The sequence below is a fragment of the Sylvia atricapilla genome, chromosome 5 (genome assembly GCF_009819655.1).
Source record: "Sylvia atricapilla isolate bSylAtr1 chromosome 5, bSylAtr1.pri, whole genome shotgun sequence".
Lineage (NCBI taxonomy): Eukaryota > Metazoa > Chordata > Aves > Passeriformes > Sylviidae > Sylvia > Sylvia atricapilla.
In genome coordinates this window covers 68,488,216-68,610,111 of record NC_089144.1, presented here as the reverse complement: position 1 = coordinate 68,610,111, position 121,896 = coordinate 68,488,216, and the positions used below count along the sequence as shown (strand labels likewise).

The 121,896-nt window shown below is 42.4% G+C and overlaps 1 protein-coding gene across 2 annotated transcripts; it reads left to right on the top strand.

Annotated features, from left to right (window-relative positions):
* The first annotated feature begins 14,854 nt into the window (after positions 1-14,854).
* Positions 14,855-61,537, top strand: NUAK1 (NUAK family kinase 1). Of its 2 annotated transcripts, none has more exons than XM_066319968.1 (7): positions 14,855-15,242; positions 38,202-38,322; positions 48,463-48,614; positions 49,929-49,994; positions 55,825-55,944; positions 56,243-56,375; positions 57,451-61,537. In XM_066319968.1, exons 1-7 carry the CDS (start codon positions 14,940-14,942, stop codon positions 58,602-58,604), a joined length of 2,049 nt encoding a protein of 682 aa, XP_066176065.1. In that variant the 5' UTR covers positions 14,855-14,939; the 3' UTR covers positions 58,605-61,537. The 2 variants fall into 2 exon arrangements, with proteins under 2 accessions (XP_066176065.1, XP_066176066.1); XM_066319969.1 differs by lacking the exon at positions 14,855-15,242 and adding an exon at positions 33,064-33,337.
* The last annotated feature ends 60,359 nt before the right edge of the window (positions 61,538-121,896 follow it).

Below are 121,896 nucleotides of genomic sequence, written 5' to 3'. Positions count from 1 at the left end.
TTTGACAATATCTTCTGATAATGCCTAAAATTCTCCTAATTTTTCCTTATATTCTCTTATATCCTTATATAGGACAACAAGAGTTGTGCCAGTAGATCCTTCTCCACAGCATCCAGCTCAGCTACTGCAACAGCAGTGAGCAGTACTCACTCCCATGGGAGTAACTCTGTCTCTTGCTTCATGCAAGATTTAGGCTTCAGCTTTCTGCTGAGCCTTCTTCAAAGGCGGCCAGGAAGAGCCAAAGCTCACTGCAGCCTTAATGGGATTCAGTCACCCAGTTCCTCACAGCAGCTGTGAAATCCCACTCTCAGCTCCGTATCTTGTTCTTTCCATAATGTTCACACCCCCCTGCTGCAGCCTGGCTAGTCAGTCCCAAGGCATCACCTTGTCTTTGGTTGTCTTAAAGGGCTGCAATTTAGGTTGATGTGCAAAGGAAACCCAGGAAACACATCAGATTAAGGAAGGAAATCAAGAGAAAATCAGATAACAACACTCATCCTCATTATCTTGAAAGAAATGAGACACAGAGAACAGAAGGAAATGAGATGGAGAGAACAGAAGGAGCAGCCACCAACTAAATAAGTCAGGTTGCCAGCATGAAGCTATTTAGACAGAGATAGCAGGAATGGTGATCAGATATGCAAAGCTTTTGAGATGTAGATTTAAATTCCCCTGGTCAATGGCTCCAGATGTTCTCTAGTGTAACAGGGCAGATTTTTTTCGGCAGTAATCCCCACTTTCTCCTCCAGGTTTCACTGAACATAAACTTTTCATGAGTGCCCTTAACATGAATCACAGAAGTCTTCAAACTAACACCTGTTGCATCTATTTTTATAAGCTGTGAGACTGATCAGTTCTGCAGGGGATTCAAGAATAAAACATATTTAGTAACCACAAAGGTTTTCTACTAACTTTATGTTTCTTTTCCTTTCAGAACTTGGGACTATATAACCTATATGTGTCACCTGCTTGACCTTGACAGGAACCTATATGTGTTCCTATTTGACTCAAACCTCTCTTTGTTTTGCTCCTTTAAACTCGATGCCGATTCTGCTCATGCTTGTGCCCTTGTAGATCCAAAATAACTCCCTGGGCACTAATGGTGCCATTCCAGGTTCTCTCTAGGGTAAGTGAGAATAGGAGCTGGCCTTTGTCAGTTCAAATTTACCTTTGATGGAACTTCATTGAGGGTGAAGGAGCTGCATGAGGGTATTTTGGCCTCACTGCTTCATGATACTGAGGGTTTCCTGCAGACAGCAGAGTGCTGTCCAGCCAAATGTGGTGAGTGCAGCAGGTCACATACCTGTCCTAAAGCTCTGGAGCTATGCTGGGCCAGTGGAGGCAATGACAGTCCACACCAGCTACCGAGGGGCCTGTGTTGTTTACGTGAAGCAAGAAAAACCTGTGTGAACGCATCCATTCAGACCTGTAACTGGAACTGACAGAGGCAAAGGGAGTTCCGCGCTCCACTCTCTCATCAGATATCCTCGATAATAACCCCTGACAGAGAAAGCCTCTTCCTGGGCAGCTGCGGATTTAATTTTGGTCTTTGTCCAGCCAAAGCAGCTCAGATCTAAAGGAGTGGATTTTCTATACAATAGGAGTGGGATGCACCGAAGCGTGAGGAGGAGGCGGGACACCAGGTGTCTATGAATGAGCTAACCAGGAGCCTGAAATGCCTCCGTAGCCCTCCCCTGCCCTTTGTTCTGCCCTTGGACTGTACCACGGAGCAGCACAATGAATCAGTATTAGCCCCGGTGCAGCTGCGAGAGGTCAGGCCCTGCACTTTTGTACTGGCATCTTTAATTTAGGCTCCTCAGGGACTCGTTTTTTAAACTGAGGAGAGGGCTAATGCTCGAGCTATCAGGGGAAATTACATCAGTTGGTGAGAGGACAGGCTTTTAGGAAAGGCAGCTCGTACTTTAACCTTTCCTACCACACCCTCGGTGTGATGCTTAAGGTAGCCTTTTCTGCCTTGGTCTCTTTCAAGCAGCCTGTATAAAGTCAACAGTACAGATCTGTTCACCTGCTCGGACATTGATCTTCAGGAATGCAAAAGCTAAAAAAACTTAAGGAAAGGGAATGGCTTTTGGTGGCACTTAGTGCAAAGTTAAGCCCAGAGACACAAAGTCTGACAGTAAAAGAGGCAGGGATAGATGTGTACTTTTGCTAACTGCATCATAAGGACAGTTCAGATTATCTTCATTCTGGTCTACACTCCTGGCTGCTAAATATTAAGCCCTTTACTTTGGCTCTGGTGCTCTACAGTGCTGCCTGTTATCTGCACTATGTTATTTTGTACCTGGTTTTATTGACATGGCCCATGTTATTAACTGCAAGCTGTTTTTCCAGGGAAAATCAGATTATCTAGCCGACTCACAAGGAAGAGAAGGGGTGCCTCATGTATGTGAAACCCCTCTGTCTCCAGTCTTCAGGCAATTAACAAGCAGCTTTAATGAACTTGTGGGGAGGCAGCGCTTCCCTGTCTGGAACGGTGGTGGTTGTGACAATGGCAGGAGGGAAATGCTGGGGAGGGCAACACGACAATCATTAGCATCAGGAATGGGACATGCACTGGGGAAAAACATTGACTCTAAGGAGCAGGTACTGGATGTGGGCACTGAATCTGTTTGCCTTCTGTTTGAGACGATGCAAATCTGAATTACATGTAAAAAATCAGAGGAACAGCACCTGCAGCAAAATTACAGCAGGTTAGAAAAGGAAACAGGCTATGAAAATTGTCATCTACCATCTGTGCTGAAAAGCAAAAATAAAAAATTTAACCACTTATATAAATTAGTATTATTCCTACCAAAGTGGAATTACACTGGTGTAAAAACAAAGAAAAGTGAGGTCTCATAAAGAACAACAGCCCCTGGATTAAATCCATTATGGTGTAAACAAATGCATTCTACAGACCTCAAAGGATCATGCCTGCTTGTACACATGGTGAATTTGGTTCATTTTTCCCAGAGGCCTTTTTCCATTTTAAGTGTAGTGTGCATGCAGATGGCCAGAGCTACAACGGGGTGTCCAGCTGTGTACTAAAACTGTCAGCTTGACTTCAGCTGGACACAGTGTTGTGCTCTGCTGTGATTACATTTTTAAACTTGTATGGGAACAATATTTCAGCTCCTTGTGAACTTTGACTTTTAGATCCTCAAGCATCAAGATAAACATAAAAGGGCTTTTAATATTGATGGCTGGTGTTAACAGGATCCCTACTATAGCTGTTAAAGCAATGTGAGCTTGCATATGTACATACAGACTGGTATGTAGATATTATTGTTTTTATATATTCAAATATGCATGCTGCTGTTTGGTATGTCATTGGACACACATGCACAAGTGCAAAGAGTTATTAATGCTTATCATAATCCCTTAGAAATTAGACTCTGGCATGTGTTTGGCCTCAATTTATCTATCTTCCCTGAGGATCAATCTGCCTTTATTCTCAGGAGTGCTGAATAGCTGCTGCTCCTGAACACTAGGAGTTATGCATAATCACTTCATCTGAAAAGAGCTCACTCTGAGCTCTCACAAGCCTGCTTATGATGGGTCCTGGTCTGTTGGTGCTTCTCTTCAAATAAAAATATTCCCATTATTTGTCTGTGGTATTGTACCAGAGGATGAGTCCAATAATCATACCACTGGCAGCTGCTGTGCAAATGGAGCTGTGCAAAGCTTCACCTCAGGTCCCTTCCATCTTTGCCTGTCATGCTAAGAAATGTATTTTTGAAAACCTATCTCTGTCATTAAGAATGCTGAGTCCTTCTGCTGCTTTTCCAAACAGTGGCACCTCAGGCGTCTCTGGCTGTGTTGCAAATTTTCAGGGAAGCAAACGGGATGGTCACGGTGCACCTGCTTTTTGTAATTACAGAAGCATTACCTGGTACAAAAGAAGGTGGCCTTTTATTCCTCCTGGGGCTCTTTTCACTTGGGCAGCCCCTGTGAAGGGCAGAGATACCTTTGGTCCCTGCCATTCCTGGAGGTAGAAGGGAGCTCATGCTGCTGTGGCACTGCAAAAGGCCAGTGATGAACACAAGCCTCAGTGTCCTGATTTTGGCCAGAAAATGAGTGGGAATCATTGGCTGAGACCTAATGATACCCACAACTGATGAATACAGCAATTAAAGGGCATGATGACTGAGAGGAGAATTACATCACATGCCTTTCTAAGGCTAATCACCACAGACACAAAGGTTTTGCTCCTGTATTCAAATCTGTTTTACACAGATGCAGCCTGATGATCTGGTCCCAGGAGCAGTACTTTTAGTCTTTCCATGAGTCAGATTTGTGGGTTAAAAAAAACAAAACCTGTGACCAAGACAATGCCAGTGGCTTGGGCTCCTCTTGCAGATGGCTTCTTTGCTCCTGAGGACTGTGTTGGGAGCCAAGTTTTACAAGGGACATCCCAGGCAATCCCTTTGCCTGCAAGGATTGAGAGATGGGGTAGTGGGGGTGAGCCTGAGCAACCAAGCTGTTATAGGCCTCTCACATCACAAGAAGACTCAAGGCAAAGGAACCCTCCTTGAGTAGCAACCCTGAAGCTAGAGCAGCAACAACTTTAGACATATGAAAAAGTTTCACTGATCACTTATCACTGGCAAAGGGCAATTTTACACCAGGAGTCTTTCATGGCACCAGGAATCAGCCCCCATATTTATTTGTGATCATACACCCTTCACAGTTGTTCAAATTGGATTTATACATTCACACAGATTTTATTTTTTTATTTTTCAGGAGAAGAAAAGTAAATTCTGCTAAAAAAGACATTACATGATCTTGCCTACCATTGATTCCTGAATCATTTCCCAGTGAAAAAAAATCTCTAAAAGAAAGACCTGTCTCTCACTCTGTGCCTGTAGCATTCCTAATACATCCCGGTCCTGGTTTCCACAGCTCAAGACATCTGCTCACCCACACAAAAACCAGATAAGCATTAAGGTTTTGACAGTCTTCTCCTGACAACTTTGAGTGCAACACATCTAATACTGTCTTCACTCACACTCTGTCCAGCTTCAATGGCGCCAATCCCAATTTCTATCCAGGTTTACGGACAGAAAATCACATTTACCACTTACAAGACTGTAAAGTAGTTGGAAAATGATGCTGTGAGGCACTGCTGAGGCTGGTTTTGCAGACAGATTTTCTCCAGTGATGCTCAACCACTTGGTGGTGCTACAGAAAAGCTCTGCTTCGCTTTCTAAAGCAAAGCAGGTTTCTTCTCTTCCATCAGCAGTAACCAGAGAAAACATGAGATAAAGCTGTGGCAAGAAGCGTCCCTCTTCCTTTCTCTTTTCTCATTTGAGTACCGTCATTGCAACGGTCAGGTTGAAATCTTAGAAATCTAGCTATTGTATTTCTCCAGAGAATGTGTGTGTAAAGTTACAACCTCAGCCAATTCATTTCCCTCTGTTGGACATTTGATCTACATAGTTCCAATGGAGCTGAAAACTGGAGGAGAGATGGTGTCCTGGGAGAATTCACCCATTTAAAAATGAATGTGTCCCACACTACGCTTGCTTTTCTTGATGATCCAGCTGTAATTTTTCTTTTTCTCTGTCAGTAACGCTGGCAGGAATCAAGCAGATTGCATGTCCAAGAGCTCATGCCACAGTGACATAGAGCAGAGGATATGTGTCACTTGATGTAAAACCAGGGAGAGCTGGGCAATGACACCCCTTCATCTCTTTGGAATACCCCAGGCATACTTGTAGCTGCCAGCTGGTACACGGAGATGAAAGGTGAAACCCTTCTTTTTTATCAAGCCAGGGCAAAAAGGTGATGAAAACCCTGAGGGAACAAAGGTATTGAGCTTCGTGTCTAGGTTCTAAGGGAGGAAATGTCTGCTGCATCTGCCCCAAAAAGTAAGAGTGGGAAGGGGACTGAGGGAAGGGAACAGAAGGATGAGACAGACAGTATCATGATGAGGAGGGATGCACCTGGAGGGAGAAAATAAGTAATTTCCAGCTGTTTTGCAGCAGCAGCTGGTTTATTCTAGGTAGTGTAACTGGTCTCATCTTCATAAGCTTCAGTGCTGGCAAAGGCTCCTCTGTGAGCCCTCACAGAGATAAGCAGGAGCTGAGGTAAAGTGAGAAGGATTTGGTCTTGCTAAAGCAATGGTAAGTATGCAGAGGTCATGTTGCTTCTCTTATTAAATTTGAGTACTTTTTTCATCTTAGTAACAGACCTTCAAACATGCTCTTTGAAAATAACTGTCCTGTTCCATTAAAAAGAAATCTGTTTCTTTCTTATAATACAATCAGTGTCAGCAAAGCATTCTGCAGATCCAAGAAGATTTATTTCTGCATAATTCTTGGGAGGCAGGAAAGAGTATCCTAGTTCTTCAGGAGAGATAAGGAGACACAAGTTTAAAAGTGTTTTTAGGCCCTGGGCCAGATTTTCTGATTGGCCATAGATCATGGGGGAGATGGAGGCATCTCCTCAAACCTCTGTGGACTTGTTGGGGAGGGTGGCTCTTTCCTACAGCTAACATTGGCCAAAATGTGGTGCACTTTGCATTGTCACAGGCAAGCTGGTGGCATCAATGTGTTGCCTTGCACACATTGGGGGGTTAGGACTGAATCTTAAGATCTGTGTTGTCTTTTTGGGGTTGTTGAACAGTGTCTGTGGTTTCAGTGCAGGCTGGGGAAACCTGGGGGTGGCTGTCAGGTGGACCAGCTAGCATCAGCTCCAAAGAAAATGGCCTGTCAGCACAGCAAAAACATGTTCTCCCACCCTTAAAGCCCTCCATCCCAGGCCTGACACTCATGCTGCCGTGGGCCCAGCAGTAAGGACAGTGCTGGAGTCAGAGGGGCTGTCACTCTTGGATGACAATGCACGAGGGGCTGGCATCCTCTGCTCCCCTATACCCACTATGGGGACTTTAGAAATTTGCAATTCCCTTTATGCTGCATGAGAAGTACAAAGGAAATACAGAGAGTCACAAAACCTTCCCTCTCACGATTCCCTAGCCAGCAAAATGAAATTTTCATGCATAATGAGGCTTTGATCAAGTTTGTCACTTAGCCAATTTGCTATTGATGTAGAGTCCTCTCTGCTAGCAAACAGGCATAAAGAATGGGATTTTTAAAAGATCTAATAGAAAATTATATTTGGTTCTTGGGCATCTATACACAAACAGATTCATCTTCCATTTAACTGCTCTTGGTAGTTTGCTGCCTGAGAATTCTGGGTATGTCTTTTTCCTGTGAAAGTCATGCTGGATCGTTGGTACACATCCTAAAGCCATAATACTCTGTTTACATCTTTCTAATCACTTACCATAAAATTATTATGTTGCCATTAACATTTTTTTTTATTATTTGACCTATTTTTTACAAGTTTTAGAAAATACTATTTTCTAAAGCCAGGAAGTGGCTGCAGACAAATGAAAAGTAAACAAAATAAAGCTAAAGGAAGCTGGCAGTCTCTGTGCTGAATCTATTTTTTAATTTAGTACTGTTTTGACTTTGACAAATTAATGACCAATGAAGGAAAAAAACAGCCAGTCTTACAGCTATGAATTGAGTATTTCAGATGGAATTTAAAGGGAGGGGGGCAGGATGAGATGATTTCTCCATGTCAGGTTGTATCCCCAGCATGGAGCCTGTGGCAAGGGCATGGAGTTGTCCACAGTGCCCGAGAATCTCCAAAAGGGGAAAGCACTGTCTTTTGAGAAGGCATGATTCAGTCCTTTCTCCCCTTTGTCTGTGGAGGGCAAGGAGGTTACTAGCCAGCCTGCAGCACCTGTGGGCAAAGAGGGACTAGAGAGCCATGTTGTCATCTATTCCCTACAGATCTGTCTCCCAACAGGAGTCAGGTGGCACACAGTGCCCATTTGCCCACTCGATTTGAACTACATACCCACACTGCCAATGGAAGTGACGCATGTTATCAGTCAAATATAACAAGTGCTGCTCTGTCTGGTGGGGTAAACTGTATGTCATAATATGGTAATGTCATGGGGTCCATTTTTTGGTAACTAGGCAGGATTTGCTGTCATTATCCCTGATATCTGCCAGTCAGTGACAGTCTTGCGGAAAGGTTTGTCCAGGTGTATCCAAAGGTATGAACATCTGGTAACTCACTGGTGACACAGGCAACATGACTTTTAGCAAAACATCTTGCCCTTAATCTTCTTCACTCTAAAAATTATGTATATTTAAGAAAAAAAGAGATACTTTTATCTATGTTTTTTTTTATTCCCTATATTGTTAGAGCAGCTTTAACCTGATATTTCCAAGAAAACTGGTTATGCATCAAACAGTGGTATGAAAAGAGCGTTACAATCTAGACACAGATCCACAGACCTCAACATCAAAACAAAAATCATGTGCAAAACATACTCTTGGTTTTCTACTCAAAAGCCACAACTAAGGCTAATACCTCTCTCCTTGTGAAATCTACCCAGTGGCTGCGGTATCTCCATTCAATCAGACAGGGCAGGAAATCCCAGAGTCCTGGAGGGATGTATCTGCCCCATCTCATCCATGAGTCATCCAGGATGAAGGGGTCACAGTGGCAAAAGTTCATGCTTCCCCATTATGTTCCCACACAAATATCTCTGAGTAAAGGCCCTGAGGCACACAGCTCCCCAGCGCAGCCTCCAGCAGGATGCCACCCGCTCTGTCACCACCTCAGCTGCATTTTCCTCCCTCTGCTCCGGGTGCCTCCTGGCCCCAAACCACCCCAAACTGGTGGTGACTGCACAGCTCCACCCTTTCCCACCACAAGCCGCGAGCACCACTGAACACCACCTCTGTTTACAGGATAAGGGCCTGTGGTTTCACCACCAAAACCCAACGGGACGACGCCTTGCTTGCCTGCACCATTGCACCAGGCGAGCTGGGGCTGGAGGAGCCGAGCAGTGGTGGCTGGGGATGACCACTGGTGGTGATGCCTTGGAGGAACTGTGTGCCCAGAGCAGCTGTTCCCAGTGTGGTGCAGATCTGGCTGCCTGCACACGGCCCAATGGTGGGAAATGACGCCGTCAGTCAGTCTCTTAAAATAAGGGCAAAAAACCAGAAAACAGCGGAAGTGACGGAATTGAGGGCAGTGAAGGGAAGTGATGAGAGGAGGGGACCGTGCTGCCAAATGACTCAGTTATGTTTTAAATGTCTTTTTTTTTTGCAGTTTGTGCTATTGGAATGTGCAATCCACATTACCTGAAGTAACTCTCTGCTCACAGTGTTGCAACTCGTATGTGAATTTTAATCCTGAAATGAATAATGTGCAGGAAGAGAGAGGAAGCTGGTAATTTGGATTGTATTGCTAATATATTTAATAAAATTGATATAAAGTAACACCACAGAGTTTTACTGAAAGAACATCTAAACTGAATGAGAAATAGAAAAGCAGCAGAGGAAGGAATTGTGTGCTCAGTCCTTCTCAAAGGTGTGCAACAGAAAAGACACTGAGCCTCAACTGCTACATTTCAGTTTTGTCTTCTGTGCAATTTGGGTTGTTTCTTTTCACTTCTCTGGTTTTGAGGGCCTCAGTTTAGCAATAACAGTGGGGAGTTTTGAGGAAATGTTGACTGCACAAAAGCAGATTTTTTATGGATAAAATCATGTGGCATAAGCATACAGACAATCATGTGCACATGTAAACAAATTTTCAGATCTGGAGATGTAGATTGAGCAGGTGACTGCTATCCTCTGTGCTATGGATATCCCAATAAAATATATCAAGCAGCAGACTAAACGAAACAGTATTACAGATAAAAATTATAACACATTAATTGTCTGTATTCTCAGGGAAAGCCACAGAAGCAAAAGCTTGAGGCTTGGGAATGGAATTTTAAAAGGTATTTTATGGACAATACAGCTCTCCTATTCAAAATCTTATAGTCTTATGAAGAACCCCAGTCTCAATTCCAGAGTCCTCTCCAAGAAGGTATTACAAGTATTCCTCAGTTTCTTCACTGCTCATAAAGCTCTATAATGGGTCTGGGATCAGATTCAGAGGGCTTAATTTCACTTAAGTCTTTATTCTTCCTACTGCATGGACAACTCAAGAGTCCTGGCACCAATCAAAGAACAAGAAGAGATACGTGAATTTAGATGGATGTTATAACCTCTGAATGTGGGCAGTGATCATTACTTGACTGAAATATTGTTTTAATAGTGAACGGACATCTCTGGATGCAAAGACACCTCAAAAGACCATTACTTGTCAAGGCAAGGTTTTTTTCTATGGCTCACTACAGAGAAAATCAGCATTACAGTCTTAATCCTGAACTTTCTTGACTCCTGCAATTTCCATGAAGCATGCAATTACAAGGATTGGATGTGATCTGCCAAGGTAGATAATATACAGATACCTGCCACAGCAACCAGATGGATGCCAGCTGTCTTTGCCAGCACTGCTTTCCAAAGGATAATCCCTTTCCTTGAGTGGAACACATTAACCATGCTTTCACTTCATCAGATCAAACAGCTGACTCTCAGCAGGTACTTAACACAGAAGAGACAATTCCATTGAGAGAATGTCCTCCAGTTTCGACTGCCAATGTCATCCAGTACCTTCCAATGATTTGAAAGTCATGTCATCTTTAGATCTGCAGTGTGGACAGTGCTGAACACTAAAGCTGGGTCCACCAAATGCATACACCCACACTTGGCTTGATCATCAAACACAAGCAGTCAAAGCAACTCAACTGACTTAACCGTGGTTATGTTTTTCTCCATGTACAGATTATAGAGCTCAGCAGAGAGGACTGAAACCTAAGGGAACAGGATATGAGTATCCAAGAGCACATGTCCATTGCATCCACGAAGCCCTATAGTACCCATTCCTCCTCTTTCCTCTATTATACACTGTAGGGAACAGTCAAGAAATGTATTCCAGCTCTTCAACAGCCCCCAGAAGCCAACCTCTGTAATGGTGGCAACAACACTGTTAAACAATTCACAAAAACTGGACAATGCTGAAGAGAAAAAGGTCTGAGTACAGATGATACCATCTCACCAAGTTCAGTTGTCATATGCATAATGCTTGCACAGAAAGTATCTGGCCTCAGCTGGTAAATTAAGTATTTTAGCAAGTATCTTTGAAATCTTGTTTTGTTTTGCTTTTATTTAGCTCAATACATGGAATGAATTAATATCAGGTCTGTGAAATTCATGTTGCATTATAGACGCAGTCAATTTTTTGAGAAGCCCTAAATATTTGACTGAGTTCTATTTATCTATTCTAGATAGAAAATAAGTTGTGCTGTTTTGAAAGTTCATGGCAAAAATAATCCTAAAAATGCACTGAATTTTATAACAATTTTTTACTGTTCGCATGTTGCAACCTTTTAACATAATTTTCCAACCCACACTGACTTAGGAGGGTAAGCCTACTGAAATCAATGGCTTTTTGTTATTATTGTGATAATCTGTATAGTTTAGATTTTGTAAAACATATCCTCCAATACTGTTTTGCAAATTAGAGCCTAATCCTATTTCCTTTGAAGCTGGCTAGCAGAAGTCTGATGGTTTCAATGGGAGGATCATCCCTTTTTGTGAATAAGGAAAAGCAGTTATGTAAAATAATATTGTCAGAAAGGAAGAATTCCCTAGTGGTGTCTACAAACTCAAAGAACTGAAGTTCTCACCAAATGTTTATCTCAGAAACAATGAAATACTACATGTTTTACACAGACTTGCTAAAAATTGAAAGAAAACATCTCTGTATGTTGGTAATACGTTCAAACATATGTATACATCTCTATTTATCATTATTTTCAATGATCATTGCTATTACACACGAGCACAGAAAGTTTCTTTTGTCCAGTTTTAATTTACACATCTGATTTGCTCCATGTCCACTGGCTTCCCATTTAAGAGCATGCAAATTTTAAAGGAAAAGTGGTATTTCTAATGCTACATAGTACCTGTGCTTATTCCATTACAAAATCATCAGTTTCAATTTTGGAGTTTCTGGTGATTTATTATGCTATCTCTCCAATCACAATCCAATATATAGCAATGATTTATAACATATTTCCTCAAAACTGATGATTTCCATGAAAGTGATGATGTATGCTTCCAAGCAGCTAGAAGGGACCACTCCTGGGGATATTACCAATGCTCATGAGTACAACATAATGAAACCTATTTTCATCATGAGCATTCATGCTTTTCTGCTATTCAACAGGTATAAAGGACCTGAATACAGGCTATGCTGAGCTTCAGCCTGAAGGGAGCTTCCAGACTGTCTGACAACCAGAGCTGGACACTTCCCTGCTGCCTCTGGGGGGCCCCAGCTGCTCCTGCAGCACGGTCAGCTGGCACAAGACAGAGCAGGACCCGGGCTGTTCTCCTCTTTGGTGGGACTAGGGCTTGCACCGGACATGCAAAACCACCAGGCAGTTGTCACTGTCATCTTGACAGACTGCTGCACCCCTGGCACCCAGCAAGCCTGAGACTCTGATTTAATCTGCTTAAGTGAAGTTGCGCAGAGGTGAACACATGCCAGGACAATTTTTCACTTCTCCTGGCAGTCAAGGGCACCCCTTCACGTTCCCTGTGCTGCCAGCCCCTCTCCTAGGTCCCTCCTGCCCCTTGCTGCTGCTGCTGCTGCATTCCCACCCCTGTGCCAGTCCTTACTTGCAGCAGGTCTGTCCCACATTCCCACACATGGATGTCTCATGAGGCATCCCCTCAAATGTGAGAAGAGCTATGTAAGTGGGTTTCAAACTAGGGGCATGGAAGTCAGCCAGGGCAGTAGCAGATGTCCCCTCTGTCCCTCTCCTGCATGTTCAGGGAGCCCAGGCATTGCTTTATTCTATGCCAGCTGGGGGGAATGCAGCAGTACTTCAGAGCATTAAAATAAAACAACAAAAACATCCAAGCTACAAATGTCATCTTGCTTCTTACAAAGAGAAGGTCACAGAATTCTTGTGCTTTCCCCATTTAAGTTAATGGAAGGGGCTTAGGAAGAGGCTACAGGAGGAAAATGTGTGGGTTTTGTTTGTTTGTTTGTTTTAATAGTAACAGAGTGAAACTTCCCTTACCTTTCCTGCTTTGGAATAGCCACTTTCTGGTGCATTCTGTGAAAGAGATGTTAAATTTCATGCTCCAGACTTACATGAATATCAGGCTTCCAAAGATCAAGAAGCCAGCTCAGGAGATGTTTCTTCTGACTGTAGCAGAAGTTCTTTCTGTCTTCTTCAACCCTTGTGGCATGTTGCTGGCTCCTGCCAGGAACAGGGTTCTGCACTAGGCAGACTTGCCTTGAGCCAGCTGGACACTTTCACTGATCCAAAAATGAAGGTGTAGTGATGTAATTACACAGAAACTTCTGTTTTCCAGTTCAGGTCAGAGAAGGTAAGGCTGCAGCCTCAGGGCAGAGTGTTCACAGTCTCAGGAAGAAACCTTGCGGAAGTCCAGCTTTACACACAGGCCCAGTGAGTTAGAGGAACCAAAGGAGAATCCTCAGCAAAGCTGGTGCCTGGGTATCACCCCATCCCCTTGACACTCCAGAGTTAGTTACCTTTGCCAGGAGCTAGCCAGAAAAACTGTCTTGAGCACATGGATCAGCATCTGTATCAACACTCTCCCAGCAAACTGGAAGGGATGGGGCCACTGGCTCCTGAAATTCTGTGCCTTTATATTGCTGTGACCACAAAGTGGAACCCAAGATTTCAAAAGGTCTGTGTGTTACTTGCTCAGAGCAGACAATCCCAGCGCTAATCTGCACCTTAAGAACAGTCAGTGGGAAAGAGACACTGAACCAGGGCTCTCACTTGAAAGTCTTGGTTTTGGTTCAGAAAACTGGCCATAGTGGAGAAAGCCCGAATGACTCCACTCCATGCAAATTTCCCAGTTCTGCCACAATCGATCATCTGTCTTCTCTGGCCACATACTTGGGGGATGGCTTCTCTAAAGAGAAGATGTGACTCGTCTTAACCTTGGCAACAATTTGTATGTATTAAGTTTTCAAGCTGTATTTGTGAAACAAATAACCCTTACTTTAAAATGAAGAAAGTGTAAAACCGATGCATTGTTTGTATTTCAAAGATCCCGAAAGCAGACAATAGGTGTTCCTCAGCTCTTGGCGCAGATTTGCAAGTCAACCACAGCAAGACCGGGCCCAGGAAGGTTTCTCGCCGGCAAAACCTTGTGTCTCAGGCGAAAAGTGCCTGCTCATGCCAAACACAGGCGGCACCTGGGCGGCCTGTGTTTTTTCTGCGAGCTCCACCAACATAGAAACCCTACAGGAAGCCCTCGCCCGCTTGGTGAATGGGGAAAATCAGACGTTTTCTGGAAAAAAAGAACTTTCCAGACCTTAATTCGGTGCAGGCTCGCTCGGGCCGCCGCCCGCCGTCCCTGCAGGTGCACACGCCAGACCCCCGGGGCCGGGACTCCGGCTGGCCTCAGCGCGGCCCCGCGGGGCTCACCCCGGGGGATGGGCCCGGGGCTCGGACCCGGGGATCGGCCCGGGGGATGGGCCCGGGGCTCGGACCCGGGGATCGGCCCGGGGGATCGGCCCGGGGATCGGACCCGGGGATCGGCCCGGGGGATCGGCCCCGCGGGGCCGGGGATCGGCCCGGGGATCGGCCCGGGGGATCGGCCCGGGGATCGGCCCCGGGGATCGGCCCGGGGCTCGGCCGGGGGATCGGCCCCGGGGATCGGCCCCGGGGATCGGCCCCGCTGAGGCGCCTTCCAGCAGCCCGGGGAAGCCGCCGCGGAATCCCCCGCCTCCCCCTCACAGCGATCCGCCCCCGCCCGACCTGCGGCTCCCGGGGCGGGCCGGGCGGAGGGGCCGCCCCACACCGGTGCCGCCGCCGGGGCGGGCGGCAGGGAAAGGGGCGGAGAGCGGGGGCGCCGCCACCGCCCCCCGGCCTGCCCCGCCCGCCTCACGCCGTGCTGCCGGAGCGGGCGCGGGGCCGAGGCAGAGGCGGGGAGGCCGGCGGGGCGCTCACACCGCGCTCGCCGCCGCCGGGCATGGAGGGCACCGAGGCAGCCGCCGGCAGCAGCAGCCGCCGCCTCAGCGGCCCCTGCCCCGCCCAGCCCCGCTGCTCCTCCTGCGGCCCCGGCCCGCCCGGCGGCGAGGCGGCAGCGGCGGCCATGGAGGAGTCGGTCGGGGCGCCGCCGTCCCCGGAGATAACGGCGGCGAGGAAGCAGCAGGGGGTGAAACGGCATCACCACAAGCACAATCTGAAGCATCGCTATGAGCTGCAGGAGACCTTGGGCAAAGGCACCTATGGCAAAGTCAAGCGGGCCATCGAGAGGTTCTCTGGCAGAGTGGTAAGGCAGGCGGAGCGGCTTCTCTCTGCCTCTTTCTCTTATATATACAGGTATATGTGAGACGGGATTCCAGCGGCAGTTTCGGAACGGAGCCTGCCGGGGGCATCCCCTCAGGAGCCCCGTCCTGTGCGGGACTGGCGGCTTGTGGCGAGGCGGGGACCCGCTCAGCATCACACCCGGGCTGAGCTTTGTTCACGGTGCCAGCCCTGCACAGGGACTTTCATCCGGGAGTGGTGGTGGAGGTGCTGTAGCAGCGCATTGGTACATTTGGAAGGGATATGTTATTATTGGAAAAAAATTGGGTGGTTTTTTGTACTGTTGTGGTGGTTGGTTTTGGGGTTTATTTATTTATTTATTTAAACATGCGGGTCCACTGTGAATAGGTGTTTTTTTTTTTTTTTTTTTTTTTTTTTTGTTTCCCCAGTGGAAATTCAGAATATTCTCTTGATTTTCCCCCAGTGGAAATCCACAATATTCAATTGACAACATTCTCTTTTGGAGAAACCTGTCACATCCCCTGGCTGAACAATACCGCTCACAAAGTACTGTCAGAAAGGAAAACGTTTGCTTCTCTGCTTAAAAAAAAAAAAAAAAATAGCCACGATTCGGTCATACTTATGTGACCTGAACTTTGCTGACACCTAAAAAAAATTGCAGGGACTGCAGCACCCACCCCGTTGGTTTTTACGATCCAATTCACCGCTCAGCGGTGCCGGCTGGCTCCAGCCTTCAAGCAGCCCGGGGCTTGTCCAGCAATAACTCAGCTTCAGCATTTCCTCACTGCTGCAGCGCTCCGGCCGGCCGCAGAAATGCAATTGAAGCAGAGTTCACGTTAGAATTATTGTCATTTTTCCTTCCCAGAAATACGTAACTATCCACAGAGGGCAGGCGAATGAGAGGCAGGCGTCGTTGTGTTAAAGAAATAGGTGTTTTTCTACAGAGGTCTTCGTCCTGAAGTACACTACTTGAGTTTACACTAGACTTCATCTAAAAGCAAGGCATTTCCCTGGTGACGTTACGTTTATCTTTCCCTTTCAGTAGCTGGGGAGCTCAGCACGCACCCAGAGGCAGAAGGATCTGTAAAACAGAAAATGAAATTTCAGATGCTATGACTTTAATAAGGAACACTTACTTTTTGCACTGAATATCTTTTGTGTCGACAGTGAAAATGAGAGTTCCAGCCAAGTTGTAGACTCATATCATATATGCTTTCAGTTTATTAGCTCGTTTGGAGGCTGGCTAAAGATGGACATCTCTGCACATGCTCACTCTAAGTCCATGATTTTTAAAGTTTGCTGTCTTGGCTGTTTTACAACTTGAGGCTACCAAAAGCTTCAGGGCTATATTATATGCTGTTATTTTTTAAGTAGATTCGTTTTGAGTTGCACTATAGAATGTAGCAAATAAGTTGAAAACATCTCTTTTCAAGGAGTTGAGAAGTTAACAAAAAAAAAGGTGAAAGTAATGTACCATGAGATTTGGCTTTGGAAAGAGCCCTCAGAGAGGAAAGGATGTAGACTAGATGTGCGTCTCATCTAATCAACATCACACCAAATCATTCCATATTTTGCTAACTGTCAAGCTCTTCAGCTGCACATTTAAAGGATACTTTGATGTTATGAATTTATATGGCTAATGCCATCTTGAAACGGAGAGAGTGAAAATCAGAATACCTATGCAATCTTTAAATGCAATAGAAGTTAAAATTCGCTGTATCAGCTGGTATGTAGAAGATGAACAAGTTCTTACCAGGGTGTGAGTTTTTTACTGGAGTAATGCAAGCCTTGGCGTGTGGCACTTCGTAATTATTAACTAGTCTGCAGGCGAGTCCTGGTGTAACGTGTCTATTTAAACTGTAACATCTGTGAGTGTATGTAAAGTATCCACAGTTTGTCTGCCTGCAGAATAAAAGCTAGTTGTTCAGGAATCCAGCCAGATCTCAGTGAATGGAAAGCGCTTCTTGTTTTCTCACATTTGCCTTGTCTGGCTGTTACTGTGAACACTGATTCCTTTCCGTGGGTGAGATAAGAGAACCAACGGGACGACTGATCAGAGATGGGCAATTTTTCTTTTTTTTTTTTTTTTTCCAGCTCTCTTTCTCTTCCCTTTCCTCTTCTCAGTTCTTATTAGTGGCGGTGTTTGCATCATCCACGAGCAGGTTGGACCAGATGCTGCCGTGTCCAGCAGGGGATGCACAGAGCAGGGGATGTGGCTGGCAGTCTGTTGCACCGTGCCAATCCTGTTGCAGCTGGCAGCCAGCGTCCTAAGGGTGCTCTTGTCCAGGCTGTTTGCTTTCTATTCTTCTACCGGTTTAGCTGATCTTTCTTTATCCAGTGGTGAGCAGGTATTTGAAGCTGTATGGTAACAGATTGCAAAGCTGGACCTTGTGTTCCCATTCATCAGTCTTGTTCAAGCAATCCTCCTGTTTGGCCTTTCCACTTCTCTTGTCTGTCAAGAATTTCTTTCACTGTATGGCATTTAATAAAGAGGTTTGCATGGTTACCTAGGCTTTTAATGTGAAGCACAAACTTTGGATTTGTCGTCATCTGTATAAACAGAACTCAGAAATGAAATAAACTGGCAGGTTTGGGTAAATAAAGTAAAACCAGTGTGAGAAGACAGTTCAATGCATAGTACAGATGTGCTTTAATCCTGTGCCATTAGAAATCAGTAACAGGATTTCTGTTGACTTGAATGAAAGTAGTACTTGGCACGTGTTAGCAGGTTACAGGCTTGTTCAAATTGTTACTCCTCTTAACTTTAACTTTATTGTCTTTTCTTATAACGCAGTGGAAACGTGATCATAAAGTTTCCTGCCATAAAGCTCCGGGGTAGATTGTATGATACAGCTGGTTTGTTATTGGAAACAACTTAGGTGAATTTGTGCATTAGTTACCACAGTGACTACAGACAGTATTGCATGCTGCGTGGAGCAGTTAAAATATTGCCCAGTATATGATGTATGAGGTGCCTTATTTTGCCAGCAAGGTTTCTTCATTAGTGCTGTCTCAGTATGCACAGTTGTAACTTACGACATTTTAAATTAGGGCACCTGTTAGCAAGTGTAAGGATGAAGAGATGATATCTCAAGCCTATGAAGTAACACTCATGTTGATGTTTCTGTGGGTGTTTTTTCCACTTATCGTCTTGCAGATGTTAAACCAAAGAATGGAACTTTTGTTCATGTTATGTGTTCAATATTTGTTAGCCAAGAAATCCACACTTAGGCTTATTTCAGCCTTGCTTCAGGTGTGTATTGATCACCTCTGGTTGGTTCTGTGCCTGGTGCATGAAGATGGTAAATGTTGCTGGATTCTTTGAGTAAGTGATTCCACTGGAGTCAATACTCATTAGAATGCAAATTTGAATTACTGATAGGTGTTTTCTGTTTTGCTGCTTGCGAAAGCCAGGGAGTTTGTCTCCCTTTCTCTCCCTAGGCTGCTCTTGGGAGAAATGGGAGTAGCTGCAGGAGCCTGCCTCCCCTCCACCTTCATCTGCTTCTTTCTGCCTGAGCCATGACGTCTTTTCTTCCTCCTCACCAGCAGGTGGAGGAAGCACTATTCTCCTCCAGCCGTTCCTCCAGAAAGTTAATTATTTTGGGAATTGTTGACAAGCAGCAGCCCAACATGAGGAACAGGCACGTGGTGCATATTTGGACAGGCACAGTTGTGGTGACTGCCGTATGTTATTTATCTCTTCTGCATATTAAGTGCAGGTAGAAGGATGTTGCCAAATGAAATTGATTTCTGAATGAAAATCTTGTAAAAACCCTCAAACTTAAAAGCAACCAATTGTTTTATTTACAATGGCAGTGCAAGTCTTTTCTTTTAAAAAGGTCTGCTTCTTGATGAGTTTGAAGGGTTGCACAGGGTCTTTGAAACCTGGAATAGCAACAGATCACGTGAAAGGAGGACCTTTGTTTTGCTGATTGTATTTCTCCATATCATGACAAAACTAAAACATGAATACCAACAATGACAGCTCTGTCAGTCCAGTAATTAAGGCCTTGTTGGCCACACAACCATATGTTTGCTTGCAGTGGGGTTTTTGTACCCTGTATTTATAACAGGGTAAAAGTGTGCTTGTGGGTCACTGAGGGCAGTGAAAACCAGGTGAAACATTTGTCCCAGTTCTCTTACCTGTGCTGTTGATATCACAGAAAATGTCAGTATCCCTCTGATGGATGTGAATTCTTTTATCTTTAATGATTAATTTCCATTTTTGGCCCTGAGAACTCCTTCTTCAGTTAGCACTTGGGTCACTGCTTCCTATTGATTTTTATCTTGGTTGCTCGATGTGCATCTTCTGCAGGACAATGTCCAAATTTATTTCTGTTTATTTCTTTTGGGATTCTTTGTTGCTCTTACTAAGATATCTTCCTTTGTGGCAGACACAGGTATAAGTATCTGCACAACGCTGCTGTGATGTGAAGTTGTCTGTACACTACTTTGCTCAGCAGGTTCCTGATTCGTGAATGTGGCTTCCAGAGCTCTGCTAATACACTTCAATTATAGTAACAGTAGCTTGTGTTGCTAGCCCATTTTATACATGAGAAAGGAAAAACTTGCAAATTAAAGCCAAAATCAGCAGAAATTTCAGCTAGTTTGGGGTACACATCCTGATCTATAGAGAGTATGTAACATCAGGGTCCTGTAGATGACACCCCTCCTTCCTGCAGAGCTCAGCCTGCCTCCTGCCTCTCTCTTTACCCGGGTCTTTTGTCCCTGTGTGACATCCAGCTTTGGTCTCCATTCCTGACCCTTTTATACTCCACTGCCTCCCTCTTTTGTTGTGCATGCCAGCGTGGTGACCCGCGCAGGGCGTGCAGCTTTGCTCCCTGCTTCCAAGCTGGCAGCTGTGGTTGTGGCTGCTGCAGGCACCTCTCCTGCCACGCTGCACTCAGGAGGCCACAGGCTCCTCAGGGCAAAAGGGATTCTTGCAAAACATATCACCTAAATCTTATGCATGTATGTATGTATGTGTGTGGACGTATGTATGTGTTTATTTATTTGTTTAAGGTGAATACTTCAAACCGAGTTCCTTTAGGGACTCGTAATGGGACTAAATCTGGACAGTGTTTTCATGGTGCTGAAGGCGTGTTAGTGAAACTCAGGTCATGCTCTGCATGCATGGAAATTCTAGATCTGGAATGAACAGAAGTTGGAAAGAGTATATGGGCTTGAAAATAGTTTTGCTGTTAATTTGTTATTTGTTCCACCCTTAACTATTGGATTCGTTCTGAGATTGTGGGTTAACAAAAAAAGCAAAAAAAAAGAACAGCAAATGGAAAAAAGCCCAGTGGAATTATTCTAATGTAATTCATGGTGAATATTGTGGACTTAGTACCGTAGGAGTAGTTACTACCTGGTTGTATCAAATTGCTGCAGTGTTCATATAAACACTTGGATAAATGAAATGCCAAAGAAGACCTCGACATTAAGGGGTGCAGACGGAAATAACTGATTACATGCATAACTTTGCATGAAGGTCATCAGGAGAAAGGCACTAGAACAGAATGCTAGTTTTCTGCACGGAGAATTTCTGTTGGAGAAGCAGTTTTGTTCAGGGGAGTATGGGTCAGTGGTATGAAAGTCTGAATTAATGGCTAGCGAGTAAGGGGTCGTCTGAATATGTTAGTTTGTCAAATCTTTTACCAAATTAAAGAACAGCATGTTCTTTGAGCTTTGAGTGAAGATCAAGTGATATTCTTTGGATGATGTTGTGCTTCCTTATAGGTGAAGAAATTAAGTTTTCAAGGGACTGTTGCCTTATTTTTTTTTCTCCCGCATTGGATTAAACAGTTTTCGGTAGATAATTAACTTCCCTGTGTCTCAGTGTATTCCTTTCTGGAAGGGTTAGTATGGGAGAGTTAGACTAATGAACAGGGCATGTTTTGGCTTGGTGCATTACCTAGTGTGATTACCTCTATCTGTGAAATTTCACAACAGAATTTGAACCAATGTTTTTAATGCAGATTTCAGCTAAAAACACTATAAAATGCCTAAATGTTTTTACAAATGGTTTCACAGCACCATGTGCTAGAGAACACAAGAGAATGGAAATTGCTTGTACATAGTCTTTCATTAGATATTTGCTAAAATGTATTGCATTTTTTAGTGACATGTGTTCTAAAAATTATTATTATTTCTTTCAGGAACCACAATGTAGATTTGCCATGTGGAGACAATTATTGTATATATTGTAGTTTGGGGTCATACATGTTGAATAAAACTGTGTGGAATGTGCAGTTCTTGTGAACAATTGTTTATTCTTTACAGAACTGTAATTGTAGTTAGTCTGTGTTTTGTCTGGTAAATAAGTAACTAGAGAGTCTCTGCTGTAGTGAGGAATTGGGAGGAGACATGCGGTGGCCAGAACAGTGCCAAGGCAGAATGACAAATGTGTGGGTTGAAAACCAGCTCTGGGTATATCAGTCTTAAACACCAGCAGGTGAATGTGTGTACAGCCATGGTTATCCAAGTGTAGAGCATATGGGACACATTTCCAAAACCTGCATACCAGACATTCAGAAACTGGTTAATGACCTTTGCTTTGACACGGGCATCTCCCTGGTTCTAGTCTCTCCCTCCTGTACCATGCTAATGTACTCTCTGTCTACATGAACTGGGATGCTGATGTCAAAGCACCTCCTCTTGCTGTGCAGCTGTGCTCCTCTCATCAGGACACTATTCTCCGTGTTGTCGTCTTGTCTGTTTTCCTGTGAAAAGTGGGACCAACAATGTTCTCTGCCACAGCTCTGAATGATTCTCTGAAGCCAGAGGTGCAGGATTGCCTCCAGGCTTGGGGTGGGAAGTAGCTTACAGCATGGATAGTAAAAGCCCGTGGTGGCTCCTCAGTGTGCTGGCCAGAGCCTCAGCAGCTCCTGACCTGGGTAAGGCTGGAGGCTGCAGCCAGTGCCAGCTCAGGTGTTCTGTGTTGACAGTTTGCATGCTACCAGTGATGGGCACGTTGGCATGGGCATCTCTGACCTACAGGAGAATGTCCTTCTTGCCTCCTCCATAAGTCAGGATTTGTGAAGGTCATCAGGAGAAACTTTATAGAAAAAGGTGTGCAGCAGGCACTTTATAAAAAAACCTTTTGTCATTAGCACTCATGGGCCGATGTACTTAGGATAGTTGTTAGGTCAGAGGAAATGTCTCAGATGAAAAGGTCTCCAACTAAATATGTAAATTATATTTGTCAGCATTTCCTTCAAATATCTTCCAGCAGATGTGAGTACCATGTGTGTCCATTTAATAAACTAAACTCAAAATAATTTCCACTTTGCTAGATATATGGTGAATAGCTGGGGAGGGTGGGGAGCGAACTACAAAGCAAGGTAAAAACTGCATATGTGTGTTGTTATATTTGATGACCAATTCATTAAAGCCATAAGTGTATCCAGGCTTTCAATAGTGTTCTCCTGCTGTTGCTTCCTGTACTCCCTGGCTACAAAATCAGTCTCTATGGCTCTCATTTGTCTTACCCACATGAAAGACTTTGAGCATCTGCAAGTTATGATTTGAGAAGTATCTTCTTTTAAACAGAATATATTTATCACCGTGTCTTCACAGGCAGCATAGTATGTTGTATAAATTAGGGGATCCTAGACCTTTGAACACTTGGAGGCTGGTACTCTGTGTGTGTGCTGTGTCTGGCCATACCCATCAAACATCCTGGACCCACACCAGAAATGCCAGATGTTCAGTAGATGTGGAGGCCCTCCTGTAACCTTTGCTGTGTGCTGCAAAGCATGGAGGGGGTAAGGTTGTAGCCATCCATTGATCTTCCATGGTTCTTGTACTCTGACTTGAGCTCTAATTTCTATATTTTGAAGTACAGACCATGGGCCAATCCTCCATTCAGTCTGTTAAACTGTTGCATAGTATAAGCTCATTGTGTCCCTCAGCTCTCCAAAGATGGATGGGACTTGCTTAGCTCTGATAGTTTATGAGCCATCAGTCCTTAAAGCTGCCACTGATCCATGGGATGATGGAAGTCCTGGGTCTGGCTCGAGTATGGGCTCTTCCAGGCTCTATCCTTACCAATGTAGGAGATAATAAAGTACTTTAATGAGTGGTTCCTTTCACTTGAAAAAGACCCAGTCACAGAGCAGCTCTGGGAAAAGGGGTTGCCATCGCTGGCATGTGTGAAACTATCCCAGCCAGTTGTAGGTGAATGCGAATATCACAAAATAAATGCGGGTCTAATTTTTTGTAAGTATTAAGACAGCAGCTGAGATTGCTGAGCTTAACGTGCTCCTGATGTAACTGTTAACTTCTGGATTCCTCCTCAGCCTTCCCTTGTCACTGTCAGCATTTTCCACTTCGCCTCACCACCTTCAGCATAGTCCCCTGAGAGCCCTTGCTGCTGGGTCCCTGGGATGCCATGCTGGTGGATGGGACACTGCACCTTGTGTGGGGCTGGCTGCCTCTGTGACAAGCATCGGTGCTTGGCAGGCTGTGCTTCCCCTGTTGCCTTGCTTTCCTGGGGAACTTTGGCCCGTGGTGATCCCAGAGCCCCTCGGCTACTCTGGCGCAGCAGCCGCATGTGGGACGACTTAAGGCTGGAGCAGTGTCTTTGTTCTGAAGTCTGGCGGCTGGAAGGACTTGCAATTATCCTAATGTCTGGCTGGGCCATGGAGCTGAGTCAGCGTGTTTGGCCTTGAGCAGCATTGCCTCAGAATAAAGACACTAGTTAAGGGACATTAGGCTTAAAAAAAAAAATAAGGCAAAAAGACACCAAGTTCGGGGACTAGATTTAGCTGTTGCTCGGTAGATCAGAAAAATTTGGGTTCTGCTGTTGATGGAGATCTCAGACTCTTCATATTATTTTTCCTGTACACAACAAGGCATTTGATCTCTGCTGAGATTTCTAATCTCTATTAAATGCCTGATGGTGAAAGATACCTCCCTTTATTTGGAGTACAAGTGTTATTTTAAAAATGAGTGTGAATATTTTTTCAATCAGAAAAGATAGCAATGGGAGTTGGGTAGAAATACCTTTTTGAGCTGTGTGATAACTAAAACGTTCCTTTTTGTTAAACAGTGCTTCGTTGTTCACACAAAAAGGTTAAGTCCTTTGCACAAGTCTGTCAGGGGAAGACAGCAAAGCGTTTGTTAAAGAAGCAGCTTCCAAGGCACGTGTTCAGAGCTGTCACTTGTTTGCATATTTTTTGCCACTCTGCACAAATCAAACATTATGGCTATCCCAGCAGAGTGCAGTTCAGGAAGGAGGAGTGAAGGTGCCTGGAGGTGCCTGGGGACACTTGGTGCAGCATATTCAGCAGGGCAGAGCTGCAGGCTGTTGTTTTGGTGTGAGGAAGTTAAATAGCCTTTGGGAAAAGGGGGGAGAGTGCAACCTTCTCATCTGGTGCCTGCTGTAATGTCATGTGGCTGAGAACCTGGAAGATTCCTGTAAATACCTGCTGGAGGCAATGCAGGCTTAGCTGGCTTGTGTAGGGATGTAACTGAGAGATGTTCACATTGCCCTCTTGGCAAGATACCTTTCTAATTGGGATGCATGAGGAACAAAGTCCTTCATGCTACTTCCTTTGTCATGTTTTTGTTCTCTTCAGGCTACTCAAAATGAGGTAAAATAATTAAATGGTGGTCTGTGGGTTTAAGCTTCAACTCCTGTAGGAGCCAGTTGTTACAGCCATGCTTTGGGCATCTCGGAGGTGAGTGGTTTCCCTGAGTTTCCCTAGAAGGTGTTTAGTGGAGCCATGGGGAGAGCTGAGGTCGACCACAGCTCCAGCACTGTGCTGAGCCATTCATTGTGTGGGTATAACAATCTCAGGAAAATTGCTCTTAAAATGCAATCCTCCTCCATGGCTTTAGTCAGACTTTGAAGGGATGGTGCCAATTTTTCAAAAGCCCACCATCTCTTGTGCCTTGGAGAGAACTCATCACTGTTGAGCACCACTTGATACAACTCAGTCGCCGTTGTGTCAGCACAACCCAGCAGGAATGAGAGCCTTTAGCTGGACTGTGCAGTGCATTTGCATCCAGGCCAGAGACTAGCTGTCCTTTTCAACTACAGGTTGGTTTGTTTGGGGTTTTTTTCTGTGTATAGTTTGAGAGTTTTCTACCAATGTTTCAGTAAGACAAAGTATTCCCCTATTCTGTCTGGCATTTTATTATGTAAATGTAGTCTAAGGGAACCTGTGATAGGCCTCATTGTGGGTTATGCATTGCTCACTAGGAATTCATCAGGGAGAAGGATTTCATGCTGTACTTCAACCTCCTTCAAGCCCTTCTTGGATGAAAGGAAAACTGCAACTGTGAATGTAACTGGTTATCATTATTGGATGCCATGACTTGCTCACTCTGAGCATAAAACAAAAAAATTGCATCCCCTGTGATGTACATGAGTAAAATGCTGCTCTCAGTTGATTAGCAGTTGTAAGCTGAAGAGTAGAGTTCGGCCCTTTGTTTCAATTGAAATATTTGTTTAACACAGACAAGGACTAAACAATGCACTTGAAAGCGATTTGTGTTATTGTCTATAGAGCAGATCTTGTATTTTATGAACTAGCTGATCATAAAGACAGCGTAAATCATATAAAGCATTTTCATTTGCTTTTTCTTTCTTTCTCGTTTCTTCTTTTTGCAGATGGGGCTTGTAGAGTAGAGTTGCAGTCAAATGTCTGCTCCAGGATATTTTAGTTGAACTGTGCAAGTCCATTAAACAAATGTAATGGATTTTTGGAAAGAAGCACTGCGTGTTTCAAACCAAATGTTTTACATAAAGAACATCTGGTTAGTCCTTGGTGTTTGTATGTAGAGCACATCAGACAGCAGCCATCGTGAGTTCAGCTGGGAGGTTGCCTGGGATGTAGTTGTAGGATATGACAGTTCAGTTGTTATGTGGAATAATTCCTATGAAGTATTGCCATAAACTCAATGTTTGGCACAAACAGCTGTATCTTTGTTTTACTGCACACCCAAGTTATTCTTCTTATCTACCCAGCAAAACTCTAGATGCTGTTTAAATAACCCAGTAAAAGCTGGCACCTCAGAGCTGTATTAAAGCCTGCTCGAGGAAGGGAAATGAAACTTGCTCTGTTTTCAAGGAAGCACTATGGATTCCTGCCATGGGCAGTGCAGTGCGAGTGAGTGATGAATGCAGTATGCACGAATGGTTTGAGGGGTTGAGTTGGGAGCAATCAATGTTCCACTGGTGTTGTGTGGTGTTGCTTTGAGCAACGTGAATATGCAAAACTGGTGAAATGTATGTAATTAGCCTGGCATTAGTGTTTATTTGGACTACTGGAAGAACTTTAACCTGGGTAAATTAATAAGTCTGCTTTTACTTCACAGCATCAGAAATAATATATTTCCAGAAGTGTAGGAAATGTAGAAAAATATCTTATTGGGGAGCTGGTTCTTAAATTATTTCTGCAGTTTAACTGAGGAATGCGTGGTTCAAATGAGATTAAAGTTGTGATTTGCCGAGTAGCAATGCAGCTTCCCCTTTCAGGATTGTTTAACTAGAAAGTTAAACAAAGTGGGTTAGGCAGTCTCTTGGTCCGGTCCCTTGCGGACAGCAATTCACATTATGCAGCACTGCTTTAATAGTCCTGCTCGGTCTGACATGATTTGTGGTATTTGCTGAGATGAGTTTCTGGACCCAGCAGCATGACAGGGAATTGCTCCTCACTCTGAGGAAGGGGGTTGTGTCCAAGTATGTGCGAAGGTCACTGGCAGGGTGAAGTGGGAAGCCTGGGCTGCTGTTGTTACACTACCTAACAGCTTAGCTTCTGGCAAGGAGATCCCAGCAACATGAGTTTCTAACTCTTGCTTGTTCAACTGACTGCAGCCAAAACACGTGCCAAAAAAGGTGTTTGTGCATGTTGAAGAAGGGGGCAACAGTCCTGGAGCTCGCGGGGTCTGGGGGAGTTCTTAGGCAAAAGCTTTCCATCCTGAAAAATAATTGCTTTGTGCTTTTTCCCCTCCAGAATTAAATCTCCTCATAACTCCTTAGAACAACTGCCTGCAATTGTGAGCTCCCTTCTTGCAGGGAAAGCTGGAATTAGGCATTTAAAGCTACAGAATTGCTGGATCACCAGCCACTTAATTGTAGGAAAGTGTAATTCATTCCTCACCCTCTCACATCCATTCCAAGCCCAACTGGCTGCAGGGAGCCAGAGTGTCCCTGTGTTACTCTCTCCACTGAGCCATTAGGGTGGCCCTGGTAATTTACTTTAAATAAATAGAAGGGAACAACAGGAGGTTCCTCAACCTTCAGGATTATAAATATTTCTCAGAAATCAGAGACGGATGAGGAAGAAATCTTAGCAAACTCCTTTTCTCCCGCTGTAGTAATTCCACCACCTTCCATCATAAATTCTAAGATGGTCCCTTCCCAGAAGAGACCGTTAAATAGGTAATGTCCAGGCAGAACAATGTGATACTGCAGCAGTGTGTTAACAAAAATTTAATATTGCAAAGCGATCTGTAAGTCTTGGAACAAAATAATCTGGGCGAGGCTTTGATACGTGATTGCCAATCGTTTTGTTTTCCAAGAGTATTTTTCCAGATAGGATGTGGATTTATGGTTTGGTAGATTCCCACCAAGAAGTGGTGTTTATATTTTGATCCACTTTAGATCAATTTAAGAAAGTTTACTAGATACGGGTGCTTCTGATAGTTCTGCATCATTAACCCTTCCAACTGTCCTGTTTAAACACATCTGTGCGCCCTCTGTCATATCATTTCTGTGGCCCACCACCTTTGCATAATGAATCCTTGCTTATCAATGTTAATCAAAAAGACTGAAGTCTATAAATTCAGCTTTAAAAATCTCTCCACGCTTAAAAATTCCGTTCTGTTAATTAGGAATTTGAGCTGGTCAAAGAGTGTGGTGTTGGGCTTTAATGGGTGTTGCCGTGCATGAAAGTACAGACATTTCTTTTAAAAGCCTCTTCCCAAGTTTTTTTCCTTGTACTGTTGTAATTCTCATGGTGAAACAACACTTCCTTTTTTTTTTTTCTCTCTGAAGGACTGCAGGACCAGAGAACAAACTCAAAAGATCCACAAAACACTTGCTGACTTCACATTTGTGGTGGAAGATGTGCAAGGTTCTCAGTGGTTCTGAGGTTTCTCTGAACTCGGAGAAGCTTCAGTGAAAAAGAGAGAATATGCCGAGTTACGTTTATTTATCCACAAATTTCTCGAGCAGAACCTAACTAATGAATGAAAATGTGCTGTGAGGTAGCTTCTTGGGAAAAAACTGATTCTAAGAGTTCAAACAATGTCTAACCCTCTTCCTTGTTTAATGTGAATTACAGCCTTGAGCTGATGCAGTACCTTTCTCCTAAACCTGTAAAATCACTTTAGAGACTGGTAACTGCTGAGGTTACAGTTATTTAGCAGCACGTTGTAATAGTTTGCAGCAGTTGCTTAGAGGGTGTGAATAACCCCATTTCCAATTTAAATTATTGGAGGAATTACAGGAAACTCTGTAATTTTCAACCTGGAACTAGATCCAGGCACCAGGGCTTTATACCTGTCTTCTTAAGAAAGTCATAAAGGGTTTTTTATAACGACATAGCCAAGATCTTGGTTTTGTGTTTCATCCCCAAATTGATGCCTTGAACAGTGTGCATTCCTACTTTGGAGGATTACTTCAGTGTGGCTCACTGCTTATTCACAATGAAAAAACAACATTGAATTAAAGTCCCTCTCTGCTGCCTCAGGTTAGTGTTTTGCATTACATCAGCAGCTGTGGTAGCTGTGAGATCAAGCCCCAAAATTACTCTGAAATCTATCTTCCAGTTTTTGGAGAGTGGATCTGTAATATCCATGTAACACTGAGAGCAGTAAACTTGGGGCTTGTGAATTCTTTCACTCCTCTTTATCCTGACTTGCCAGTAATTTAATTAGTGCTAAACAGTCTGCACACAGGCTTGCAGAAGTTAAAATACTGACTGACACAGGATTCGCTTTCAGTGACTTTTCCTCTTTTGCACATGTGCTGGATGGAGCCTGTGCTGTATTTGGAAGTTGATCAATAATGATTGCACAATTCTAACCTCATTTAAACTATGATATAAACAGACATGATAGAAATGGATGCTACCAGTTTTTTTCCTACCTAAAAGTGAAGTCAGCTCTTTATTCCTGCTCCCCCCCCCCCCCCCCCCGGCTTTTTTTTTCCCTTTTTGGTTCCAACAAAATTGTAATCTGGAAGAAAAGCAATTAGACTTTGTGAAATCCCAACTAAGTGTAGCATTTGGCTTTGGTAAATGTGGAAGCCAAAAATAAACATCTGCTTGGCAACTTCACTAGAAGTTAACTGTAAATGCAGTTTTCATCTTTTGAGTGAATGTGGCATTCTGTGCTGGTTAACGTCTGTTAAGGAGAATGATCCATAGTTGAGGCTGTAAAGCAATTTCTTTTCTTTTTTTAATTACAGTTATGAACATCCATTGCCTTGGGGAAATCCCCTACCCCAGTTTCTTTCCAGATCTAATTTCTTATGTGCCAAAGCACGAACTTTTCTGAAAGTTTGAAGATAGTTGGATGGGGATATTTGTGGGTTATTAGACTTCGGAAAGGAGATGGTCTTCCATTGATCTGTGCATGATATGGAGGATATGGAGTTACATTTAGAAGTGTATTTAGAGAAAATGTAAGCAGTCCCACTCTTTTCTCCAGGAAGGTGAAGTCTGCACATGATAGGGAATCTCCCAGGATGCCAGACCAGCCTTGGGCTCCAGTTCTGACAGGACACAGCTGCAAACATCTTTAATAACCTGATTGCGTCAGATCTCTGCTTTTCAACAAACCTTCTTCAACCTCTGCTCCTACCACAGCAAATTTGTTTTACTGTGGATCAAGGAGGATTGAAGTGAACGCAAATTTGTGGTAGCATGCTTTTGGGGCAGTGGGGAGGGGTGAGAAGGGGCAACTTGAGGCATCACTGTGGGAAACACATCTTTATTGCTAGAGATGGTGGTTATTTGTAAGATCTTTCTTTTAGAACCGAACAGTGCTATGACTTAGGACTTCAGTAATGTGGAGTAAAAAACCTTTGGGAAGGGAGAAGTTTTTTAGTATATTTCTGACATATATGACTTGAGGCAAGGATTCAGCATTAAATGAAGAAAGGTCTGCCAGGGAAATTTGTCAGAGAATGCATGGTGTAAATATGCCGGGCTTTTTATACATAGCTGAGGGTAGTGGGTACCAGACAATGAAGGGATGCAAATTTCCCAGTAAGGCAGTAGTTACTCAGGAAATGTGCTCACAAATCCTGATAACAAGCACTGTATGTGGGGGTGAGGAAAGAAGTGGAGGAAGGGTGTTGTATGTTCCTCCTGGCACCCACTTTATATATGTACTGTATAAATGTGTTCATCTGGTACCTTCTACTGCTCATAAAAACTTGATTCCACAAACATCTTTCTCTGTGAATAAATGGGGAACTGGAGAAACTATATAATCCCCTTGCTGAGTGTTCATGAATAGTTAATTCCTCTTCTCCTCTTGGTGAACCATTGTTTATGATATGATAGCAGCAACTATGTCCAGCAGAGCCAGAAAAGGAAAGTTAAGCCTGAGGTAATCATACCTTCATTCTCCCAGAGACAGTGGCACATTGTGCCTCTCAGCTTATGCAGATAGAATTTTGATTTAACATTTATCACACTGACTTGGGACTTCTAGTGCCTTGGCACAAGAGTTTCTTTACAAGTAGTGACATCAGCTTTGGTTTTTAGAAATACAATCTGTCTGGTACATTGTGAAGAGGGCAATGAAGCAGGGAGATGCTGTTGCTTGCTGTATGCTGTTACCACGCAGGGTGAGACAGCTGTAAAAAATACCTTTACTTCATACAAGCAGATGGACCTGAGAGGTGCATGGAGGCACGAGCATTCTTGCCCTTTATGTGTGCAGCTGCTGTGGCTTGCAACAACAGTAACAGTGTTTTGTCCTTGGTAACATCCATTGCATGAACAAACATGTGATGGAACAAAGTAAATGAGCAGAAGCAGAGATTTAAGTCAGCAAAGGCTCACTCGGGTGCAGATGGTACCGGTTACTGCTTTGAGCAACTCCCCCGATTACTGCACAGTTTGCCAACGTATCAAACAATAGAGTTGGGCTGCTGATAAATAATTAATAAGGATTTTGTTGAATGCTTGTCTGCCAGGCAGGATCACCATGGAGATGATCTGGCTTTTAGGATGTGAAAACTAGCAATCTCCGAAACAATGGCATTGTGTCAACCTTACTCTTTCCCTGAAAGGGACAGCTCTCAGAGATGAGTTAGCAGACTGCACAACGCCAGGCACTAATTTTGCTTACACTCACAGTGGCCTTTTGTCAACTTTTCAGCGACTGCATGAAATGTTTTCTATGACCCTGCAGAAGCTTGTTCTTAGAATGACATGTCGTGCCATGAGCATTAGTACTGCATCTGGCCCAGAGCTGGAATCTCAAGATAACTTTTTTCCAGCAAATGCACACAGCGAAGGTATAATCGTGTGGCAGGAGGCTTACAGAAATAAGTTCTCATGAGGATACCTTTTCAGAACCCTTTGGATGCTTCATTGCCCCGTAGGAATATCTGTTCAAGGCTTCTTCTTCCCACCTGGAAAGTCCAGAGGCCAGTTGTACAGTTATTCAGTCTACTGCCTGCCTTTCTGTTTTTCTCTGTTGTGCAACCTCTGGAAGTGCCATTTCAATGCGACTGCATTATCAGCATCCCCCTCCTTATCATTTGATTGCAGCCACCTCAGGGACCACATAATTTTGTAGCTTTGTTTCTTTTACTCTTGGCTTGGTGATGTCTGGGCCAAGAGCCATAGGCAGAGACTCCCCTGGAAAAAACATTATATGGTGCCAGACTTTCTTCTTTCTTACTTGGCCCTGTGGAGCTGGGGAAAGAACAATGTACCTTTTCTCTCCCCACCCCCAAACATCCTCTGCTCTCCCTTTCTCTTCCTCCCCTGGTTGATCAACCCATTCTTTACCTCCACACCCCACTGGCACTTGGCAGGTTGTACTTCCCACCTTCGAGTCTCAAAGAAAGGAAGCAGAGCTGTGAAACTGGCTGGGCTCACCCGCTTCCCATTGCTGGGTGGGGATGGATTCAGTTCACAGCTTTCAGAAAGGAGAGATTTATGTGTACTTAACCTTCCCCTCCCTCTTCACCCAAAGAAAATAATTTTTAATGATTTTCTTTAAGTGTCATTTCTGACATAATTGCTCGGTGGCAACAGGCTGGTTTCCCTTCCTCAGGGAACTTCACTCCCTGTCCTGATGCTGTTTTTTTGACTCTCCACAATAGTATTGCAAGAGCCCATTGGAATTTGTTCGAGCATGGGTGGTATGTACAAGTGCTGGAACCAGCTTAACAGTCACAGCCTCCCTCGGTGGAAAAAAGCAGTTCATATCTCTCTATGGTCCTAAAAATAGCCTTGGTAGATAATAGAGAGTGGAAGATTGTTTTCAATGGGTCTGAATGTACTGCATGCAGAAATTGCTGGGGAAGGGTCAGTGGTTTGTGGCATTTAAATAGTAAGGCTCAGTACAGCACTCACCAACTTAAAATCTGTGACTGTGTGCTGTGGCTAGTTCTGTCTTTATTTATATTCACACAACTCAGCTGGCAGTGAGGCAAACTTAGGTTCATTAGACTAAAACACATGGAGCAACTTCCTGAAATCAAGTGAAACAGGTACTCGCTTTGATGAAAATGCAGCTTTTTTTTTGGTCAGTCATTTTTGGCAAATGATGATGCCAGCTGTGACTCAGCAGATATGGAGATTTGGTATGGAAATGGGCACCTATTGCCTGCCATACCCTTTGCCAGATGTTTAGACCTGGAGATACTTTTCTGTACACAGTGCTCTTGATCAGGCTCTGTAAAAATAAATTCTACCTGTTTTGCTCTGCTAAGCCACCAAGAAGCTTGAAAAGAAAGATATTTCTCTCACGGATAGGACTGAATGTACAGAAACCTTTGCAACCGTCATACTTTTGAAGTATTTATAGTTCAATTCCAGTTATTTGTATGAAACAAAAGCAAAGAAGCATGAAGTGTGTTGGAAAATACTTTATAATCTCTCTACACCAGTTCAGAGAGTGAGTATAAATCCTCTTTCCAGCAAATGGAAACCAGTAATTTATTGCCGCCTTGAAGAAAGCAATTTATTTCTCTATGCTTCCTGCCCAGCACACTCTGCAAGCTGACTCATGGAGGGATGGAAAGCCAAAAGCTTTCCTATCTGCTTCTGGAAAGCAGAGCAGCAGTGGAGCTGAGGCTGTCCTTGTGCAGAGCAGTTTGGAAGTGCCTGGCAGTATTAGAGGCTCACAACCCCTGCCTGTGCCATAGATTTTGGAGAGGATATTCTCTTTACCTCGTTGTGAGCAGAGGCTGGTGCCAGAACTGGTGGAGTAGGTTTCATCCCATTCTCTGATGGTCTTTCTCTCCCCTTGACCCCACATGTGGGACCATGCAGCCATCAGAGCTGCAGAAGATCCTGGGGATGGTTTTGGGGCAGGCAGCTAGTGATGATCCCCAGAGGGAAACTTCACATGGCCTAGTTTTGAGCTGTGACCTTGGTGCTTGTGCATGTATTTAACTTTGCATGTGTGAGCCGTCTCACAAAAGTCAATGGCCTGCTCACATGTGTGAAGTTAGGCATGTGCTAAAGTGTTTTGCCAGATTGGACACTGTGTCTATAGGGGCTTTGGGTGAGCTTGAACCTGTTTTGTTGGGGTGAGAGGCTTTAGATTTCATTATTAGGAATCTGATATGTTACTCTCTCTGAGTGCAAGGTCTTGGAGTTATCTGAAATTCTCATTAAGACAAGAAGCTAGGAAAAACACAAATTCCTCCACTAGTAATGTTACTAAAAATATCATAATTAAATTATCTAAGTCTTAAACCCAGTAAAATGTATTGAGAAAGTATGGTAGAGGTATAAGTACAGTGTTTTGAGAGTACCAAAGGGACTAACAGCACTTTCTCTGCAGATATTGAGCTGGAATATTTGGAGTAGTTAAAGTAGCTGATGTAAAAAAGTGTGTTGCTTTTTCTGTACTCTTGATTCATAGGCTGTGACCCTTAATAAATTTTGATGTTGCTCACAGTGAAGCCCCTGCTTTCAAAGAAAGCAAGCTAGAAAGAAAGAAAGAAAAGAACCTTAGGAATGAACAAACAAGTTCTTTCATAAGGTATTTCTCAACTGACATTATTTCCTATTATGCTGAAGTTACTCAGGTTCATTATGCAGCAGTCCTGTAAGTGGGGTTTAGAAAAATTGAGCCAGCTCTGTCTGGTGTTAAAAGCATAGGTAGTCTTTGAAAATGTATTTTCTGGACTATATCTCTGAAGGAAATAAATTTCATGAAAGAAATTACATTGTTGATATTTTAGAATACCTGGAAGAGAAGTGTGTTTTACGGTCCGATACCATAACATACAGCTAGGAGTCTGATTTTGCTCAGAGATATGAAAATATTGAAACATGTAAAAAATACCTAGAATGTGATTGTGATTTGTAATGTTTCTATGAAATACTGAATAAAACCCAAACTGCTTTCTTGTCTGTGCTGATTTTTTCGCATCAGTAGACTTGAGCCCAAGCATTCTTGCTGACATGGTCTGAGCAGACTGGTACAGGTGACAGATTTGACTGGCAGAAATCTTAGAGGGGAAGAGCTGGAATGAATGCTGTCCTGCTCTGCTAATCCTGCTCTGGGATGCCACCTCTGACAGTGACAGTCTGCTGACACCAATCACTCACTGTTTGGCCTTTCAGACCAGGGCACCAGCAAGGCTGTGCATGGCCAGTAGCCTTTGAAGTGTGGGGACTATCCTTTTGGGGACTGTGCAGGCCACCAGGCAGATGGCACGTGATGAAAAGTATTTGTTGAGATGCCTTTGAACCTTTTCACTTTCCTGACACCCTTTTTGAGGAGAAAAATAGCAATTGAACATGGGGAAAGGTATCAGAAATCATCCTTTAGTCACCACATGGTTTGTTGAATAAGGCACTTCTATGGTGTCTTGCACAGTTTGGGAGGAAGAAGCAGGCAGCAATTTCTGAGATGCTACTGTCCTTGTTTCCTTTAGGAGTCCTGTTGCCTTTCTGTTTCGATTTCCTTATCTTCTGAAAGTGGATAAATTGTGCTGTTTCACCACTTGCTTATCAAGGTTTAACTAATACGTGGCTACAGTTTATGTGCTGTGCAAATAGTGTTACTACTTTGTTAGTGCATGTGAGTAAACCTCTTTTGTGTGTGAGTGTTTTTACTGGTAATGTACAAGGGGCACTGCCTTGTACATTAGATACATATGCTTAGAGCTGCCCTGGCTCTGTTGATATCACTGGAGGAAAGAGATTTCACACCTGCCAATTGTCTTTCCTTGTTTCCAAGTGCCAGTCACCATGACCAAGTAGCTGAGTGAGGGAAGAGAAAGTCTTGAATGTTCAAATCCAAGAGATGTGTTCAGCATGTATTCTTTCCTTGTATTGAGATGAAATGTTGCAGCCTGGATGTCACTGACAAAATCCTAAGTACTTTGGCTGGGCTGTTGAATTCTGCCCCTGCAACTGGGAAGTGATGTTTTTCAGTAGAGCTTAAGTACCATCTTTGAAATTTGGTTAAACTTTTAGGAATGGCCCCTATAAATTAAGGTGCCTTAATTTTCAGCATGGGTTGTGAGACTGTAAACTCTTGGGTCCTGTTAAAAAAAATGTTCCCATGCAACACATCTGTTGGCATTAGAGTATTGATCCAAACATATATTTACCAAGTGCCACCACACTTTTCAATCATGTTTGCATTTTTCTATCTAAAAATATGTTTTCTTACATACGATTATTCCACAGAGGCCAGTTGCAGTAATTATGGGTAGATGTGCAAAAATCCTGTCTGTGAAGCACACAGTCGAATTATTAGAAGATTGGCATGTCCTCTGGGCTGCTGTTATAACTTTACCAGTGAATGGGGAAGAATTTGCTCCCCGTTGTATATTTTACAATGAAACCTTTCTTAAATTCTTCCTCAGAGCCAAGTACAAGGCTGTCTTTTAATAAAAAATGTGTTTTTACCCATGTCTATATTTATTTCTTGCAGGAATGCACATACTGCTCCAAGAGCCACCCACATCCTTCTGTATACAGGGTGTATTTGCATTTGCAGTCAGTCCCAGTGCAAACGTGGGAAGGGGAAAAAATCCAGTGTCTTCTTTAGAGTTAGTTGCCTTTTCCATCACTAGAATTACTTGGAGGCTATCTTGGTCGCTCATTCAATTAAGATCTGTGGTATTACCTTTTCTGGAAATATGTGCCATGTAAATAAGACTATAGCTATGTTGTTACTTTTAAAATCTCTATTCTGAATGTTTGGGTCAAGAGGAAAAAAAAATAATTGTTTTGGTTTTAACATGCAAATCGTTTGTCCCTTGACTTCTTTTTGTTCTGCTGTCCCAATGTAGAGGAGCACTTGAGCAGGAGCTTAATTTTAAGCATGTGCAGCAGTCTTTGGGAATTCAAGGGGATGGGGCATGTGCTTAAGGCTTTTTTGAACAATGTTGCTTTTCAGAGTTGAAGGCTTTGTAGGAAACCTGATCCTTTAAACTGGCTCCTGTTTATGTACATTTCAATTTTATAATATTGTAAGTTTTTCTCTTCTTTCTTCAATATCCTCAATGCTACATCATATAATGAAAACAATACTGGTCATGCCACTTGCAATTACTGAAGTAGGCAGTGAATTTTTTTTTTTCTAGAGTAACTGGGGAAATAACATAAATCATAGATTTACAAATGTTTTCCCAGGAGAAGTCCACCATAGTTAGTTGCAAAGAATGACACAAGTTTGGTTTACCCATAAAAGGGTGGTCATCTCAGCAGGTCAATGGTGTTTTTCAAAGATGTACTGTTGATTTTAAGCTAGCTGATAATTTATTCCCTGAACTCTAGATTTAAAAAAACAGTGCAGAGTAAATATTGAGTATAATAAAGGCCATGCTGCCATTCAGTATGTACAATGCCCTCACCTTCCCTCTCACACCAGCTTCTCTGCATTGTTGCTTTCTGCATTTCTCATAGGGCATGAGATGACCTCCACGATTATTCATGGAGGTGTTCAGATAAGCCATTTTTTCACAGGCAACACACATACACACACTCACAAGGACTGTTATAATCTGAATTTATATGGCAAGTTCAGCTATCACTTCCTCTGTTCCCACCCTGCCTTTTGGAAAGATATCCAGTCACATGGTACGCTTGTAAAAAAAGCTTGCTGATTGAGGAAGGATGCAGGAAGGATATGGCTTTGCAGTGATTGCATAAGTGTTGTGTAGGACCTGAAGCTTTGGGTTTATATGAGGATGAGTTTAGATGTGAATTTCAAAGATTTATTTCTTCCAATTTTTGGATAAGTTACAACTCCTGAACGATTTGCTTGCTTTAGAGAACCACGGACTAACCTGTGTTAATAGGATCCTGTAAGTATTAACATGGATATCAATATATAATCAGAACCCTGGATTCCCTGCCTCTGTTCTGTCAGAGATCTTAAATTTTTTTCAGAGAAATTGTCTCCAAAGTTTCTTTTTGAAATTGTCAGATGCAATTGTGTCGTAGCAAATATACTCCCCATCAAAGTCTCTTGGGGAGTTTTGCCATTTGCATAAGGAGAGTGCTTAGGCTAGCACAGAGGTCTTTCCAAAAGATGCTGTGTTCCCCCTCAGTGAAGTCCTAAGACCAGAAGAGCCCAAAACTTCCCATCACCCATTACTGTAATGAGAGTGTATTTATTGCTATGCAGTGAGGGAGCTGGAGCATGGAGGTTTGTATTTTAGCGGTTTGGTTTGGTCATTCCACGTTCTGCCAACATCTAACATCTGTATTTATTTTTGAACTCTTCTTAGTCGATTGGATGCATCTGTTCAGTTCCAAGAATAATGCTTGATTTCCTGAATTTATAGGTTGCAATAAAATCCATTCGTAAGGACAAAATTAAGGATGAACAAGATATGGTTCACATCAGACGGGAGATTGAGATCATGTCATCCCTCAGCCACCCTCATATTATCACCATATATGAAGGTTAGTGAATGTGATTTTCCTCCCCGACTGCTCTGTTACATTCTTGCAGACCTGATGTTTGTATTTCTTGAGATCCTGCACCAAACCAACCCCTACTCCTTGTGTAACCCATCCCTTAACCAACGAGACTGTCTTGGGCACTGCCTTCCCTCTGAGCTACCAGTGTTTCACGGATGCATAAACCTTTGCTTGGAAGAGCTTCTTCTTGTGTGAGTTGACGGTGTCAGTTGCAGGTGGGAGATGGTTGCATGCATCACCTCATGTCCTTGCTCCCACTGCACAGTGCAGTTTCATTTCACCCTCACTCATGAACCGGCCTGATGTCTGTTTCTGTTCCCAGCCCTTAAACTAGTCCTTGTTTGCTTTATTTTCCCTGGACTGCACAGGACTGCTCTTACCTGCTCTAGCACTTTGGTCCTCCTTTACCTGCCAGTTCGAGTTGCTAGTTCTGTCATTGCAGCTTTTCACCCTGAATCCCAGCATCCGCTTCCTGTCCACTTCTGCACACTTTCCTGTCAGTCTGGTGGCTGGCTTAGCATTCCTCTTTCCTTATCCTGTCTTCCTCCTCTACCTCCTTTCTTCCTGGGACATGGCTAGGAAGGTTTGCCAGTTTGTTTATGTCCCAGCACTAGCTGGATGGTTCAGGACATCAGCCAAAAGGTCTGTTGCTGCAAGGAGGGAGGCTGCTTATTGGACCTGGGATGTAGATTATAGAGGTTCAGAGGGACCTGGGTCAGGCAGCCTCGTCCCTGGGGATCACTCCTTTTCCCCTGGGAAGAACAGGAAGCCTGAGTGTAGCCCTACAGGTTTCCATAGCTGCGAGGTAAGTGCAGAAGGTGATGAGATGTGTATGGCAGCTCTGCTCTGAGAGTTGATATGACTGATTAAAACAAGGGCTGCCTTGGCGTACTGTTACACTATCGCATATTGAGTTATTCAAAAGCATGTTCTTGTACTTGAAAAGAGATGAGTATCTGTCTTTTTATTGAATAAACTCATAAAAGGATCTGGGAACAGAAAAGGGGAGGGATGCTGTGTCAGCATGTGGGTTGCAAATGGAACAAAAGTTACTTGAAATGTGGATGGGAACTCAGGAAGAAAAAAATATTAAGCATGCTGTGCGTCTTTGACCAATTGCCCTTCTCATCCTTACTTTAAATAGTTTTTACTGAGTTAAATATTTGTAAAAGTGAAAAAGATTACAGCATTTTTAGGAAGCAGACACTAAGTTTTATGGAGCAAAACTTCCTGCTCCGGCCCTGCAGAGGGAGGAGCAGTGCTTCTGCAGTGGAGCCAGTTGAGCTCCATGATGGAGACTTCATCTTGTCTGAGGAGGATGAGCACCCATGTCAAGTTCTGGTGTATTTTCCAAGGAGTCAGTCAGTATTTGGCCTGTAGCAGCCAATGCTATAACTTAGATATGGTAGCACTGGGAAGATGTGTGGGTGTGCAGCCAAACCCAGGAACTGCCCAGAGGTGAGCGTGTGAGCCCTTGAATGTGTGCTTCACTTGAAACTGAAGAGTACTTGTTGTGAAGTTAAGGGGCTACATCAAGGACTGAAGTATTTAAACACATAGCTATTCCTCTTGAGTGATGCATAGAGAGTGATAATACTGCTATCCCCTGACACAAAATATTGAAGTCAGTAAATCCTAAGAGATGGGCTTAATCTCACCAAAATTAGGCAATCCAACATTGCTGCAGTTGGTGTATGCTGCAAGTCTAGTGTCACTCCCTAGTCAAGAGAGTTCAGCATCTTCACAGGATAGTTAGCTCTCTCCTGGGAGATGTTCTTTCCAGATAAGTGGTCTAAATGACATGTTGGAGGCTCCTGTTGGAGTCTAGCTGACTAACTTAGATCAAATGCTTGACTTTAAAACAGAAGCCACCCTAGAGATTTTTTTTTCTCCTATCTCATAATTTTTTACTGTAGGTTTCCAGACTGCCACTGCATGTCTGACAGCTCTCTCTGTAGGTGCCAGGTTGCACAGATAAAAAGTAGCATGGACAATGCTGGATGTCCCTGTAATAATCTTTGAAAGCTCTTTGTATTGCATTTACAAACATGTGTTTTTCTTAAGTAGGATCTTGTTTAGGTAGCCTTTTGACCTTCCTGCTAATAGCAATTAACCTCTGAATTTGTCTACTTGATCTACTTGTCAACTTTATCTTTTTTATTGATACCAAGCAAATTCAGATGTGTGGAAACCAAGCTTTCCAGTTTAGAGGTACTTCTTTGTAACCTAATCATAAGGCATGTACTCTGCCCATTACTGTACAGTTGTGACTAAAGAAATTCCATCCTCTCAGCAGGGCTGTAATTGGAAATCTGTCGAGGGTGGCTGTGATGGAAGTGCTCCTTTAAGTGACTCTAAACTCCTTGAAAGGGACTGGATAAAGAAAGTCAGCTTTGCTGGCAGTGTTCTGATTTCAGCACATAAATTTTAATTTATAGAATAATACCTCTGTCCATTCATCTGTCTGTCTCTCCCCTGCCCCTCGTCCTTCCTTTGCCCCATTGCTTTTTTGCCTTGAAAATTCCAGGATTTTATAATAAAGCCTTTGAGAGCTAACATATTTTTCCAGGGGTAGCTTGAGTGCAAAATCTACCTCATCTGGCAATACTTTATAAGTTAAACCAAGGAAGGAACATTCTGCAAACATTTAAACACGTGTTGGGCCAATCATGAGGGTGAAGTTACACTTGGTACATTTAGGAGTGAGCTCTTGAGTCTTTGTAGTGTGAAATACAGTTGTCTGCGTAATTGTTTCTGTGCTGAAAGTTGTCCTTGGTCAGCTTATCCATGAAGAAACGTCTGCCATTTTGCAAAATGCACCTTAAAGGTGAATAGACTATTAGCTAATGTGTTTGTAGAAATAGTTTGCTGAAGATCTTCCCTGGAGAATGAATAAGCATTAGGATCAAAATCTGGTGCCAGTGGAACATGATGGCATTAACGTAAATGAGTAACTGAAGGAAAGTGTGTGCTGAAGTGCTCTGCTGAATTTGAGCCAGGATGCCTTTAAGAGTGCTGCACCCTTTGCATTAACAAGACACAAAATCTGGATCTCCCAAGTAAGATGTACTTCTTACTATTTTTTTTCTAGGTTGCATTTTTGGTACTGTTCAGAAAAAGCAGAGATATTCTCCATCATGTGTCTGCCAGTCCACAGTGCCTTGAGCTAGGTTGCATGCTTAATCAAGAGACTGGTTCAGCTCTACTTTCAAACGCCAAAGGCAAGGGGAGATAATCTGACAGTGTGTAACAGCAGTGGCATAGTATTCCAGGATCCTCACTGCACTTGCCAGATACATGTTCAATCTCACATTTGTGCCAGACTTCACACAACAAAGCCTAAACACACTTGGTGTTTCACGCACACATAGGCCCATCTCCAGTGTGGGAAGCTGTGTCAGTCAAGTCACCAACCACATCAGCAAAACCAGCTGCATTGTCAGAAATCTGCCTGTGTGGCAGCTGTTGAGGTGTGTGGATATGAGCCATTGCTGAGGAACTGCATCCCTGCAGCAGCACCGGCTCAGACAAGTGTCTCAGCTGCATGTGGACCTCAGGGTGAGGCAGCAGCCAGGGGTCAGGATGGTGAAACAGTCACCTATCAGGCTGTGGAGCAATCCCAGCCTCTGTCCCAGCCTTTGCTATCTCCTGCTTTTCAGACATAATCCAATCAAACTTTGGTGCCTAATGACCCCACCCCTTCTGTGGGCAAAACACCTGAAAAAGCGGCAAGTCCCTTCAAACATCATGTGGACGACTGGGCTTTAATCAAGAATGTTGGAGGTTGGAAAGCTGAAATGATTTTGATTTTTGGCCAAGAGAAAGTACTTCAGCAGTGATACTGTTTAACCACATTTCTAATTGATTTCCTCTAATTATGTAGGCTTTTGACTTTAGATTCTCATTGTTTTCAGTTGATAACATCCAAGAACATCAAGTAATATTTCAAGTGTCTGGAGATACTAATGAAACAAGAATAAACAAACTTATCTCTTTAGTTACTTTACCCCAGCTTTATGAATTTCCTGTCATTAAGGGTAATCACCTAAACAGGACTTCATTTGCCAGAACATAAACTCAAATGTGTGAGATCACGGGCAGGTCCAGTTTAAATGTCAAACTGATTGCTACCAGCAGTGAAATTTATTTCCATCTTCCCATTTACACAGTCCTACCATAGCAATGTAAATATTTGCTTCTCTGAAGTTCCTCGACAGTTTAAATCATAATTTAAATAAAAAGGAGTTACCTCTTGTGTTCTTTGCTGAAACAAAGACTATTAGTGTAGCATGTTGTTGTGGCCAAATTAGCAACTGTCATTTTTCCTTCCTTTTAAAGAGCAAACCATCATTGTCTGCATACCCTCAGTCTTGCTCTGTGAGAAACAACCTTACCAAGGATAATTTTCCCATTCTGATTTAATCTCCTCACTGGGGAGTAAATTATAGCATGCTGTCTGATTTTAAAAGATTATTGCAGGATCTTAACTACATTGCTTTAATTTAAAAGGAGATGCAATTTGGCTGAATAAAGCCATAACTCAGGAAAACAATTTAACACAAGCTTAGCATTAAAACACATACTTTATATTTTGATATCTTCAATTGTAATTAAGCATATGCATAAATTTGTGTATACATATAATTTGTTTCCTTATTGGAGGTGGGATATTTTCACTTCTGCGGTATGCTCTGTTAAGAACAGTAATGAAATGCTACTAAAAAAACAATTAAATAAAAATTATGCCAAGGGGCCGTAAAACAGTCAAAAACACAAAAGCTGAATCAGGCTGAAATTCTAATGTAGAAGACGGTTTTCAGTACTTGCATGATTTTTGAAGTATAATTCAAGGCTTATTACACAGGTGAGGTAATTGGGTCATACATGAATTTTCTGAATGAAAAGGTTATTCTAGTCTGCATCTCCAAAATTAAAAACAAACTCACTTGTTCTTTCGATTTGGCTGACCTTTAATAAAAGAGCATTTTGTAGCAGTGGAAAGGTACTTCTGTCTGCGGCTGTTAGGAGAGTAATAAAAATACCACTGAATGGAAAGACACCAGATGGAAGGAATGTCAACATACTGGAACTAATTTAGGAGATTGCTCTGATAGAGAGCAAAGGCATGAGGAGAATTCAAATGGTTCCAGTGCAAAGAGATTGGCTGCCCCTCTTAAACTAACAAACTAAAATCCTTACCCCAGGGTTACATGTAAACCAAGTGGAATCAGCCCACAAGGAGGTAGTCCTTTGAGGGGGGGGAAAGAATCCACCCCCTACAGCAGTCTTTTTGACTTCAGTGTTCCGTGAGCTTGGAGAAAGGATAAAAGCTTCCTGCCTTTTTTTTTTTTATTTATTTTGTTAGTAAGGCAGTCCAAAGTGAACTGTCATAATAGAGAGGTGTACCAGTGTACCATTAAATCTTTCTGACTGATGTTTGCAAAACCGTGCCCATCTTCGCTTTCAATAATTGTAGGGTGAAGCACGTCTTAGCAGTGAAGAAATGTAGTATGTTCATTTGGTGTCAGACTTGTCCCGTGAGTTTCAGAGGAGGTGACTTTGGTGTAGCCCTAGGGGAGAATTTGGCAGTAGGGTTGAAAAAGAGTGCTGATGAACACGAGGTCAGCCAGCACTGTTTGGAAAATGGAAGGCTGTAGGTAGAAGCTGAGTTCATAATTTCACAGCCTCTAAATATAAATAAGTGGAGAGATTATATACAAGAACTATTAGTATAACAGAACAATCTATGAAAGAGGGACAGATTGTTCACATTACAAAATGTGCTTTTGTCTCAGATATGTCTTTGATAGTGAGAAGTGAAATTCTTTCCCAATTTCACATTTATGTTCTTTGAGGAACTTTGAAGTCAGCAGATTTGGTTTCAATTATGAGCCTTGGAGGTATAGACTTTTTCTCTGTCACTTTCAGAAAAGAAACAAATACATGAGCACTAAGGGGTGAGGTTTTTAGAAAAGTAAGAAATCTTTGACCAGTGTATCTTAAGCACCCTTTACTGCTTGAGTTCCCAAGGCTTTTGGGGTGACCAGACCAAACCCAAGTAAGCTTGTAGCCCCCTGGAAAATGCCATTTCTCCACGTTGCTTTGGCCAATGTCGTAGTCCTTTGCTCATCTCCTGAGAATACAGTCACGTTGCTCCTCACACCTTGATATTCATGCTGTTCCTGCTGCTGGTTCCTGATGTGCTCTCACACTATGAGAAGCAGGATGCTGTCCCTGCTTCCTCCCCTGTGGCCACATAAAGTGCAGTCATCTCCACAGTCAATCTGGCAGGCTCTGTCTGCTAAGGAGCAGTAATGATCTGCAAGCACTACTCTGCAGCAGCCCTCTCACCACACCAAGGTCTTGTTGCAGCTCTGAGAGTAACTCAGCTTGCAGAATGGTGAAAATAAATACAGTGGCTCAGAAATAAATAATGCACAGCTGGTAGCTAGCATTTCTCCTGCTGCTGTCCCCTCTAATAGGTGAAGCTCATGCCTTTGTATCTAAGCAACCCCACTATCTTGATTCTTAATTGACAGGCCATCTCCCCTGCTATCTGTGTCTGGGTGTTGGTACTGACAGTTCTCCACTTGCCTAATTTGGCTAGCCATTGACAGATGGTTTGAAAAAAGCTAAAGCAGCCCCACCTTACTTGAACATGGTCTCCCTCCCTGGACTTTGCTCAGGGCTGAGGAGCAGGCTTGTATGATATGGCTGTCCCAGAAGTAGCAAGCTTTGGGGGGTTCCTGGGGTTCAGCATCCTGCCAAAGCCATGCTTCTCTGCTGGCAGTAGGTGCAGCCAGGGTTCAGGCACACTTCTAGGTGGGGGTGAGTTTCAGAATGAATATGCAGTAGGATGGCAGGTAATAAATCATCTGCAGCAAAACCAAAGAGTGAACCAAGCAGTCCCAGAAGCTATATGGAGGCAACCCGTCCGTCATCAGCCCACAGGTTACAGCCCAGGTGCTAACAGGGCAGTATATTTATTACCTCATTATTTTTTGCAGTAAGTCAATCCAGCCTTTAATTAATGCCTTCCTCTCTTCCCCCAGCCATTGGCCACAAGGCTTTCTTGAGCATATGTTTATAAAACTGCATGCTGTGCCCAGAAGGGAAACTCAGAAGTGCCTGTGTGAAACCTGCCTGACATCCTAAATACTACTGTGAAAATTCATGGTGTACTTGGCTGATGGTGTGAGACTTGCCAGAATACTACCTTGTCATATGCCTGATAGTCTTGACCACTGAATTCCTCTTTAAGGCTGTGTGTGTGTATAGACATAAATCCCACTGCCTTTCAACCTCCTCTTCCTTCAGTCACAGCTCTTATTTTAGATTTTTTTTGTCTGCTGCTCAGTTCCCTCTCTGCAGGAAGTTGCTGCATGCCCACTCATGAGGTTCAGCTGATACAGTGGAGGTGCTCTGACGTGAAATGATGCAGTTTTAAAAAAAAAATCTCTCTATTCACCTCTGCTCCTGGGTGGAGAAATGAATTGCTGTTTAATTCTGTAATCATTCAGCTATAGTGATGGTGCAGAGGCCTCTGTAATGTCACCTAAGTTCAAGGACAGTTTCCCTCTCAAAATTCTCCCGCATGAAGAAGAATGTGCAGCGAACTGAAAGCCAAATACAGGTTCCTGGAAAGATTCTATTCTTGTAGATTCTAGTGTGGCTTTTTGACAAAAGTTTGAAATTCAGAACAGGGATTTACATTTTCCTAAATCCAGCTTGATGATGGTATCTCAGTTTCCTAGAGGATGTAAGAGAACATTTGAAATGGAAAGTACCTTTGAATGCATATTCCTTCAAACCAAATGCTTTCCACCTAATTTCTGTAGAAATGGTGAAAAATACATCTGCATCAGGGCTTACAATAGTATGGCAAATTTGAGTCCAAAAAATATTTGATTTTAGAATTTAAAACTTCAGAACATCAAGGATGATTTGAGAAAACTCTTAGGACTGAGTAATGAAGGCACAACTTTAATAAAAACACAGCCTGGAAGAATGCTCTATCGTGGCATGGCTGATATTGCTGTTATTGTCAGCAGCAGCACTGAACACCTGGTAGGGCATCAGCTTTTGAGGGAGTGGGACAAGAAGAGCCAAGGGCAAACGTGCCTCTGAGCTGAAGGTGGTCCTCAGCTGGAACTGCTTGGGATGTGCATTGCTGTGAGAGTGCCCTGAGATGGTTTCTGCTGTGTGGCAGCTTCATCTATATGTGTGTTATACAGATTCCCTAACTCATGGAATCAGCTGGGGTTTGGGGGGAATTTTATTTGTGGTGTTGTCGTGTGGTATATGTGTTTGTTTTAAATCAGATCTCTTATATAAAAGCATTTTCAGTGATTTGTCTCAGCTTACTGAAGCAATTTATTTTTGCCTTCTTAAACAAGCCTGCACCTATCAAGCCTTTCCAAGCTTAGAGAAGCAAATGTGTGCCTTACTGTTTTATTGGTAACACATCAGAGCACTTCCCTGTATGACACGGCACATGTTCAGTTTTTCCCAGACAGTATCAGTCTGTCATTCTTGGAGAGGATATTGGATGTATAATCCATCCAGAGACGGCGTTTCCAGTTTCCGAAGTTTATTGCTAATGAGGATGCACATAGGATGTAATCGCTGGCAGGAGCCTCTGCTTCGGGGTACAGTGAGGCCAGCAGACAAGTAAGCAGCCAATTTCATCTGGCTGTTTTCTCTCCCTTTTATCAGAGCTGTTTGGCTGGGGTTCAGGGGTGTTAGAATGAATTGCAGAGGCTTTGGCTTGTAGATTTGAGTGGCAAGGTGTGAGAGGACATGAGACAAAGCCTAAGAGAAGCATATATCTGTGTGTTGAGAGAGGTAGCTTTGCATTTCACTGCAAAAGCTGAAGCTTAATTCTGTTTTCCTTTAAATCACCAAAGACTACTGGCTGAGCTTTGATAAAGAGATACAGGAAGGCATCATTACAGTAGGGCTGGTCAAAACTAGCATCTGTTTGTAATAAGCCCTCATTAATTTGTATATGCCTTGCTGCCAGTGTGACCAGTGCTGCCACTGACAAAAAGATAAGGAAAATCACCGTGTTTTCATATAGCAGTGGTTATATATGGCAGATTCAGGAAGTTTCCAGTGGGTTTTTGGTGATAAAAGAGAAGAACTATTTAGCAGCCAGCAATTCCAGACTATTAACAGCCTGCTTTACTAGATTAAATATTAGTTATCTGCCACTCTCAGTGAAGTCCTTGACAGCATGTGACACAGTGTACTCTCAGCCCCAAAGAAGAGTCAGGCTGTGACGTGTAGGAGATGGATTTTCCTTGCTCTGCTTACGCTGGTGTTGTGCATTGCTGCCAGCTCTGCGCAAGCGACAGAGGATTACAGCATGCAACCTGTGACGTGCGGTGGGACACGTGGTTAGGGCACATGAGGAAGCTTGAGGAAGACTTGGTTGCATGAGACAGGGTACAGAGCCCCACTGACAAGAGCTGAACAGCTCTGGAGGCGCTGCAGCCACAGCAAGCTCAAGTGTCTGTGCCCGCCATGCTGTCACACGGAGTTGGGATGGAGGAGGACATACCTGTCAGTTCACTTGTTGGATTTTGGTGGTAGGGAAAAGCCAACCAATAGTTACTGTAAGTTAAATGGCAATCCTGTATCAGTCACTGCAAACAAGAATTTATTATGCCTTCTATGAACGCTTTCCAAATGATATGAGGGCTCCTATTTGCTTCTGTCCTCTGGCCTCAAGTCGGCTCCTTGTACGAGGAATTCTGTGCTGGAGCAGGAGCGGATATTCAGGTGTTACTGGCATGAGTGTCCACCTCACCTCATTAGGATAAGTTGACTTTGCCGCCTTGTTACCCCATATTATTTGAGGCAAAGAGGTTCATGTGGCCATATTAAAGAGAGGATAACCTCAGCTTCCTTGTCTTAGTCTAAGATGTTGTAATCTTCCTCTGGTAAAAAGTAGCTTTGCAACTTGCTTTTTGCAGTGAGATTGTTACTACACCTTTCCTGCCTGCGGTGGTGGTCTAGGGTGTGATCAGGCATCCCGTGTCTTCTTCACTGTTTAAAGGGTCAATTTTAAAATGTACTGAATCAACTGTGGTGTTTTTTCTTTTCTTTGCTTCTGTGCAGTGTTTGAAAATAAAGATAAGATTGTGATCATCATGGAGTATGCAAGTAAAGGAGAGCTGTATGATTACATCAGTGAGAGGCGGCGATTAAGCGAAAGAGAGACAAGACATTTCTTCCGACAAATAGTCTCTGCTGTGCATTACTGCCACAAGGTGAGCAAAGGCTTTCGTAGTAAAAAATGCTCTTTCAAGGCTGATTTCTGTCATATATTTCAAAGCATGTCTGAGGCAATGGCATTCATTATTAAATATCAGAGTATATGATTTTATCAGTACAACAGGAGATCTTCACTGAAAGTGCTACGCTGAACTACTGCCTTTTTTTAAAGACTAATGATGTTTTTCTGTGCTACGGCAGATACCAGGCACACCCTTACTTTAGACCTACCTCGCATGTTTGCCTTTAAAATAATTCTGACATTAAAAACTCAAAAATTACATCAGCTAGAGAAGGCATCCCATATAAATGGGATATGCAATGGGATAAATCCCATATTAATGCTCTACAGCATTAATATTAATGCATTCAAACAAATGTTTGCAATTTGAATATGCTAGTAAACAACTTTAGAAAAGGAGATACAATATATGAAAGAAAAAGCCAAGAGGAAGCTATGAGTTTCCTGTATGAGCTTTAGTACACACTCATTCTGGATAGGTAAAAGTAACTTTACCAGATGTAGTGGGAAAGATACCATTTGCTAATGACCTTATCAATCATGGTACTCACCTGGAATGACAAATTAAACCCAAGGTAGCTGACTGGCTATCATCATGGACCTTTTATCCCTGTTTACGAAACAACAGCATAGAGCCAAAACTTACATGAAGCTAAAGGCAACGAGCAGCTAACACAATTTTAATTGGAATTCTTAAAATGCTTAAGTCTCTGCTTGAATTCTGGTAAAAAAGGGGGCTTCTTAAAGTCCTCACTGCATAGTGCTGAAAAGCTGCAGTGCCATTCCTGATGCAGTTAATTTTCCCAAGTTTCTGGAAAGAAGGCTCTGATCTAGACCCAGGCTCTTTGCTTCCATCCCTAACGTTTACAATCCTTTGGGATTAAAAGTCCCCCAATCCACGTGGCTGCCCACTGGAGGAATGAAGGCTTTTGTAGGGGCTGACGTCATTCACAGATACTGGTTTCTGGTGCCTGGGAAGAATATCCTGCTTTCACACAGTGGGGGCAGGATCCAGGATGAAATTAAGTTCCGAAAAGACACCCCCCAGCCTTACGCCCCCCACACCCCTGCTGTTTTAGAATCTTTGTGGGAGGACAGATTCCAGTCATTCTTCCCTTAACCACACACCAAGTGACTAATACAGTGCCTTCCACTAGTCACTGGGCCATGAATGTTATGACAGTGAAATCAGCCCTGAAATGTAGATGCAAAGACCACCCTGCCAGCTCACCTTTCATTTTCTCAATATTTTCTCATGCTCTTCCTTGTTTTCTCTTCCTTGTTTCAGAATGGTGTTGTCCACAGGGACCTAAAATTGGAAAACATTCTTCTTGATGACAATTTTAATATTAAGGTAGGATTCTTTTTCTGAGCTTCTCAGAATGGATTTGCATGTTTTATAACATTTTTACCCAAGGTATTAGAAGAGCCATTGTTATGGTAACAGCTACTAAGCAACAGCATCTGGCAAGAAGCTCAGAGATTTGGAGTTTGGGAGAAGACACCACTGATTCCCAGTAATACACACTAAATGAAACTTTGCATACTTTGGAGGAGGAAGCCCTTTCCTGCCATGCAGAGTCCACGATTCCCAATGCAGTATCTACCCACTGGTAGAAAACAGCAGAGCATTTTGTGCAGTCAGGCTGTTTGTACCAATGGTATTATTGCTGACTGTTTCTGGGGCTAGGAGAAAAACTGTTCTGGTCTACAGAGTTCAAGTACCTCCTACAGAACAGTCTAAATGCTCTTTTGATCATGGCTGGAAAATAAGCAAGTAGAGTTTCAAAATAAACCTAGTAAAGCACATGTGCTTCATTAGGAAATGGCCTTGGAATTTCAGACATAAACGTATACTTTGGATAGTGATGTCAGTGATGTCATTTCCATGCCATTTCTCCCCAGTGAAAGCATGGGAATGACCTTTTTTCCTGTCTTTTTCTTCTGTTGTTTATAGCTGTAGCACAAAGTTAAATAATGCAGAGATTTAATTTCCAGAGTAATTTCCTATATATATATACTATCTATATTCCTCTGTAAAATAAGTGTAATTTCCAGGTGGCTGAACCTGTTTCACTTTCAACTTTGTTCCTCCTTGGGTAGCTGGATGTAAGGGTGGCTGGATGTGCTCATCCATGGGCAAACAAGCAGAGGGAGGAACAACAAAGAGTTTCTGCTGATGCTTAAGCATTCTTATTTAATTAAAAAAGTAATCAGGGAGCTACTTGGATCGCCCAGTACCTAAATCACCTGGGTCTTCCTTTTCTCTCCCCTGAAAGCCCTGGGCCTGCAGACACAGCTTTCTGTGCTTTGCACTGGAGAGTTTGTCTTCATTTCAAGCTGATATGCAATGGAAATGGAAAGTAACATGTGGCAGCTACCATCTGTGTAACGCTGATGACAGAAGCTAACTTGGATCAACTAGTGGATTAAAGGCACATAAATATGTGGTTTCCAAAAATAGTCTTTTACAGAAGGCCCATCCAATGCAGTATTTGGGTGTTTCGCTGTTAGCATCCAGCACTGGAGCACAACTCCCCTCCCCTGTTCCTACAGGGATGCTGTCTGCAGCAGCCAGAGCTGTTCTCAGCAGCACTGAAAACAAAAAGTTGCCTTTCTAGGACATTGTATACGAATCAGGCTTCCGCAGGCAGGATGACCTTTCTTCTCACATTACACGCCAAACTATCTTCCCAGCTAATCAGAGAATTCTTGAGAGAAAAGAGGAATTTGTGGAATTTGCTCGATGTGGAGGGCTGGATCTCTGCACTGTGGCCCTCATATGCAAAACCAATCACTTCCTCAAGCCTCTGGGGAGCTGAGCTTTGTCAGACTGCTCCACTCCTGCTCCTCTCGCCTTTGTGGGAGTCATTCTTCTGTGGATAGAGCAGAAGGATGGGGCAGGGACAGGCAGCTTAGTTTGGTCCACACTTGGAGCTGACCCAGGGGCTTCAGAACCACAGATACATTTCAGCTGCCATAGCGAGTGCCACTGCTGTGGAAGAAATTCAGGTAGCTCTACCTCCTCACATACCTTCCAGTCATTTGGATGTCCTTTACTCAGAGGTTCTCTTTCCTGACGTGTGTTGTGTTTAAACTGCTGTAGGTATTTTTTGTATTTCCAGCCTTTCCTCAGCTACATCTCTTCAATATTAAGGTCTCTGAGCAGGCAAGGCTGCCTTGGCATGGGCAAGGGGCTTCTTTGCTGTCTCCTAGTCACTACTTCTGTAAACTGAAACTCATGAAACTGAAAAACAGACTGAACTCAGGAAGGTATAGATATTTTGTACATCTTACAGTCAGTAGTGTTTGAATTTGGATTGTTTCAAGAGGTGTCTTTTGGCATGGTTTTTCTTTATGCTCTCTTTTTTTTAAACCCTGTGACTAAGATCAGCTTTGAATACTTGATGTTAAGCATACAACCACTATTTCTCTGATGCTGAAGCTTTGAATATGTTGCTGTGGTTTCTGTGTTACTTACACAGAGTTTTACTTCCCACTTTTTCTTTGTTTCACTAAACAGTAACCGTTGGCAAGGAAACACATATGGAACTGTAAATTATTTATCAGGAGTAAATTTATCAGGTCCTCATTCTGAGAGTATACACATGTGGTTTGTTCAAGGCAGAAAAAAATGCAGTTTGGGGTTTGGTATTGACTGAAGGCTTCAAATATTCAGGGGAAGACATTTTCTAGAAATGGATTGATAGTCTTATATGAACTTTCCTAGTATTTATATTTCATTCAGTGGATTACAAACACAAAATTGGTGTTTGATTTTAGGAATGAGAAAATTAAAGGAATCTCTTTGATCTTGGGTGCAACGTGCAATTAAATACATGTTTCTGATGAAGCTAGTGATCTAGGCATTATGATTTACAAAAACATGTCATAATAATGTGAAGAAAAAAATTAGGTGTTGTAGAAAGTGGATCCCTGTATAGTAGCTAAAACAATACTTTTAAAACAGGAAATAAAGAGGACGAGTAATCCATTAGAAATTATTATCTGGCCTAAAAGGCCATTTTACGTGTTCCTGCACTAACTTGAAAACCATTCTTAAGCTTTAGATGATTAAATGAAGGCCATAAAGGAGTGTATCGAGACATAAGAAGGGTGGGGTTGGTTTTTTTGTTTTGTTTTAAAGAGTTGTGATGATGAGTAAAAATCTCTGGAAGCAGAGTCATGTGTTAGAGTACAGCAACAAGGAAACACCAGTGTCTGGAAGCAACAAAAAATTAGACATTTTGAAGAGTTCTGCATATCCACAGGCCAGAGGTGGGCTGCAATGAGAGGAGAAAGGTGATCCAATCTCTGGTGTATTATTAGATTTTTCATGGACTTCTTGTATGCAGTGCTGTTTCCTGCAGACTTCTACCGAAAACCACTAAATGCAGGAGACATGAATGAATCAAATGAGCTTTAAACACTTGTGAGACTGAACATCCTTGTTCACAGTAGGGATGAGAACAGTTCCTGGGCTGGGAATTGCAGCTAAAAGAGATGTCTAGCAGAGGTTGACGTCAACAGTATGATCAACCTCAAAGTGATAGAAGAGTAGAACGATGCTAGTATAACAGTAACATAATCCTGCTAACTGCACATTCTCTTGGGCTGGTAAGGGGACACCAATCAGACTAACCACTAAAAACCCATGAGGGTTTTGTATATACAGATGAAGTGTATGGAATTGGGATTTACTTTGCTGGAAGTTTCACCAACTGCACGTACGTTTCATTTGCTTTAGGAGACCTAACTATTTCTCTATCTGCAGTACAGACAGACAGATTCCTAAGTGGGATAAAACTGACAATTTCCATGAGTGTGAACTTCGTGGAATTTATATTCCACACTTCAACAATAACTTACATCTGGTTCATCGTAGCTAACAGCAAATATGAAACATACACTCCTGAAGCAAGGGGAATAAAAATCCACTTTTCTGCTCCTCCCGATTTAGGAAGTTTTTTTGACTTGATGTCTTAGTTCCATTTAAGTGCCAAGAACATGAAGTAATGTTGGCTTCTATTAATCTTGTTTTGGGGGGCATGACACTTTTAATGGGAAAAGCTGATAAACATCAGTCTGTGAGCATGGGAGTGGACTGTAACATAAATACTCTTTTCCTGAATGGCCAAAATGAAAACATGAATGCCCAAGTCTGAGAGCTTCTTAGGGTGAACAATGGTATGTGTATCCTTATAGATATATATATATATATTCATGCACATCCACATGCATTTTATACATTCCATGGTGTTAAGGGAATGTATTTTCATAAAAAATCACACTGTGCAGTGTTTGTCCTTGTCTTAGCTGCATCCTGAACTAAAATAAAAATCAATGACCAGCACGAATTTTTAACACTGAAATTATCCCATTCTTCCCCTGATTGACAGGGCACACTTCATAAGGCTTAAAACCAACTTCCTGCAAGCCAGGCAGGGTGACTTGATAAGAAAGTGGAATTTAAGGCAATTAAGTGCAATCTGAGCCATGAGAATATGTTTGCAGACTGCAATTCTACACCAGCTGTTTTCAATGACATTCCAACCATACAATGAAGATTTTACAAACCACATTTATTTAAGGGTTGAGTTTTCTGCTGTGGGTTGATAATACACTGTCTGAGGGACTGAGCGAATTCAATCTATGAATGAACATGGTGAGATGAATTAAAATTAATGAATAGAAATCAGCTGCTCTTTGCACAGGATGAATACAGATTGTCAGTAAAACACCTGCACAAGCAGAACATCAAAATTGGGAAGAGCGAAGCATGAAATCTCATATTTGACTTGTGACTTTAAAAATTGTGTAAAAAGGATATATTTTAAAAGTTTGTTTTTCTAACGTGAAAGTATCTAACAACTATATATCTATTTATATCTGTTTAGAAAGCATATATATGTTCCTATTTTGGTCTCAACTGTGTCATTTTTTAGTGTAGCTGTACCAGTTGAGGAAGTAGAGACAAAGATTTTAACTCTTCCAAGAGTTCACTGAACATTGTAATTCAACAGGTATTAGAGGCATCGATTATGCACCTTTTAGAAAGCCAAGAGTGAATGATGGTGCTGGCAAATCCTTTTGTTTCCCATTCATCTTATGTTTTCTTGAATTTTCTCTTGTGAAAATTCCTGGGATTTAAATTCTTTCTGGTAGAAAAGACATGAGTAAGGTGAAGAAAACCCAAAGAAAACTCCTGTCTTTTATATCTACAATACCTTTTTTATGCCTGTGCTTTATGTCTTTTATGTAGGCATTATGTTGATTGTGGGCAATAATACAAGTATCTCTGGGAAGCAGAAACATTTGGGTTTTAAAGAAGATGAAAATGAGATGCGTTGCCTTGTGCTAGAGAGACAAAGAAAATGTAGAGGTTGTGGTTTATTGGTGTCCTCAGCCTTTGTTTTGTAAGAACAAGAACAGAGAATTGAAGTAAACAAAATATTTGGACCTGATCTGCAATTCCTACATGGGCAAAATTCCCAACAGTCCCAAGGGAAGTTTTGTTTGTGTTGGGAAAGCCGGATTTGGGCCCATTGTTTCCAGTTAGGAACCAGACTTGTGTTTATTATTTCGTGATAGACATCTCATGGGTTTAACAGCTCAGATTCCTCAGCCCCATGTCCCTGAATCTGGAGGAGTGAGTGCCTCACTTTGTCCCTCGTTCGGGTGTAGCTACATTCCAGATGATTTCAAAAATCACTTTCTTCAGTAATGCTTAACTTCCTGAAACACTCCTGTCTCCCTCCTCCTGTTGTTAAAGGTCGTGGATTTTGGCTTGCCATGTGTGTGATAAGAAGGGTGGTACTTTCTGCTTGCTTTCCTCTGGTATTAATGACTATACAAGATGAAGAGCAGTCAGTGGACAGCAGGCTTCCCAGTATGAGATTGCCTTTGCAAGCATGTGCAATTCACCCAGTATAAAATTACCAGCTGATGGTTGTGCAGTTGGTGGTCTGTATGTGAATAGACCCAAAGCATCCTTGTTCCTAATCACAAGGACTTACCCTGGGAACCCTTCTTCTCTGAGGGATCTTTAGAGAGACAAGTAAAATCCACTTAGGTCCTTGTCCTGTGGCAAACACAAATATAGCTAAGTCTTTCCTGATAAAGGATCTTTTGTTACTTTAAGAAATCATTAATATTACAAATGCCTTGTGCCATTCTGTTTGCAGATTGCTGATTTTGGACTCTCCAACCTTTATCATAAAGACAAGTTTCTGCAGACCTTTTGTGGAAGCCCACTGTATGCTTCCCCTGAAATAGTTAATGGACGGCCTTACAGAGGCCCAGAGGTAAGAGGAGCCAGTTTTTCTGTGGTGGGATGGTGATGTCTTTGATGATAATATTTGTGAGGAGTAGTCTTAATGCAAATGTTACTGTACATGTGAGTTCACTTGGGTCTGTCCTGTATTGGAAGTTAAGCTGCTTCACTTTTGTTTACATTGCCTCTGGGTGGTTAGTGGGATGTTAGATACCAGTTTGCCCAGCAGTAGGTGCAGCTGACACGATGCTGCTCTTGTGGTGCTAGTGGCATGGAGAAGGGCAGAGATCAACTTTCCTGGGCTTACACGTGTTGTGTCTGTATTTCAGGTTGACAGCTGGGCCCTTGGTGTATTGCTTTACACTCTGGTTTATGGAACGATGCCCTTTGATGGCTTTGATCACAAAAATCTCATCAGGCAGATCAGCAGTGGAGAATATCGTGAGCCAACACAGACCTCAGGTAGGAAAAAGGAGGGAGAGCCATGTACTGAGCTGACAGCAGTTCAAAATGGAGCATTTTGTTCAGCCCTTTCCAACATGTTACAGTGTCATATTAGAATGATGTACACCAAAAATAAAATCTCATTCTCCTGCTGAGTTCATCTGCTATAAATTCCCATCTGGGTACAGCACTTTCCAAAAGCCCTTTTGAAACTGAAATTTTGTAGCAGATAGATTTTGTTGCCTTGGGGAGCTGTAATGGGCTCTTTTAAGTAGATCTGTGGCAGCAGAAGGTCTGGTAGCTATTGCAGTTGGAATTGTTCAGATGAGCTGTAAACTGCTTCAACAGACTGGGACAGAGCAGTCCTCTCACTGTGCTGTGGGCTATCACAAGTAGAGAGAAGGTGAACAGTCAGAGCAACAGAGCCTCTTATTAAAGAAGGCAGGCCAAAATCTGAATTAAAGCCACTGTGTTCACATTGGCTCCTAGGATAGCACATTAAGCAGTCACCTGATGGAAATGTAGCAGCTAAGTCTGGCTCATTGATAATAATGATGCCTTCCAGCCTTGAATATCTCTGCAAATATTATATTCAAATGAATAGTTATCTTGTACCAGCTGTTTGCCATTCCTTTCAATTTTTTGTCTTCTTGCTCTCTGAATGAAAAGAAACCTTTACAATACACAGAAGACTACAGCATTCATGGAAAAAGTAAATACAGAAGCAGTAATGTGTAGCTCATTTAAAACATCCCAATTCAGTTTTATTTTCCTCTGAGTTTTCCTCTAAGTCAATATGTTGGTGACTTCCTTCAGTAATATGGAATTATTCACTGTCTAATGCAGTACAAACCTTAATTGACTGGATAGCCCAGTGTACATTTTCCAGAGTGAATCATATTCTTCTGATAAAAAGTAGTGCTTAGAGGCATTTTCCATCATTGATTGATAGTCAAAGCCTTGTTCCTTTTCACTTCCTCTGTAGTACGGAGCTTTTTTTGCTCATTTGATTGTCTTCACACTTTCAATTTAAACTGACAAACCTAAGAATGCCCATATTCTAAACATGTTATATGCCATTCTTCATCCATAGATGCTCGTGGTCTTATCAGGTGGATGCTGATGGTGAACCCTGAACGCCGAGCAACCATTGAAGACATTGCCAACCACTGGTGGGTTAACTGGGGCTACAAGAGCAGTGTCTGTGACTGTGATGCCATGAGGGACTCTGAGTCCCCACTGCTGGCAAGGTTCATTGATTGGCATCACCGTTCTACTGGCCTCCAACCAGAGGCTGATACCAAAATCAAGTGCCTTTCTAAGCCCAAAGGTCCTGAAGTCACACTAGAGAGACAAAGGTCTCTGAAAAAATCAAAAAAGGAAAATGACATTGCACAGTCCATCCAGGAAGGAGGAGCTGAAAATGCAACCAAACCAACCTCCAAGAGACCCAAAGGCATCCTGAAGAAAAGGAGCAACAGTGAACATCGTTCTCACAGTGCAGGTTTCATTGAAGGAGTTGTCAGCCCAGTGTTACCCTCTGCTTTTAAGATGGAGCAAGAGTTATGTAGGACTGGCATGGCCATTAAAAATGTTGTAGAGGGAGAGGTAGCTGGCAAGTATGGCACTAAGCAGTCTTCACTAATGCCAAAAAAAGGAATCTTAAAGAAGACTCAGCAGAGGGAGTCGGGCTATTACTCCTCTCCAGAAAGAAGTGAATCTTCCGAACTCTTGGACAATAACGATGAGACAGTAAACAGTGACACTTCTCCAGGGGTCACAGAGCCATCCAGAAATGGGTCTTACAGCCATTCCTGCAGGCGTAAGGGCATCTTGAAACATAACAGCAAGTATTCTACCAACAGCACTGAACCTGCTTTGATTAGCCCTGACACACCAACACTGGAGGCCATGGAAGAAATGGTCTTGCCTGGGGATGCATTACCTCGAAGTTACAGTCGCCCTTCCAGCGTAATTAGTGATGACAGTATTTTGTCCAGTGACTCCTTTGATTTGCTGGATTTGCAAGAGAACAGGCCAAACAGGCAGAGAATACGGAGCTGTGTCTCTGCTGAAAATTTCCTCCAGATCCAAGACTTTGAAGGACTTCAGAATCGCCCACGGCCACAGTATCTAAAGCGTTACCGCAACCGTCTGGGGGACAGCAGTTTTTCTCTTCTCACAGACATGGATGATGTGACTCAGGTCTACAAGAAAGCCCTAGAGATCTGCAACAAGCTCAACTAGCAGAGGGAAGATGGAAAAGGGAGGGAAGGGAGTTATTCTGTGTACCTTTATGATGGAGTAAGCCAGGTCACTGATTTGCTGACAATGGTAGGTTTTGATTCAGAGGTGCTGACTGTACCTGCTTAGCTGAACTCCAAGTAAAGTTGCCCCAAAGCCATCTCACACTTCTCTAATTTTGTGTCCTCAAAATATTACCTACCTGACCAGAGAAAAGCCTTTGGTCTTTGTATCTGTGATGGAAAGCACATCAGGAGCTAGCACACAAAAGCATCAAGATTTGATAGCTCAAAGTCAAAGCTAGACAGAATTAAAACTGGAAGGGAGGGACACATGGTTTGAGAGGTTTGTAATTGATATTAGATAAGCTTTATTAAGAGATGAGCTGAATTCTTCAAGTCAGATTTGGATGCCTTTTAGAACAAGATGCTTTATTTCCCTCTGAAGTTATTTGTCTGGGTACAGTGTTTGCGCAGAGGGAATCTTTGGCTTGCATTATGCAGGACACCAGGCTAGGTGGTTACTATGGTGCCTTCCACTGGAGTGACCTGAGAGGTTCTGAACGTGTTCTAAGATTATTTGAGAGACTTGTCCCAGGAAAAACCTCATGAGGTGTTTGTGCATGAGCAATGGAGCAAGCATTCCTATCTGGACCTCCCACAGTGTCCAGAGCCATTGCTCTTCAGTGAGTAGAAAGTTCTAAAATTGTTTCCAACTACCAGCAAAAACAGGGCCAGAGAAATGATAATGGCAACTGGAAGGAATGGGTGTTATCAGCAGCTAAATGACCTTTTAAGGCATTTCAACCTCTATGTTCAATCTGTGACTCTTGCCAAATGGCCAGCCCGATGAAGGCCCAGACAAAGATGGATCTGACAAAGTGTCTCAAGGGTTAACTGACCCTCTAATCAAGAGTTCAGTCACTGTCAGCAAGTGGTGCCACCTTGCTGCTAGCTTGTAGTATTTGGGGGTGACAGTAGTTTGCAACCAGAATGTTAGGTAAGGAAAAGGTTGTAGAATGTAGGAAATGGATAGAGGTCAGAAAGTTAGTGGGAAGATGCCTTTCTGCAAATGAAAATGTTTCTAGGTTGGTGGTAATGGAGCAGAAAGAATAGAATGATGAAATGATAATGGTAGATTTAATAACAGAGGTAGCATAAAGTTGTGGGCCTGTTTCTATCTAGTGTAGCTGGCACTGAGTGTGCAATGATACCAGTTTGAAAAAAAAAAAAAAAAGGATATGTACTTGTGTTCACAGACATATCCAGACCAGAGGCTTCAACTCCCATAAAGGTACCACATGGGTCTACTGGATTACCTGAATGTAAGCCTACGTCAGAAAGGCACTGTGTGTTTGACAGGCCTGGGCAAACTGGAATCTTCAGGCCCATTTCAGTCTCATTTCCATGAGCACATAGCCCCTGGCTTTCTTGGAGGTGCACTGGTGTGATTAAATCACAGGTTTCTACCAATGATGTCAAATGATCCACAGCTGCAAAACTTGTATCCACACTCATACCCAGAGCAGAGGGGCATAGGGCAAGTTCTGGACTCACTCCTGCCCTGTAACTGGAACTGAAAGCAGAGTTTGACCCACTGTCTCCCAAATCCTAGAGCTGGTGCAGAAACTGAATAGAGTTCCTCTGGAGATTCCTTGGGAAGCGGGGATAAGTCCATATATCCATAATCTGGAACAGGGAGCTAGTTCACTTACAGATTAATCTTTTTCAGTCATGGTGTCATGGTACTTAAGTCTGCTGGTTCCTCCTAAAAATCAAGTGTGCTACCTAGCAAAAAGATGAACCAGACTGATTTTCCTAAGTCAGTTAATCTGCCTCTGTGGAAAACCTTTACTTTTTACTTATGCACTTACACTGGACCAAATTTGACTCTGGAATAAACAGCATCAATACCATGAAATCTCTGAGAGACGCACTCTCAGGTGGTCAAGTGAAATTTGGCTCACTGTCATTTGCTCAGGAAGGGCAACTGCAGGTCACTTCTCTATGGATGTGTACCTCTCTGTATGATATTCAGACATCTCATCTTCTGTCACAAGCCCTGCATGTGCTCTTTTACCCCATCCCAAAGCAGCACCCCATTTTGCAGTGTGTTGAATTAACAGGTTTGCTGTGGTGCATTTTAAAACAACTCATGGTAGTCTCCATGGCCGTTCTGTAACAAGGGTGGATGTGCCCTTGCAGCCACTTTTGACTCATGCCCTGGGGTGTAGGAGTTGCATCCTCAGCTGGTGTGAGTCAGTGCTGTCCAGTTGAGGCCAGAGCATCACATCTTCCCTGCACATCTGGCACTAAACCTTGAGTGGATTTATGGAGGTTTCAGGACGAAGGGAAGGGAGTTCAACTGGCCATGGCAGGGAAGTGAGGAGCACCCTGAAGGCTCCTATCTCCAAGGCTTTTGCCCAGGCCTGCTTCCTTCTGTACAAATGTGAATGAGTGAGTGACTGCTTGCTGCCAAACTGGAAATGTTATGTAGGGATTTACTGGCATGTTACTGGCATGTTACATGTTTACTGGCATGTTATCATTCCTAGAAGAGAAGAAAAAAAAAAAAAACTTGACTGCACATTGTTACTATTAGTGTTGTGATTCTTATTTAATTTTTTTTGTAATACAAAGTCAACTTTTTTATTTGAATTTGTCTTTTTTTTTTTTTAATTTATTGGTCTGAAAGCCATTTCAAAGTTATAATAATATATTTGGTGTAATTTAATTGGTGCAACATTATTTTACAGCTCCGGCCAAAATTGTTGGGTGTTATTTTTTGGGTTTTTTTTGTTTTTTCTCCCAATCCTTGGTTGGTTTGAGCTCTACGAGGCACACAGGGAAAAACGCTGGATAATCACCCGAAGTGTTTGTATTTTTAATCTGATACTGGTTTTTTATTAAATAAAATGAAAATATTGTAACTGTGAAGAGTCTCTCTCACCCCCTTTTTCACTGTACATCAGCATGAGCCAATGCCAAATGGTAATGAACTTGTCATAAAGAAATACAGCAGCATCTCAGCACTTTGTACCAAGTTGTTTATGCAAACCTCCTTGGCTCATTTGTGCATTTGAATATAATGTGGGTGGCCACAGAGACTCCCTTGCTGTGAAGCATTTGGCACTGCAAAGCACACAGAGCTTTCAGCTCTAGAGAAGTTTGGTGGAGAACAGCTGACTGGGGGTTTTCTCTGTTGAAGATAAATGGGGTTTGTGGGCCAGGTATGCTGTAGGTGACACAGAGCTGGCTGAGCAGACACAGCAGAACTCATTTGTAGCTCAGAGACAGATGGTCGTGGTCCTTTCTCCTCCCCATCTAGGCAATGAACAGGTTATTGACAATGTTTTTTGCGGGTAAAATTTAGGGGATTTGAGCAGTAATTTGATCAAAAAAAACTGATGGGCATTCATTGCTGTCAAGTGTGTGCTGACTTTGGTCAGGTGGCCTTGAACAGACAGTAATCAGCAGGTGAGAAGGGAAAAAAGGGAGTCGGTTTTCTTTTTTTTTTTTTTGGATTTCCCATGATCACCAGAAGGCTTTGGATTGTTTTTCTTGGAATACAGGTGGGCATCATAAGGGAAGCTGGGTGTTAGGTATGCTGTGTGTGCTGGGGACTTGTTAAAATAAAGGAAATGGTTGTATTGGCTCTGAGCAAATCACCATCAAGCTTCACCCTTGATGCAGCCAGCCAAGATACCTATGGTGTATATTCTGCTTTTTTTAAATTACAGGCAGTTTGGATTAGGATCCAAGGTTTAGATATTGTGAAAAAAGAAAAATTCAATTTTTCTTTATTAGTTCTAACTCATTTTCTTTCTCTTGAACTTTTTAAAACAAGAAGCCATGGCTGTAGCTGCTAGATTACAACCACTTAAAACCCGGTGGGAATAAAGGGAAGAAGTCCATGATGCAGAAGGGGAAGCAGGCATTTATACATTACAAAAGGAATTATCTTCTGTGTGCTAAATGAGTCAGGAATTATGAGGTGTACAGTCAAAGTCAGCATGCCTGTTCTTGCCTCTGAGGTGAATACGGTCTAATTGTGCCAGTGGAATAAACTGCAAGTCTCTTCTGTAATAGCAGTTATGAAGCAACTTCTTTTTTTTTTTTTTTTTTACACACTAGTTAAAAAGTAGAGGACAAACTGTTTAATTTAAAAAAATAATGACATTTAGAAAGTTCTGGGCATGTTGCACATTTGTGACAAGCTCTGAAGAGTAATTATGTACGTGTTTGTGCAGATCTGAGAGTGCACAGCTTTGGCTGGGGTGGGGTGGAAGCTCAGAGTCTTAATTTTCCTATTTATTACAAAAGATAGGTGCAGAGCAATATGCCTTAGCTGAAGTCACACAGTAAATCTGTAGGCAGACCTGGTTTTCTTTTATGTTTACTGCATGGGCATTCCAGTGGTTCTCAGAAATTGTTGAGTTTTTATGGTTTGGGCAGGACAGCAGCAAGGAAGCAAGAGAGGAGCATTTTTAGTTACTGCAGACAAATGAATTTGCAGATAGATTTGTTATTGATTCCATAAGCATGTGCAGCAAAACTTTGCAACAGCAGAGCCTCAGTTATAGCTACAGGGTAAGCCATAACCAGCCTAATGAAGGGAGATGTCTGATACTTATGTAAATTTGGTATATATAAGAAGCTTATCAGTTTGATTCAACATTTATCTCAGTGATTCACAGCTCATTTTAATGAGCTGGTTCTGGAGATAAATCTGCAGGAATGCTTTTGTGGAGCCAAGAGACTGATGTTTGCTAGCATCAGCCCAAGGTCTCTGGTACCTGTTCGAGGGTTACTCTTTTCAGGGTTCCAGCTGAAAGTTTTACCACAGCAAAGAACAAGCTGGGTTTCCACTGCATTATTGGTATTTAGAATTCAACTGGAGCCTTTTTTTTTTTTTTTTTTTTTCCCTGGTGGAGCTGGTTTTTTCCTCCTTGCCAAACCAAGACATCTTTCTCATAAAAGACTGAGTAATTTGGCTGGAGAAACAACTTCTTTGGATAGATGATCTGAGCATTTTGTTTCTGGCTATTTCTCTCTATTGCTTACTCCCTGCCCCGTATTTCCTGGAATTTTATCAGTGCAGAAAACCCTTTGATTTGCTATATGTCATCTGGCTATACAGAGCCCTGAAATTTTAAGGAAATTATATTTAATTTGCAGCGATGCTTAATTGTTCCTTGGAAAAGCATTTTACGAGACAATGTTATGAATCTCCAGAAGACTTCTGTTCCTAACTCAAGTTCATGCTGAATATTGCATCAGGCCCAGGACCACGAAGGAGCGAGGTAAGTGACTGCTATCAAAATAAGGAAATCAGCTGCGGGTGCTGGCCATAGGTGCACTTCTGGGTCAGGACATCACCCGGCTTCTTCATTCAGCAAAGCATCTTGACTGCCAGTGTGAACTCAGGTTTTTTGACACGGGGCACCTCTGAAAATCCATGCCCAGTCAGTCTCACAGTGAGCACCCAGCACTGAAGCCTTTGCTGTCAGAGACCATGTGGAAATGTTGGCGTCAAACCGCTTTGACATTTTCTTTTTTTGCCCTTTCCCCTTCCACTTTATCTATTTACTTAACACAAATAAAGTGCCTCTCTCTCAGTCCAAATCCTGCTTGCTGTCCTGTTTAGCTTTGCTCCATAGACTGCACAAATCTTCTGTCAGGACAGTGGGTTGAACTTTGCTCCCGAGGTCCTTTTGCACCTCTAACCCTGGCTGTGGCATCGCTCGGCCTCAGAGGGTGTTGGGATCCATCTCTGCAGTGGTGGCTCCAGCACTGGTCCTTTGCAGCAGGCACCTTTTCTTCCAGGATCCAGAAACCATGGATGGTACCCTGAGCTAACCATCTCTCTGAAAGAGGCACCAAGCTGTGGGACAATTACAACCCTGGGCTGCCAGCAAAAATGGGTTAGACTGACCCAATATAAATCCCTGGAAGTTGGTGGTGAGATTATACCCTTCCCAGCAGGAATCTGCTAAGAAAACTGTGCTCCTTTCATAGGCTAGGGAGATACTGATGCATTTAGAAATATGAAGAAGGAATAACTGTAGAAGGACTGTCTGAAAAGCTGTAGAGGAGGGAGAATTTTTCTTGTGGCTCTGCAGTACACAGTTTATTAAGAAACCCTTCCAAATTTCAGCATCAGAGATAATAGGACAAGACATACTTTAAATAGAACCAAAGGGAAAACAAATTCATAACAGATGTTAGAAAATATGTAAATATATATTTGTATTTACATATAAAGCCTTAGCCTTCGCCTGCCAGGCAAGATTGCTAGGACCAGAGCATGTGTCATCATCCCAGCTGCACTGGGAATTGTCAAAAATATTTCTTTAAATGTTCCTTCAAACTCTCTTGTTCTCTTTAGCTGCACGTCCCTTAGCTTGACGATTTAATCAGAAGATTTCTTGAGACAAAGGATCTGCTGCCTGAGAAGAGATCTTTGCTAAATTCCCATATAACTCAGTGCCACAAGGAATGTTCAGTTAACTCCAGCCCTTAGAAACCCCAAGGTAGTTAAGCCTCTTGCATTCCCAGGACAAAATTGTATCAGAGTGGAAATAGGCAATGGGTAACAGTCAAGAATTACATCCCCAGATGGTGCAAACTGATGGTGACCCAATCTGGACAAGCACCCAGCCTTGAAAACCAAATTCCTGTCATTGTGAAACTGTGACTGGATTGAGTGGGGATGGCTTCCAGCCCCATTTGATCTCTCCATACGAGGAATTCTGTATTCTCAAAAGTAGTGTTAGAAATACCTGTTTCTGAGAAGCCAGTTTCAGCTGCCTACACCTGGAGTTTTGAAACCGATGGGCACCATCTGCTCTCTGTGACCTGGGCCTGAGCTGTGGTCCCATTTCAGAGATATTCTGAAATCTTGAGCCTTTCCTTAGCTGTCTGGAGTGTTTAAAAACACTGACATACCAGGACATGGTAACATTTTGAGGAAATTGAACAATTCTTCAGCTGAATAGGAATTTTATCATTAGCAGTGATTTTTTAGGAAATCAAAATGTTCCTAATTTCTCAGGAGTGTATGACTGCGAGTACTGCGTAGAAGACAAGAAACTTCAGCCCCTTAGAAAAACAAAACACTTGGCAAAACTTTCAAAAGCCCAGAACCTGAGTGCTACAGTTCAATAAATCTGTCCTTTCCTAAGGGAAATGATGCTTTGGTCGTTTCTAATGTGGTCTTATCCCAGGGCATCCCACCAGACTAGTCTGGGTGGGCATGGAAATTGTCCTCTTTTGACATTAATAGAGAAGACACAGAAAGCCCAGATAAGTAGCATGGGAACAACATCACCTGCCCTGTGAAGAAATAACTGTAGTTGCTTTTTACTAGAGCCAGAATATTGTTTTCTGAAAAGTTATTCTCCTGATCTAGCAATTATCTGATTATCCAAATTATTATCCTGATCTAGCAATGATTTAGGTAGGTAACTCTAGAACGAACAAAACTATTGATGATTACAGAAAATGTGGCAGAGTAGAGGCAACATTTCATCTTGGTGAGAGAATAGAGGGACAATCTTCTCTTGCACTGGAAATGAGTGAATAAATTAATTTCTTCCTACTGTTGCATGCTGAAATTGGAGCAGATTTACTGGAGCCTCCCTCATTCCTTTTCCCAGGGCAAACACGAGTAGTGAGGTTTGCTCTCAAGAGATGCAGAGTTGTCCCTGGTCCCCATTTGCAGCAGGACCGCAGCTGCACAGAGAATGGGACCCTGCTGGCTGACATGCCGAGGGAGAGCCCTTAAAGCCCCGGCCAGGAGCCCTGGGACAAAGACAATCCTGGCGTGAGAGAGGGATCAGAGCCCTTAATGCACTTTAATGGGGCTGCCAGGGACAGCTTTTGTTCAAGTTCTGCCATGCAAACAAAGGAAGATTTGCAGTTTCCCCTCTGACATCAGCATGCTCCCCAACACCTGCAAAAGCACCCTTGCCACAAAGGGCATCTCTAAAAGTACTTCAGAAAACACACATGTTATGAGCAGACCTGATTGCTTCAAACAGCAGAAAAGCCTTTTTTGTCAACACACTCACTAAACCTTAATTAAAACGGTACTGTTCCACCACAAAGTTATCTAGCTTTTCTTCTGACAAAGCTGTTACAACTGAGACAGGAATTCCTGCATTAGTTTATCTTATTAGTTTATTCTCCCTTTAAACCTCTTCTTCTAAAGAAGCCTTGGTCAAAAGCTGAAGCAAGGTTCTCCAGTTATTAGAAACTAAGCTCAAATCAGTTTGAGGAATGGAACAAAAGCAACATCAATTTTTTACCCGTCAAAGCTTGCCCACACTGCCTGTGTGAACATTCTATGGCTAGTGCCAAATTCCCAAAAATACTGCAAGGCCTACTGACTAACTGCCCACAAAATGGAAGTGTGCTGGAAGCATCAGAAAGCTCTAGACTAATTTAGTCCCCTGCCCTGGTATATGCACTCCTCACCACACACAAACACTTGGTTAACTGGTTTTTTTGAGAGGACAGTAGAAAAGCCTGCAAAGGTCAAAGGAGGCATTTGGGTTTTCACCATTAAAGCATCCATACTCTCCTTCCAATGCATGTGGATAGAAAGCCTTTGTTCAGATCAAGCCAAGAAGAAATAAACTGTTGTTGGAAGGTCATTTCAGCTTGCTTCGAGGGGTGAGGAAGAACTAGAAAAAAATAACCAAATGTGATCTTCTTACCAGTAATTACAAATACCACCTTTCATCAGAAGAGGCAAGGTTTTGTTAGAAATATCTAACAAAATTTTTGAGTTGGACTAATTCATTGTTGGTTCAGGCTAGAGGTTTTATAAAAGCATTAGCTATCACAGTTCCTAAGTGTCCCACTCAAGGCACCCTGGGGAGGTTTGTTTTTTAGAGAATGAGTGGTTCCTACAAGAACACAGCAGATGCAAGCTCTCAATCTGCCTTGCAGGTCTTGGTGGTGGCTTCTTTGAGTGGCTCCTGTCAGCAGTCAGGAAATTATGAGTTCAGCCAGCTGTTAGCAGAGGAAAGATCTCCATTAATCTGTTCTCTGTCGATATCTGGAGGCTTTGCTTGCATTTCATACTCCACCATAATGTAAATCTACCACCAGGTTAGTAAGCAACCATGTTAAGTCCATCTTCCAGCAAAGCACCAGCACTTCCATTAAGAAGAGTTTTGCTACAACTAATGAATTCATTTTAAAGGCAGGGCAGGGAGAAGGCCCATGTGACCTTTCAAATGTAACTCTGCCAGGATTTCCTGTAGTTTAGTCTTTTTATGAAATCTTCCCCCTTATCTCTCTCGTATGAACCCTGATTCACTAAATTACTCCTACAAATAACTTTCACATGTTTAAAGGTAGGCCTGCCTGCTCCTTGCTGACTCAGGGCCATGGCTTTCTATCTGACAGTGAAATGCTAGCCAGGAAAATCCCCAAAGGTCAGTTTTCAGTATTATTTTTTGACATGAACTCAAAGAGGTTGGCAAAAATGCTTCACTGGTGGTTTTCCTGAAAAAACTGAGCAATATTATATATCTGTCTTTCTGCAAATCTGAAGCCTTGGTACAAACCACAGCTTGCCTGGCTATGTCCTGTTTTCTTCTTTTTAAATATCTTTTCTTTTTAAATATTCTTTAAATATTTTGAGTATTTATTTCTGCATATAAATGGCTTGCAATAGTCTGTCATAAAAATGGTCATTAACAAATCAAAGCTGTAATTTTCAAAAACAGCATAAGCCTCGCTCCACTCTTGTTTAAGTTACTGGCAAAACCCCTAGAGATGTTATTTTTGTTTTTCTACAGATAGCCCCTCATAAGTCTATCCTATACTCAGAAGAGTTATTTCCCCATTTCTGGTAAAATCATTGTAGGATTTATTTCATAAGGAATGAACATTTTGGCAAGATAATAATGATAACCCTGATGTTATTTTATATAATTATGGATTCAGAAGGAATTAAATGAGCAAGCTTAGTGATGGAAAGACAAACCCAAGAGGTTGTTCCAGTACATCCAGGGTCACTGTCCCATAACATCTTCCCAGCTGTAGTGGCCATCTAAAATGACTAGCCTTATGTGTTGATTTTTCTTTCCCAAATAGCATAGGTAGGCTCTGGTTTAAACTCCTTTAAAAACCCCAACAAAAATAACAAAGCTGACCTTTAACTTGCTTGGTTTTTTAAGTGCCAGAAGAAAGCGAACAGTCTTTGAAGGAAAGAAGATGCCAAGTCAGAGCTCAAAGCAAATGGATGTTGTAAGGAGTCTTTCCTCACCTCTTTCCATACTGGGTTTCCCTGACACCCCATGGGCCATGGAGCACTTCTAGCACTGGCAAAGGCTGGGCACATCAGCAGCAGCCTCCACTGCAAGCCCACACCTTGCTCCAAAAGTGCCATCACACCCAGGAAACCTGCAGGTTGTGCTGTCTCTCGCAAATATCCCCTGCACCACACACACCTTCAGCTGAATGACTTCAGGGATCCCCCAAAGGGTGTTTTTGTACCCCACTTCCACCACTGTTTTCTTCCCCTTGGAGCATGGCCTGCTGCTGCTCGTTGCCACTCACGGGCCAAGGTGCCTGGCCCATGGGTTTTCCTCCAGTTTGGGTCAAGCTAATTTGATCTGTGGAGTTGTAGAGACAACATTAGAGACCGATTCTTAATCGGACATCCCACCCCGTGGTCCCTTCTCACTGGGTCCCCTTAGGCAAGGCTAATTCATACCTTCTGCTGGGGCAGGCAATTTGCTTTAAAAGTAGATAACCAAACTCAGGAAGGAAGGAAGGAGAGGCTGGGGGGATTGGAGCAGTTTGTTTCTGTGCTGGGACTCCCTGTCAGGCAGAACAAAATCTCTCCTGTTTGCTGAGCAAGAAGGGAGAGTCACTTTGGGTGCCTCAGACCTGCACTAACCTGTGAAGTTTGCAGGCTCTGCCCCGCCTGCTGCATCCAAGGTGGACTTCTCTTGCTTGAGCATCTGCTCCTGGCTGCTCCTCCAGCTTTTTTTCCTAGATGTAAAAACCACTAATGTTATTTTTATTTTAAAAATATGATCTAAGAAAAAAAAAATCGAATTGCAGGCTGCATCTCCTATGTTGTTTGATGGCTGATGTCTGTGTGGGGCACAGTGCAGTTTGCAAACCCCTTGTGGGAGTACAACGCGTACACAGCTATGCAAATGCAATTTTTATGTGTATTTGTCCCACAGTCCTTCGCTGAGCACAGCTCTGATCACTGATGTCACGATTACTCATGTCAGATGTCTCATGCTGGCTTTCAGGCCTTTTGTTCTGCTTTCATGATGACTATGGGGAGATCTTGCAAAAGTATCATCCTCAGCAAAAGAAATGAAAATCAGCCAGGATTTTGGCTTCTGTCAGCGAGCAAAATCTGCACTTCAGGAAATTTTGAGCTATTGTTATAACAAAAGGAGCTCCCCCTCTTTTCATTTTCATTTGCTTGGACTTGGGACCTTTCTCTCAGCTTTTCCACACTTGAATTCTTTTTGAATTTACTGTGAGCTAAACCAGAGAAATTGGAGATCTTATGAATTTACTGTAAACTAAACCAGAGAAACTGGAGACCTACATAACACAATCACTGTCTCAGTGATTTTGGGTACAGACACATTTTCATAGGAAAAGCTGTGAAAACACTATAACATGCCAAAAAAAGGAAACTTTTTTCCAGCTTCCCTTCAATTTATAATTAGTGCACTTAATATAAATTTCAAAATATCAAAAACTTCAAGCAGCCACAGGGACCAGTCATTCTGCCACTGTATTTAGAGGAGACTTGAGAATTTGTACAAAATAAGAGGCCTGGAGAACAAAGACGTCTGCCCTCAGGAAGTATATTAATATTGAAGGAGACCTACACTTGAGCATGCTTCTATCCCTGCTTCAGGGGATTTTCTTCCAGCAGGGATTTTCCTGCTTCAGTTGCTAATTTCCCTGAAGGCATTTTGACAAGCAGGATGCCTCTTTACAATTTTTGCCATAGCTATGGTATTTGAGAGAGACAAAGTGAAAAATTTACAAATCTGCATGCACAGAATGAAGGAAGGAGTTGTTAGCATATGCTTAAGGGCAGACAAAGGATTATCTTCTAATCTGCTCATTTTGCTAAACAGAAGTTGTACAGATTTACCAGATATTACTTGTGTCTGCTTAAATCACAGCTTATCTTTTAAAAAATAACCAGCCTTGGTACAAGCATTCCAGTGGATGAAGAATCAGTCACATTCCTTGGGAAATAGTTTCAGTCATTTATTACTAATACATGAAGCTGAGATTTTCAGAGTCATCTTGAGAAGTGAGCAAACCAAGAGCTGGAGGCAATCCATTTTAAAAATCTCCATATGGAGGAATTTCTTCAGCATTTTGATAGTGCACCTCTGGAGCCTAGCTGAAATTAAAGTGCTATTAAGTCCCCGAAGTCTTTTGATCTCAAGGAGAAATTTCAAAATGGTTGGAAAATATGAACACTCAATTCATGTTTGCTGTGTGCATTTAATCCCCTGTCTTCCCAAAGGTTACACACACACACAAACAAATATATATATATATATATATTAAAAATAATGACTGAATGAGTAAATAGACACTGCCTGTGCTCAGAATCAGTAACTGCAAAACAATGCTCTGGTTAAGCTTCCATCCAGTCCTGTGGGATGTATATAATGGGAAATGCTTCCCTGTTGTTTACATAGATCTGAGGCATCCTGTTTTTGGCAAGAATGTTTTGGCATCCTGTAGCAAATGCTTAGGGAATGTGTGCTGGGACATTGGAACACTTGTTTCACTAGTGCCAAACAAACAAACAAAAAAACCCCCCAAACATTCCTGGATAATATTTTCTAATTGTTTTTGGGAAAAAAGTATTTTTTTCCACATCAGTAACACATTGTCGTGACAGGTAAATTAATTTTCCAGCAGTGTTCTACTGTTCCAAGTCCACCCACAGAATGTTCACAACACTCCTAATTAATCTCTTACAGCAATTAGCTTTGAAGGTACTCTACATGGTTTGAATTTTTTTTTAATATGAACTGATATAAAAATTCAAAGGAAACCCTCACTTATTTGACAGTGAAGCTATATCTATGTTACAAAAAGCAAAAAATTGACCTAGACTAGAAACCATCCCTGATCTAGTCTGATTTTCTGATGCCTCTTCCTACTGATATCAGTGATAGCGTGTGAAAAGTAACCACAAAATATGTAGTTTCATCATACCAAAAAGACACGTAGGAGAAGGGGACTGGATTTCAAGCAAGCAAGCTGGATTTATGGAGGAAGATTAAAAAAGCTAATTATGTTTAACTTGGCTGACAGACAGCTAAAAAAGGGGATATGATAACTGCCTACAAATATTTGAAAGATGCATAATACACCAAGGAAAGAGGGAAATAGTTTTGAGACAAAGTCTGGTGTAGCAAAATTAGGCTGGGTAGAATGCTAACAATGAGACCTGTCAGACTGCAGAAAAATTTCCTGAGGGAATTAGTCAACACCTCATTAAAAAAATACCTTGGACAACATGCACGGAGGGGGATTGCAGGGAATAATCCTTCAGTGAGAAACTCAGGGACCAGGAGCTTCATAGGCCACATTCTCTCCATTATTGCTGCTGCTGTCAAAAGCATATAATTTTAAAGATTTTTCCCAACAACGTTTTTGAGGCACGAGACTTTTATTTCCTCCCTGACAAACAGTAGATGGAGGGAAATTCTCTTTGAGGGAAATTACTCTTTCTATGGAAAAATTGAAACATCAAGGGAAAGTCACCATATTTGGAATGGGAGCAGTGGAATACACCGAAATGCTGTCATGCCAACCTCCCCTGTCCCCAGGAAAATTTCAGTGCAGCTGACAGAAGTGCTGTTATTGAAGTGCCAGGGAATTGGAGACAATCTGGATTTTGGATCATGTATGTAGCTCCTGTTCAACACATGCTCTGTGGTGGACTTGCACTTGAACAGCTATCCTGTGTCAAAGCCAACTTGCCTTAAGTCTGTTTTTTTTCTCCTAAATCAGCTAATTTGATTTTGTCAACCCAGCTCCAAAGCTCATTATTTTTTTTTTGCAATCTAGACCTCCCTTCACTATTAGGGAAGTTGCATTTCTATGCCAGAAATACCAGCCTATATTTTTCCCCAGGACTGGCTCCCATGCATGATCTACCACAACTGAGACTTAACATAGCTGGAGTGGAGCAACTGTGAATCTGCTTAGCATCAGTCTTTTAAAAGTCAGTGGAAACAGCTGATCCCTTAAAATTAAAAGGGAACCAGTGTTTCACTGCACATTTATGCCGATGTAACTCTTCTGTTTCATACTAGGATAAACTGAAGCTAGGCAGTAGTGAATCAGACCTAATATGTTTAGTACTTGTTTACTAAATTTATGAGGCACCCAGTGACATTTCCCTTATGTATAATGGTAGCACTCCCAGCAGGATGATCTAATCATTCATGAGGAATTATGGTACAATGTTGGAGTTTATTTAATGCTTAATGTTCACAACAACCTCCAGCGTCGTTGATTTTCATCTGGTTGCTGCTCACATTGTGAAACAGATCTCTCTGGAGCAGCAGCAGCAGCAGAGATCAACCACATCCCATGCAGCGTGGCATATATCAGCACTGCAAGGCTGCACTGTTTTTCCTGACAGGCAGAGGAAGTAGGGTTGATTCACACCCCAGAACAATTCCTCTCACCAAGACACTTAGGAATGCATCAAAGGAAACCAGTCTTTATCTGCAAGCTTCCTCTGAGCAATGGGCTTACTGTAAATCAAAGGCTAAAAAAAAAAAAAAATAGCTCTTTTTAAAAATGGTGCCCTTGACAAATGGAGCAGGAAAACCTGTGAAAATCTGGATGCATCAGAACGACTTTTCAAGGACTGCATGCCAAGGTGGTAATTTTGCAATATGTACTTGCAGTGGCACATTTTTCTGCTTCTAATATTGTATTCCCTTCAGGAGGAGACCGAGGCCAAAAAAGGTTTGCCATTTCCAGGAGATAGACTGTTCCTTAAAAAGAACCAATAATAGAGGAAAAAAAGGAGGAAAGAGAATTTTCATCCAAGCTGGTTTCTCAGTTTCTAAAGAAAATGTTCCAAATAAGTGAATGAGCTTTTTACAACCAAAATCTCCTTCTGGGGTTCCTCCAGCTTGGTTCATGTTGCCTTCAAGTCATTTTAACAGCAAATATTTCCATTTAACTGCAAATATGAGCAGGAAGGGCAAATTGTTCTGCTAGTGGAATTTAGTCACAAGGTTTTAGGGAAATAATATTAATATTCACAGCTGCTGTGTCAGTGCCACAGAGAAGAAGCAGATTCATAAGGATGGCTGGTTTGTATCCTGTCCAGCCTTCATCCAAGACTGGCGAGCTCATTTTGCTAATTTTCCCCTGGAGAGATCACTACTTTATGCCCTCAATGATTTCTTGAGCTACTTGCTTAAAATATGTATTTACATGGCATCTGTTTGTGTGATTGATTGTTCTTATGACTTGTTGCCTGGCAGTGGCTTAAATATTACATTAAAAAAAAGAAAAAAAAGGCATAAAAAATTCCTTCCTAGTAAGCTAAAGTTACATCAAGGAGGTTCTCACATTTAACAGTCCTCCTGTGACCACATGTGAGAACGTGGTGAGCAACAGGACTCATCCAGCTTGTTTGCCTTGGGCCGTCAGAGAAAGAAATGTCCATGGACTTTTCTTAGAGAAGCCTATAGCATAATTTCAAATGTCACGGGGCAACTCCCAAGGCTCTCGTATTCTCCAGACAAAAAACACACTGCCTGTGAGCACTACCGACACAGATCCTGCTTTCTGGCTTGGAGGAAAAGCAACCACACTGCACCTCCCACAGCCACAGAAACAACTGGCAGAGCACCAGAGCCTCATGTGGATCCTCTTCCAAGCTGCCCCATAGATGCAGCAGAGTGTCCCTGCTGCCCCCTGCATCCTGCTGAGCTCAGTGAAATGACCCTCAGTGTGCCACTTCCAAGCAGGTCTCTGTGTGTGCCCTGGCCAAGGATGCTTTGAGCTAGGGGATGTGAGCTCTGTGCCCACCATGAAGTCTCCTGAGCAAGACTGCAGCTGTGTCCTGGGTTTTATCGTGGGGAAATCAGGGACATGTGAGAGTGAGAAAGAGAAGGCGGAAGATTTACTCGTACCAAGAAGCTAATGAAATCAGAGAGAGAGTCAATCGATGACTCTGCATTGTCGGTTTCTGGTAACCCCAGTGCAGTCAATGGCACAGAACGTTATCGGGTACCCCCGGCCTTCTCCCCAAGGGAAGGACCGGAGGGTTCCATCTCACCGCTGGCAGTGGCCATGTGGCTGTGGGGAGGGATGTCCCTGCAAGCCGGACAGATTATCACACTAATTATCACACTGCAGGTGCTTTGCGAGGCACGGCTCCTACGAGCCGGCGCTGGCGGCACAAGCTGCCGAGGAGCAGCGCCGCTCTCTGCTAACATGTCTGGTTACTTTACAGCCCCACTTAACGAGAAGGGAGGTGGGGGCTCCCACCTACATTGTGCAAAGGACTCTTTTCTCCCCTCCGTTGTTTGGATCTTTGCCACTGTTTAAATTTAAGCAGATTTGCTATCCCGACATCTGCAGTTTGATTATTTGACTATTGCCTGGCTCTGGGTCAAACCACAGCAAGAATACGCTCGTCTGTGATTTACGGCCTGGGCTGCGATTATAATGGTTTTATTTTAGTTGGACCCCCTATTTACAAGCTCATTTGTATTAGTGCACAGTGTTGTAATAACAATGGCAGAATTATTAGGTCTCGCAGAAACAATGGCACGTAGTAAATGGCTAAGTGCTGTCTGCAGCGCTGAGTTGCCATTTTAATAGCGAGGCGGGGAAGGGGGCGAGGAGAGGACTGCAGACGGGGAACGAGCTGAGCAGAAACGCGGGTGTTATTCATTCTTCGTTAAGTAAATAGAAAGGACGTGCGCTTCCTGGATTAGCCACTAAAAACAAATGCTGAGAGGAGAAAGAGCCGACGTCTGCCCTCAGCAGGGTTAAATAAGGTACTCGGCCTGGGCGCTGATGGCCGCCGCCCTGAGAGAGCCCACGGCGGCCCGCCCGGGGCCACCTGCGGCAGCGGGGAGAGCCCTGGAGAGCCCGGGCTGTCTCGGCTTGCCCCGCAGAGCCCACGGCCAGCCGCGGTGGAAGTGCCTGAGGCGCAGCAGCTCATCCCTGGGGCCTTACCTGGCAGCAGGTGGGTGGAAGGACGAGGTGAGACCGCGGCTTTGGTGGCACCCCGCTAGGAGCTGGGACAGCCACCACCGTCAGGGTGTCCCGCCACCAGGCAGGGCTGCGCCGCTGCCCCGCAGGCGTTTTCAGGGCTTGCCTTGGGCCCCGGTGTCATCTGGTTTTGTCTCCTTGTGAAAGCAGGAAGGATACTCAGGGTTTTTACGTGGCACACCGCAGTGCTGATCCCACCGGGCCCCAGCCTGGCCACACACCGCCGGAGCTCACCACTGCCGCAGGCCTCGTGTTTGACCTGCCAGTTGTGAGGAGCCCTGGCAGCTCCTGCTGGAGACTTGCAGGTCTGAAATTTAGGGTTTTTTTATGTGATTGGTGGCCCGGGGGGTGGTCAGTGGCTGGGTGGATGGGATGGAGGGGAAGGCTTCAGGCCCTGCCACTCTCTGAGAAGGGAGCGGGGAGAGGACAGCTTGTCCACTCTGTGGTAATGCTGTCCAAGGACTTCCACCTCCTGCCCTACGGCTGGCTGAAAATTAAATATTAAGAAATGATGATTATCTAGTCTCTGGCAGGGGAAAAAAAAAAGCATCCTCGAAATCGAATAGAAAAAAAATCAAAGGAGGAGTAGTTCCAAGAGGTATTGCCATTCATTGTGAAGAATGTAAAGCAAGGAAACATCTGTGGTCTGACTCCCAGGGCTAAAGTTCTTTCTCTGATGGGACACCATCACCTGAGTCTACACGTGAAAAACAGGTGAGCTGAATCAGCCTCTCTCCTGCCTGTGAAAGGAGCATAGGCCGAAAAAGCATTTCATATGAGTGTTTCAGATAAATTACTCAAGCTGCCTGAGATTAAATCAGATTTAAGATACCCTATTTAAGATGATGGTTATAAAATTATGTGTCCTTGAGGCCTGTCCTTCCTCTTACAGATGTTATTTGGTATTGCTGACCAGCTCTGTTCAATGGTAAAATCCTTCAAAGCTAAGAGGAAAAAGTAGTATTTCTTTCTCTGGCTGACTTTTGTCTGTGTACCTCTCTCTTTTTAAAAGCTGCTTGTTTCCTGGGTGTTTTGGTCTTTTAGAAAAGAACCTTCTGACTAGAATTCTGTATAGTGAGAGTTTTTAGGGGGTTCTGCAGTCCCTTTGTACTAATTGATTCCCCAGTGCATTAGCATAACCAAAACTAGATTAATCTTCTTTTCGTTTTAGTGGTGAGAGCAATGTCTCTGTCAACATAGTTTATTGAACCCGATACAGTTTAACCACTTGCATTTACCTCCTCTGAGATGGCTTTTCTCCTAAGTATGTCCTGAGAAAAGATCCCACTTTAAATTTCTCTCTGGCCAAGTTGCCAAGCAGAATTGCTCTCCTGTGGGGCACGATGCAGTGCCAAAATTCCTCCTGCTTCATCAAAGATGCAGAATTTCCCAGCAGCTGGCATGCCATCCTCTAGCTTTAGGAATTAAGCTGTATCTTTTTATCAGAGAAGAATTAGGATGGACTTCTCTGCTAAAGGGAAGGGCTAGTGGGAGATAATTTGACACGTAGTCTGTGCCACTTGGGCTCTTCTCATGGATGTAACACAGCGGTTCTGCAGTACAAAACTTGCTTTCTGATGGAATCAAATGCCTTCCTTGTATTCTTAGGAGCCACTGAAAAATCAGGCTGAGAGGTAATTCCTGTACCCAGCCTTATAAAAGAGCCTGTAGAGAAGAGGGTTTATAGACAGTCTCACTTGAACTCGTTTATATCATACCATGATAGTGTGGGAAAAGCAATCTTTCTGCTTGTTTTTGTGGATGGCACAGACAGTAAAGGGACCAGCCCTGCCCTTGGCACTGTGCCTGCTGAAGCTGAAATTGGTGCTAAATTGCCACCAAATCCAGTGGCAGATGCACATGATCCTCAGATTGAGTTTGCACTGTTTTCTCTTCTCTTGGCTTAAATAAGGATCAGTCCTCGCAAGCTTTCTGTGTACCATCTGCTTCCACCAACTTCAAGGATGTATTTGAGTGGATGAAGATTATTTCCTGGTACATGACCTGCAAGATTGGATGCACAAATCTTGCCTAAGAGGGCTGAAACAGAGCTTAGCTTGCTCATCTGTTTCTGTCACATACAGTGAACATGACTTGTAGCTCTGCTCTGACTTCAGCATGGTGCTGAATACTTTGCAGCACAGCACTTCCCAAAAAAATGGGAATCCTACATCTACAGGGAAAAATCAAACAAACAGATTGGAGAAATTAATTGTAGAGTTCCCACACACAGCTCTGCATTTAAAGTGAATACAAACAAATAGGTTTGACAAGCTGGGCTACTTGAAAAAGAAGTGAGCAATGCAAACCAATGAAAAATACATTTGCTTTGGTGATATTTTAATCACTTATACTTTCATTAAACAAAATACTTAAGTAGATCTTACGCCTCAATGAAGTTGAAGGGACTTGAGTATATACTTTAAATTCTATAAGTGCTTAAAAGTGCTGCTAAGCAAAGATTCAAGTCCTCAAAGTGCTTGGGCTGAGAGTATACTTAAGTGTTTTGCTGAATCAGATCCATGGTGTCACAGAGGCTCAGAGGTTTCAGCTGAGATGAAGGATAAAGCCAAACAGCGTAACAGGAAACTCCCAGGATTTTCCAGAGTCTAGTGCATAATTAGATTAAATGCACCATCCCATTTTAGGATTATGAGTGGGTTTGGGTTTTTTTTAGACCATTAATAAGAGAAGAGGTGTTCCTTTGCAGACATACACAATATCAATCAGGTAACTTTTCCTATGCTTTCCTAGTAGGTGGCATTTCAAAATTAAACAAATGTCAGTGGCACTGCAGTTTAGTTCCAAGTAATTAGAAACGTCCAGCTTGTGAAAACAATTTCTTCTCCTGCGTTCATCTAGATAGCAATAAATTATTTCCCAAGTTTTCCCTGGGAAACAAAGTGGATTGTAATGGTATTGCAAGTAGAACGTAACACTGCCATAGCAATTACATCTAAGCTTTGCTAACCATACATTTCAGCAAACAATTCTTAATTCTTAATTATATACTTTATGGTACACAAGTATATTTATTTTAAAATAAATATTTAATTTACAGATTTAAACAGATTTAAACTGATCTGCATTGGCCACTTCTATTGCCTGCAGAAATGCATTAAGCAAAGCAGATTGAACAGTTCTGTCCCACTGCTTCATGTCTTCATTCCCCTTAAAATTCTATCCTGTTACTTGGCCACAGCCAGACCATGTCCTTCAGTGCTACTGAATTTCAAAGATGTGATAACTGCTTTGAAATTGATGGAAAGAGCCATAAAGGAGACTAAAGGCATAAAAAGCGTCTGTTACTTTGATGGTGACTTTGTCTGCAACTGCTATGCGATTCCTTTCCATTGTTTGAATTTATTCAGTCATCTCAGAACAGGTCCTGAAACTGTACACTCTGTCGAGCAGAATTTAATTGGTTTTAACAAAGACAATGCACCTCTAAGGAGCACTAGACAATCTCTTGCACTTATCGGCACTAATCTTACCCTTCATTCATCCTATTTGCTGGTGTTCTGTAACCTCCTCAGTCCAGGGCCAGGGCCCTTGGGGCAGGAATGTCAGCCAGCCCCTCTTGTCTGGGCTCAGATAGTCCCAAATGCCAGTAACCTGCCAGGGATTGAGCTTGAATGACCCAGCCTGAGTACTTACAGTGACACTGGGGTGTCTGCACCGTGTGCCTCGGACAGCAGCTTTTCCCTTTTCTGGGATATCTCAGCAGTCCCCCATTACCTTCCTCCTTCCCAAGAGCTGGCTGGGGAGCAGTGCCCACCCCAGAACTTAATGTGCCCTGATGCCTGGAGTTGGCACCACAGACCAGACTTCACTGTGCTTTAGCAAAAAATGTAAGCAACTCTAAATTGTAAAAGCAGCTTAATTTCCAAGATGTTGCTGGCTTCCTTTTCCTTCCGTACTCCCTGTACATCTGACTTTGAAGTGGTCTAACAGTATGACTCAGCATCTAAAAGTTACGAAGATATATGAGGATTCGATTCCCCTTCTCCTGCTGCAGCTCCTCCAGGATGTCAGAGCAGATCCATGTGATGTAGCCCAGACTCAGGATGAGCCCCCTTTATCCAGCACAACCAGTCTGTGCCAAGGGTCCTCCTTGGGCGTTACAAGCTGGTGCTCTGTCCCAGCTCCTGTCTCCTCTGCACGCAGTTGTGTAGATACCACACATGTCCTTTTTCTCAGGCTTCAGCTCCACTCCAGTGCAGCAGCCAAATGCAGGGAAAGCCATAAGTTGCTATTTTCTGCCGTCAGCAAGTTACTACAGAGATGAGTCCAAAAGGAGGTGTGGAGGCAGGCACAGAGCAGCATTTGCATGGTGCTTGGCTGCTGCTGACTGCTGCTCCAAATGGAACAAAAGCTAGGCATTGACTTGCCATACACATCTATATAGGCTGACTATAACTACTTTTTAAAAATACTGTTCTATCACGATGAATAATATCCTGCCACATCCGCTTGAAAATCTACTGAATGCAGGACCAGTCAAGATCTAGACCTCCTGGGAGTGATAGGGTCCTCAGTAATAGGGAAATTAGCAGCTGGAGGATGAAGGTGCCAAGGAAAATGAACCGAGCAGACCTTTCAAAAGCACTTGAGAAAATATCATTGAGATTGCTCAATTAAATATGGATATTGTTTAAAATGAATGGGTGGGTGGAGGCAGCAACAGGCAAGGAACAGCTGTGCCTGTTGAGTCCCATCCCTTTGTTTGAGCAACAGCACACATCCCCACACATGTGGGATCTTTTTTATTATCTTTTCCTCCACCCCACGTTTACTTATCTTTACTTATTGGATCTCTAAAAGCATCTCAGATTGTAACCTTCATTTATAATACTGGAAACGCTGGCGCCCCATTTCCTTTGCGTGGAAGTGAGCAAGGTAGATTGCATAGCTGAGCTGTAGTGTTGCTGTGAAGAATAGCAGATGTTTAGCTGTTTTCATTTCCACTCCTCAGTGGACAATCAACAAGGTCTGATAATTTCTCTTGCTTGTTGTGGGGTGGTCCAGAAATCTAAGTGGGGGGTCTGGCCACAGAACAGCACCCTATTGAATCAGCAGAATACCTCCATCAGCATTTACGTAGACAATGACAATAGATAGCTCAGTAACTGGGGCATTGTTTAGAGCTTTTCTTGTACTTCTGATTGTCCTAGGTCTGTTGCCAAACTTTTTTTGGGTTGTTTTGCATATGTGATACTGTCCTCCTCTGGGATTTCCCACAGGAGGTCAGGCACCTTTCTTATCTCTTTTCAGGAACTGAAAGTACACACAGTTGCATGAGAAACATTTTCGCCCTAGTAAATATTTTCACTAAAACAGAAACACCTTTATATAACTGAATTTCCTGTAAAATCTTAACGAGAATCCTCCTGCTTTTTGGAGGAAAACAAACAGGCCAGCAAAATCCTCAACACACCCTTGTGCTCAGCAAGTTCCTCCAGGAAGGAATCTAGCCATGTCTGCAAAAATTGTGTTGTGTAATGCCAAGGAAATGCAAGAAACCAACAAACACTCTCGTTCATCCCAGCCAAGCTTTCTTCCCACTCTTTTCCACTTGTTTTAAACTAATACCTGTCTAGTGACTGCAGGGGAGCTTCTCTCCAGGGAAGTCATAGACTGGATGATGCAGGGCCTGTGTCACCCAAGCAATGTCACTATTTGCACTTGTACAAATTAGCTCAGCTTCTCTCATTATTTTTGATTGATCAGATGCGTTGGAGCCTCACTTAGTTGTAAACCAGTTGAGTCAATCCAATATCAAAGCTGAATCATGATAAATGAGTGTAGATTGCTCTAAAATTACCCAAGAAGTGTGGCTACTTGAAAGAGTGTTAACTTCACCAGTGTCAAGGGAGTTACTCTTGTTTTATGCCACTATAAACAAGAGCACTGCTAAGTTGTGAGTCATCACCCATTTCTCTTTTGCTGCTTCTATTTTCAGAACAGACCTACTGGCTTTGCTGCTAGATGAGGTTGCAGAGTTGCTTTTTGGAGCTTCTTGCTGGTTTAAACAGAGGTGGACTTTGTTCTCTGTGGGAGAGCAGAGAGAATCAGGATGTTATGACCTGGGAAAGGCTGAAACCCAAAGGCTCACATAGTATTTTTAGTAGTATTATAAAATATAGGTGCCCCAAAGCCTAGGTTTTATCTCAGCTGGTAACAAGCATTTGAGGGCAGTCATTTTGTGGCCATAATGGGCTGCCAAAAAAAAAAAAAAAAAAAAAAAAAAAAGTGCTTGTCCCAAGCAATTAAAATAGATGTTCAAGGAAAAAATGATGATGCTATTACTTGGACCTGAACAAAGATGCCTGAGGGGAATAGTTGTTTTGAAACTCTGAAGTATCTTTGCGTTGTCATATGGTCAGAAGGTCCTTTTTCCTGTAGGGACAGCTATTTTCAGACTCACTCTTCTGACACAGGCAGGATGCATCCGTTTTCTACAGCAGGCAGTGTAGCAATCTGTCAGCTGAGAAACATCTGAAAAAGGGTGGTTTTCCACAAAAGAAAACTGACTAAAGAAAGCATGTGGCTTTCAGAGGAGAAATACATTATTATTATTATTATTATTATTAAAGATTTCAGTCCCCAAAACATTTTTAGTCTGCCATTTAGCATTTGAAGTGTACCATGTGGTCCAGAATTGTAGCTATTATAATAACTTGTTTGCACCTCCCAGCCAACAAGTAATTCTATGGCCAAGGTACTGTGTACATATCTTCCTTTTCCACCCAAGCTGTCCTTAGCTGTCTGGTCTTGGCTTCCATAAACCACTCATTCCTTTCACCAGGACTGAAAACAAGATGTGGTAGGAGCCAACAAAAATGAACAGATCCTGTTTGCCCGGATGGATACCATGACCACAGGAGCTAAAGAGAGTCGTGTCTTCCATGCTCACATTGCTTTTGGGTAGAGTTTGTCCTGAAGAATGCCATGCTGGCAAAGATCTGCAAGCTAGGATGAAACTCTCCCCTGTGTAGGCAGCCAGAATGGAGTACGTGCTTTACCACAGTCTCCTTTGAGCTTTATTTTGACAATGTAGTAATGCACAGCCATTCTGTTGGTCCTCTGAAAACGAGTGCATTCCAGTCTCAGAACTTAACTGGTGTCATATTATTATGAATCACCACTTAAATATTTTCAGTGCTCCTTGGAAGAAATAGAAAACTCAAGCAAAAGCAGAAGAGCTAAATAGGAATTTAGTCCTTACATCAGGAGCCATAAAAATTACTCTAGTTAGACCCCTGTAAGTTTTGATATAGAATATTCTGACTAGAGTTGCCTCTGTTTCTTTCAGGCTGCATTTACTTTCATTTGCAATCAGGCTGAGTTGAGCTGATTGTGTTCCAGTGCTGCAGCCCAGCAATCTAACAAAATAACATACCATGCTAGCAAACATAAAGAGAGCTTGTGGACTGTAAGCTCCACTCTGGCATGTGTGCAGCCATCTGTAGATATGTCTGGTTCAGAAGAAATTGGAAGAGATCCTCCTACCGCTAGGATGGGTTGTCCTGCTGTTGTGCCCAGGCATTTTCTGTGCAAACCTGTTGACCTTGGTGCAGTTACTCCATCCACATGGCAAGAATCCCTAAAACAGAACTTGGACTATGGGAAGTCAGTGGGAACTGTGCCACATCCATTGGCTTCAGGAGGAACAAAGATATTGTTGGCTTAAAATTACAGTCAGCTTTCAATTTTTATTTCTGGCTTAGGAGGGAAGGACTTAAAGAGGAAAATGGGTAGAGAGAACCATTGATTTAAAGAGTTTGAGAGCAACATCATAATGTTTTCTCAGAATAACAGGAACTCAACACATCTTCAGAAGAATGTAGGCTGAAGTTGAATTGCAAGATCTGTGTATTTTTCCTTAGGAAAAAATGCTGTGGTGAAAAATGTTAATGATTTTTAAATAATGCTCCATTTTGCAGAGAACAATCTTCCAAGCAGTCTTTGCCTCCAAAGCAATTGCTGACCATTTAATGACATAGTAAGTATCAAATACTGGAAGAAAGTGCATGTGGTAAGGAGCATATAATCACAAAGTAAATTCACCACTACTTTTGCCTTAAAAACCAGCACATGTGTTAAATGATATTTTTGGGTCTACTGTGTATAATTACCAAGCATTGCACACTTTGGAAATACATAATTATATGTATTTTCCTTGCACCAGGAGTATGAAGTTAATCCCTGAGCATCCCTTGGATGCTGTCACTGTCCTGCCTGAAGGGCCAAGCATAAGCCCTAAAGAGGACCCTGAGTGACCAGGACTTTGGGGACTGTCACATAAATAGCCAGGTCAACATCTGACCCTGTTATGGTTTCCTTGAGAATACTTTAGGAGAGGCCAAGACCTGAAACAAATGCTGCAAAGGAACTGCAGGCTGGTTTAGTTACTTTAGCTTTAGCACAAAGATGCTTCATCTGCCTATGTCTTCCTCTTGCCATTGCATTGCTGCATTGAGCAATGCTGTGCCCACCATCAAAAGGAGCTAGAAAATTTAAAAATAGGTGCAGGAAGAAGAATGACACTGTGGCTGGAAAACATGCCTGACATGCAGACACTTCAGGCATCAACAGGAAGTTCAAAGGGGTGACTGGAGAAAACGCCGAGTACAAAGTCAGCTGAAGGCACAACAAAATAGATGCAGGCAGATTGTATTGAGGTATCTGCCTGAGGCTTAACTTCTCAGAGCCTCCACCTGGGCAGATAACCCATTACCTGGAAGGAGAGTGGTAAAACCACCAGTCATGCAGCTGCTGAAGTTCTAGAGGGAAGAGACAAGGGCCAGCTCCTGGGCTGAACAACTGAATGAATCCCTCAGGGATGCTGCTTGGTGCTGTGGATGTGATAGCCAGTTTCAGTATTTCACAAGAAAGAAAACCAGAGCTGTAGCCAGACATGATATCACACCAGATATCCAGAGAATGCTCAGAATGATTAACTGGAATAAAGTATTTTGCCAGAAAACTGCCAGGTCTATAAAGCAATTTTCTACTGACTGCAAATCTCTAAAGACCTGTTAAATCCCCTTGGTGAGGAAGAAGAATCTCTTTTATCTGTAAGAGACATAACTAGTTGATTTTCCTCTGATATCTTTCAGTCCTGGGAGTATTCACTGAACTTTTTTTCAGCACTGAGTGAAAACATTCTCTTTTTCTTTTGGATCCCCTCTTTGAGAAGTTTTTCTTCCTATAGTCAGTAGTTGACAAGAAGTCACTTGTCATTTGAGGAGAGGAAGTATATTGCTTGAGCAGGTGAATGTAACCACGGGACTATAAACCCAAGTAACTAACACTGTGGTATCCCTTCCTGTTAGTCAGTGATGCTGGTATAACTGAGGCACATCCTGGAGCCCTCTTTATCGTTGTGTCACTAAGTACTCCATGCCTGAGTTGGAGAAACCTTTATTAGTCAGAGCTGTGCTGTATTGTTGGAGGTAGATAAGGGCTCCAGGTCAGGTCACTGCAATTCAGTGTATGCCTGGTTTGCTTAATCTGAAGCCCATTTTATGAAGGAACAATAATCCTGATTTTTTTCTGAATTCACATTTGTACTCTACTGTCTAGAGATCTCAAAGCAAATGGTAATTAGTAAAACTCTCCAATTAGATTTAAAACATACTTTAAGATTTTGAGAAGGTTAAATTTTGCTTCCACAAGTACACTACCACTAGTCCTAACCAAATCCTGCCTGTTCATATTTTAAAAGTCTTACATGTAAATATCACGAACACTAATTATTTCGCCATCAATTGCTGGTGGAAAGCAAGTGGGTGTTGTTTCAGTGTAAAGCATTTTGCCATGCATCTAAGTAGGTGATTTAGCAAACCTCAGGCTAATGTCAAAGGTCCACATGGCTCAAACACTTTCAAGGCTACTGCACTTTGCACTGCCTGACTCTGCTGTGCCTCAGCTACAGAGATTTGTTTGGGATAATGCTTGAAAGTATTTACTTTCATGTTAGATAGCATTAAGTGAGTAAATGGAAAAAAAACAACAAAAACCCCAAAAACAACAAAAAACAAACAAAAACCCCAAACAAAAATACCCCCCAAAAAACCCCAATAATAAAAGCCAACCGTGAACCTAGAATCCAATCTTTCTGAAATATTCAAGATAATAGTCTGTTTTCACAGTCTTTCTACAGGAGACTGTTAATATCACATTAGTTCCTTATGCTGATTAGTACTCCAGCACCAACATACATTTTGTAATAATTTCATAACTGTGTAGAACAGTCTGGGGTACAGTTTCCAACCTGTGCTGAGGCAAGTTTCCTTGTGTCATTCTCCTTGAATCAAGCCTGATGTGAGCAGGAGCAAACTGAAGTCTACAGTCTTTGTGAAGGAATAAAAATAGCGAGTGACACAGGAAATATCTGGAGGCAGTATGACTCAGGGGGCTAACAACAGTGACAAATGGCCCTTGTCAATTTACAGCTACTCTCTTTTTGTCCTATATCACAGCCACTGCGTTTCTTTTGCCCAGATGTAAATGACCCAAGGGGACACCTGGCAGTGGCAAGTTAAGCCCTGCATGAATATTTCAGATCTTGTGGGTAGTGACAGGCAGACAGCGTTGCCTGAGGTACATGGTGCAATGCCTCTCGGTGCACCTGGACGCTGAGGCATTAAGGAACAAATGGTGCAGGGAAAACTGGATCTGCCTGCTACTACACTGTGCAGAAACAGAGCACAGGAGTGCCCGCAGCTGCATGGGAACCATCGATGGGGAAGGACAGAGAGACAGAGTTAAGAAAGACTCTGGGTGTTCAGGAGTGCCTCAGGACAGACGGAGAAGTTGTTTTGGCAGAGCAGAGGAAGGAGCCTGAACAGCACAGCCAGGTCTGCAAGGTCTGAGGAGAAGGAGGGAGCATCCATGTGATATATTTTGTGGAATTAATTCGTGTTTTATTTTAAGATATGGTATAAAATCATTCATGTGTAAGAAATAAAGGTATTCGGGAATTGTGGTGCCCCTGCCGGGAACAGGGGAAGCAATCCATTTGCAACAGAAAGAAGGGTGGCACCAAGAGAAGATGGGTCTCCGCCAAGGATTGCCACCGACCCAGCGATCAACACCTGATGGACATCTTATCTGCATCGGCCTGGGTGTGCATCCCAATACCTGGTTCCTGTAAATGTCATCAAGTGTCCATCCCTGCCCGGAAAACTATTCATTGGACCGGCAGCAAGTAGAAGAAGAGATATGAATATGCAAGGAAGACAAGAGGGACAAAAGAATGAGGCAACCCACTGTCCAGTTGAAAAACTGTATAAAAAGCGGCCCTGGTGAAGACCAAATTTGTAAACTGAGGGAAGTTTGGGGTGTTAGAGACCTAATCTAAAGTTCACCCAGTGCCGACCCCGGGCTTGACACTGCATTTTGTTTGTGGCTTTTTCCGACTTTTATATCCAAAATTTTCAATAAGTTTCTTTATTGGTAAAATTGGCTGATCATTTATTGCAATCCACATGCAATGCAGCCTTTTGCAGCTCTTTTTGCCAACTTTTGTTGGTTTTTCTCCCTCTTCTCAAAATAGTTACTTGTTGGAACAAACTTCTCTCCAGGATGTTGCAATTGAGATGTTTGCTCTTGATCCTGGCTGTTACTCCTGCAGCACAACTCTGCTGGGTAAATCAAACCCCCCCAACAAGTGGCAGAAAACACAATCCTGGCTGCAGTTAAAATAACAAACTTTGACTCACTTCCTCTTTAGAAGCTTTTCAGTATGTCTCATTATGCAATTCTCCAGTCTCCTGGTACCAAGAGAGAACTAGTATCCATTTAATCCCTGAAGACCAAGATTCTAGGAGGCGCTTACTCCTGCACAGATCCTTCAGCTGTGGTCATGTTAAAGTGGTGAAGCCCTGTGCAGACCAAGGAATGCTCTGCTGCTATCACCAACTCTTTTGTGTCTGTGTGCACATGTGATCTGGATCTCTCCTTGCTATTTATTTTACAGTAGACATGAGGTGCTTGGCATTTTAGTTAGAGCACCTCAAATCCAAATCCATAGCTTAGACTCCAGCTGTTTAACCTTTCAGCTTTTCATGGGTATTGCAGTCTCTAGGAATTATTCCAACTCTCTGTCATCAAACCAGCACCTGACATTAAAAAAAATGTAGGTTCTACCTTAGTGAATAACATGCATTTCTTCAGTGACTACTGGGAGGTTAGGAGGGAAAAAGAAATGGAAATTTGCTTGTATATGAAATATGCATGAAGAATTTTTTCATGAGCTTAGACTGCAATCTTGCTGGGTTTCACATCTGTTTTTAAGCCCTTCAGAATTCTGAGCTGCAGCAATTAATCCTTTTTAATTTTTTAATTTTTTTATTATTAACGATATCAAGGCAGCATGGCAATTACTTAGGCGAAACTGTCCTACATGCACACATAAAGAACACATGCCCTTTTGGTGACTGGTAGTTGGAAGAAAACTGTTCAATAGATCAAGGACAAACGTGTAAAAGTAAAAATATCTTCTTAGTCATGGATGTGAATGACTATATATATATATATAAAATATATATGTATTATAAATGACATGGGTGAAAAGAATTTCCATGAATTCAGGTGCTGGCTCAGCAGCTCAGTCTGCAACAGAACCATTCCTCTGCTGAAACCTTGCACACGTGCATATGACCAGTACTCTATCCAGGGAAAACCAGGGGAGTAACAGCATACTTTTTAGCAAAATCGCCCCCATTTTATGTGCAATTTCCCACTGAGTACAGCAAAATGCAGGACCTAACCCAAGCATGAGGAAATGTAGCAACGCATTGATTATGCATCATGAGGATGAACACTCAGTGCTCACCTCTGAATTCAGTGCACTGTATTGTGACATCTTCTGGTGGATCATTGTGGAGTTTTAGCAAAGCAGAAATACCTTTAGTAGAGACAGAGGACAGTCCTTTTGCAAACAAACCATTATTTTTATTGCCACACAGAAAGATGCCACAAATCCACGTACTCACAGGGATCTATTATTAACTCCTAAAAAAACACCTAACTACCTAACTGCTTTTGAAATCTGGAGTTTTTTGTTTTATTAGTGCCCCCCAACATAGACAAAGCCCTATTGCCCCAAGCTCTGTTCACACACATGTCTAATCCTCCAGGATTTATAATTTAAAGAAGCATTTCAGAGATGTTAATCTAGATCATCTAAGAGCTTCTTTGGGGGTTTTATTTCAGATTCTAGTCAAAGAGATAAAGAGCTGGGATCTAGAGTATTCAGGTATTTCTTCTAAAACTGGGATAGGGTTAGGAAGAATGCCTCTGGATGACTCTGGGCATCTGTATGCCCTCAGAGATCATGTCAGCTCTGCTGCATGATGAATTCTTATTTGGGGGTCACACATAGTTGGGACTGATGAGGCAGCTGGCAGTGAGGTGGGCAGCCTCTCCCTTGTGACTCCTCCAAGGTGCTGGTGGTTTGGATGCAGCCAGCCAAGCTGAGTGCTCATGTGGAGATGTGTGCATGCACACAGAAAATTAGCAAAAGGCCTGCCTTGCTGAAGAGGCCAGCTTGCTGGAAGCACATGTTTGGTCAGCAGAAGCCTGCTCCTTCCGAATCTGGAGGCAGCTGTGGCCTGGCTGATGTTGTGACAGGCTGCACACATGCATGTGTGCTCAGCCTGCAGGGAAGGGCCAAAAAGGCGGGTGAACATGCAACATGGCCCACCTGCCTGGGCTTGCCTGGAATGACACACCCAGCTCCTGTGCAAAAACACTGCCTTCATTGTCTCAGAAGGGTGAAACAACCACGGTGGTTGCCTTTGGAGAACTTGCTTACCGTGCCTGTTCCCATGGAGCAAACAGCAGGTTTCTCAACACAGGAGGCCATAGATGGACACAACACAAGATAGAGTGACTGAGCTACAGTGCTGTCCATCTCCAGTTCTGCCCCACTCTTTCACAGACCCAGGTGATCCATGCAGGTTCCCACTGAGATGCTCTCCAAGGTTCAGCCAGCACCAATACTTGGGACCTGTTCTCCCTTCAGGGCTGCGGATGACCTGCACTGTTTCTGGTGCCACCTCTCACTAACAAGAGAAAAGCAGCTTTGAAGGGGCAGTTTGGCCCAGTCACTGCCCAGCTGGAAGGATGCCCTGAAGGGAGGACAGCTGAGAGTGCTCTGACCCCAGCATAGCTCAGTGTCTTCAGCAGTGATGTTGAAGGTTGGTAGTGATGGTGTTTGATTGATTTGAAGAAGATATCTGGGAAATCTGGGAAATCTGTAGTGCATCAGGGTGAAGAATGGAATTTAAAATTATCTCATCACCTTAGGAAAACTGACTGGAGAAAGTAGGATGAAGTTCAGTAGAGACGTGTGCAGGATATTGTAGCTAGGCTTGACAATACAATTCCTTCAATCTTTCATCTTGAAAGAGTGAAAAGGAGTCCTGTTCTGCTAAGCCCTGGAAAAACTTCAGCTGGATTTTCATGCTCAGTTTCATGATCAGTTGGAAGACCAGATCTCTAGAGAGTTTCTTTATGACTCAATAAAAAACTTGTAACTTTGTAAACCAAAAGGCAGTAGCTGTTTAAAGATCTGTCATCATTCCCCTCTGGTACAAGTATTTCTGCTGGTTTGGTTGACACCATAAGCTTCTGGTCTGAGAGCACCAGTATTAAACTTTGAATTTCTCCTGGAAGGTGGTGATTAGAAAGTGTGTTGGAGATAGCCTTTGAGCAGGAGAAGGCATAATGACATGATTGTGCTGGGCAATATGTGTGGAATTTGCCTTGCTTTCCTCTGGTACTTCTCCAAGTCCATAGTGTTATTACTCCAATAGCATCAGGGGAGTTAGGGTTGTGTGAAACTGTAAATAATGCAGTACTTGATTAGATGGTTTTGATAAGAAGAACTGAGGATAATGTGTAGCTGGAAAAGATTAATTACAGCTTCATTTTCCAAGGTAATTCCATGTAGGATTGCCTCTGGTCACAACACAGTTTCACTCTAATGGTGCTGCACATTGTTAAAAGTCAGCAGTCATTTATTTTGTGCTGAACAGACTACATTATGAAGGAGATAATCCAGTTTGCTGTCATTTTGGCAGCTTGCTAATGACACAGGGCAGCGTAATATTAAATGGGTTCAGAATTCAGCTGCTAACCTTCAAGATTTATGCTTAGCACATACTGTCATTCTTCAGAAATAATTTTTACTTTATCCCAAAACTCTGCTTTAAATTTATTGTCACTTTCCGGCTAGTGTCTAAAGGGCAACCAAATGACATTTTTCTTCATGCCTGTTAAATGATCCATAATTGAGTGAGGGCAGGGGGAAAACTCCGGCAATTAACAAGGCCAGAGCCTTTGCAAGAAGCAGATAGAGTGGAAAAGAGAGCAGATTTGAGCTGACTCGTTCAGAAGAGGTTTTAACAAATCATTCGTTGCTCTAAATCTGTGTCCTTCATCTAGAAGGAAGGAAAGTCTAGCGGTATGGGTGTTAGCCTAGAACCTGTGTAGGGCTAAGAACTGCAGTGGAAATGTTCTTTCCTCCTTCCCTCCTTCCCCTACTCCGTCCTTACCTCCTGATTTCCGTGTAATGAGAAGTCAGGCCTGTGGCCCAGCCAGGAGCCAGGCACACAGCTGGCAACACCATTGCCTCAGGTTTAAGGCCGGAGAGCAGGCCTTTATGAAGGTGAACTTCCATAGCATCCTATGGATATCCTGGCCCTCTGCTCTTTGGCTCTGAGGGGGCGTTGCCCAGCTCTGCTCTCTGGACACAGCCTGGTGTTCTCCTGGGGCACGGGGGAGTACTGAGAGTTTGTGCCGGAGCGTCTGCAGCTCCTTTTGGCGTGGTGTCTGTGGGCACAGTAAAGCTTGTCTCATGGTTCTGGTTTACATGAGCTTGTATCTTCTGAATTTTACTTTGATTTTCAGGAAGAAAAAGGGAAAATCTGCTGCAAATGGATAGCTCACTGGCATTTCTGTCATATAGTGCTCTGTCAAGAGTGCTCTGCACTGTATTGAACTCTCCTGGGCCAATTTTGCCATAGGTTTGGTTTTTCGGTGTATTTCATGCTTAGAAATAGTTTCAGGTTCACAGACCACAAAAACCCCTTATAGGAATCCTGCAGTTTGTTTGGTGACCTGTTGAGTTTGAGATTTGGTTTGGTTGGTTAGTTTGACTTGGTTCATTGTTCATTTGGAAGTCCCCAAGGAGTAGAGGGCAATGGCCTCTTCTGCTTGCTTCTATTCATGAAGGGTGGGAACTGAGGCACCCTCTGACATGCAGGCTTTATAAGGGCAGGTAGGCAGAAAGATTAGCCTGTGGAGAGCATTCAAAGTGGATACAAAAACCCTCACCTTCATGTTATGAAGCCAAGGGAGTCTTAAGAGTGAATCAAAGAGGACAGGAGGAACTGACAGTGGGTGATTGATAGGCAAAGAATATGATCTCAGCAAGTGCATTTTGAAGGGAGGCCTTCAGGAAAACAAACCAAACCAAACCAAACCAAACCAAACAAAAAAACCGACCAACCAAATTTAAAAAAAAACCCAAACCATGAAAAACCCCCACCAAAACCAAAAAACAACAACCCCCCCAAAAAACAGCCAAGAAGGAAAATGAGATCAAACATTAAAGTTTTAACCAAAAAAGGTTGACCTTTACTAATGTTAACTACTATGAATAATATCAGTTTGTACCAGCAGAAGAATTGAGCCTGAATTTATTTTTCTTATAGACTTCCCTACTAGTTTAATTCACTGGTGAACGAGATAAAAGTAGGAGGAAGCTGAATGCTGATATTGCTAACAGAAAAGTTCACCTCTCAGGCCAGACTTTCATACAGAATAGCTGTGATCTCATACTTCTGTACCTTATGAAAAAAAGACAGAAATAAAGTCAAAACTGCTCTGTACTACACTGAATGGTACTTATAGCAGTAAGAGGCATACCAGGACCTTTATTCTGTCACACTTCTTCATTCTCCCCCCTCCCCCCAGTAAAAGACAACCAGTGGAAATGCTGTAATATTGTCTGAGAGCTTTTCTGGGTCTTTCTGGACATGAGTGGGCTGCCATGCTGACTCCATGGGGGTTTGTGGCTGGGATGATGAGCAGAAGCTGAAGTGTTCAAGGCCAGGTTGGATCTCTGAGCAACTTGATCTGGTGTCCCTGCCAGGACATCCATGGCAGGATGTTGGAGGATGATCTTTAAGGTCCCTTCCAACCCAAACCATTCTATGATTCTGCAGTGATTATATGATTGCAAGAAAAATACTTGAGCGAGCCCATTATATGGAGCTCAGCAGGGCCGGGCTCTCAGCTCAGCACAAGTGGTCAACAAGGTAAATCCTGTCCTTTCGAATGTTGCAGTCAAAATGAGGAAATAATCCAACCGGTAGTCTTAGACTGAGGAGAGGGAAAGAGAAGAAAAAGGAAGCCTGTTTTTAATGGTTGGAAGGCTCTTAGATACACAGGGTCACCCTGGATAAGACAATACAGAGTAGACAGAAACAGCAGCATTTCTGAATGGCTCAGGAACGTGGAAGGAAGGAAAGCTGAGCTGAAGATGACTCATTCCAAGGAAAAGAATGAGAAAGAGGATGGGATAGTCAGCAGTTTCCCATGAAAAAGTGCCTCTAAAAAGAAATGCTACCTTTCAAAGAAAAAAAATGTAAGAGAAAAAACCCCAAAAGCCTTTTAATGAGATTTTGCATAACTTATAAATATCTTTTGCCGTTTTCTCATCCTTAGAAAATTCCTTATGAAATCAGTAGATCATTATTGTAGGCGGGAGCTTTCATCACCATATTGAGCGAACAAAAATGCTCGTGTCAATCTCACGCCTTTGGATCACATAAAGGACTCTGTGTGTCAACACAATGGCCATGTTTGCACAATGCCTTAAGACACTGCTGCTGATGCCTGTGGAAAGTACAAAGCAGCCCATGGAAGGCACTGTGCCCCATTGTCCTATATGTCTTTTTTTTTCCCACTCTTTATCAGCTGATAATAGAGATAAATATTTGTTTTTCTCCTGACATTTCTAGTTCCAGATTTATATAGGGTGTGAGTGAGAAGTATCTTCATCAACACTCTTAGATTTACAACGTTTTGAATTAATATACTGAGGGAGTATAAGCATTCTGTTTTAGAGAACTGTTTTGGTTTTTGTTTGGTTTGCTGTTGTTATTGTTTTTCTTTGGGGTTTTATTTAATAATTCTCCCTGGAGAAAGTAAATTAGTAGTTTAACGATGGTTTAACATACATCTCTTTTTGAAAGATATATGCAGAATAAGGAAAGATCATCTTAATCCTTCACCCATTGAGACAAAAAAATCCCTGTTGTTTCATGTGATAGGAGATACATGAACATCTTTTCCTTTTTTTTGCTATGTTCTTCATCTCCTCTGGCATATCCATCTGGAAAGACCTTAAAACTCTACATACACTGTAGGAAATAGGACTCAAAGTATTTCCTATGCTTCTTCACATTACCCTTTCCCCTGCCTCTGTACACCAGCATGCTCTTAATTCTCTACTACTGTTCAAGAGAAAAGTGAGTGCATTTCAGGTGAGTATGCAGGACATGATCCCCTGCAGTATGTGAGAAAAACCCTGCAAGAGAGAATGCAGTGAGCCTTGGAGATTTCCTGTGGTATGGTTTTCTTGGGTGGTCTTTCTGATGACAGGTGATAGGTATATTGAGGAATTTTGAAGCAGCAATTGTTGCTTCCTCTTGCAACTCCTCTTCCTCAGTAGGATGTGGTAAAATTCCATCTTAATCAAGCCAAGCACCATGTTCCAGGAGCAGCTCTTGTTTCTGGTGCCTGTTTTTGCTGAACAACATGGCTGTACATTCCACCTTGCAGCACTGCTCTGTATCACATTTACAGGGCTACTTTATCATGCTCATCCTGTTGTTCTGAGATAAGTAATTCCACTCTCCACTGAATGCTAAGCCCTTGCAAATATTTATGCACATCTCTCCTCATACTGTCACTGAGCCAGTGCCTTCAAACTTTCCTCTAAAGCTCTTCCCATCTCCGGTAATTGCTGCTATTGTTTTCCTCTACTCACTACTCTTCAGGCAAAAGCCTGACCACTATATACATTTCTGTTTAAATTTCTTATAGGCCTCCCCACAGACTAACTGTTTTTCCACAGGCAACAGCTGTTGTGACTGTGATGGTGATGTCCCTGCTCCTCTGTGACCAGAACAGGTGCAGGTATTCCCAGACTGCACATCTAGGGGTTTTGAGTCCTGTGGTACTCAACTGCAATTGGTAAACCCACAGTCTCCTGCAGTGCTCCTATGTGTGAAATTATTTCCTCCCTGCATCTCCACCATGCATTAAGTTGTAATGAGGGAAAGTAAGTTGCTCACTGTTCTGGTTCATATAATTATGTATTTGGAGCTTTAATTAGAACATCACGAAAATCAAAGAAGACAAATGAATCTGGCTCTAAGACATTATTTAATCACTAGATGTATTTTCAAATTAAGACAGAACTCTTGATAGCAGAGCCACTTCAAGCAACCCACATTGGTAATATTATTTACTAAGGAACCATGCACAAGCCACCACCTGCATCCAACAAAACTAAGGGTACTGTAAATCATCCAGTGCCAAAATTAATGCAAACAACCAGGAAAAAGATAAAGAACAAAGAAAATAGCATGGGGCTTTTCTCTCTAATCTTTGGAAGAGCCTTAAGGTAGACACGTCAATTATTTTCTTTGTTTCTCCTTCTGTACACTGTTTGCATTACAATTTGGCATAATTATTTAAGAAGCCCTGAGTTGTGTTGGATGTGGGTGGTGGATTCATGTCCTGGAGACTGTGTTGTTGTTGTTGTATATTACTGTCTAACTCTCAGGAGGCTGAGGTTACTGTACTCCATCTGCAATTAATTTATCACTTCACATGTGTGTTTTTATATACAATCATAATTACAATATATACTATACAATAGCTATTATGTATAGTGTAGCTATTAAGCAATGCAATTCTATTTTTCTCTCTTATTGCTGTAGACAGTAAATGTCTGCCCAGCCTTCTCCATTTTTGATCACCTAAAACATGATAGAGTGAGTTTTGTGCCACGTGGTTGAGTGAACAATAATGTCAATTTTCTTCTCATGGTTACTCTTTTCAAGCTACAATGGCATAACTACAGATTGCAAGACATTGCAGGTACACAGCAAGATCTGCAGTTTATACGTTTACGTGGGTATTCAGGCAAGTTCATCCTAGTTTTCCATTGCTAAGGATTTGGTTCAAAAAGCTATCATCTAAAACCTGTGATATTTCTTCTTAATGAACATGATAGGAGAGACACTGAACACATTGAGTCAATAAAATTGTGCTGGAATAACTAAAAGAAAGATATGATCTGTATTAGCTGCAGGCCGTACCATTGGCACATCATCCAAGAAAGCTGAAATAGTTGCATTCTTCTAAGATTCAAGTATGCTTTGAGGTGAAAATACCATTTAGCAAGCACATCTATCAACAATTTTTTTGTGGCCCTCTTCCTTAGTATCACAGACTGTAGGCCAAATTCGAGACCTATGTCTGCTCCCTGGCTTCAGTACTAACATGAGCTAACATTTGGTGTCTTCCACTTAAACCAGAACCAAGCTCCTGCAGCAAAACACATGCCAAATATTAAGGGCAGAACTGGAATATGTGTAGGTAGTGAAATTGCGACTGAGGAAACTTTATGCTCTAAGTGTAACTGGACACTAAACAGGAAGAGAAACTAATCATTGAAAGCATTGGTAATTCGCTCCTGAACTGCCAAGACAATTGATTTGGTAAACTGATCCTTTGGCAGCACAGCACGCAAGCCCCATCATCTTACAGAATAGATATTGACTGATTTAGTCCCACCTGTTAGGAAATGCTCTGACCTGTACAGCAAATAGAGCAAATGGTAGTTTTTTCAGTCTTGTCTGATTAATAAGGAAACTCTGGGAAAAGCAGCTTGTCTGTCCTTCCTAAACTCTAGCACTGGTTCACCATCATACCCTACTGAGTAGGTGCATGGAGGACAGCAGAGCTGATCCCTCTCCACTAAATGACTCAAAACCACAAAATGTGGAGTACACAAGAGCTGGAAGTCAAACCAGCCACTCTCTTGGCGCCACTTTCTCCCTTGCAGATACAGGGACTGATAATAACTTTGGCCTGGGACAAGCTGCGTAGAAAGAAGGACCACATAATACCCAGCTGCAGGGAAACCTGCAGATGGTTTCTGCTATTTTGGGGCAGGTAGGGAATGAGTAGACAGCAGCTGCTGGCACTAAAGAAACATGAGAGAAAGCTCTGCTGCTTTAGTTTTATCTTCATCCTCCCTGGAAAGCAGATAGTTCTGAATCCTATTTATTCCAGAAACTAGACAGAAGACCTGATAGAGAATCATGTCTTTTGTATGAGTTCTTTGATGTAGGAAAGCAAGAAGCATCCAAGACATGAGCTGTGAACATTTTTGTGGTAGTTCTATGGTAATAACATGATTTTTAAATTCAGAGGTGTAGAGTCAAGCCCTCGATGCAATAAAAAGACTCACATGGCAGCAGAATACTTCTAAGGGTAATTGTTTGGCCCATTTCTGCAGTGTAAGTTGAGTATACAATTCAGATGTGAATGAAATTGTACTAAAGTGTGAAAATCAAATCCTTTTGTTTACGAATAACTAAATAAGCCCAGCCATCACTGAAGATTTCTGAGTAATTTGATCACTATGTCCATAGCTGTGATTGAGAGGCACAAAAGGGCATCACACAGAATAAATAGAGTTGTTACATGTCAGGGGTGTGATTTTCATTACATTTGTAAGGTGTAGTTGTGTAAGATTCTGCTTATACCCTAATTTATGAATATGTGGGTCTAAGCCATTTGCTACAGCTCAGAGTAAAGCCAGGAGATACATTCTTTACCTATTATGACTAATATGACATCTGTAAAGAGTTAAATAAAGATCATCTCTTCTCCATGGCTTTTTCAGCACCCTTCTACTACTATAATGTGAAATAAATTCCAAGTTAAAGGATCATTATAACACTAAAACCAACAAAGCAAGGACAAACCTCACACATGTTCCTGAAACCTAAGGATCTTCCAGAAGAGCTCTAATGTCTGAACCAGAGTATGTGGAAGAAGTCAAAGAGAAATGGAAATTGTGTGCTTGATTCTTTACTCAATTATACTAGTTGGAGAGATGAAGTTTCAACAGTCTGATTCAATGGTTAGAGAGTAGACAGTGACAATGAGTTCTTTTAAATAGAAATGTTGCTGACCAATTGGTCAGCAAAGCTATGATACAACCCTAAAACCTCAGTAAGAAAGAAGATGCACTATATGAGAAAGGTATTTCATTGTAAGATGATGAAATCTGCTCACCCAGGTTCAGCTCCAGGTTCTGCCACTGGCGTATGCTGTCATCTCAGAGTAATCAAGTGTAAGAGGGTTCAAATAAGAGGTCATTGTTTTGCATCTTACTGCCAAAGCCCTAAGCCTGGCTTTTTGCTAGTCCTTGAAACTCCAGATGAACAGGAATATTTTTCAGCTGGGCAGAACATTTGAAAATCAGGACCAAAGTAGTTTGATGCTGAAAAATTAGAAGGCACTTATTACTCACTTATGCACATCACAGACCTACTTCAAGGCTTAACCAGTGATATGCTTTAGACCTTGGGTTGGAAAATAATTCACACTATGAATGGCAGGTTTATTTTTCTGCTGGTGTCCAGTCTCTTTTTTCACACATAAAGAATTTTAGTTTAAATTGTGGATTATTAGCCATTTTTGATGTTTTAAGGAGTAGTCCAAGCAATCATAGGATTATACCAGCACGTGATGTCCTAGGAACATTTTAAGAAATGCAATGAGATTTGAACAAGAATTTGGCCCTGATGCAAAACAAATAGCAAGATAAAACATCAACTCAAAACTTGAGACACTGGCTGTGACTTATGCTGAGTATTTACTGTCTTGTGACCCAGGTGAAATGTAACCATCTGGTGCATATGTCCTAAAAAGAAGAGTCTTACAAAGCATTGGCTTCTAGCTTCGATTTACAGCTGATGCTTACCCAGTGCTCGTGAAATATTAAGGAACACGACTTTCCTGTGCATTTTGTTCACAGGACCCTCTGTATGTTGATGTTTAGAAGCATCCCTACACTGAGATGTTCATACTAATCTGGAGGAAAGGGACATTGACAAAGCAAAACATCAGATCCAAGAGCAACCTTGTTATGCCCATTACTCATGGAGAAATATGAATCACCATGAATGAAACCACTTGTCCCTGCATTAACACTGTGCAGTTCACACCCCGGGGACTCCTGTTTTGCTTACCTCTGACTGCTCAGATGAGGTCTGGGTGAGTTGGATCACAGTCAGGGAGGATGTAATTGCTCTGTTCTTGAGCATCTCTCCCACTGCTGCAGCCACGGTTGTGCTTCCCTTTTGGACCATACTGTCAACCGTACTGTCAATCCTGTATTTTCCTTTCTGACAAAAATTAACTGTCAGAAAGAGCTAGTTTATGGATTATAACAGAAGTTTCTCTTGTATTGCAAATGAAGGTTTGTATCCATGTGTGCTGCTTTCAGTGGGGGTTGAGCTGATTTTCTTCACAGTGGCTGTTGTGTGGCTGTGTTTTTGAGCAGGTGGCTGTGTGACTCCTGGTTGCTGGCTGGAGTTAAACCACACACCATGCAACTTCTCTTGGGTGATTGACTTCTTTTAAAGAGGCATTACTTTGAAATTCTGTGCTGCCAAAAATGCTCAGCACTTTTGTCATCCATAGCAGCAATGATTCTAAACTCATAGCATGCGTAGCAGTATTTGAGAAATCTGACATCAAATTCTAAAGACTTTTGCCTTTTTCTTACTTCTCCAATTTTTTTTTTTTTTTTTTTTTTTTTTTTTTTTTTTTTACATTTCCAGCTCTCTTCTCTTCCTTATTTCTCTGAGATTTTTCCTCAGGGATCAATGTCAGAGGGAAGATTTTCCTCAGGGAAGTATGTCACAGTGGTTCCATTAACTATGATACTATTAGCTCTGCTTGTGATCCTGGATTTGCTCAGAAGTTTTTGATTTTAAAGCTTGTAAATTCTTTGCTTCTGGCTTACAATATCCACTACATGAAATCACAGGAATAAAACTTGTAATGGGAGACATGGGAAGGACAGATCTCTTCTGCTCCTGTCTCCAGTACTTACTACATCAGTCAGAGTTGGAAATAGACTAAAATCTTTGCTGCAGTACAACTCTCAGGAGATGTCAGGACCCACATAGTCCATCTATGCCAATTATTGAGACAGGCTGTGAAAATTTGGTATTCTCAAACTGGGTAGAAATGCAAAGCCATGTGAGGTTAATTTTTGAAAAGTCCTTATTAGCAATCTTTATGTTTTTGCAACTTCAGCATGGAAGCCCACAGAAAAAGTTCAGTGCTGCAGAGGATCCTAAATCTTTTCAGGCTGACAGTGATGAACATGAACAGATTATCCCTACTCCTAATGCTGAGTGATTTCACCAACCTAGTGGGTAAGATCCTTCTCTTAATTACACAGGAACAAGTAGGGAATTGCTGTAGTGACGTGAATGGAGTTATTTTGGATAGACACCAATACAGGAGAGAACACAATCTGGCGCCTTGAATGCTGCCAACAAAAGCTCAGTTGTATTATCCCATGATTTGACTGTGGCAGGCAGTCTCACTGAACTGATGTCTGACCTAGCTCCCACGGAAGTCAATGTGAGCCTTTGCACTGATTAAAATGCTTTTCAGGAGACCCTCTCGGCAGCTGGATCGAATTTCGGATCAAGGGCTCCCTCACCGACTTTGATTGAAGCACACATCCTCGGTGGTGCTGACCTAAATGTCATCTTATCTCAAGACTGGCCCAGCTTTGGCTGAAATGAACTGAATGAATATGAAATATTCTCTGTAGCTTGGTAGTGAATAGGGCTGTGGAAGAGCCACAGACTGTGACAGCAGTGCTCTTGTCCATCAGGCCAACCTGCACTTTCAGTGGAAGAATGACTCCCATGCAAGAGTCATTGGGAATGTCAGGCAGTATTTAACCATTGTATTACCATACCTCTGCTTGTTACCTTACCATGCTCTCTCTCATTGTGTTACAACATAGATGAGGACAAGTCACAAACCCCAGAGATTTATCTTTCCAAAAGGAATGTTTCTTTCCAAGAATCTAGCCCAGTAAACACTGGAGTTTAACTGGGATTTAGAAGGAATGTATTTTCCTATTTGATTTACAAGGTTTTTGTTTCCTGCCTCGCTACATATTTCCAGAATTTTAGGTGATAGGGTTTCATTTAAATAATTCAAACTCCCAAGAAAAAAATCAAGCATGTTTAATTTTTCAAACAGAAGATATCTCAGATGACACAGTTTTGGACCTACATGCTAGTGAGACCAGATTGCTAAAAAAATAGTTTCTGCAGGACCCATCCAATCATCGAGGTTTGTGCCCAGCAAAATTTGCTTTAAATATTCACTTTTAGGGCACCTGGGCTTTGCAGTTTGTTTTCTTTTTCCATCCTAACATGAGTTTTTGCACACTGAAAAAGCTATTTTGTTTCCTCTGGAACTTTGGACCATGGATGAGGACATGGTAGAAAGATTAAATAAGTGTGTAAAAATAAGTATCTATTAAAAATCAGAAGGAAAGCAAAAACAGAGTCTCTCTAGACCTGACCTTTCAGCCAGATTCCTCTGTACATCTTGGATTATGGACACACTGATGATCTGTCTGACTGACCACTGAAACATATTCTTCTTCCTTACTGCTTTTGACCCGAAGAACAGCTTATGAATTGCTGACAATGTTCCCTCCACTAGAGAGATCACAGACTCATAAAAGGCAGGCTCGCCTCTACCCAGTCCCACTCCTTCCTCACAGGATTCAATGTCCCTGTCCTAATTTGGACAGATTTTCTGTAAAATCATGTTGCAGTTTGGAGAATGCAGTTCTCTGACATCGAAGAGATCACATTAAAGTAATTCATCTTCTCCCTTTCCTCTTGAAACTCCAAGCCCACAAGCTGTGCATTTAGGAAGAAGAAAATGGTCTAGACCACTGCAGATTACCTATAGCATTGACTAAATTAAAAAATAAAGGACTCATAGCTGTTGTTATATAAGTGGAGTATGAGATATTCATAATTAATGGTGAACTAGTCCAAAATTTACCATAATTGTCACGTTCTTACTAAAGATGACACGTGGCCAAAACCATGAACATTTTGGCAGTCAATTTGGTACCACACTAACATAAGCATATAGCATGCAGGTCTGATGAGGTTTCATGATTATGCTTTTAAACTGGCAGTGTTCTGCAGCTTAGTTGCAGTCAGAAGATCCAGGGTCTGAGATGACCATAATTTCATGGAGTAAAATCTTGGGCAAAGTTGTATTTAATCTGATAGGGCTCACTACTGAAATCCTTACATAACTCATTGATGTCACTGGAGTTTTGCCCGAATAAGAACTTCAGACTAAGGCCTGGAGGGATTATCTGTGCGCTTCTCTTACTCATTAAGTAAAACCTATGCAGACTCTAATGAATGTAAAATGGTCTAAATGGAAAGATGGGACTTATATAAAGTTAAAAAGGATTTCCTGGATTTATTGCAAATATTTTAATTCAGGTTGCATTTTTTTTCCCTCAGAAGAGGACTCTATAGAAGAGCAGAAACAAGAACACCTGTAATTGTGATGTTACAGAAAATCTCTCAAGAACTGTGATTCTTCAGCATTTTTTTATTGATGCAGAGGACTCAAGACAATTTCCAAGGAAAGTGCAGACCTCCTAAGGTACTGTCAAATTGAAAGATTTTCTTTATTGTTATTCATGCACCTTTTGAAAGTAGCCTCCCATTGACCCTGGATTTAAAATCAGTACTGTAAGAGGCTGACTTTTTCCAAAGGGGCAACAACTGAAGCTACTTGGGTTGGTCCCTGTAAGCAAAGACAAAAATATTTGAGGGTGAAGTATTTGGATCTAGTGCAACCACAAGCCAACTCTGGAGCCTTGTGTGCAATCTTCTTTCTCCATAATTCTCCAGTAGGAATTGTCCTCCTAGATAAGAATCATGATCTGGCCCTGACACCTATACTTCCTTCCTTCCCAGTTGATCTCAAATTGAAGAACATGGACAACAAAAGGAGAATACACTGCTGGGGGAGAGAACTTTCATGTTTTCTCCTTCAGCACTACCAGTAATGCAATTTGCTAGCAGCTAGAGGAGAGTTAAGATTTATTATTTCCCAGGCATGATGTTTCTAGCCATCCTGAAGGAGATGATGAAAGTGTGAAGTCAAAAGAATACTTCACAGTCTGCACTGTGGCATGTGCCCATGCTAGATTATATCTGGGGTGCTGGACTTCATGAGGGAGTCTGGCCCAGCTTATCCTGGAAAATGGTCTTTTAGTTCTCTAGGTCATGTTCCTTAAATTCTTCTGGGCTGGTAGATGCTCTATTATTCATCCTGACAGGTGTCAGCACCACTGACATAGCCTGTCCCCTGACAGCTGTACGTCATTCTACCTTGACAAGATTTTGCTTCACCTTAAAACAAACAAGCAAAAGGCCATGGAGATACCAGAAACAGTCAATGGCAACTGTAGCAGCATTAAATTCGCTGCTTCTGTTTTCCAGTGCCACAGAACTTCCCATTCCACAGCAAGTCCATGCTGTGTGGCTGCTCAGTGCTCCCTCTGATCCTTCTGACAGGCTGTTTCTGCTGTATCCTTGGTGTGTGAAGGTGCTGAGCACCTTCTGTTGATGGCATCAAGTGGAACATCTTGGTTACCCAGTCTGGAGATTGGACAGATAGAGCTAGCAGAGAGATACATACTGCTCAAAAAAACCCAAAAAACAACGCCCTTCCAAAGTTAACACTTGGATTAATTACACTGACATTCAACTATAAAGGGGATTGGACCAGGCCTATAAAGTACTACACTTTGCTGGTGAATACTTTTTTGTATCTCTCATCTTGTTTGGGACAGTCTATTTCCTCAGCCTCTCAAACAAACCCATAAATGGGAGACTAACCTGAAGTGTTATCCCACCAAATGACAAAGTAGTTTTTCATATTCTTCCCTAGTACTTGGGCTCTGTTTTTGAACGCAGAGAACTTAGCTAACCTTGCTATGTCCCAGCAAGTGCAGAGACTTTGTTTGTTGTGTCATGAAAATGAACACATTTTCAGTGTTAAATAAACATTTATCCAAAGGTTCCGCGTGACTGCTTAAAACTTAAGTAAATCAATCACTGTAGGTTAACCTTTGCTCGTGACACTATTCTTCCTTTCTGAAAGCACTGTAACTCTCAGATCTCACAGTTACATGTTTTTTCAACATGCCACTGTCAGGAGAAATACTTAGCGGAGAAATCTGGCACGGCAAATGCTTTTCCACCCAATGCTCTGTGGAGCTCAGTAAGTTTATGGGTTGCTATGCTGTATCTTAAGGACATTAAAGATACAGTTTCAGCTACAATCCGTCTGGAAAAATACCATGAATGTGAAACTATTGAGAGTTTAGAAGACGTTAATGTTCTCTGGCACATGCATATCAGTGCAGTTCAATTACACAGTTACAGGCATGCTTTCTGTCTAAATTGCTCTGTGGAACTGATCCTAACATGTCATACCAAGGTGTTTGCATTACAAAGGCTTATTGTGATGGAGTTTAGCCGTAGGAGATGAGAATATGAAGACACAAGAAAACATTTTCAAGGAATTGAGGCTGTGGCTAACAGTGGCTGCTCTCTGCTCTGACAGAGGAAATATTTTTCTACCTGCAAAGCTTGGTAAGATGGGTAAGCAGAAAAATTACCCAGCTTTACTCAAGACCAAAATAGAAATCCGAGAAGAGCAAGGTGTCCTGCTCATTGCCAGGTGGCATTTTTTGTTTAATTCCTTCTGCCAGTCGGTACAGATGGCTGTTTCACTCTGCCTGCACATCTGACCCAAGTGACAGCACTGCACTAATTCAAGGCAGGAAAAACACATGGATTGAGACTGGAAGTGGAATTCTTTCAGTGATGGAAGGCTATTTTTAGAGTAAGGTAGAGGATACATCAGAGATAGACAAGGTAGGATCCTTTATACACATATGGCTGAGCCAGCTAATGCTTGTTCCAGAGGAACTCTTAAAGAATCTGCTCACTTCCCTGGAAATCCCTTTTTTTTTCCTCCTATAAAATGCTAGAGCACTTTTAGTTTGGATGAGAACAACTGTGACAGGAGCTGGTACGGTGGGGAACATACCTTATGTGTCCTGCCTACCTTTTGGAGGTAACTATCTTTTGACTAAATGTCTCAGTTTTTCTTTGTTCTACAGAGATTTTCAGTGACAGACAGACAAAATTTCAGCAGTGGTTAAGCTATGTACAGACATAGGATCTGCTTTCTCTGTCTCTGCTGAACTGAACTGTAAGCATACTCTGTGGGCTTACAGTGTCCTCCTTCCTCGATCACTGAGGATCCCTGAAGGTCCAGTGTGCTCTTGCTACTTTCTCCATATGGCAGCTGCTGTCTTTCCTTACCCAGCCAGACCCAAGAGTCTCTTTCAGGGATGCTGTTCTCTAACACAGGAGGTGGACTGTTGCTAGACAGACACGAAAGAACTACACTCACACTATCAGATTGTCAGAGTAGAAAGAGGGGTGTTTATTTTCTCTTTTGGGTTTATATAGACCTTGGACAATGACCAGTGATTGGGGGATGAGGTTGGCACTTCTTTGACCTCACTGGTCAAACTAAAAGTCTATCAAATGTTCCTCCTCCAAAGAGGATTGCAAAAGCATCACTTTGTTTATGTTACAATGTGTTAGAAACTCCAATACAAAAATGTAAACATCAGAAGGCTGAAAAGATTAGGGTGACAGTGGACTTTGCTTTTGCATGCAGCAGGTATCTGGAGATCCTTTCTCTTGTGTGTGTCAGGGCCACTGCAATGGTTTACTTCCTCCTTCAGGTTTGCCCTTGCAGGTTTCTAGGGATGATCCAGCCATTTCCTTGCAATGTGTAACTAGGCCTGACCAGGCTTTAACCTATGGCCTGAACATGAAGAGATCCCTAAGGAGTTTATAGGCTCACTAGTGTGTCTTACTCTGTGTTACCAATTGCATGAGGCCCTTCTCTGCACCCTCTGTGTAGAGATCCCATTCCCATGGCCAGCCATGTGTATGGAAATTGTATGGACTCATAAAGGGACAGTCCACTTTGTCACAGCCTCTCTAAAATACTATCATCAGGAATAAAAAGTGCCATAATCTACTTCCACATTATTTGAAAACCCTGTAGTTGGTGGGTTTCCATGCCAATGTGGAGCACAATCCATGTCTCCTCACAGCTTTACCTGGAAGTTTATTTCCGGAGGCCCTTTGATATAGGCAACACTCAATTTCTTTACCAACTGAAAACAGTAAAACCTTGCAAATCCCTAGAAATTCCAGCCTGCTACTGAAGAACATGCAAGAGGATACACGGAGCATGTACAACCTGAAACTCAGCTGATACTAGGGATGTAAATGGGAGCCAGAAAACCCTGTGAGATTAGTTCCCTCAAGTTTCACGAAGAAAAAAAGGCACCCTTTACAGGAAGGTTCAGAGCGAGCACCTAACTTAGCTGCTTTGCATCTCCCTACTGAGAGGGAGATGTCTCTCTGCTGTCTCTCTGCTAAGTAGAGGAGGAGGCTGGGGTGATTAGACTTACTGAGACAAAGACATCAGTTGTGAGTCATGTTTCTCCCTGACCTGCAGGCTCTCACACACTCAAAATCCACAGTGTGGTGGTGGTCTGTCAGGACTGGTAGGCACCTACTTATTGCTCAGGTGAGGCTCCCAAGGTGGGAAACAGGGCAGTGATTCACTTTCTACCTGCTATGTCTCACTGCCATGCAGCCTCTCCACCCTCTGTGGGGGTGTCCAGTGCAATCCCTAGAGCACCAAACTTGACTGATCACATCCAAGTTGCATCTTGGATGGTAGGAAGTTTGAATGACAGACAGCTTCAGGCTATAAATAAATCTGCTGAAAAAAACTGTAGGTAGGTAAAATACCGGTTTCCTTGCATTTGCTACTGGGATCCCCTTGTTGTGAACGTTGGCATCCTCACAACCCAGCAAGAATTGCTGCCCACTCAGGGCCATGATGGAAAATCCCTGAGTTCTGCCACAGGACTTTCCCTTTTCTCCATCTCTAAATAATATCCACCAAACCCATGCTGCTGCAAAACCACTGTGGCTGTGGTAATCTTCTGGTTAAAGAGCTAAGTAATTTCCTCCATTTTTTGAGTTAAACCACTAACCCAAGTCAATTTTGTACAGCGTTACTGGTTTGAGCATCACCCTAGAAAAGCTTTATCCAGCATTCAGGGAGGTGTTAATATACATTGTGCCTTCAACGAGTAATGGCAGAATGGGCTGTGGTGGGTAACATGGGAGTGCCAGTCACTGCTCCCTGCTCACACTATGAGTGCACAGCTGCCTGCAGCCTGGGGCACAGACACAACCCTTCAGCGAGTGTCCTGCGTGGACAAATCTAGCAATTCCTTTGAAAATTGCCACTGCAAGAAAGGGATTGGCCTTGAAGGTACTACTTTGCTTTAGTCAGAAAAGGATTTTTTAGACTCAGCCCTTTGAAAGGAAAACTGCAAACAAATGATTGTTTTCTCCAGCCATGCAGCAAAGTCCTGTTTGAAGCAATTTTGCCCTTGAGGCAGAACATATAAAAGATCCACCCCAGCTACAACCAGCTGCAACTTGCTGGAGAAAAACCACTCCAGCAGCGCTGGATCCCTGCTGCAGAGTGACTCACTAACAATGTTTATCCTTTATTATGATGCAGGTTTGGTTCATTCATTGCCTAACTATTATGTCCCTAATTAGAGACCCTTAACTGCCTAGGACAGGAGATGTTCACAACAGCTTGGTGGGGTGAGGGGAGTGACAAACAGGTCAGAGACTAGACATGACCTAGCTTTAGAAAGGCGGGAGAGTTGGGAGAATCAGGAACAAAAACTTCTTGTCTGAGTGTCTCTTCCCCAGCTGCCACAAAAATAAGTATGTTTTTCTTTCTACGCTGTGGGCTACAGAGGCAATGCTTTGACATAGTTGGCTTATTCTGCACTTATTGCTAATATGGGCAGGGAAACAGAAGTGGGAAAACAACTGCATCCTTTTAGAGCCAAACAATTGTCATAAAGAAAGCAATGATCAGACCTAATATCAAGACTCTCTATGGGTAAAGTGACAATGCTCTATGCTGGATGAGTAGAGCATGGCAAAAGAACAAGTTACTTGGAAGAAAATCTGTTCTTTGACAGGATAACCCTTTGTTAGTCTACTGTAAACTTGTGTGGTCTCAGCCCTCAGTAAACATGAGGTCTAGCATTCTGCTAGGCAAAGACAGCCAAGTGTCCAGCACATTGTATATTCTCTGCTTCTTGCTCACTCCAAAATGAGTGTGGACCTAATAATTCTAAAAAAAACCTGCTAAAAAAGCCCACCATGGATGTCCATAGGATCTAAATTTATGAAAGTTGCTAGGTGGAATGGTCTGAACTACTCACATGGAAGCACCCATGTAAAGAAGGCAGTTCAGCTTGGAAGCAAACTGCCTGAAAGTGTGAACTTGAGAAAGTTGAAAAAGTAGGCATCAGAATGTTAGACCTTCATGTTTGCAATTAGCAACAAAACATATGGGGGTGAGGGAAGACTCTGCTTGCTTGGAGTGAAGCAGCTGTTACACAAGAGGCACAGCAATGCCGAGAATGCCAAGTCCAAGGCACACAGTGAAGCAGATGTACAAGCACATGCCCTGCCTGCGTGCCCTGCTGCATGGAACTGTGGCACTTACAAGTGGGTGATTGCACACAGCAGCCTGAAGTGGGACTTGTCATGGTCAGCATTTGATGGGAGTTGTCTCTCTTTCAGCAAAGGCATTTCATGTTGATACTCTTCTACAAAGCACTTCAAAATCAAAATAATTTTATAAGTAGTAACTAGTTAGTGTTTATGTCACTGGGTTTTTTTTTCCCGTTTTTGGTGTACCACTCTGCTTCCCATGTTTTGCAGTGGAACCAGCTGTGCCCTCCTTTCACTAAGCCCTTGGCTCTCAGCATTCACTGGAAATATTTTCCAGCTGTGAGATGAAAGGTAAAAGGTTTGAAATTGTGTAGTGGACAATAGACCTCTGAAACAGTTTATTCATAGTGAATCTGACATACTCTCTGCTAAATACCACAGGTTATAATAAAACCTTTGAGTGTAACATTTTGGAAAATATAAAAATGGGACACCTGGGAATCTGAAATCTTTTGGCTGTGTTGCCAGGCAATGAGCAATGTCCAGTTTTGTTCAGAGGGTCCTAGAACATTCCAACTCAACAAGGCCAGCTACATGCTGCCCAGAACCTAGGAAAGGAAGCACTGGGCATCAGCCACTGCCCAATCCTCCAGGTAACCTTCCTGTCATGATTTTTTACTGAGCAATGTGGCAGCTGTATAGAATCATCCTGCTTAGGGGTCCATGCCCTTTCTTCCATGTATTGTCTTTCCAAAAGTGCTTCTCTCTTGGAATCGTAATTAGACCTTCATCATCAGTTAGACCTTCATCAAGGAAACACTCCTTCTTCCCCCTCATCTCCTCCCGTCCTTGCCCCATTTGGTGGTTTTCTCTCTCTCTGGTTTCTCTTGCTTCAGCTGCTCAGATCAAGAATGGTAATATTTTCATTACATCTAAATACACCCCACCTACTCATTGCCACAACATGCCTTTAAACTAGCTGGAGCAAAAACCCATTCCAACAGGTTAAATATTACTGTAAGCTCAAATGAGCCTTGGAACAGTGCAATGCTCAATGAAATTGTGTAGGACAGAGTAGATCTTTTCTGCAGCTGAATTTATTAGACTTCAATATAAAAGGTTGGAGATGGGCCCATGGGAAACCACAAGCCTGGGTTCTGCAGCTCATTGTGACCACACACTTTTCTGCTGGCTCAAAGCACTATCTCCCAGTAATCCAGGGTGCTTCCAAACTCAAGTTTTCTTGAAGTTCAAGGTGTCTAAATTCAATGACCAAAAAGAGTAAAAACTCAGCAGTGCTATTTCTGTTGCTTGGTCCCAAACCCAGCATGTGGTTCAGAGATTTTGCTTTTGTAAATTTGCTTTTGGTGTGAAAACCTCAGCTCCAGTCAGCAGCAACCTTCACTCTGGGAGGCATGTTAGTCCTTCTGTCTGCTGCTCAACTCTGGGTCAGGGCATCTTCAATCTTAGAAGAGTGTAAAATATCAGTTAGAAGAGCTATGGAAAGAACAAGAGGAGGTGTGACACCTGGCCCATTCAACAGAGCATCTCAGAAATAAGCCTTTGACAGCATGATCTGACCATTCAGGTCTATAATCTAAATTGACAGCGTGGATTGCTGTTACAAAAGAGAAAACTGAAACCATGTTTTCCCAGATTATGGAGATTAATCTGGTCAGAGGAGATTCCATTTCCAGATTGACAGTAGCGAGATCCCCACCTCGTCCCTGTAGCACCTTTAATTTACAGATCACCAGCTGGCATTTGGGCAGGAGGGGCTTGCTCAGTGTAATGAGGCTTCCCAAAACTTGAAAGAGTAGTGACCTAGAGGTCAGCCTCCAACCTGCAGGCTCAGAAGAGGATGTGGGGGTGGGAAGGCCTCAACCTTATGTTGCCTTTGGCAGAGAGTCATGTTTGGAGGGGAGAGCTGCACGAACGTGTGTGAAGCTCAGGAGGTTCCCCATAACTCCAGCCCAGCCCACATGCACTCCTGAAAAGGGCCAGCCATGAAAGGTGGCAAACAGTGGTTTCTAAGGACTTTTTGTGGCTGCTACTAACTGATTATTCTATTATAAAAATTCTCCTTTTGGTTCAGAGCAAAGAACTGAGCCAAAGCAGAGAGGCAATGCTCCACTCTGGGAAGGAAGGATGAGGAGGTAAATGAAATCCTCACATTTATCACTAGAGCTGCTCTTAGGTGCTCTTCTCTGCAGTGTTGCTGGTGAGAAGCACCCTTATTTTGTGAGCTGCCAGGCAGGCAGCACCTGTACCTTCTGTCTGTTTCTTAGCTCATTGTTCATGCAATAGCTTTTCTGGTGAGACTCAGGCCAAGCAAGACCAGATGGAATTTGCTGCAAGGAAGTTTGTGACTGTCCATCTGAATAAAAATTGAGAGACTTGTGAGTAACTGACGTGGAAAATGTTTTTTCAGGAAAGCTTGTGATGGTCCTATTAATCACACATGTACAGTGATATGTCCAACATAATTGGCTCTCCACTGTTTTTCCCAATAGAGAAAACTGAGTATTTTGACACTGGACGACCACATTTTGCTCATTTGCATTATAAAACCACAAAGAAAGGTTTGTGTTCCCTCACACATAGTGTAGGGAAAAGGAAAGAAATCACAACTGTACCTCAGTTTCTCTTAAGAGTGGAATAACAAACAAGCACAAAGAGATATGGTGTCTTGTTAAAAGCTTCCCCAGTGGTCAATAGAAGGTAATAAACCAAGTCTAGATTTCTTGATTCTCATCCAAGTACATTTTCTTGGGACTTTATTATCTTCACTGACTGTACTTCTTCTTTTTTTAAATAACTTTCAAAAAGTTAAAAAAAAAATATGTCAGTTGGATCTTGGTTATTTAAACTGAAAAAAACCCCAAAAACCCCAAACTATAAAGGAGGCTAGATATGATAGTGAAATGGCAACTAAGTCAGAAGTAAATGCATGGTTTGAACCATTGTACTAGGATGTAAAATGTAAGTGATTTGTTCCGAGAGAAAAAGGAGGGTTGACTAACACATTCTAAATTATCAGAGGTTGAAAACAAGAAGCATGAATTCCTTTACATGATTTTCTCCAGAGACTGTAAAGAGGAATATTGACATAATTAGATCAGTACAAATGAGCCCCAACAAAAGTGGGTTGCTACTTCATGCAGTTTGTTATTAAGCCATTCTGAGAAATTGAGTGGTAAATTGCATCAGTCATTGAACCAAATGTTACATCTGGGGTTAAAGAAATGCATCATTTAATTGAAACTATAATAACTTTTGCTGCGGAGATGACTAATAGGGGCAGTTGAATCTGATAATGCAGGACCCAGGAGGATATAAATAGATAACTCTCAGCACTGGGAAGGTGTGGCAACCCTTTATACCCTGACAGGACAGAGGGAATAGATTTTCCTAATGCATGATGAATTGTACTAACCTTAACCTAAATTCCATCAACAGTGATAGAGGAAATGTGAGTGGATATTTGAGTAGAGACATACTCTTTGCATTGTCCCAGTCAGCAGGAAATGCTTGACCAATGCAGTGCTGGTGGTGGACTGGACTGGACATGTAGGAGATGCTCAGAGAGCTTCTTGCTTTCATATGTATGTGCAAGTGATGCTTTTCTTTGATGCTCTGTGCCCCTGATCCAGGTATAATTGGACCAATAAAGCAATATTATTACCACTACAAGCTAACATTAATATTAATGAGCTTGAGGTCTGAGTCCAAGATAAATAAAAATATGTTTATTTCCCTTCCTGTGTTAAGGCATTAGTGAGGACCAACTCACAAGCAAACAACAGGAACAAATCAAACCTGTTGTAAAAGGATTTTGTTACTCCCATAAAGTCAATATGCACATGAAGAATTTTGCAAACAGCTTTGCATAGCACTTAATATATGGTAAACCTCACATAGATCTTTGTTGTTGGGGTTATAGGATAGCGTTAGCTCCTTCAGAGTTAAAACAAGATCTCAAACAAGTGACACACAGCCTGCAGCTTTAAATAACAGCTCTGGAGAGCAGCTATTTCAGCACAACAGATGCCTTTCTCCTGTGAAATTCCCCTGCACAGGAGATGCTTGGGTTCATGTATGCTTAACTGTTCCATCCTTCAGCATTTCCTTTCCCCAGAGTGAGGGACAGTGGAGGAGGGCACCACTTCCAGCAAGGATGTAAATGCTCTTTTGAATTACAAAGAGAAAAGTGAAGGACTCTCCCTAGGATGTCTGACGTGTTAGAAATGCCTTTATTGTAGGCATAGTCTTGTGTCTTCCTCCAGTGAATAAGTAAATGAGAAGGTTCAAAATGCTTTAGCAACACAAAGAACTCAGTTTAACTTCCAAACTTGGTGCAATCTTTCCTTCTACTCCCACTAAAAAATCCCACAAGACAACAGTAGGCAACAGGCTCCCAAATGCTTCTGTTGTAGTTACACTTCACTGTAGGAGAGCTCTGGCCACCAGTGGCTTACTTTTTTTAGCAGGTGGGAAGAAAGGAGGACTTAGGACAAACCACAACAAACATGAACTGAAAGCTGCTGGGGAAACAGTATGAATTAAACAGAGAATGGTTTCTCTGTGCCAGCATTTCCAAGCTGTTTCTTCCACATTTAGTCCCATTGCTGCACACAGATATATGATTGGCTGTAGGGGGCTTGACTGACCCTAAAAAGCCTTTTTCTTTACTCTTTCACCAAGCCAAACTTAGAAAGGTTAGAAAACCACATTTGACATAGTCTACTGCAAGAAGGAAGATAGCATGATTATTGTCCTCCATTGTTGAAGTATGGGGGGTGTAATAAGTGATTAGCCAATTTCGTTGATAAACAATTTTATTGAGAAATATTTCCCAATAAAATCCGAAAAAGCCGCAAAGATCTCGGGCTCGGTGCTGTGTGAACCTCAGATCCAGCCTCCATCGCACCGAATCCCCCCGTTCACAAAGTCTGGCTTTGCAAGGCCCGCTTTTATACAGTTTTTTGACTAGAAAGTAGGTTGCCTCATCTTTTTCTCCATTTAGTTGCTGTTGCATATTCGGTTTTTTTTTCTTCCTGACTGCTGGTCTGATGAATAGTTTTCCGGGCAGGGATGAACACTTGATTATATTTTATGGGAACCAGGCATTGGGATGCACACCCAGGCTGTTGTAGATAAGATGTCCATCACGTGTTGGTCACTGGGTCATTGGCAATCCCATCTTTGGAGGAGACCCATCTCCTGGTGGAGACACTCTTCTTTCTGTTGCTTCCCCTGTTCCCGGCAGAGGCTGCAGTTTCCTGAGCATCTTTCTTTCTTACATGCGAAATGATTTTATATCACATTTTTCTATAAAACACGAATTAATCCCACAAAATATATCACAGGGGGACTGTCTTGGTTTAGGGCAAATTTGGGAGGAAACCTCTGAATGGGGTTCCTCTGGAGAGCAAACCCCAACAGCCCCCTCCTCCCCAGCCAGTACAGGAAAAAGAACTTCCTCAGAGAGAAGTGGAAAAAACTATTTATTTAACAAATAAAATGCCCACAAACACGAGGAATGAAATAATATGAAACAATAAAACCTCTCGCCGCTCCGAAGAGAGATGGCAAAACTGAGAAAGTTCTCGCCAGGAGTTAGCTCAGCTCTCTCATTCTCTGATCAGTCCCAGTCCCTTCAGTGCTGGAAAATTCCAAGGGACAGACCCCGGTGGGCCACAGGCACAAGATCCCAGTCCTCTTCTGGGTTTTTCAGTCCAGAGCAAATTTAAACAACCCCAAGAAAAAGGAAAAAAGAAGTCCAGGAAGGTTCTTTGCCTCAGCTAGCTAAACTAACTAAAAGGAAAAAAAAACCTCTCTCTAGCCACTATCCGTGCATCCAATGAACACACAGTCCTGAGGAAGAGAAGAAAAAATGCAGAAAAGTGAGCACTGTTTTTCAAAACAAACTACGTGCTTCTTCTTTCCCTGCTTCACTCTCAGAACCAGTCTCAAAGGTACAGAACACAACATACAGCACACACAGAACAGACAGTTGGGGATACAGGCATCATAGTCACCCCACGACAGGGACACATGGGGGAAGGTTGTGCCTCACAGTGTAATGTACAAAGAAATAATATTGAATGCAAAAAGATGGAGAAAAAATTACAGGACCAAACAATCTTTCAGAACTGATAGTTGAAGATCAAGTAATACAGAATCAAAGGGATTTTGAATGCTCTGCCCAACAACCAGGAATATAAGCCTGACCACTAATACAAAAATAGCATCTCCTTATAAAATAAAAAATCTGTCCTAAGCCACAAAGCTTCAAAGCATAATTTGGTTTTTCTGTTAAAGTATCATCCTACTCTGCCAGACACATTCCTGCTCCTGTCTTTTTAAATATGAAAAGAGGGAGAGAAAACTTCTCAAACATAATGAAAGAGACTCATTAAAAAAATTACAGAACCTATAACAATTACAGATATAGATGTGGAAAGGGTTTATTAGAAGAGGGATTTGTAGGACTTTGGCTCTGGGCTGCTCTTCATAGGAATCTACTCTTCTTCCTCTTCATACCTCAGCCTTATATATCAGACAAATAGAAACATGATGACTATAAAACACACTGGATTATCTGAAGACACTTTGGTATAATGAAATTTTGCATTAAAAATATGTTTTCATCGCTATAATTTTTTCTGTTACTTATTTTTATAAAATCTATAACAGGTGCTTAAAAATACACAGGAAGTCAGCAAAAAATATGTTGTTTATATGACTCAGCATTTGGAAAGGCAACAGAAAGTTTGGGCCCAGCACTGAGCCAGTGGCAGCTCTAGTGTCTGTCTTTTTCCCACCCATTTTCACGCCTCTGCACTCTCTCCCCACACAATTCATTACCACATCGTTTCTAAATCCACTGGAACAGGATTGCTGATGCTGTGTTTGCTCACAGACCTCAAACTCTCTAAGCATCTCTAGTGTCCTGTGAAGGTTTCTGTTAAAAGCTTTTTAAAAGTATGACTAGATGAGATCTACCACTTTATTCCTCTTGGCTCTCTGAATGTGCAGTATAAGCATCTGAGCTTTGAGTTTGATGGAACAGTGACAATAAGAAGAGCACAGGTGAAATTAATGGCTGGTCAATGATCTACCTGAAGGAATGTAATTATTCCTCATGATCTTCAGGCAAAACTGTAATATAAGTATTTTTTCTTTTCATGATAAGATCAGTTGATAGTTCAAATATACCAAAATTAGACCTCACAGAGAGGGGTACTCCAGCTCCTTACTTGGTGTGACCTGTGAATGCATTCTTTTCTGAGTCCTAAAGCTACTGTAGTCCTTCTAACAACAGTCTTCCTTGAGGCTTTTTTCAAGTCCATTTTTGTGTGGAATAGAAAAGGAGGGAGCGAAAGGAAAAGTTAATTATACACCAAGAGAGGGAAGAGAGGGAGAAGATAATAATCCATTAATACAATTTATGAAATTTCCAGATGTTTGTTAATGAAAAAAGCATAGAAGGGATGAAATTAACAGGAAAGCTTAACTAAAAATACTAGCAAACCCAATTTGCATTTGTCTAAAGTTTGCTGCAGCTGAGAAACCCTTTGTGTGAGCCTGAACTGATTTATGATTTCACATCAAAACCACTTCAGCCAGGAATTTTGCATGGTTAGGTTTGTGAGAGTAGATGATTCTCACTACTTCCAGGATTTATTCAATTCCCAGAACACAAAAGAAAAGCCAGAGGGTGCAGGCCTGGATGAGCTGACATAAAAGAGAAAACAGCAAATCTCTGAAAAGAATAAGAGCCAAGTTTTACTTGCTCCAGTTTTACAAGCTCCAGTTGTGAACTAGGAATTTCCACATATTCTTTCCACACTAGTGAGTCCTTTGAAATTGCCCCATCTTCCCCTTCCATCCCAGAGAGCCTGAAGTTACATGTGTCTTGACTCTTCTCTAATTACATAACTTGGTCCTCTGTCCTCATCGGCAACGCTCCATTAAAGTTCCCATATTTGGAATGGAGGAAGGACTCGGAGCTCTGGCACATGCCCCAAGTCATGTAAGGCAGAAGTGATCCTGCAGCTGCACAGCTCCCTCCATGCTCAGCATGGCTGTCCTGGCTTGTGCCAGGCTATTTTTAAATCACAGTATGCCATTTCCTCAAGCTTTTCATTCTTCTGTCTCTTTATTGCTTAGAAATGTTATTCTCATTTGTTTAAATGTCTGGAATCCCAAGCAATTACAATTTCCTTTCTCATCTCTGTTGACTGCAGACTGCTGTTTCTTGATCTTGCTTACGCTTTTCAACAAACAGAGTTTATACTTCCCGTAAGAAATATGCAGTACCCTCTGACACTGCTTCATCTGCTTCTCAGTTCATTGAAACTGTGTCCAGCAATGCCAAACTGTCCTGAGAATCCCATAGATGCTCTTTCCCAAGGTTACTTGCATGCATTTCTCTTACTGTAATCATTCATTACAGCTTCAAATATTCGCAGAGAGAACAGCAGCTATTAAGCTGGAGGTACTACATCCTTGCATTTACCATTTCAGGATGTTTCAGGAGTCTGTTTCTCTCCTTTGTGGCAGAGATAGAGAAGTTTACTCAGAAAAGTAATCTCTTTGGGTATCAAATTGACTGACAGTGAAAATAAGAAACCCACAAGTACCCATCTGCAACTAAAATCCTTAAGTAATGCTGAAATATGGTCTCTTCTGTGCAGCTAAAATTATTTCTCCTTGGGATATGTATTTGTGCAGCTCATCTTTCAGCGATGTCTGGGAAATAATACAACTAGCACTCTACCTAGAGTTTTGCAGGCTGACAGACTGAAGCTACCACAAAGAAGGATGTATCTTCTAGTTCTGGCAAACAGCAAGGACCAGAGGTCTGAAACTCTTGCTACTGCTGCCATTGCCACTGCTGGTTTCCAACCCATGAGGAAGCTGTCTCCTAGGTGATTACTCCTACTCAGAAATTACCGTTATTTGCAATTCTCTCTCAAAGACTGAAATGGTTCTTTTCTGAATTTGGTCGTATAAGTATCCATGTTTTCAACAGGAGATTTTCCACTTCAGCTTCTGGAAATGTGCTCGATTCTCCTTTTGTGTCTGGCAGCTGTTGGGCAGCCTGCATTGCCCAGTCCTCAGCTGGTGCAGAGCAGCATAACTCTTTCGCAGTCAATAGGGTTGAACCACACCATGCCATGGAGGATGTCACACCATGGGACAGTGCTTACTCTGTAAAGTAGCTGGTACTCACCTGCCTAAGGCTCCTTGATGTTTTTTCTGCAATTATTTACTGGCTGTTACATAAAGGTACTTCCCACACCTGATTTGTTCTTGTGCTGCTGACTGACTAAAAGTGCATCATGTTGTGATTTGGGTTTCTGTCATCTGCTGGTATTTTAGATTTACAAATGTGCTCTCAGGGAGACAAGTCTGAGGCCAAGATTTTTCCTTTTTTCCTTTTTTTCTTTTTTCTTTTCTCTTTTCTTTTCTTTTTTTTTTTTTTTTTTTAATCCCCAAAACAACAACAGAACAAAAACCCTTGAAGAGAAAATAAGAACCAATTACAGGCTATGCCTCTGGGTGGTCAATTCACCCATTCCTACTCCTTGAAAGATTTCTCATCACACAAGGCCTGTGCTGCTGGAAGAACACATGCTGCAGAGAATCCTGGCATGGTAATCACAAATCACTTCCCATTCCTAAGTGAATCAAGAATGGTTCATATTGAGTAGTAGTCCAAAGTTACAAAAGTTTTAACATATTTAAATGAACTAGAGATCTGATGAAAAGGCTAGAAAAGGAAAAAAACACCATGTGCTTCCTTTCTGATATCAAACTGCTGAGTGTCTCCTGGGTGGGTCCTATTAGTAAAATTTTCCAAGTCAATTAGACTTAAAATGCCATCTTAATCTCTGTTTGCTATGGAGCTTCTCCCAGACTGCAAATGGAGGCAAAAAAGTGATGAAACAAAACTGTCAAATTCTCACCTCCTTGACAGCCACTTAGATGTGAAACAAGTTGGCACTTATCTGAAGTCAGACCAGTTTATAGGACTGTTAGAAGAATTTGACAATTTCAATACCTCAGACTGATTTCAGGCACACTTTTTGTTGGCTCCTGTGCAGTTGTCAAATCTGCAGGGTTCCTGGCCTGAATCTAAGAGCGTCTTTTACCAACTGGGAAATTACTTCAGATTCTGCAATGTTGTTAGGAGGTTTAGAACTTTAAAGCTAAACCTGAAATTAAGCTTATTTTACTGCATGCGTTCCTGGCTTGTGCTGTATCTTTGAAACAAGTTCGTGCAATGCATTTGTCTTTTTCTGGGTTTTGGGCTTGAAGAAAGAAAATAGTTTGTGGAAGCTGGCGGGTTAAGAGAGAACAGGAATCCTACCCACCATTTCATCTTTTTCTCTGTGTGTATGAAGTCAAGTGCTTTCAGCACAGGTTCACCCTAATCCTCTAGTTGCCATCTGAGAATGGAGATGAAAGGATGTCTTTGTTAATATGCTGGTTAATTCATTCAATTTGATCTTTGAATTAGAAAGATGTACTGACTTCCACATCTCAGCATTTCAAAGAGTTTGCAGAGAAATGTCTGAACAGATTCCAGGTTGTGGCACTGGGCTTGTGGCCCAAGTGCTGGGATGGTCACTGCTGATGCTGTAAGCAATGAAGTGCAACATCATGTCCTCTGGCAATGGCTTTTGGACCTAGAGGGTCTAAAATAATAAGGTGTCATTCTGCAGTGTTTCCCCGCATTTTAGATTTTAAAAATTTATGTAATTATGTAAAATCTTATTCATTTAAGAGCAGTAATTTTCAAAGCAGTTGCCATTATCAATAAAAGAAGATGAGAAGAGCAGAAATGACATGACATTTCTTTGGTAAGGTGTTCTCAAAGCAACCTTTATCTCTTGTAGAAGGCTGAATGATGAATAATCCCTGCAGCACACTGGATGTGTTGTACACTAATCTCTGTTTTCAGGATATTAAGAAGCCTATGCCAGCTCATCACTTTTCCATCCGGAATAATCTTTAGAATAACTTCCAAGTAGTTATTGCTCTAGTTATTCCATGTAAAATTACTGTTGCTTCTCTTTCTGAGCTTGTAGAAAACACCACTTTTAAAAGAAGACATTGTGTATAACAAAATATGAATAATAAGATGCATCTGGCATTGTAGGGCCAGCTTCATTCCTTTACCACTAACATTTTTAGGTTAAAGACTGAATGTTTGCAAGGCCCAGTGCTTTTTGCCAGTGCTCTCATAGCTTATCAATGTCTTGCTCATTAAGAGTGACCAGCATCAGTACTTAAGAAAAAAAAAAAGTGGAGAAAAACCCAGATAGTTGAATGCCCCATCAAAAATTACATTCTGTCATTCTCAGCTTCCTTCACGTTTTCTAAATCAACAAATATGCCCTTGCAGTAATAACTCCTCCTTGAATGTGGTACCAGCACTACTATCAGCCTCTAAGGTCAAGCCCAACTGATGACTTTAAGCAGTTGTGAAATACTGTTTCCAAGTGTTCTTTTTCCTTTCTCAGCTACAAGAAAGGATGTAGCTGTTTTCCAGCAGAATCTAATGGGTTTGGGTACTCCAAGTCAGAAACCTCACAGATATTGTCCACATCTAGGAAGCACTGAGCTCCCTGTGTAACAGGTTCCCTGTGGAATTCCCAGCTTGGGCACAAAACAAAATGAAGACTTCAGCAAGGGCACTGTCTCCCAGGCATCAAGAGCTGACATCCTGGTGGGCTGATTGTACCTTGCAAGAACAGCACACATGGCCTAGGATAACTTTCCTTTTGTATCCTCATTCAACCCTGCGCGTCTTTTGTGAGCCTTCACAATTCATTCAACGTTTCAAGGAGCCTCTCTGTTACTCCCATTCATCTCTCTTTTTTGTCTTGTCTGACAAATGCTTCTGCTGTGCTTCCCCAGCACAACACGTATTTCAGTGTAAACCCTGCCTCTGAAGACCAGGCTGGTTCAGCGCCCTCCTCTCCATCCCCCTGCTCTCTGACTGCGCTGCCAGCTTGCTCAATCGCTGAACTTTCACCCGTGTTCTTGCCAAGTTAATGGTTTCCCTGTAGACTGAATAGATGGGCATTTCTTCCTTGCTGCGTTCCTTTTCTTTCTTGAGTTTCAGAAATGCACGGAACTTTAAGCTACTCTCCAATTACAGCTAAATTATTCCCTAAGGCAATTAAGGTGAAACATTACTTGGGAAGACTTTGCTAGTGTTTCGAATAAACAGCAGCATTTGATACAGTTGTCGGTATTTTTCCAGTAACAGTGCTAACCTCTCCACCCTCCCTGCAAATCCATTAAATTGATCTGATTCCCATGGAGCTGATGGGAAGAGCCCAGGATGCAGTTTCTCCCAGTGAAGCTGAACTAAAACATTTGCAAGGACAGGGTGATTCTCAGATCACTCAGCTTCATTTATGGATCGCTTCCATTCAGTGCATTACAACTCAGAAACCTCTCCCTCCCCCTTTTAATCCCCTTTAATCAGTGGTAGATCATGTTTCAGCAAGGCTTTAATGGATTCTTGAGGATAGTTATGGAGTGTTTTACCCTTATAACTTGGTGGCTGTGTCCACTCCTTAAAATCCATAAAAATCCTTAAAATCCTTAAAAAGTGTCTGTCCACTCCTTAAAATCCATCTGATTTTCTGGAATTCTTCTGAAAAGGACTGAAAGGAGGCTGACAGTGACAGAATTGCAATGCAGCAGGGAAGTTTGCTCACACACGTGGTGTTTGCTGCTGGTTATTCATTCCTCTCTCCATACGCCTACCAGTGACAGTGTGTGATATGCAGTGAGAGAACAGCAATGCTCATCCACGGGTTTTCAAAAAGGCCTGGTTATCCATGTGTGCACAACTTATTTCCAAGACTTATTCCTAAGTTACACTGTCCAGTGCAGCACTCCCTTTGCTCTGTTTATACAGCCCTGAGGTCTCATTCCCTGTTGACAAAGGATAAGGATAACCTTTGCGCAACCTAATTCTCTAAGATACAATCAAGGTCCATATGATCTGTCACTGCTTGAGTAAAGCTGGCACCAAGCTAAGTCCTGACTGAATGACAAGGTCATTTTTGCTCAGCTAAAGCATGTTTTTTGAGAATAACTTCATGCATCATTCTTCCATGTAATTAT

Coding starts and splice junctions, on each gene's coding strand:
- NUAK1 (XM_066319968.1), top strand. CDS start 14,940: ATGGAGGGCACCGAGGCAGCCGCCGGCAGCAGCAGCCGCCGCCTCAGC. Junction 38,323..48,462: donor TATTATCACCATATATGAAG/GTTAGTGAATGT, acceptor GCTTCTGTGCAG/TGTTTGAAAATAAAGATAAG. Junction 48,615..49,928: donor CTGTGCATTACTGCCACAAG/GTGAGCAAAGGC, acceptor TCCTTGTTTCAG/AATGGTGTTGTCCACAGGGA.